This window comes from Semicossyphus pulcher, unplaced genomic scaffold (assembly GCF_022749685.1).
Source record: "Semicossyphus pulcher isolate SPU_LCO1_2020_fin unplaced genomic scaffold, fSemPul1.0.p SCAF_1, whole genome shotgun sequence".
Taxonomy (NCBI): domain Eukaryota; kingdom Metazoa; phylum Chordata; class Actinopteri; order Labriformes; family Labridae; genus Semicossyphus; species Semicossyphus pulcher.
In genome coordinates this window covers 27,893,096-28,029,301 of record NW_027211603.1, presented here as the reverse complement: position 1 = coordinate 28,029,301, position 136,206 = coordinate 27,893,096, and the positions used below count along the sequence as shown (strand labels likewise).

Here is a 136,206-nt window from a genome sequence, read left to right as displayed (position 1 = left end):
TTCATTTATTACAATCATAAAACCATGTAATTCCAATTTCCAGGTTCATCATGTGATGCACCCTGGCTGAAATAGACTTTCCCGCATACTTACATTGAAAAGGAGATGTAATTTATCTTAAGGTACATCGACTCCATGGGGCAAACACTTACTTGAGTCATTATATCCAAAAAGTTATAAAATGAACAAATTGCCTAAACCAGTTATTTTCCCAGGCATTATGCACTTTGGTGCACTCTGGTCCCGCCTAGACCAAGTGAGCTTGCTTTGTGGGCCCAAAGATGCATGTGGAAGGTCCAGGTAAAATGATCGACTCTTATAAAGACATAAGAGTGGTATCAATCTTCTGATCTAACTCTCTCTCACACACATAACACTGTACCTCTACCTGCCCACTGTGTTGGCTTTGCATTGTTTTTGGTAACAGTTTGTTGAAACTTATGATTCATGCAACTTTAGCTTGAGATATTATCCATTCCAAGTTGTTCTTCATGAAGATTGCTCTTTGTACCTATGTGAACGCTGCACTAGCACGAGCGTCTATAGCTCTATGATCCGTAGGACTCATAAAGTAAATACAATGTAGTTCACCACTTAATTGTAGGTGGCGTATTGCAGTTTGGAGACTGTATTTTATTGGTTTATCTATAGTATGTTCAAATGTCAATGACAGCACACTTGAGACCATGCTCACTGTACAACACAGCCTATTTACACAATGTGCACCTGTTGTAACAGTGGAAGTTCAATTAGATTAGTTGGGGCTCTTTTAATGAAACAGGTGAACTTAAACCATGAGCAGGTGGTGGATGCAAAGAGATGGAAGGTCATCAAGTAAAGACTTAGATAGGACAGCTGAAGAGGGACACTAAATATTGGGAGAAGAGAGTGGTGAATGACATGCGGCAAAGCGCAGAGGGCGGGAGATGAACCTGCAGCTGCTGCGTCAGTGACTGTGGCCTCTGTATATGGGGCGCCTGCTATGCCAACTGAGGTAAACCAGCGTCTCAGAAGGTCATCAAGTAAAATCAAAAAATGAGAAAGGAAGAGTTTTGTGTGCTCTCCTGCTGCCTGGAGTGAAGCCTCTCCAGCAGCAGAGGGTGCTAAATCACAGATAATCCCCTGAAAGTTTGGCCTCACAGCTGTATCGCTCTAAATACCAACCAGGTGAGAACACCAAAGTCACAGCGAGTTCTCACAGCACCTCATCCTCATATAATCACCCTCCATTAATATTCATGGTCTCCCAAACATGCAAGTTATGGAAAATAAGTAAATCATTGTCACGTTTATGTGGGAGTCACATGCCCCCTCTCATTATCCTCAGCACTGACTGTTGAACTCTAGCGTGAATGAGCGTCATTAAGAAAGGTATCAGAGGTCAGAGGTCAAATGCCTGGGTATAAACAGCTGGAGGGATAATTATAGGCCGTAGAGTGGGCCTGTCTGGGCTCGCACCACCACCGAGGAAGAGGTTGAAGAAAAACACGGTGTGTGTTTGATGTGCTGCGCTCGAGTTCACTCTGTCTGGCCTTTTGCTGTCGTTTGCTTTGATCCTTGTGAGTGTGTGTGCGTGTGTGTGAAAGAGTGTGAGCATGTGTCACAACTATGTGTGTGTCTGATTTTACCTATAAATGTCTAAAAAGAATGATACTTTATATAATTTTTAATGTAAGTTTCTGTTTATCTTTGCGTCTGATTGTCTCTTTTACTTGACAGGCTTCTCACCTAGTGGCCCCGCCCCCTGCCGTGCGGTCACCGCTCACAGTAAAGTCGTTGCGGGGGCAACCGGGATCAGGCAAAACAACATGAAACAATTTAAGAAGCATGTCAGTGAGAGAAAGGCAGGAGAGTGAAAGAGATTATCTCATTTCCTTCAGCACTTGTCATGCAATTGGAGGCTTTCCTCTCGGCCTGTAGGGGGCGGCAGAGAGGAGGTCAACAGAGTCCACATGGAAGGGAAAAGTTCACATACCACCCAGATAATACATCTGTCACTCCATCATAAGGACACAGGAGATAAAATGACATATTGTCAAAGAGGAAAAACATTTAATTAACTTAACAAATTACATCTTATAGCATAATTAGTCATTTTTAACTTATTTTAAATTGAGTAAAATATATTTAATATCAGTAACGCTGGTGAAAACTCTTTAAAATAACAGCATTTCTATACATTTATGCTGTATCTCTTTTCCAATCTTTATAAAATCATATCTTTAACTATCTATGACACATTAAATGACACCTATGTGTTGAATCCATGCTGTTGGGATGCAAGACCCAATCGGTGTTTTACTGTGAGCAGAGTTGTGTAACTATTTGTTGGCATCTTTAGATGAGAATAAAGATACATCAGATAAAATTTGGCCAGATGTTTCCTCGTATGAGAACAATTTCCGTGCTGGCACACTGTAACCATTCATAAATACACCTCATGCACGACAGGGCTGTCACTTCAAACAGTCTGGGCTCCTGTGTGTGTGTTTACGTGTGTGAGGGAGCTTAGGAGAGAGGCCCGTGTGCGTGTCTGTCACAGGGGGGCGTGTGTGAGGGGAGCATCATTATGATGTGTGTGTGTGTGTTTTTGTAAATGAGTGTATTCAGCTAAGTTAATTAATGGTGTTATTTTGTTTTCCTCTGTCAGTTTGGAAATATTTTCCGTTGGCTGCCTCCAGGGGAGGTCAGAGGTCACAGTCAAAAGTGGTTTATCTCCAGGATGAAGGTCAGAGAAGGTCACAGACAGTCAACAACTCATTGTGCTCCAATTGCTATTTAGGGACCATACGAGAGTTGCTACAAATTTAAACCATCTGGGCCTTAAATTTGGGAATTTATTTTACACATGCTCTGCAACCTTTGACTTCTCTCACTACAGCAAGGTACAAAAACAGCATTCAGACACCAGAAACACTCTTAAACGTGTTATTGACAATCTATTGTAGTTGATTTCATTCATAAAGTTTGTTTGTTATAGCAAGGTGCAATCCCATGATTCCCTATCTTGATCCTCCATCCGTTAATTAATCTACATTCCACTCTCAAGCCTAGGACATGGATAGAGTCGGAAATGTAGGAAGAGAGAGTGGGGATGAAATGCACGAGGCTGAGAGTCGAACCCAAGGCCGCTGCATCGATGGACTGAGCCTCTGTACATGGGGCGCACACCTTAATCGCTGAGCTAAATGATCATCCCAGTAGAAAGGATTTAAAAATGAGCCAAGATGCTGTCCATGAACATGTCCCTCCCCTTCTCTTATCTTTTCTTATGTTCATTATCTAATGAAGGCATCAAAATGCACCAAAAATAGTTATGCATGTCTCTTCTTCTTGCAGTGAGGGTGTTTCAGTTGCTATATTGCAAATACACTAATAATAAAACTCTGATTTGGTCGTGGCCTCACAGTGGTGCAGTGTTTGGCGCTGTCGCCTTACAGTGAGAAGGTTCCTGGTTCAATACCTCTTTCTGTGTGGAGTTTGTATGTTCTCCATGTGCACGCGTAGGTTCTCCAGCTTCCTCCCACAGTCCAAAGATATGCTCGTTAGGTTCATTGGTGACTCTTGCCTGTAGGTGAGAGCATGAAAGGTTGTCTGTCTACGTGTGTCGGCCCTGTGATTGACTGGCGATCAGTTCAGGGTGTTACCCCGCCGCTCGCGACCCTAAACAGGATAAGCGGTATAGATAATGGATGGATGGATTTGATTTTTTGGTCGTCAACCAGGCTACGATCAGCATCCCCTAACTGACCACATCTCTTCACTCCACACAGAAAGTGTCTGATCCTCATCTGCACACTGACATCAGAGACTTTTATGGTATTATTTATGCGTGGGCTTCCTGAAACCTCTCTGCACTTCTTGTTTCATTTTTGTACTGAAGTCATATAAAAACTAATCCCATGAGAAGAATTCCCCAAGCTGTGCTACCTTCTTAAGCCAGTTTCATGTTATAGAATTAACACAGAAATGACATAACTAAGCTTATGTCACCAAAGTTTAAAAATAGTTTTCAGAATATCTGCAGGCTTAAGGAGCAGGTCAGCATAGCTTCACGTTTATCATTCATCTGTTCTTTGTAAACCACAAAGAAAGCACCTTGTGTCCGAGAGAAGAGGCACATACGAATGTCTCTGATAATAATCCACATTCATGGTTATGGAAACTGGCACAGACTCTTATCGATGGGCAGCCACAGAAACCAGAGTGGATCGCAGCGAGTGGGTGGTTCACCCAGGGAAAGAAACACCTTTCACCTCTATCAGTCCTTCAGTCCTCTTGCATAACAAACATTAAATGCAATCTTTAAAGCTGCTCTAAAGGCAATAGAGCTTCTTTAATTCATTGTGGATCAAATGATGTGTGTAATGTGATGGAGTTCGATCGTAGTGGCAAACCCTCAGAGAATTGTCACCCAACTCTGCAGGTCCCCTGAACTCTACGGAGGTGCAAAGCGTCTTTAAGCTCTTTGTTTTTATTTGCTGTGCCCCCAAATACAGTCATTCTCAGCACTTGTTTTCAGCCATGGTAGCTGTTTTAAGTAAAAGAGCTTTGATAATATAGCTTTACTATTAGCAGCTTGCATATGATTAAATGGAAGGGAACATCTAGCAGCTAGCTGGGGAAAAGGGCTTTTCAGGTATACAAAACTCCACTGCAAATGAAGGCTAATGTATAAAAAGGAGCATGATTGCTAACATGTTAGCTAACAATTTTATAAGGTATTAATTATTTGTGTTTACAGTTTGTTCGGCCTACTTAAGTTGCAAAATATCTATTAATAGTGCTTTATTTTTGGACTTTTGATCATAAATTCAAAGGGGTACCTCTGTTTTCGTTTCGTGTTTTAGCTTGACATGAAGCTAATTTTCAGCAGGGGGAATTTAGAGGGTATTACCTACCTACACATGCAGTTCTGACGTGCAGTAACATGTCACCTACAGGATTGTTTTCATCTTTAAATATGGATTATGTAATGGGAAAAATTGTGGCCTACAAAAATGTAAAATTGCTGAATCACAACACAGGTTGGAACAGTCAGAGCCCATGAATCCGACCCACAGGCACGGGTAAGTGGAAATGTTTGAGGTGACACAGATATCTTACAGTTTATATAATCAGATTTCATGTGTCAGCAGAAGGGCGAGGAAGTTGCCCGGCCCAACAGGTACACCGCTGGAATTCCTGGTAAATATTTGGCTGTTTCCAGGGATCCGTAGCCATCGCAGGCTCTGCAGGTAAATCACAGGTGTCCATCATCAGAAGGGTATGCAGCTGCGTGCAAAAAGAACAGGGAGCACACAGACATGTCTTACTGCGCAACATACAGCCGTGCACGCACACACGATCTCCCGCACGAAACACAGGCATGCCACAGAATACCTGACAGGTGCAGGCGTGGTCTGCTGCGAGACACGCTATCTTGACACGCTAACTCATTCTTAAATCTGAGTTACGTGCCTGAGGCAGAGCGCTAAGCACCCTAGTTTACTCTCTGAAGCCTGTTCCTCTTCCAGTCCTTGTCTCTGGGGCACACCCTCTTCCGATTGTAGGCCGACTTCTGTCACTCTGCTCATAATGGAGCTGCTAAGAGGCCTGAGAATCGCTGTTTGTCTGATGAGTAATGGACTTATTAGCTGTGTCAAAAGCATGCCACCAATCCCATGATCAGTATGTATTATCTGTTGTCCTGCAGGTGTCTGTTTAAGCAGCCACTGCATGAAGCACTGATCCCTCAATCGGGACCTGACATTGCAAGAGAGGGTGATGTGACATTCATAAGAGGATGCCGTCTGCACACTGTAAGTGGTGTAAGTGTGTTTGAGGGTTTGTGTCGGTGCAGATCCCTCTGAGGCACACATGCAACCTCAGTAAAGCTTAGTGCAAACAACAGATGAATGGTTCAAGCACACAGAAGGATTTAATGTGAGAAACCGTACAGCCGTGACTGCAAAAGCACCAGTCGTCCAAATCTTCCACATTTACCCATCGTGTGAATGACACATGCATGATTTTATGCTGCACAGTAGTGCCTCTTGGCAGCCTTCACAAAGCTATAATATCACACCTATCAAGAATGCATATCAAAGAGTTGCCAAACACTTTTACTTAGCTTCACAGGAAAGCTTCACTTGCAGGGCATTGTTATGGTAGAATTGGATAGAAAAATCTGAGGGCGGATTAATGGCAACACTCTGTGTAAACTCCCCTGGCCTCAGGCACTTGGTCTTTATACACCTTGGCTTCCTCTGTCATTTACAAGCTGTTCGCATGCACACAGCAGAGCCAAGAGTGTGAAAAACCGGATGAGCGGGTCCACAGCTCTCTTGTCTTTTGAGGAAAAAAAAGAGAGCGTTGCCTCTGGTTGCAGAGTTGCCTTGCGTGAGGACAACTGCTTCATCTTTTTCGACCCTCGACCTCCTGACCCGGCCTTCAGCTGCAACACTTTTACAACCGGCTCTTTTTTCTTTTCACATGCTTAGAGGCATACAAATGCTCAATGACAGGTGTAAACATATGCCTCTAACTGCTTATTTGGAGCAGTTTACCAGCAGGGATGCATCTCTGCACAGTGATCGGCCATTAAGGAAACAAAACATCCAATCCTGACAGGGTTGTAAAAGGAGTCAGTGCCTGGAATTTGAAATCTGATAAAAGACTAAACACATACTTACTTATGTCGTCTCCTGGGATACAGGGTTTTTAATACATTAGGTTCTACAGGCGTCTTTATGTTTGTGAAGTCATGCAGGTTGGCAAAGATACCAATCACTTACCAGATCAATCAATAAATACATTTAAAAAAAAACACAATTAAAAAAACAATATTGCACATTTGCACCCTTCTTAATAATGCACACACACCATACTGTATATTGCACATATGCACAGTGTAATCTTCTGTAAAGAAGAGCTCTAAGCTGCTGCGTCTATGCACGCCGCCATCTTGAACTGCCAAAATACAGTACAAGGATATCTTGTGTCTTTCAGCTCATTGTTTTGTTCTTCTTAACTGTGTCACTGGTTTCTGCTGTCATCAGCATTTATTCCATAAACATACACCAATCAGCAAACAGACATAGTAGGTGACTAGCTGGTGAACATAACAAAATTATATATATTATTATTTATAATTCATTAATTTGTTGGCCAGAAATAAAAACTCTCTATCAGTGCTTATAGCTGTGTGTCTGCTTGATGTTTACTTAAGTAGCATTTTCTCTGTATCAGTTTTATAATGTGCTCATACAGAATATCAATGTGTTAACAGCTTATATTGCTGCCCTCAACTGGGCAAAAAAAATGGGAACATTTTCAGTCATAGCAAAAGCAAAGACCAGTTAGTATCTTGTATCATGCTCGCGAAGCTATATCATCTTAAGAATTAGCATATAAATAGTCCTGATATTTTATCGAAAAACATCACAAGCCCCTTTAACACTGCCAGTTATCATGCCTCTGTTACGTTCTGTCTTCTATGTAAAGCGCACGGAGGGGGAATGGTGAGGCGAAGTCATTCCACCTCTGAGACGGCATTGGAGGTAGTAACAGAGGCGTAACAGATGCAAAACCGCATCAGGGTAAACGGGGGAGCTGGCAAGGTGGCTTTGTTTACACCATGGGCACGTTTTGCTTCCGCAACGCCAGAGCGCGGTGCAAAAACACACACTGGGGCGGCTTTATGTGTTGCTTGGTCCAGCGTAAAATGACAAAGGCGGTGAAGCTTCGTTACGGCGCTGTGGGGGAACTGCAGTGTAAAAAGGGCTACAGACTAGAGACAGAAACATAATAAGCACCAAATGGAAACTCCAAGTCTCCTTAAAGTGGCAATAGACAAGTTTTTGGCTTTAATTTATATTGTAAAGTAAATGTTGACTGCACTTTCAAATGGCTATAGAATAATGACCCTATTCCTGTTTGATTGGTTTGATTAGATTGGTCCCTACTGTATAAGCCTTCCTTTTTACAGTGCAATTTTGCGTGCCAGTGGGTATGATGTCCCAAGAAAGTTAGCTTTTGAGTGAAGGTAGCGGATATGGCAGATGGTGGAATAACCAGGGTAACTGTGGAAACTTTACATGACCAAAGAAAAGGAGCCCAGTTGTTGGAGCAAGCACAGACACATAGAGGGAAAGTTTTAATAATAAAGGTAAAAAAAAGGCGACTCTTAAATGGGCATTAACTTGATAGAGAGACCTCGGGACTAGAGATGGTTTCATACAGTTATTCAGTCATTATTCTTCCAACTGAATCATTAGTTTTACAAAGCCTGCCTACAAGTATATACTACCAAATGTTTCATGTAGCCCTGAGAGCACGGCTCAAAATGGTAATCGTACAGTGCTCAAATCAAAAGCCATCCCATCATCTTTGTTACAGCAGTGCCAACAATTATACCACCTGGAAACAAATGGTTGTTTCTACTTTAAGCAAGTCATTTGCTTAATATACTGACCTTTGTTAACTTGCAGTGTTGGGCAGTAGTGTAGCTACAAGTAGCAACATTACTATTCTAACTATCTTCCTCTTGAGCGAGGTGGTAGCCTCCCTGTTTCCTGATAGCTTTTTAGTAGCTTAGCCTTTTAATTGATCAAGTAAGTAAGAAGTTGATTCAATGAACAAAAATTAGCTTCAATAAAGGTTACTTTTGCTGTGTTGCTCTAGCTAGCTTGCCACATTTCTCTGGGGAGATAGCTTCAGTGTAGTGAAATTCAATGTAACCGTTAGCCTAGCTCACTACACTTAGCTTGCCCAACACTGTTTACTTGTACTTAGCTGCAGAATAACACTAATCCATTTGCTCTGTGTAATAAACAAATATGATTGTTCGGTAATTTGGTCTTAACATAAAAACTTGGAGTGCTTCCACCTCCAGTCATCATAACATCCATTAGCCTATTTCACAATGTGAGCAGTGTTTGTGTGCACATGATGTACGCTAATTAATGTTTGGAAAATGCCTCTGTTCTCACAGCAGCCTCCCTTTGCTTCATGCCACCCTGCCAATCATTTCCCTCTCAGCAACTTAATAACAGCATCTTACACCGGCCTGTTTTATGATTCAAGAAAATAATTTAGCTTTGATGACGTGTGTTCCTACAGTCCTCACATTCTTCAAAACAAATGCAAGTTGTAACATCTCCTCTTAACAGTCTTTGGCTCTGGCAGTTAACCTCCTACATCTGCTTCCCACTTACCTGCTGTGTGAAACCGAGGATTCGTTATCTGTAATCTGACGTGTTACTTTGGGGCCAAACCACAACTGGGTAGCTGTAATGGCATGCAGACGAGGTCCTAAATCAACGCCTGGCACTTATATGGGCAAAGTGTCTGTTTAAGGCACCCGGAGCATTCAGGTGTAACCTGTGTGTTTGTTTAATACCAGAACAAATCACTTTGATTTGATTGTCAAGGCTGACACATGCACAGTCGCTCATCAAGCCGACACTGGTGGAGAGAAAAAGTACCCACACACACGTTCAGACACACACGCACAGCACAGCATCACAAACTGTTGTCTTTGGCCCAGGCAGACTGAGCGTTTGCTGGCAGGATTGTGGTTTCTATGATAGTGGAATTTCCAAGCGGCCTGCTTTGGAAAACAGGCCGATAATTCAATTAGAGCTTGGCAACCATTGTGCAGACACCAGTAGCATTACGAAATGACTCCCACCATAACAAAGGTCTTGCTTAGACAGCAGTGGAACTGGCTGGAGAGGGGCACGGAGACTGTCCCGTGACTGTTTTGGAGCTGTTATTACCCAGCAGCAGGCGTTCACAGATTCACACACCGGGGTCAGTCTCTCTGTCTCTGATGGTATTTCTCCTTCAATATGAACTGACTTCATGTTTTTTCTGTTAAAACCAACTTACACACACTTGGTCTTCGCAAAACTTTCATCAAAGCTGCCTCACTGATGAGAACTTGACAGCTCCTTGCAGTAAAAGTGTTCAGCAGTGCTGTCATGCTGCTTCCCTTCATTATTTTAACAGATAATCGTACAGCATTGTTGTACTTAAACAGCCGCTCCAGCGCATCATGGTGTTTTAATGATAGTTCAGATATTTGACTCATTTCCTGACAATGTAGTTTAACCACACTGTTTGGCATACAGTGTGGTTAAACTACATTGCCAACAATTCAGGCGGTCGCTACCACAGCATTTTGATCTGTGACTACAGTAGAAGCTTGAAGTCATCCTGACGTCTGATCTGGTTTAAAAGTTTGTGAACTTAAAGGGGGAGTTTCTGGGGTCCGGAGCCACAGTTTGAACACTGGCTGGAGTGGGACTTTAATGCCAGTACAACCCTAACACTGTGTCTTTGAACATCCCATTCTGAAAGGCAGCACCAACCTACCTACCTGTCCAGCACTGTTCTACTGTTACCAACACTGATACTTTCTCTTTGTATATGTAACCATTGGGAAGTTTTGTTGTTATAATTTATTATTTCACAATGTGCTAACTGGAAGAAAACCAAATATGTCAATGAGTCAGCTCAGCCTTCCTCCGTGAGCGGCTACTGAAAACACAAAGTGGATGTTTGGATTTGGTTCGGCAGCAGTAACATATTTAGCTTTGACAGGAATCTGCAGGTGCAGGAGGGGCAACTGCACCTGTTGATTTTTTTTGATTGACCTCTTTTTATTTATCTACTATAAACTGCAAAAAAAATCAACACATAGTGAAGACTTGCACTAGAGTTTAAAGGCCTAAGGAGGGGGCGCCGGTCTAGCTCAGCGGTGAAATTGTGCGTCCCACATACAGAGGCTCAGTCCTCGATGCAGCAGCCCCGGGCTCGACTCCCTCTGCCCTTTGCCGCCTCGTCCCCAATCTCTCCTCCCCTATTTCCGGCACTATCCACTGTCCTCTCTCTCAATAAAGGTATAACACTTTAAGCCAAGATCTCTGCTGAAACATGACAGCTGTGCAGCTTTTACTGTAAGAAATTCAAACTGTCGAGGGTGTTACAAAGTGAATAAACGTTTACCTAGGGTTTATGGGAAATGTTGTTTTTAAAGGGTGCTTTAAAACACAAATATTGAGTAATAACATTATTATATTGTTTTGTTTATTACAAAAAACTGTCTTTTCTGAATAAATTTAGCAAGATACATATCTGCATATAAACAAGATTCTTGTTTGTTCCAAGGCAGGATTTTTGTATTAATGTTACTTTGGTAATGTAACTCTCCTTCAGTCACTGAAGATATGTTATTCTTTCTTCTTCTAAAAAGAAAAAGATATACTTTATTAATCCGGAAGGGGACATTCAATGTTTTCACTCCGTTGCACACACAGAAATACACACATGCACAAACAGGACCCTGTGGAAATGCATTAATGGAGATTAATTGTCAGAGTGAGGGGGCTGCACATGGACATGTGCTCCGAGCAGTTGGGGCGTTCGATGCCCAAGGACACCTCGTCAGTGCCCAGGAAAGGAACTGGCACCTCTCCAGCTACCGGCCCCAATTCCACTTGGTCCGTACCAATGACTAAACACATAGATGGATGACATGTCTCCATCTGCTCCCATCGTACCAAAGTGATGCCAAAATAGCCCCTGTGATAGGCGCTGCCATCTTGTGATGATGTGACGTAATTTGGAGCCAGAGTCTGCGCAGTAGAGATCGGCGGGCGAAGCGGCTGTAGCCACTTCCGCTAACCAAAACACACACTTAACTTAACGAAAAAACAGCAAGGAGAGCGCGCAGGCGTGTTTAACAGCAGAATAGCTTCTTGTGTTGGTCTGAGGTTGACCTGAATGACTGTAGTGATTGTTTTAGTTACGTCTCTTCTCACCGTTCCTCCTCTACTCTGCTAATTCGGAACAGATCGGCTGCAGGAGCCAAATTTGTCAACAGAGCTGTCAATCATCATTTTGACAGCATCAAATAACTAATTAAAAAATAAACTTGTCAGAAAAATGAACACTTGGACGTAAATCAGCATGAAAAGAACTAACTATAATGACAGAAACCATGTTTGAGAAAAATGTATTTGGTGTGTATTTTGATTTTATAGTTTGACTCATGTCCCATCTGTTAACATGGAGGAGGCGGGCTTTATGACTTATACTGCAGCCAGTCAGCAGGGGGCGATAGAGAGGGTTTGGCTTCACATTGAGGGAGCTGTCATGTCGTCCATCTTTTTATACAGTCTATGGTCCGTACGGGGACTTGAACCAGCCACCCTCTGGTTCCCAAGCCAAGTCCCTACAGACTGAGCTTCATGTCTAAGTATACATCGCACCGTCAAAGAAACATGTCTCATTTTAGATTGCTTTAATGTGACCACAGACATACATATCAGGACATTTATGTACTATATCTATACACTCACAGACCACTTGTTGGTACAATGTAATGCAATCCACTACAGCAGCTCTGCCATGAATTCTTCTGTTACAAAGTGTTGGACTGGACTGCATTATACTACAAGCTGTTACTAATACTCTGCCTCTAAGTTTCTGACTAAAATGTCTTCATAAACAGACTTCACTTCACCTACTTACAGCTGGGCCAACTAAACTATCTCAGTCACGGAAGAGGAAAGCCTCTGTGTTTTGAAAATGAATGAAAATATCTTTGATCAGCTGTTGAAGGTTTGGGGATAAACATGATTTTCAATATACTGAATACATAATTTGTGCTGGTTTGTGTGCATTGGAGCTATTATGTGTGTGCCAGTCCCCAGGTGTGCAGTTTGGAGGAGGAAAACAGCTCGTCTGGGTGGAGAAAAATGTAGGAATCTTTCATCTTCTAAAAATGTTTGAGAGACAGTTAAAAGGAGTTTTGATTTACAGTCTGTGACAGAAATCAGACAGCACGGACAGGATGTGGTGGCGTTTCATCGTGTCACTTTGATGGATTCAGCCTGAGGGCACAGTTTCATCTCAACTATTAAATCCACAACTTAGGAAGAAAAATGTAAACTTTAAAGAAATCTATTAAAATGGTTTGGCTACGGCAGCACCAAAGAGATTGTTTCAGGCGTGATGTTTGAGTTTAGGATTTTCTATGATTTAGTCATTGTGTCAGTATGTACTCATGACTGGTTTCCACATACACAATACAAGTAAAGCACACACACACACAGCGAGAACGTGCCCATCCCGTTGATACTGAAGCTAACAGCAGAGCAGCGCCAGCCGAGTCATGAAAGGTTATGAATAAAGCCAGAGCATGTAATTAACCCTGGCACGGCTCTAAATGGTATTTATGTTTTGTGCTCAACCCTTGGTTACTGTAATGTAAGTTACATTCCTTATTGTGAGTGCATTCCTCTGTTGCATAACTGTGACTCAAACACACTGATACCTTCACCTCGCATAATCTATATAGCATATCTTTGTTTATTTGTTTATTTTTTGGGAAACTTCCTGATATCTTCATTTTAATTTAGATGGTGATAACGGAGATTTGCTTGTGTAACCTCGAAAATCTCCAAGATTATACAAATATTATAATGGAGGCCCTTGTGTTCCTCAGTTGTTCTGGAAGCAATGTATGTGGGACCTATGAATGTAAAGATGGACGACGCGTCTCCATCTGCTCCCATTGTACGAAATTGAAGCCAAAATAGTGCTGCCATCTTGCGATGGTGACATTTGGAGCCAGAGCTGCACAGTGGAGATCAGCGGGTGGAGCCGCTATAGCCACTTCTGCTAACCAAAACACACACTTAATGAAAAAAATGCAACCATCCCGCATGTCAGCGTGTTTAACAGCAGAACAGCTTCTTGTGTTGGTCTGAAGCAGATGTTCACAGATATGTAAACTTCAGTGACTGTAGTGATTGTTTTAGTTACATCTCCTCTCACCATCCCTCCTTTAGTCTGTTAATCCAGAACAGATCGGCTGCAGGAGCCGTATTGGTTAACAGAGCTCAGATAAAATAACCAATTAAATATAAACTTGTCAGAAAAATGAACATTTGGACATAAATCAGCATGATAAGAACTAAGTATAATGACAGAAACCATGTTTGAGAAACATTTATTTGTGTGTTTTGATTTTATAGTTTGACTCATGTCCCATCTGTTAACATGGAGGAGGCGGGCTTTATGACTGATACTGCAGCCAGTCAGCAGGGGGCGATAGAGAGGGTTTGGCTTCACTTTTAGGGAGCTCTCATGTCGTCCATCTTTTTATACAGTCTATGTTTGGGACCTATGTCTGCTGGTAGCAGTGTTACCAGAAAGGCCAAATGTACGATAATTTTGCCCATTCAAAGAAACCCACAATAACACTTCAGCGATGTATCTGTCACTCATTGCATCTCTGCGCGAGCGCGGCTTGCAAGCAGCTTCCCTGAATGTGCGAGGATTTATGCAGAGATGTGAATGGCCATTTCAAAAACAGCACCAAGCGTGTGGCACGGCTAAAAGAGTTTCAGGAGTTCTGTCATGTTGAGCCTCATAAACCTCTTAAGTCATCACAGACCCGCTGGCTCTCTCTGCACCAAGTTGTCAAGCGAATGTGCACACAGTGGGACGCTCTGAAGCTTTTCTTCACCAACCAGTGCAGATATGATGCTTTTATTTTGAAGATTAATAACTGAAGGAATTATTTTGTAATGGGCTGCAACTGACTGTGTTGTGTGAAGCATACAGTTGCCGTCTTGTAGAAAGGACAGGACCTCCGTGTTGTTGCTTTAATATAAAGGGCATAGTTTTGCAATTCAGTGTGGTATTTTGACCCTTTATCGTTTTTTTTCATATGTACGATATGTTCATATGTTTTTGGTAAAGGACGATCATTTTAAAGCTGCAGTATGATATTGCTGTATTTTCAGTCTGGCAACACTGCCTGGCAGGGTCAGCCAAGGCTAATTAGTCCCAGCTGAACAACCAGACATGTTTATACAGGAAGACCTATAATCCTTGATCATCCTGATACCAGACCTCAATGACTGTGATGCCCTCGAGGATTCCTGCTTTGCAATTTGTTGTTCAAATGTTGTGGCAAGTTAGCTTGATGATTGTGGCAGCGAAGTCAAGCTTAATAGAGTCTCGTTGGCATGGGCTGACTGATGTGAACAATGTTGAGCTTTGGAGATGACACATATTTGCAACGTCATATAGATATTGTGGAACAATGATCATGGATTGATAAAGAGAGTGGGGTCTCCATTGTAAAAAAAAAACATATTATAGACTGTTTTGTAATGGGGACACTCACCCTCTACGACCATGCTAGCTGCTCTGCAAGGCTGCACTTCTTCACAGTTCTGAACGGGAGCTATACCGAACTATTCTATTCCTGCAAAGTTTGGTGCACTTCTATTTCACTTGCAGAGATCTGCAGCATCAACTGTTATGTATCTGGACAGTTTTTGGCCTTCCATGCGCAATAGTTTGTTCACCTGCTCTGTGTATAACAAAGAGCTGTTGGGCACAAAAGCATTTAAAGGCACAACAGAACATTAAGCTAAATGCTAATGCCTATTTGTTAACAAGCTCTCAATGGCAATGCTAACATGCTGATACTTAGAAAGTATTTATACGATGTCAACCGTCTCAGCCGCGTATGTTAGCATGCTGACATTTGTTAATTACCACTTAACACAAAGTACAATTGAAGCTGAGGGGAATCGTTTTGCTGGTATTTGGTCATTAGCCAAGTATTGGACACATTCTTTTAACACAGTTTGAAAGGGAAGGGGATGGCCAAAGTTTTTACAGTTCATCCTGGGATGGGTCTGGATACATTTCTATTTGAACCGTGAACTTTTGGGAGCCACAAATTTCTGCCGACCATCCAAGTGAAAACTTGGACCTGCTGTTGGTGCTAAAGGAAATGTTAAGGATAATTTGGGTCATTATGATTCATCCTCTGGGTGCACTGTGGATATCTCTACGAAATCTTATGTAAATACATCCAGTAGGTTTTGAGATATTTCAGTCTAAACTCAAGCCCTGGACCAACAGACTGCCCATTGCATCCCACACCGTTACTGTGACTAAAAAGAGCACTACTTAAACAACCATGGAAATATACGTACGTCATATCGCTGAGAAAGATGCTCTACTGATTATTATTAGGAAGAACAATTATGCCTAAAACACAACAGTAGACCAGCTCTTTGCATGTCCCTCAGAAAACTATTGGTGAAATATGAAATCTTCGTGTAACTGCTGATCTTGCATGCATATGTTTTGTAAATCTGAAACACTTTTCTCGGCGTTTCACTGTGAGATGAACAAGATTATGCAGGGATCACTGCAGCAAACCAAATATTTCCTGTCAGCTGAAAGTTCAAACTATGTAAACATTCTTAGCAGGAAGTCCAGCATGTACACAACCGGCCCCGGGCTCTGATAGGGATGTCATCTTTTCCATCAGTGATATTCACTCATTCAGACATCGAGTAACTCAACAGTAATTCAATGGATCAAATGCTCAGACAGCATTTTAATAATACATCATTCTTATACAGCTGCCATTTTCTTCTCACATCGCGCTCAGGATGTAAAGCTGGATTAAACTTTGAATATACCTTACATTTTGAATGCTTCCCTGATGTTCAGCATGCTTTACAAAATACCTTTTTTCCACTCTTCTCTCTTTCCTTAGCCATCATGGGAGATAAGGTTATCTTTGAAATTGCGATTTGTTGTGCATGTAAAAAACAATTTGTATGCTCTAAATTTGTGAAAGAAAAAAAAGTTTTGCAGGTGTAGAAATTATTTGTGTATGTGGACTTAAAATGTGTGCCACAATATTTTAAACTATGAGATTTCACAAAGTCTGAGTTACAGACGCACAAATTTCCTATCTGCATGTGTGACCCTGAAGTTACAAGCTACAAGCTGTGAGTTACCAGCACGAATTTTCACCTTTTCTTTACGCCTCAGCTAACCAGCCAATCAGCTCGCCTCCACGTTGTCCACTGACCATCCAATCAGAGGACACTGAACTGTCCAATCAGGGCCCAACTGATTCTAGCTTTGACTCCATACCTAATAACTTATCAAATATGTTGTCTTTTAAGTCACTGTTCAATCAAGAAGTGGTAAAGTGATAATGATCTGTCAGATTTTCATACAACAGCAGAACAACAAAACAGTCACCCTGAGTGTGACGTCAGAGGAAAATGACCACGATATGGTGAATGAATAATGTGAAAAATAGGCCTTTTTCTCCTTCACACCACTCTTTCTGACGTCACAGGTATTTGTCTTGAATTTTCAAAAGTGACAAACAAAGCAGCTGTTTAGGATTTGACCTCATATTAATGGTTGTGTTTTAGAGGCACGTATCTGTCAGGCTCTGTCACCTGTCAGTCAGTGTTTGATTAAAAGATTTAAATCCGGTTGTGAAAGTTGATCTGCCAAGACTTAGCCCGGCTTTGCACGGTATGGTTTTGCCATTTAATAATCAAACAAAACAAACATAATTTGTTCAGTATGTTATTGTAACTTATTAAAAAAAAAACAGTGCAGGATCCTGTCAGCTGTGCCTCTGGCTGCACTGGTGCTGCTTGTGGTTTATCAAGGTTGTGTCTTCGGTGCCATGGTCACTCCCTGCTGAGTGACAAACCTGCAAACATTCAGTGTCTGCCAGCTGAGTTCGTGTAACCAAAACACTAGCAAACACTGCTTGAATTGTAAACACTGTTATGCAGTTGAATGAAAAAAAATGCTTTTAAATCAGGCAGAAGTTGTCACAGAAAGTCACAGTCTAAAGAGAAGGGAAGCAAATAGATCAATGCACAGCGAAACTTTGACAGTTCCCCTCTGTCTTACAGCTCGGAGGCTGCTGCTGCCAAAAAAAACAGCTTGTCTTAAGTAAGAAAAGGTTGTCAATGACAAACAGAGAGAAGTCTTTGTCAAGCAGCTGCTGTCATTCACAAAAAGGTTTTCATTCATGTGTTCCTGGGAGTGTCTCGAGATTGTTTATGTGCTTGGTGTGTAGGCGAGAGTTTAAAGAGCTACTGTACACTGTAATGACTTATTTGAGCTGTTAACTTTATGATATGACTGTACTGACAAAACACAACAATGCTGATGTTAATATTTACATTCAATACCAAATGTATTTAAAAAACAAAAAAATAACTGCATTTCATGGGTTAAAAATTACGCAACACACCTTCTACTGTTTAAGTAGTCCCGCACCTTGCATGGCCATGCTGACATAGAATAAACTGGTTGGGAATTATCTGTCATTAAATTTATTTCTAAGAAGACTGTTAACATGCTCTAATCATTGCCACTGAGCAACTCCTGCCTCACACATGTACATGTGATATTTTGTTAATTTACAGAGGGTTGGAACCACTCTCAGGAAGTATGCTACGTAAGGGATAACAAAGTGTGCAGGTCTTGTCAGCTTATTACACGGCTTATTTACGAAAATCAATAATTTGACACAATATATTGACTTGGAAATGATTTTATTTATTTAAAAATGATTATCTTTTGGTTTTCTGTTTAAAAATTGTCTGTTACACTCACAGTGAGAGCTGCGTCCACAGCAACAGTTAACTCTGTAGCCTTCTTAGATGAGCTAAGCTAGCTGTTTTTACTCACATTAAAATGAGCTAACTCGACTTTAAACACCGCCGTATCCCGTACTGTGTTCAGTTTAATGTTTACTTCATGTGCCGTCTTCAGTTTCGTAAATCTCCCTGTCATTACCTTCAGTTTTTGCATTGTTTAATCTTTATTGCTTGTCTACACCGTTTTCTTGTCTTTTCCCCTTTGTAAACAGACCAACGTCAAAGTTAGTCAATCTCAACCTCAGTCAAGCTTGACATTAGCAATAAAGACCAGAAACAACTCGTCTGGCTTTGTCCAATTGTAATTTAATCTTCCTACCAGCACCTCAGAATCAGAATCAAGTTTATTGCCAAGTAGGTTGACACATACTAGTAATAATTTGACTTGGTGTCTCAGTGCAAAAACAATGCACACTAATACACCGAGGCAGCCATCCGCTGTGCCATCTTGGATCGAAATCCTCCGAACTAACTAACGAACACTTAACATCTTTTATGCTGAGACAAAGTGTAGCTGTTTCCCTCTGTTTTCAGTCTTTGTGCTAAGCTAACTGAATGCTGCTGTTATCTTCTTTTTACTGTTTAGACATGAGAGAGGAATACATCTTCCTGACTCAGAGCTCTGTCCATTTAATGGCATAAAATCTGCCTGAAAAATAATCATTCCTTAAATAGTTGTTCCTTAATATGAATGGATGAGTTCAACAACCCTATGAATCTCATAACGTATGACTATGCAGTAGCTCACATGTGATGTGTCGTTGGTTGACCTCTTAGTTATTGGGTCAGCTTGTGTCATTGTGTGACAAAGGGAGTGACTAGAGACACATTTAGCAAGTGAATCATTAGTTAAATAGAGTGATTTTGATTTCCTGTTAGTAACTTCTCTGTTTGCATGCAATGACCATAATCAAAGGTCATCATCAAGGTTGTGTCCCAATTGTCTGCAGTCTAAAGAAACTCCTCCACACTTGGCAAGGAAAAAGGATGCAGTGTCATGGGTGCGTGAGAGGTGAGTAATAAATAAACAGTATGTAGCTGACTAATGTCCTATTGAGCAAAACTGGAGGATGACATTGCATTAAAATAGTGACGACTACATTTTCACACACAAGAACACAATGCCGCTTCTGTTGGTTGACTGTGCACATTTGCTGGTCATAGTTGAACACAGGTGACTTTTGACCTTTAAGCTTGCGCTGCCACAGGAAATGCAATCTTGACATGAACTGAAGTGAATGGGAAATTATGCTATTCTCTAGTATCCTCCTCTCCTCCTGACCTCAGTCCTGTGCAGATGCTTTACAACAAATAAGCCTTGTGTTATTTGACACATTGAATAATACACAACAGCTCTTTGCTAATGTAATGATTCATAACACTGGAAAGCATTTGCAAGCTGAACTGACAGCCTGCTTATAATATCTGAACAAATTAATTACTATATCTAGACGTTACCTGTCACATTTGGAGGCAGCGAGGAGCTTGTAACATACTAAAGAATCCAGAATGATCCTCAAGCATTACTCAGCAGAACAGATAAACATCAAAGAGAGTCAGTCCGACAATACAAAGTCACCTGAGGCCAGGCAGTTATGTATCAGGCTTGGTGTTTAGGGAACAGATACAATTAAATTGCTCATAAATTAGAGCTGGAAGCTGAGAACTGGCTGGTGACCAGATCAGAATCATATCTCACTTGACAGGTGTGGTGATGGGCTGTTAGCAGCTCTATTTGTTACCTCATTTGATGTGGCCCTGCAGGGCAGACAGTGTGAACACTGTGTCCTGTCACTGTGATATGATAACATCAGTGGCAAATCCTTGTGAACCTCATCTTTTCTTTCCAAATCCAAACTACTTTATCACATATGATTTCCACATCACTCGTCAGCTCTCGGGTTTTATTGAACATGCTTGTTTGAATGCCGAGCGGCCGCAGAATGTGGACGGACGAGAGGAGCGGATAGTGTTTAGTTTCTGTAAACATGCAAGGAGAAGGAGTGGAAAAGGAGACAAGGGCAACGAGCCAATTTTTTGTTGTGGTGTTTACGAGTGCTCACATCCCAGAGATGGGTGGATGACAAGCAGAGCTGCCCTGTAGGGATCAAAATTTATCTAAGCCAGGTTACACCCATTGGCAACAAACAACTCGACTCCTCTCTCTCTCTGTCATTCTCACACACACTCTCCAGCTTACACGCATCCGTGCTTCTACACATACCTACAGCAGCGAACATGCACACACACGGATTGCAACATATACAGTGCATTTGCCAGGTGTGGCAAGTCCCTCAGCGGTTTCTATCGTGTCTCTGTAATGTTTCCCTATCATGATCACCATCTTTAATCTCCTGCTTTGTGGGGGCCTGCGAGCTAGAAAGCTGTTGGATTACTGCCTTTACTTATCACACATGCCAGCACGGCACACAGCAGCCGTGCTGTTAACTCTCTTAACTTTTTATTACCTGTGCATGCCTTGCATAACATGTACGTGCACTGCTCACTTTTCCTCTATTGTGTATCACTGTGCCAAGGAGACACATCAGTTAGCGCTGCACATAACTTGAAAATAAGCCATGAAACTGCACAAATACATGCCTTGGCTCCGTCACACAATAACCCACATATTCACATGCATATGCATACAAGCAAACATAAACACATAAGCCTAGGAGCCAGATGTGTGAGCCCTCGTACGTTTCTTTTTATCTCCCTGCTTGTCACTCACTGAGTTGCATAAAAGAGCATGTTGAGACACAGAGATCAGACGTTAGAGTGCTTCACAATACACACGATTAAATCTATTCCCACTGGTACAAAAGCAGGGCCGGTGGCTGTGTAATTTACACCGCTGTCCAGCGGCTATGTCAGCACTATCAGGCTGGGTGTCGTCATCCTGCCTCCGTTCTCCCACTGCGTGTAATGAATCCAATGTGTCTGAGCCTTGGCATGCACAAATGATTAACTGGTGGCAAAGAGAACTGACTAAGGAGATAAAGCTTGGCACACAATAGCCTCAGTGCTACACGTGTACCTGCATAACCAGAGCTTCCTCACGCAAGGGAATTATTTATCTCTGCCGATCATTCTGTGTCAGATTGTAGTACTCGAAGAGGTGTGTAAGTCTGCAATAAATGTGTCATTTTGCAAGTTAAGTCCCTTTGTGTGATTGTGACCTGATTGAATGACTATCAAGGGTTGGACAATAATAAAGTTTATCCCATATTGATGGGGAATGAAACTATTGAAAGAGACTAAGGGGTGAAGAAAGTAACTTTAAAATCATCGCCCTCATTTCTCTGCTCTATAATACGCATTGAAACAAAATATTTTGTTGTAACAAGAGGCAGAGAAACTGTGTGTGCACAGAGCAGCTCTTTGGGTAGTTTTGTGGCTGGAGATGGATGGTTCACCCGTAGGCCACATGGAAGCTAGGTGGGCTAAGAAAGAATTCATTATCATACATTATCAGAGGGTCTGTTAGCGGCTGGTAATAATCAGCTACATTCACATGCTCTCCTCTCATCTGCTTAAAAACAAGCGCTCTCCACACATGGCATGGTAGAGGTTTGGTTACACAGAAGAAAGTCCTGGCTACTCCTTCATATAGGAACTACCAAACATAATGCATCCATCTCCCTCCTTCCTTCCTGGTATTATTGTCATAACGGTTCGGCACTATTAGTTCAGTGACGAAAAGCACAAGAGTTCCCTGAACTGTTGGAGTCAGAGGATGCAGCCAGAAAATGCTGCAAGCACTGGTGACTCTTCATACCAAAACAGTCCTGGAGCGTGCTGAAGGTCCACTCCGGCACATGGTGAGACACCTGAACACCGCACCCGGTGACAGTGACACATGAGCGGCACAAAGCTGCACGTTGTATGGACATGCTCACCAGGGTTGTTGCCACAGCGTCTGTTTGTGTTATGGCACGATGAGTGTCTGACTTGTTTGAGTTGGCACAACTTGTGTGGTGGGTTTCAGCAATCATTTAAATACTTCTCTACCTTCCAGGAAAAGGTGCCCTGCGGGCTCAAAGGTTAACAAATACTACTTAAGCATTCATTTTATTTAGTACCTTCATCTTCTTTTTATGTATTCTAATAAATATGTTATATGTTATAATGTTCTGGACATATGTGATGCTCTTCTTCAGTTTTTTTCTCATTCACCCGAGTGAGGGAGGAGGTTAGGATTTCTCCATCACTAGCTGATGATCTCTTCTGAGAGATTCAGGGGCCAGGAGGATCACTAAGATGTTTGTTACGATTCTGAAAAACATTTTCTTTCCAGTCACTGTTGTTTTTAGGATGGTTTTGTTTTTGCCTTTAATGATAGGACAGCTGAAGAGACAGGAAATATTGTGAGGAGAGAGTGGGGAATGACACGCAGCAAAGAGCTGAGGGCGGAACTCGAACCTGTGACCGCTGCGTCCAGGACTGTAGCCTCTTTATGTGTGACGCCTGCTCTACTATCTGAGCTAAACCAGCACCGTCACTGTTAATTTTGTTGCAACTTGAGTAAAGCAATATCAACATTTCGTCCCTTTGCTAAGGATCGGTATTGGTTCAAGACTCTGAATACAATCAGTTGCAGCGCCAGGGAATTGTGATTGAGGAAGCTATCTCTTTAAAACAATTAAAAGGTCTTAATGGTCACTACATGGTCATGTAGACCTTAAAACTCCTAAAGGTTTCGGTACCAAGCCTTCATCAGAGAGTCAAAGTATATGGCTATATAATTGATAGGCATGTCACTTTATGTATAACACTAGGTTAATTTATTCTATACATTAAGAATTAACAAATAAAATACAATTAAAACGATCCAAATTATAGTCACCACAAAAAGCATCTGTGGCTTTACAAAACACTCCTTTAGTTGGTTACTTTATGGTAGAGCACATTTAAATCAGGGCAGTAAAGCACAACTCCTGCTAGCTAGCAGCTTCCTGATAGCTGTAGCTAACATTAGCCTGAGGTACACAGCACATGACACAAGTAGCTTACTTTAAGCTCACAATACTAACTTACAGTATTATTGCAGTTGTCCAGGTCCAGATGCCTTTTGAATTAGACTTTGAATGACCATCACTTGGATGACTGAGAACCTTCACAGACGTTCATGCAGCTCGTTCAGACAGTCCACTCACCATGTCACCATTATCCTCCATGTTTGTAATAACAATGTCTCCACCACGTTAGCAATTAGCATCCTCATCACTGTGATTAGCCGCTGTAGCTCGCCTTTTAGGATACCTGTCATATTAACTAGCGTTCAAGAGCACTTACACTTCCTGAGTTCACACCAGAGACAATTAATTAACCTTTTTTGCCTGATAAAATTATATATTTATTTTGTATTGTGTATCCTCTCTGGTTATGGTTTTGGATAAATGTGAGCAGCCAGAATTCAGTCTCACTTGTTACGTGTAGGCTTTTGTAGCATGAACAACACAATCATTTGTCTGTCTGTGTCAGAACATTTCCTTTTTCTTGTTTTTTCAGTGTGTCATTCTTTCTTTTCACAACACAGTCATCTCATACTGATGTCTGCCGTGTCAGAGGGCAGACATTTGTCGCTTCCGTTCCTAACAACCTATGTTTGGTTCAGCAGGAAAAACAATGATGCTCTTATAGCAGAGACAGTTTGGCAGATTGATGCACAATGTGGTCAGAGTTTACTGGAGTGTTTGTGTCTCCTACCACCAGGAAGTTGTTCCTTAAATTTCAGTTTTAGTTTTATAACTAAACCAAGCCTTTAAAAAACAGGCAGTAGATGAGAAAAACTAAAGTAAATCATTTTGGATTCCCTGTGAGCAGTGTCTGCATGTAGCACACTTTGTTTCATAATTTCATGCATTATACAACCAAACCGACGAGGAAGAAGTGTTGGGACTCCTCTTTAGACACATCCAGCTGGAATGGTACAAATGCACCGTTGGCCTACAAATGCTTATCAGCAACCTTTTTTTTCTTCTCATTTGGCACAACTTAGCGTGCTGTCTAATAAAAACGGCCGATGACTGTTTTGATAGAGAAGGGTGACTGATAGCTCCCTCAGCTCTTTTCTGTACACAACCTCCCGACCCTTGGCTCTGTCCAAGCAAACACAGTCTGCACGCAATGCACAATGATTAACCCGTAGATCGTCTATTGGAGGGAGACTCACTCAGCAGGCAAAAAAAAAAAAAATAGTTGGCATAGTTTCCTGTCTACAACTTGGGTCCTGTATTTCTTTCCCTTTGCCCCCTTCTTTAGCCTACTCTGCTTGATATTTCTCTATTAAAGCAAGAACCAATTAATGGTTCTCTTAAAATTTGGACGTGGATTATAAGGTTTACATTGTACACAACAAAAGTATTAATCTAAGACAAAATAATTTTATGCATCAAAATTGTACTTATGCCTTTAGGCGTCATATATGCACAAAGATCTCCAATAGATATCAGAGAGCTGTGCAATGGCTGAAAGATTGCTTTATGCATTCATAGCAAAGTGAGCCAACACTTTTGATGTTTGATTTCTCTGTTAAACACATCCAGGATGCATTTTAATGTAACATTTTGCTTGTGTTTGATTAGCACTACTAAAACAGCACATTTTGGTACACAATATTTATGACTTTTTATTTGTAATAATTAGTAATACTTTTTTAGGATATTGCTTAATCTCCAACCTGAGGATTTAAAAAAAACATTTGCTCAGTGTATGTTTCACTTTAAGCCAGCTTTCAAACAGAACTACCTCATTTCTCGTTTTTGCCATCCACATGTTGTGCTTCATTTAACCACAGCTCACTGTTTACACACTGAGCCACAGCCGTGGTAGAGCCAAGAGCTGGTCGTCTCTCAACTGGAAAGTTGGCAGTTTATTCCCTGACTGCTACAGTCCACATGTCAAAGTGTCCTTGGGACACGGAACCCCAAATTGCTCCTGAAGTCTGTTTATGAATGTGCATCGCTCATGATTGGAGATTATGAGTGTGAAGGGTGAATGTGACATGTAGTGTAAAAGCACTTTGAGTGGTCAGAAGACGAGAAGTGTGTTATATAAGTACAGTCCATTTACCATTCACACATTCACAGACTTAAAGCTAAAGTGCAAAACCCGAGTACAGCTTGTTTTACCACAAAGTTCACTAAAGCAACTTGAAGGTAAAATCATAATAATCACAATAAAAGTTATCAAGTAAATTTTAAGTCTTTAACTTATGACAGTAATGTGCTTCTAATGCACACCATTACCATTACCATTCCCATGCAAGCAATTACACATTCCGATATAGTCCCCAGAAAATATCTCAGAGTGAGACCTCTCTGCTGAAATCCCTCTCTGTGGTTTAACCGATAGATGACGGCCCCGTCGGTTTGCACTGCACAGAATGAAGGTTGTGGTGGGAGCAACGTGTGTGTGTGTGTGTCGGGGGCAGAAAAGGTTAATATGCGCCATGCATGACTTGTTTTGCGTGCCAAGCTTATCCATATCTTATTTCCCCTATAGAGGAAGAGGATTGGCTGCCAGAACAAATGCCCATACGCTGCGTTTATCCTATAGAGAAGAAATGGGCTATTAATGAATGAGGCAATCACAGACTGATGAGAACGTCTGCTCACTGCACCAACACGTATCACGATACACTGATATATACATTATATATTGTGTATTGTCTAAATTGTCTAAACCTACATATTATACAAAATATGCATATGAAATAATTTCAAAGATTTTGCTCTGGTTGGTAAAAGTCATCACGGTCAGATTAGAGATAACACAATATTTATAAATTAAAGCAATCAATCATTGATTAAAAAAAGGCGTTAAACACAAAAATGATTGCCAATTTGTTGTTAGAACTACATTTTTGAGGTGTTTCTACACTTCAAAGCACAACATTAAGCCATAAGGCAACATTCATTGTGAGTCTGCAATGACAATTGCCATGTACGTGCCCAGTATTTATCCGCTTTTCAACTCTAATCCTGAGGAAATATTTGCATCTTTAGTTTGTGTTCTGTTTGACCTGCTTCACCAACTTTCTCCTGTTGTGAACTTTGTTTCCTGTGAGAGCTTCCTGTCTCATGCTTGGGTTAGAGTGAGCATCTATTTACAAATGTTTGGTAAAACTATATAAAATAAATTACCTAAAACAAAAGGTGTTTAACAGCTGCACTGAGAGCTGTTAATCCTTTGTGGGTTTGTCATTCTGAGCAGCTTTTCAATAATGTTGATAGATCTTTGAATATCTTCCTGAGAGATTGAAGAAAGCGTTGTTGTTTTTTTTGTTTGACCATGGCGCCAGAATGCGGCCTTGGCCAGACAGTTAATTAGGGTCATGACCTCAATTCAGTCAATTTACTCACTTTCAGTAGGTGGATGTTTGTTATGCTGCCTGCTGTCAGGATTCGTCCCACCAACACAAAACGTAATTTGCACACAAGCCAATGTTTTACAAAGGTCCTGATTTATAAAACTTTTGTTTTTTAAATAGGCCTAATGTCAATAGCTTCTTAGAATATTAAAAGATAAAGCTCAAACTCAAAGTATTCACAGAATAAAGTTTATTGAATAAATATCTGTGCCATACCAGCTAGTTCAGGTTCATAGTGATTATACTGTATGAAGTCGAATGCTGGAAAAGCCACAAGCATATTTCAGTTTAGGTAAAGGGACCTCAGGAAAACAAAAAAGGATCAAAGATCTGATAAACATAAAGCCATATAAGATCCCATATTAAGCACTGGACTATACGGATATATTTTCTGATTAATAGATATATTGATTATGGATTTGGATCAGCATTTTTGTACTATACATACATATTATTTTCTTTAACTCATGAGCTGACTTATGTTCACGTATGCTAGAGTTTACCTTTCTTAATTACTATAGTCATGAATAATGATGGGAATAAAAGTGTATTTTAATTCATTTTTAGGGTAATTTTGTTTTAATCATGTTACATGTGTTGGTTTCATAAAGCCTTACATTTCTGATTTATTATAGGAACATTTTGCATTTTAATTTCCATCATTGAAGGTGTTATTTTTCATCCACATTCATTCCTCTGCATGAAGATGAAACAAAGCCAACGTTCCCACACGCACAGCGTGTCTGGCGGCTGCTTTCGTGCTTCCTCCCACAGTGGGTCATGAGTTAAGGGGTTTGCTTTATGATCCAGCCTTCCTTGGTCTTGCCTATTTACGCTCAGTTATGACACCTTCGTGCTCCGCTAGAGAGGGAGAGGTGACAGAAAGATGGATGACCGAGATATTTCCGCACGCAACTATTGTTATTGCGGCGGAGCGCAAACACTGGCTTGCATAAGGTGGAGGGGGGAGAGAGAGGGAGAGAGAGAGAGAGGGGGACCATTAGCTCAGTTACTAATCTGGTATTCACGCCTGGTCAGGAAGGGAAGGTGATCCAGAAACCCCCACCCACGCACACGCAGGCACGCAGGCACGCACGCACACACACACACACACACACATACATACACACAGGGCATGTGAGTAGTAGGTTCCCGCTCAGGGCTGCACGGTCTGCTCATGGTTGCGTGTGGAAAACATACAAGCAGCGCAGTTCAGCACATTTTTTATGCTAACGTGGTGACCCTCACTGACACTGTTATCTATCGATTGTCTCTGATTCGACCTGAACTCATGCAAGGTCTATTTCTGTCCCATTACACTGCAGTCACCTGTTGCACAAATCATATGCCTTCTGATGTGCTGACATGCTAGTTTAACTCTTTTCTACTGAAAGGCTATAAAGAGGTTATACTGAGCTCTGTGTGGTGCTGTTCAACGTATTCTGCAGTGAAACAATTTGTTGTCATTTGGGTGGATTTCCTCATAATACTGTAAGACTTTCATCATCATTTATGAGAAATGAGTTGAAACAATGTTTGGAGACTGAATTTAACAGTCCAGTGGTGGAAAGTAAAGTGCTAGTGAACTTAAATACATTGAAGTACATTATTTATATACAGTTTGGAGTTAAAAATTGTACTTAAGTGCTTCAGTGTGATTCCTTTCCATTGTTTATACTTTGCCTTTGTAAAATGTCCTTCAATAAAAGCAAATATGAAGCATACAGAGCAATCTACGACTGTCTAACTACCAAGGGAAGCGGAAGTGCCGCCAGACAACTTTCGTAACCTAGCAACAGTAACCGCCGTAAGAAGCGCTCTTAATTTGAGGTTGTGGGTGCTGCCAGCGCAAAAACACTGTTAGTGGACACAGGCCCTGATTCTACCTCATTTGCATTCCTGGTTGGAGTCAGTTAACTCCAATTTGGATTCTGTTAGCATGTCAAAAAGTTAGCACGTTGAATTTAAACATATTAACCTAATCATAATCGTCTAACGTCTTAATCTTAATCTTAACCAGGGTTTGTTTTCATCATGCATTCCTTCACGTCACAACTTTCTGTCCACTGGTGCCCCATGGCATACAACTGGAAGCCTACCCTTTTATTTTGCCCCTGCCTGTGCCCTGAGAACACCACTGTCTCCCTTAAATACACCGGAGAATCACACTGGAGTCAAACTATACCAATACTCGTACTAACCTACAAGACAATACACAATCTAAATGATACTGTACATAAATCACTCCGTGGGCGTCCTGTAAGTTGCAACCACAACCCTATGATACAATAACTTTCACACACTGCCTTAATCAAAGCGTTGTGTATAGTTTTACTGTCAGATTGAGCATAAGGCATGCAGCAGATAAGATAATAACGTGGACTGGAAACATGGAAAGCAGTTGAGTGGAGCACGAGATGCCGTGACAAAACTTAACTGATCGACATCTTATCAGTGTCTGGCACAATCATACCCACATTATGGTCCGCCTTAATTCTTGCCCACAAACAGTAAATGGGATATGCTGTAAGTTTATATTGGGTCACAGGCAACGTTCATGTGTGGTGTCATGACCTGCAGTCCAAAATAATCCTATTAAGGTTTGCCCGATCGGGCACACGCAAGGCCAGGAGCCTGTTCACTGATGTCCAGCTGCTCAAAACCCTGTTGCCTTTGATAGTAGAGTGACTGTCTCTTTACATTTATGTTACGGTAAGATTTTCAATTTTACACTGAATGTGAGCGCTGTGTAAGCATTGAAGCGCACACCACCAGTTTTACACATGAAGATCAGCTTACTCTTCTTGAGGAGAAATGTGTGGCTTTAAAGGGAATGGTAAAAGTAGACAGAGCTTGACCAACTAAAAGACGAAAAGTCTGGATACGTCAGTTATTAACTTCCTCTAAAACTTAAAAAAAGTTTATACCTTTTACACTTGAGGGCGTTAATTAGTATTTTATCCAATTAAATGCTTTCTTAAGATTTTATGTCCCGCGACCATGACTATGAATTCTGCCAGGCTAACTAGACTAACGTGCTAGCTAGCAGGTTAGCTTCCCACCCCCATCTCTCTCTCTCTCTGTTGTTCTCCTGGAGTTTTAAATTCTCCCAGTTTTTCCTATCACATGATATGATGAAAGTTCATTCACTTTTCCAATGCACAGAGAACATTTGGCATTCCTCAAGGATCAATTCTTGGTCCCATTCCGTTCTCATATGCTACCATCAGGTCATATCATTCCTCACCTTAACATCTCATTTAACCATCGACGATAAGCTGATGTATTTCTCCATCAACAAGCTGGCCACAGCTGCATAGCTGATGTTGGAAACTGGATGTCACAAAACCTCTTCCTGCAGTTAAACTGAGCACCTCTGTAACAAGTCCAGCCATTGCTTGACCCCAACATTAGATAAATCTCTGGACTTTTGTGCCCCCTGTTTGCCTGCCTCTGTGCCAGAGATGTGGCTAAACTTCAGACTGTGCAAACGTCCTTCTCACATCACACAAGTTTTGGCCACTATGCTTTTGTTACCTGTTACTTTACAAAATCTTACTCATGTCTAACAAGGCTTAACATGCCTGACCCAGAGAACATCAGTGAACTTTTAACTTTTTAAAGTCCTTAAAAAAGCCTCTTAGATCCGTTGGGTTAGCCGTGATGGCTGTTCCAGAGTCCAGATTAAAGACAAAGGGGGATTGAGCATTTGCTGTGCTGGCACTTCAGCTTTGGAGCAGTTTTCCAGTTAGTATTTGTTCTGCTGACACTGTTTCTGCTTCTCAATCCAGTCTTAACATACATTTTACACACTTCCACCTGACAGCTATTCTCAATTGTTTCTATAATACAGCTACAGTTTGTGCAACCACTGCAAAATTGTGTCCTTGTACTTAGCTGTATTTGTGTTTTTAAATGTATGTATTTGTGTTTATCTGTATGCACCATTGGAAATCAATTTGTGCTCCTAGTGTGACAAGTGCTATACGAATACAAATATTATATTAATTGATCGTTCAGAACAGCGCTGACAGCGTGATAGAGAGAGAGCTGCAGGGGCCTTTAAAACCAGCCACCATCAACCCACTCTGGGTTGTTGTAGCACCAATGTTGAGACCAAACCTACGCATACGCTTTGTGTGGGGCACCTGTGTGCTCAAAATGTTGATGCTTTTATGGTAAAAAAAAGAACTTTCAAACTCTTTTCAAGGTATGTAGGATAGTCTGTGTTGGAGCCGTTTCAGTTGTAGCCAGGGTGGCGCTGTGGGTAGCCATGGGAATCTATTTAGGTGTCGGACTAATTGCTACAGGTGTGGCGCACAGTGAGTGTGATTTAGTTTGGAAGTTTTGTTTAATAGAAAGATACAAATATAGAGATATACTTTGTTAAAGTAAAATAAATTGATTGACATATACAAGTTTTTTTGGTGACACCAGAAGATCACCGAGACACACGCCATCTACACCGGAGCCAGGAGCACATGACTGAACAAAACCAAACAGTGTGTCAATAGTCTGAAAGACACTGCACTGTGTTTTGTCTACTGGGATGGCACCTTAGAGTTTACTTTATCATGTTTTGTCTACATTAGTTACAGTGGTGTAAAAGCCAAACAAAAGATATTTTGTATGTGTCACTCTGCAATAAAGGCCTGTTGCTGCCAGGAAGATGGAGGAGTGAGATGGAATTTATACTCGACTGGTCATTGAGGGGAAATTCCAATTTTTTCCTGCTTCCACTTCCGTGGTGTTCACAGCTCACAGCAGTGGTAGAGATTAGGTAAAGATTTTAGTGCAGCTGTCTCTGGGATTTATACAATTACCATATAACATTTGAGAGCCTCACCAACACATAGAAGTTAAACAATGTCTGTTGTGGAGATGGTAACAAAGTCAATGATTTCAATTGTGTAAACACTCCAAAAGCATCTCTGAAACATTGAGTTAAACTTTATCAAAACTTACGTTTGATTTTCTACTGTCATGGCCAAAATAAAAGATGTATGCAGACTTTATTAAAGGTGTTACATGTCGTCCTGTGAGGTGCATTCATTCATTCTTTCAGCCTGTTCTAAATCATGTAAAACTTCACAGTAAGAAGTCAAAACACGCTCCTGACAGCGGCAGTATTCAAAGACACTCACACAGTGAAACTGAGGTACACACCTGCTCTGAAGGTGTGTGCGTGACAGGCCTTGCGTGAGTAGAAACTAACAACCTTCACAGTCATTACACCTGCTTTTATGTCCAAGAATTCTGTCAGAGGTATATGGCTGAGGGCAAAACATTTTTCTCTCTTTTCCCTTCCTCCCCAGCACTATGAAACTAACACCAAAGTCCGGGCCTGTGTCCGGCTCTGTATCCTGACCGGACCTGCCTCTGCTTTCACTGTGGTCATCTCTGCACATACAGTAGCATTGCTCTTCACTTCCCGTAGTAGCCTGTAATCTCTTTCATCTTTTTAAGAAGTTAGGAGACTCTCCCAGCTGACTCACATCCACATCCTTCCTCTTGTGCTCCCCTACTTTCCTCCTGGGTGCTTTTTCTCCTGCAGGAGCAGCTGCTTGTCAGGTTTGATGTCTAGAAATCCAGCCTGCCTGTTGAGAGTTACAAAAAGCCCAAAATGTGACTTTAAATGGCGAGCAGTTTTCAGTCCAGCTGTGCGACGTTTAAAGTAGTTCTGTCTCCGGCTGTGAATTTCACACACACACACACACTCTCCTGCAGCCTGAGCGCTCTCTCCTCAGGCGGTCCACAGTCAGACTCTCACCTTTAATCAGGTTCAGTTTCATCCCGGAGGAACATGATCGCACTCACTTAAACGCACCGACCGAGGTGTGGATCACATTCACTTTGATCGCTGGGTAATTTACTGTAACAGGAGCTCATTTGGAGCTCTAGATTTCACATTTATTGAGGTTCAGTGACATAAAATAAGACGAGTGGCTCTTGCTTTGTGGGTTTATAACTGCTGAAAGTTGGGTTTTCTCCTCATCTGTGACCCACAAGAAGGCACCTTGAGTGTAAAGGAGCTTATAACAGCACCGTGTCCCTGAGAATCATGTTATATCTCAACAGGCAGTTTGGCATCTTGTTTTGACTCAGTTGTTTTTTCACTCTGAGCTTGGTATCTTATATGGTGTATAACTGTCTAACTTTTTGTTATAATTCTGGGTTTTCTCTCTCATAATGTGATGCTTAAAAGTTTTATATTAAACTCCCAAAGTATCTGTCAGCCTTGTATGATCTTATTACGGTAGAAATATGTAACTTTTCCTTGTGCAAATCATCTAATCTGCTCAAAATGACGTGTCCTTTTCGTGAAACCTGAATCATTCTCCCAGGCTCCAGTTCGGGATCGCTGCGTGACAGAAAGTGTGACTAGTTCACCTTGTGTTATAAGTTCCAGTATTCATAACTTGTTTTGTCCGTTCCGTGGGTTCTCGCCTGTGTGGCACGGCCCCACCATGTTGCATGACTGCGATGAATGAAGCCTGAGTGGCAGATTGCATGACTCCAAAGCCCCAAGATCCTCGCATTTACAGAAGCTATAGCGCGCAAATATGTGCACCTTCGTGCTCAGCAGGGGAAAAAAAGCCTCGCGTCCTGCGCTCTTTGTTCTGCGAGTTTAAGACCCTTGTGTCTTTTCCAGAGGCTGCTGCCTTCGCGTGACTTGACCAAGCAGATTTAGGATTGTCCAGAAGACCGAGACCCTCCCCTCTGGACGGCTGCTCCGCTTCTCACGCAACCTGCAGCACCAGAGGCGCAGCCCCGAGGCGCACGGCGAGAGTCCCCGGAGAGTCAACACACAGCCCTGGAGGATCAGGAGAGCGGCGAGCCGCGCGGATTACGCGGAAAGACGGAACAACCAAAACTACCGGCCAGACTTTTTTCCGTAACTCTAAGTTCCCATTACGACTTCTGGGTCGCAGCAAGATGGCTTTTCTGAACGTTCTGTGTTTATAAACACAGACAAGTAACTTAATGCAGGAGTTGAAGTCTATGCCTGAACACATTAATAGAAACCCAAACCATGATGTACCTTTTTTTTTTTTTAACCCTAACGGACCAAAACATCTTCAGTTTCATCTTGATATCAGCTCTTTCTTTACATAACTTTCTGTTTGATACTTAAGCTTAAAAAAATAATCATCGCTCAAAAGGCAAAAGACACACACAAGCAGCCTAACAGTTTATATGAAATTGTTATGATAAAGTCCATAATAAATCTCATTTTAATTATGGCTGTAAAGTCCGTTTTTCTTTTCTTTTGTGTGGTCAATTTATTTCTAATATGAGGAGAGAGCAGAATGACTGTCTCCTTCATGTCGTTTGAAATTGCATATTTAAAAAACAAGAGTGAGTGATTGAATCAAAATCATAACTGGTATTTACATTGTGTTACATAATATCACATTATGTAGTATTTCAAATTAAAAGAAAAGGGCTGACCCTCTCTCTACATCTCTACCTGGTTGTCATGGGGATATATAAATCAAAGTATGTTCTTTGGTTGGTACTCTGCTTACAGACGAGATTTCCTTTTTTAGGACGTGAAAGTTTGTTTTTTAAAAGACCTGTAGCCTGCCGTTTACGCTTTAGTCTTTCCTCCATCCATTCTATGATGAAGGCTTACCTGAATCTCACATACTGACTAAATACATCTCTCATTAAAATAAAAACGTAAAGCCACACTGAGACGTGATGTGACGTAACATGCTATCTCCCATGTAAAGCTCCGGATAACATTAAATAAACATACAGAATACAGAAAATGAGCCTCTTGGTGACACTAAAATCATCCTACACCACACACTGAGCCTAAAGAAGCGGAATAAAAAAAGAATTAGAATAAATAAGGAAACATTTCAGACATTGGAAAACAGATTAATCGATATAAAGTGGATGTTTGTTCTGGATCGAGCATGATTTACCATACAATGAGTCAAATTTGTTGAAAATCATAATAAATAAGTTCAGCTTCTGGCAAAAAAAAACTGAAATATGATCAAATTTAATATATAACCACTTATAAAATCCTACTTTGCATCACACTAGACAAAATGCAATCATGTAGACAGTCACAGTTATTGATAGTGGTGGCAGAAAGTGGAGGCTAGTTTAGAGTAAAAATCCACCGCAGACTTTAACAGGCGCAACACCTGCACAGAGTGGACCGAAGTTAGACCGTGCAAATCTTGCGTGTGACGGTGTAAAGTTCTGGAAAATGAATCATGTTATAACTCTCATTTGAAGTGATGCTTATAAACATCCAGTGGCACAGAGATTACTTTGCACGCGAAGCGCTGCCGTGTTGTTACCACAGTGTGTTACCACAGAAAAGTTCTGCGTGTGTAAAAGCCTGGAAAGGGGACAAAGTAGCATGATACTGAACTCATCTACCCTGGGTGGACTCCAGCAGTGCTGCACGATTGCCCCCCTCCCGCCCTCCCTCCCAGCATCCAAGGGGAGGTGAGGGTTTGATCACTGCGCTCTCACGCAACTGGTCAATCTTTAACTCCAGCGGAGAGCCAACAGGTACAAGCACGGCACGGCATCGCACTGTTTGATCAGGACTTAGACCTGCCCGCTGGTTACTGCGGCAGCACCCAGAAAACTGAGAGGGACATGAAGTCAACATTAAGAGGCGTCATGACACTGTTTGTAGAAGAGAAAACTGTTTGCATTCAATATGATGTTACAGTCACTTTTCCACTCGCGAGATACAAACCTGTCTTCTTTTTTTGACCAATAAAATCAATTACAAGCTTCCACAAATTATTGATTCAAGACACTGTGAGATCACAATATCAGCTCAGCAAAGGGTTAACTGAGCGATAACAGAGGTGCCCCCCCCCCCCCCAACAACGATATTATAACTACAATAAAAAACACAGTAACAATAAAGTTTTGATTCATAATGTTGCCGTAATCGGCGCTTGAGAGTGATTTCCAACACATGACATTTTGGTAGTCAAGTGGATTAGATGATAGGCTACTTATGAATAAAGTTACAGCGCCAGCAACATTGGCAAAGATGCGGTTAAATCAAATATTTTACATAGGGACTGGATACATTTAGTTTATTTTATTGTTTCTATGGTAACCTATATTTTGCACAAAAAAAAAAATCATATATCCCTTAAAAGCTACCTGCAGAACTAGGTGACATGCATTGAATCGAACACTGAACTGTTTTGTACTGGTGGAGACTATACTGAGCTCGCCTGTGACGGCTGTGTCTTATCTGTCCGCAAACTATAAAACATAAAACGCATGTAGGCAACACAAAGTTCTGCAGACCTAAAACTCTGTTTAAACTATTGTGAAATTTAAGATTTCTTCACTGACATTACGCTTTTAACAATGTCTAATCTCGCACGAACACAAACACCACACACACGCACACACACACACACCCACACACACCCCTTTTCCCCGTAGTTGACTTCATTCATGACAAACAGAGAGAGAGAGAGGGAGAGAGAGAGAGATTACGTCATGAACAGCAGCCAATGAAGCTGTGCAGCGCACTATAAAGCAAGAGCCCATTCTCTGTTTTGGGGACATCAAGAAAGTAAACTGGGACATAACTCAACTTAATGACACTTTTATTTCTCTGAAACGAACCTCTGAGACCAGAGCAGAGTTCTTCTTTTACCCTCCACTAAGGTAAGCTTAACATGAAGACGGATGATTTCTACCTGCAGGCAATGTCACAGTGATAAGAGCAAAGTGCTGTTGGAAGATTATGCAAGCAAAGCTGTTAAAAAGAATGAGCTTGTTGTTTAAGTTGCAACTTTTAATGTGCACATAATCATAAATCATTTTGTTTTATTAGTGACTTTCTATGCCATAGTATGTTGGCAAGAAACTTTACAAAACCAACTACTCTGCAAGCCTACCACTTGTACAAAGAGTTTCTGTGCAGCATGTGAACCTTTGGAGGCTAATTTATACCAAAAGCATGCCGTGGGACAGTTTTCAGTTCTTAAAACTTTATAGTGCATGTCGTCAACATGTTGCACAACACTTCTTTCTCCCTGCCCTCACTACTCTAATGCCCCTCCTATTTAATTTCCAGGTTGTGCAGAAGCCAGAGAAAGGAAGGAGTTGTCATAATGGCGCTAATGATACTACCACTCATTGGATCAGTGTCGGTTTCTGAGACTTTGGTGGCCTTGACAACAGTGTGTCTGGTCTACCTGATCCTCAAGTTTTTCCGCACTGAGATTCCTGAAGGGCTTCGTAAACTGCCTGGACCAAAGCCCTTTCCTATCATTGGGAATGTGCTGGAGATGGGCAGCAAACCTTACAAGAGTCTTGCTGCCATGAGCAAGCGCTACGGAGACGTCTTCCAGATCCAGATTGGCATGCGCCCCGTGGTCGTTCTAAGTGGCAGTGAAACCGTCCGACAGGCTCTGATCAAGCAAGGGGATGACTTTTCCGGCAGACCCGACTTGTACAGCTTCCGGTTCATCAACGAGGGCAAGAGTCTGGCCTTCAGCACAGACAAGGCTGGTGTCTGGCGTGCCCGCAGGAAGCTGGCCTACAGTGCCCTGCGCTCCTTTGGCACCCTGGAGGGCACCAACCCCGAGTACTCCTGCATGCTGGAGGAACACGTCTGCAAAGAGGGAGAGTATCTAATCAAGCGGCTCAACACGGTCATGAAGGCTGATGGCAGCTTCGACCCCTTCTGCCACATTGTGGTCTCTGTTGCTAATGTGATCTGTGGAATGTGCTTTGGCCGACGCTACGACCACGATGACCAGGAACTGCTCAGCTTGGTGAACCTGAGTGACGAGTTCGGCCAGGTGGTGGCCTCCGGTAACCCAGCAGACTTCATCCCTTTCCTTCGATTCCTGCCGAGTGCAGCAATGAAGAAGTTTGTGAGCATCAATGACCGTTTCCTCGAGTTTGTGCAAAAGATTGTGACAGAGCACTATTCTACCTTCAACAAGGTACACAACACACTGAATCATTCATAGAAATGTACCCTAAATGTTTCCACTTATAGTCACTGCGTCACATATTTATTCTGAGATTGTCCAATCATCTCTTTTCAGGACAACATTCGTGACATCACAGACTCCCTCATTGATCACTGCGAGGACAGGAAGCTGGATGAGAACTGCAACCTCCAGGTGTCAGATGAGAAGATTGTAGGAATCGTCAACGACCTGTTCGGTGCTGGTAGGTTGAACATCTCTAAAAGTGGATTGATCTGATCAGAAGTGACCTCCCCATAAATTCAAAACAAAGGCTTGTTCTAATACGCGGTATGTTTCTGTTCTAGGCTTTGACACCGTCTCCACTGCCCTGTCTTGGTCAGTGATGTACTTGGTGGCTAACCCAGAGATACAGGAGAGACTTCATCAAGAAATTAGTAAGTTCTGCTTTTCTATCTATCTCACAGGAGAGTTTAAGTCTGACAACTGAAGGCTTTGGATGATATCGAATATGTAATTATTGAATGATTAGCACACATATTGCTGCTCTCAAAGAGTTGATTCTCTAAATGAGTAGCCGTGTGAGACAGGACTTTATTGCAACTTCCATTCTTATCTAGATCTAACGGTCAATTATTTATTTTCATCTCCAGAGGACAATGTGGGTCTGGATCGCACTCCTCTCCTCTCTGACAAACCCAAATTACTCTTATTGGAGGCCTTCATGCTGGAGCTCTTTCGCCACTCTTCATTCCTTCCCTTCACTATCCCCCATTGGTGAGTTTTATCTCTGTTAGATGAACGAGAGAACAACACGTGCCCATTAAAAGAGATGGTAATATGGATGTAGATGTAAATATTGACATTAACACCTCATTCTCTTTTTTTTCAGCACGACAAAAGACACATCTCTGAATGGCTACTTCATTCCCAAAGACACCTGTGTCTTCATCAATCAGTGGCAGATAAACCATGATCCGTAAGTACTATTTGTTATATTTTTCTTTTCTCTATGCCTATGTACAGTTCATACATCAGGGCTGCCCAGTACAATTAGGAGATATGGCTTTGTTAAAGCAGAGGAAGGGTTCATGCCTTGTTCAAGGGCACCCCAAGGTAGTAGCGTAGGAAGATAATAGCAGTCCTTAACTACTATCAAACCCACTAAGCTGAATGATGAGATTAAACCTCTAACTGGTCACGGACCTTATTTTTATCAATGTGGATTTTTGCACAGCTTATCTTATTTCTTCATTCTCTGCACTTTTTAGTGAGCTGTGGAAAGATCCCTCTACCTTCAAACCAGAACGCTTCCTGAGCCCCGATGGCACAGAGGTCAACAGGCTGGAGGGGGAGAAGGTGACGGTATTCGGCATGGGAAAGCGTCGCTGCATTGGCGAGGTCATTGCAAGACAGGAAGTCTTCCTCTTCTTGGCGATCATTGTTCAGAAGCTGCAGTTCCTCTCAAAGCCCGGAGAGAAACTGGACCTGACCCCCGAATATGGTCTCACAATGAAGCACAAGCGCTGCCACCTAAGAGCCACAATGCGAGCAAGCAATGAGCCTTGAAGCTATTTTTAATATGCAATTTAGCATTCAATATGTGCTATAAGTTGACTCTAAAACTGTATGGCTCGCAGTCAGGTTAAAGCCAGTGAAAGAAGCATTTATCTCAGAATGTAAGGCACTGGATGCTGAATTTGAGCTACAGAGCTTATAGCATTGAAGCAAATAAGTGATTTAGCTTGCTGCAGATTGTCAGAGATGTCCTGGTTTGTATGAACATATCTCTGTTTTTGATTCTCTCAGAGATATTCCTGCACATGATTTGTGCTTCTAAATGAAGTTTAAGACAGAGTTGTAAAACACTCAGCGACTAAGTTAATTTAAATTAACTGTTCAACTTTGGGACAAACAGTGTGTTTTACTGGATGGGCATTACTATTTAGACCTCTGCGCCCTGCATTTTTCTTCTGTGACGCAGGGCTCTGGATAAAACAGATATCACTTTTTGATACCATTTACACGTATAAGCTAATTAATCCATTATTATGTGGATGTAATACACTGAAGCTATATTTGTATCCCAAAATGTGATTTTGTATGTATATCAAGTTATTTGTATTTTTTAAAATAATTTTTATGTGGCTAGCGTTTGTATATATTTGAGGAGAAATAGTTTTGCTGTGCATCTATATGAAATGTCAGGACACCAAAAGCGTTCAAATGAATTAAGAAATATATCAGAAGTCTACAAAATGTTGTATTTCTATCTCAAATGACATAAATGAAATGATGTCAATGATTGTATAAGATAACAGGGCATGTGATCTGAGTCTTTTTAAGCAGCCATACAAATAAAACAATAAATATGTTGCAATTTAAAAATCTTGTTCTGCTGTTTGTTTTATTTAAAAGAAAACTACTTCAAACACAGTAATATAGAGATGACCAACACTTAAAGATGAATAATGTGTCAAAAAAACTGAATTCATGTCACAATATATCCGAAACTCAAATCCGCTCTTACATGAGCGGATTTGAATTTGAGAGAGAAAGAAATCACAACAAACCCACGTGGGAGATAAAGGAAGTGACGTCACATTTCAACCCGGAAAACAGCACAAACAACAGCTGGAGCTTTGACTTTCCTTCACAACTCGCTACAGATTTGCTTTAACCAGGTAAATATTTCCATCATCGGAGGAATAAACTCAAGTCGACGTGTTAAAAAATAGTAAAAACTCTGCACACGTTTATAGCAGTCTGCTTTGATAAAAAGGTAAACAGGGCGGACAGAAGCGAAGCTAATGTTAGCTGTCCAGTAAGCCACCACAGCTAACCAGTTGTATAGCTAGTTAAATGTTGTTAACTTTCATATATTTCTCTTAAAACCACTTTCACGTGGATGTTACGTTTAAGGTTATTGTTCCCGAATATTTTATTACACAATTCTACCTTAGATGGGTTCTTGCAACACGTGAAAAACCTTTTAAATGAACGTTAGCTCGCTAATATTTCCTCAATGCTCGGTACATAGTAGAACATATAAAAATACCTTATAATTTAAAGCTCCAGTCTTTAAAAACAAGCTTCCCATAACACCAAGCTTAGTTATCCCAATTAAATTGTATGTATGATTTCATTGCCATCTTTGTCGTCTCTTCACCGGTGGAAGTAACTCACTAATTACGTTGAACCAATTAAGCGTGAACCAACTAATTAAAAGCACGTGCTGCATAACGTTAATTGCCAGTTAATACCAGAATACCATTTATTTGTGTAATGTATTTTTATTAAAGTGGATAATACATTCGCAAAAAAATTTAGTAACAAGTGAATTGCAGCTATTTTAGTGGAGTTTGGTTCAATGCTCATAGAAGGGGAGGCATATTATTAGGGGACCATAACCATTATTTATAGAATACAAAGGTTTAATTACCCATCCCTTCAAAGGAAATCTAGTTCCTCTGAAGGAAGGTGCCCACTTGATAACCCTGTTGATGTGCTGGCTCTTGCTGCCCATCTAACTACAAGTTTGAGTTGTGGGGGCCTTTAAAAGCCATGTGGTAGGGTAGGTACCCTAGCCTTAATCACCCATCTTCCTTGCTCTCTCTTCTCCCCTCTCCTCTCTCGTGAAAATGGGGGAGTAGTGGGGGGTAGAGTGTACAGCCCGATCTGGCGGGTGAGTGCTAGCCCCGAACAGGGCACCTCACCCTGGCTCTGCCTTCCCCGTCTTCTTTGTAACACACCTCTCTCTACAAACTCTTCTCTCTATCCTCCCATTTCTATTTTCCTGTCTCGTGTTTAACTCAAAAACATTACTGTAGTTTCAGCGTTGTCAATACCTGGAGCTCACATGGCGGAGCCTGGGTCTGTTGAAGTTGGCAATGCTGCTAGGGTTGCAGTGACCACTAAGGTTCATGTGCTAAGTTAAGTATAAGTATTGGGATGAGGGCACAAGGGAGGGGTTTCTTCACTGAGCACTTATCCTTATCATTAGGGCACAAGTATCTTGTGTTTAATTCAAATGTAGGTTTCAAAGCTATTGAGTGTATCTTCTTAGAGGTTGCTAAAACCCCTCATATCTTTCGTTCTAGATAAAGCAGCTATGACAGCTGCCATAAGTTTAATATAATTTCTCTGTTTTGTGCGTTTTAGGATCACAGCGGACAGAATGGCCACAGACTGGCTGGGTAGTGTTGTGTCTATAAACTGCGGGATGACATTGGGAGTCTATCAGGGGGAGGTGTCATCTGTTGATCACTCCAGCCAGACCATCTCACTGAGACAGCCCTATCACAATGGGGTCAGGTGTCCTGTCCCTGAGGTCACTTTCAGGTAAGAAAGGAGAAGGATGCGCACACATTTCTCATGCATAGATTAAATCAATTCTCCATAAGTAATGTTGAATGCTCTATTTGTATTTAAATATTTCTACTTCATTCTCCTACCACAGTTTATATATAATACTCTGATGTTTGCAGGCAGCCATGGATCAGATTAATTATTAACAACATCAAGAAGATAATATTTTGGTGTCAAAAATGCAGGTTATATCAATGAGTCTTAAGAACTTTATCTTATTAATAATTGATAAGTTGTCAACCTTACTTACTTAACTATTTTGATTACTAGTTGAAAATAAAAAAAATAAAATCTGCACCTGAATAGTTTCTGGTTTCTACACTCATCTGTGAGAGTGAACTGTTTATTTTGATTTGTTGATAAAACAAATAGAGATATTATTTTTACAATTTTCTGAAATTTTAAATTAAGATAAAGTCAGTCTTTCAAATCCATACCAGCGTGGTCTATTACCATGTGTAGGGCTGGGCGATATGGCCAAAATCCTATATCACTGGATGGGGATTTTTCATATCCCGATAACGATATATATCACGATATATCATGTTTTCTGGTAATTTAACAAATAATTTAGTCCATATGAAATATTCACACGGTGAAGCCTATTTTTTTCGACGATTCTGTGTGAATTAAACACTTACTTAAAAGTGATAAGTTTCTGTTTTCCTTTTCTGGACTGATTGCAAGGATTTGAATGTAAAGCATTATCAAAATGATGCAAAAATGATGCAAAAAAGTAGTTCAGCTGCTGGTTTTGTGACATCATGATAGAGACGATATAGAAAAACATATATGATAGACATTTTCATGTTGTTTTAACAATATATATTGTCACATTGCCCAGCCCTAACCGTGTGTATTTTAATTCAGAATCCAGCTCTAATGCACATAATAAAGAATTTTCTTTTAAATGTCTGAGACTTTTTTCATCCCATGAGATACAAAAAGACCTGTTGAATTTTAAAATCACTACATTTTCCAGTACATGAACAAAACATAGTCCAAGCTCAAAGTAAGATCAGTATTTTGTTTGTCTTCTAGTGCCATGGACATCAAGGAGTTAAAGTTCCTAGATATCCAGAATACAGCCAACAAGCCGAGCTCTGGCCAGGGAGCTACAACAGAGGCCAGCATCACAGCTTCAGGACGCCACGGTCAGAGTAACAGAGTCTCTCAGCCTCATGTCACAAGCAGCAGCTCTCACTCCAGCACTGCTCCCATCACCATCCTACGCAGAGGTAAGACGATGTGTGACCTGCAGTTAAATCACGCTAACAGTCGATTCTTCTTTGGTCCAGATCATGTGAAAAAGTTGCATTAATTTGAGTTCCACAGTTCCTTATAGTTCTTGAAAAAGTATCTCATTAATTGGATGACCTTTGCGAACGCTACAGAAGTCTGCTTTCCTCAATTTAATCTAGCTTTGTTCTGTTATATACTTAAATCTTTTACTGTTCATAGGAGTTAGAAATACATACAGAAGGAGCTCGGTGTGAGCATCAGTTCATGCAGGATCCTGACCTGCAAATTGTTGGTTAAGTTTAATACCATCAGCACCAGATAACAGAAGTGGATTATGTACTTTATGTGACCTTTATGCTCAACACAATCGGCCCTTAATAAGCTTTCACAACCCAACACTGTACAGCATGACTGCGCATGAAGGTGAATACGAGACAACTGACAGGTGTTCACAGAAATATTGAGTCATTTTGGCGCAGGTTTTCACAGGTTCAGAAAGTCCAGTTTATTTAAAGCTTTTGCTTATTCATTGTGGAGCTGTATTTCCTAATTCTTTAATCACATAACTATTGTTGCACAGTCTATATTAGGAGACATGTACTACATGACTGGAATTTACCACAGCAAGGCCACACAGTACTCCTCTGTTTAAGAACAGAACATAGATATTGTTCATAGCCTGAGGTAATGTGACGCACAACAAAACGGGTCACGTGTTGCCTAACTCTAACAAAAAATTCCCAGGAAGTTGTCACTCAAGATGCACTAAAAGTGCAAAGTCACATTTGTCATGTTTTTGATTGTACCACGGACATGTGCGATGTAGGAAGGAAATTAATTGTCTCTAAAGATCGAATGGTTTTTTTAGGTGTTGGATGATTATGCTGTTTCATGCTGCATGTTTAACAAATCCCAACACTCCAGTACCACTGACAGAGCGATGCTTCACGCACGAGGCTAATCTTTATTAATAAGACTGGCGCTAAAAACCACCACCTCTGAATATTTTCAGCCACAGATTTTGTGTGCTAGAATGAGGATTGTGAATGTTGTATCAGTTAATAAACAATAACGATATTTTTCCTTGTTCATAGTATTTAATGACCATGCTACTGAGTGCAAGGGTGTGGCTCATTGATGTGTATGTATTTATTTTTAGGGTTAACAATGGAGCTCTTAAGCACTGAGGAATTTGATATATCAGGCTTGAAAATATTCATTGGATTTGTTGACAATAGGAAATACATTTAATGTCAGCAGAAATACTATAAAGTGACAGAGCAAAAAATAAATATAACACCGACTAAAAGGCTTCTTATCTTTAGATTAATTATAAGTCTAACACACATGTCTGCATTCAGTCTGTACGGGTCAGTGTGTGTTACCAAAGGCGTCCTCATTCAAGGGTTCTGCGCCAGCTGCTGCTCGGCTTCGGTGAGAATAACATTTCCCAGGGATAAGAATGTAGTTGAATATAATTAATCACATGTAAGTTTTTGTTTACATTTATTGGCTTTAATGTTGCTACCTGGTAAACAAATGATAGACAAAGTAACAGGAAGACTTTACAATGTCCTGCAATCCAACACAGTGGCCTTAGACAAAACATTCTACCATTGTGACGCTTATATAATTGTTTATATAAGAGGTTAGACCGAGTAGAAGAAAGGTTGATTGACCCCAGCAGTAATTTGTGATCCCATGATAAGCAATGTCTTGTCTAGTATCCTATAGTCATTAGTGATGAAGGTCAACTTGTGACCACTGTTCCTCTTTGGCAGAGGTCAAGAGTCATTTGAGAGTGGATTATGTGTCATCTGACTTATTTAGCAAACTCATAGGTTAGCTTAACTTTGAAATAATCAGATGAAACATCTACACACAGAAGACCAAGACTCTATAGATCTAACCATAGTTTTAAGAACGTTCACTGAAACTAAAACCCCTTTCCCACCTTAATTTATCGTGTTGACGCAGGTTTTTCAGACCCAGGAAGACCGAGTATAGATGCAGATTGTCTCTTGTCCCATTGCCAGTGGAGTATACTGCTTTCGGTCTCTTTCAGCACTAACGTGCCGAAACAGGGTTAATTAACAGTGAAGATGTTTCGGTGGTTAGGTCTTTATTGTATCTATTAGTCATTCAGTCTGTGTATCAAACTCGGCGCCGACAAATTTGGAACGATGTTCGAGCGCTGCTCGGACGGAGACGGGTTGAATTTGTAGCTGAGATGACGAGGAGTCGCAGAAGTTACCGACGGAGCATAGCATCGCACTGGAAAGTGGGCGGAGACTAGCGTGTCGACACAGGTTTTGTGTTCCCATCAATGCCGATTGGAGGCAAGGCAATAATTACCCGGGTCTACTGCAGAGTCATTTGACCCGGGTCTGAATGCCGATTGTAACCTTTCCCACTCAGCAAAAAAGCTGGATGTTAGTGGGTGTTAGTGGGTTTTTAGTGGGAAAGTGGCGTCAGTTTTGTTCAGTCTATGATTGCTCCGTGCAGTTGGTGCAGAAAACTTCAACTCTTTCTCTCTTCTGATTCAGTTTGAACGTCTGAAACAACAAATTGCACAATGCCCACAGAATGAAAGATTAAGAAAGAGGATAAGTAGGCGGGAATTTCACTCGGCTTTGTAAATAAAAACAATGTCAGGAAACCACAGTTTTTAATGAATCTCAGTGCCCCATGATCCACGCTGTTAAGCACACAGACAGTGAGCAGAGACGTTCATGTACAACACTCCAACATAATCAATAATAATAATAGTTTCTATAGGAAAATACTGGTAATTACTGGGGTTTTTAGTTGCATACTAAAGATAATACATCTTATATGACGAATGGTTTAAGAACCCTAGTTCTCTTGAATTTCATATCAACTAAATTTCTTGACCATTTGCGGTAACAATTTTCTCAGAAAATGATCAACTTACAGATCTTGCAGTGCAAAAAATAAAGTGTTTTTTGTTTTATCTGCATTTATAAAAGTTGCAGTTGACAAAGCAGTTCTTGAAATGCCAAACTTGCTGTGTGTGCACACTTCAAGGTAGTTTTAAAAACCTCTAACATGTGGATGTTTTAACTTTTTTAAACAGGTTAACATCCCCAACCGTTAACCTAGAACCACAGATACAGGACAGATCATTAATTACATAACCAATGATTTTACATCAGCTTAACTTTAATGGCAGGAATCAACTGTAGTCGTTAGTTAATTGAAACAAATCTCTTTGTATCCTAAATTTGTTTTCCTAAAAAATGTAAATGACTAGATAATATGACAAATCTTTAGTTCTACAGTCACATGTCTCAGCTGTGCAGAGACGCGCTGATACAGTAAAGCACATTTGCATCCCAAGATCTGCCCGTGGTTGTAAAAATAAGAGCGTGTTACTCAACCTTCCTGATTAGATAAATGTTAAAAATGGCATTTCCTCTTGTCAACATCCACTCAGCAGGAAGTCTGCTTGGACAGCTCTGAGGCCTCTGCAGGAATCAGTTAAAGTCCGTTCACTTTCACACACAGGATCACCGAACAATGGAGGAGTCAGAGGTCAATAGAATTGGCTAATGGATGCTTTGTAATATTCTTCAGCGTGGTTGTAAAATTGACCTCTGCCCTGGTGCTTTTCCGGTGCATGGAAGAAGAAGCTTTTTTTTTCCGTCTGAGAAATAAGATCAGTTAAGAGGAGAAATGTTGTCATATTGCAGTCTGCATATTTTGTTTGTTACAGCAAGACATGCAGCTCGCTGACCTGGTCCTGCTCCCATGTGTCACTAGTTCCCATTCAGTAGCCTGAGCATGGGACCAAACGGCGTCTTGCTATGACTCCCCCCTGAGATTCCCATAGCGTGCTAAAGCCTTGTACCAAAGTTCCTCTTTACAATATGTGTGTGACTAAGATCAATAAACATTCCCCCTCCCTCTCCGTGTCTGCTCCTAAAGAGAAGCTTGGCGTTCGTGCCTCCGTGCCCTCCTGTCCCCTCTCTCTCCCCTTCTCCTCTCCCTCCCTCGCTCCTGCTCAGCACAGGAAACCCGCCCCCCCTCCCCGACAGGAAGCCATGTTGTCCCAGTGTGCTCGGAAGGCCAAAGCGATATCAATTGTGGAAGCAATGTTTACCTTCTGAGTTTATATTTTAATCTCCAGCTCTCAGGCTGGTGGCCAGGGAGCTAATGCCCAAATTGCACGGGGCCAACGTGCTGAGTGGCCTGGGCAGGGCTGCTGCTTTCACACGCAATGCCATGCTCCCAAGAAGCCCCCAGGCCACAAAGAGGGGAAGGCAGGGTGGGCCCGTGCTTATACAAGATCACGGATTCCAGAAATGGTTTCTGAATATCTGCCATTGATCTTTCTGGGAGAGTAGGATGGGAATTTAGGAGCTGCTTTCTTGAGCGATGCCTCTGAAAGTCGAATGCCATTAGACCCAAACACATCTCATTAAAAGGGCATTTCTGAGGAGCAGCTCCAGACTCTGCCCTTATGAAACTCTTCCCATAACCAGCATGCTTCCTCTGTGTATGGAGAGACACTTTATGTTTTTCCTGTAAACTCTGCTTTAGATTTATTTTAAAGCTCTTTAGGTCTTGTAAAGGTTTGGCTGTGCGTCCATGTTTTGTTTAGCTTTTGTAGAGCTTCCCTTTGGCATTACAGTTTTTTACCATAAACCACACTAGTCGTAGATTCGTGTCCCCTCATTTCCACCCTGGTTCAGTCAAAACCTGCAACAAATACGATTTTTTTTTGTGGTTTTTGCAGCTCAGGGTTGTCAGCACTGATCCTGTAGCTTAGTGTTTTTGCTGTTCCAACTTCCTTCTTGAGTTTCTCTTTCTTTTCCTCACTTACTAACAAAGCTGTTATGACTGGATGTTTCTTCTGCTTACTTATTAGAACCATGTGCAAAAGTACTTTAACATTTAGTATCAGGAGCAATACAACCGTATTCTTAACTATTATCATGTACAATTACATTTTATATCATGCAATATTTTTGAATCTTGTGCAATACACGTTTTGATCCTCAATAATGCTGTCAATTTAATTGCCACCATTACTTACTGTAATGTTTTTCTCTTAGGCACTGTCTCTTTTGCATTAACCCACACACTTAATATTTTCACTTATATTAGTGTAGTTGTTTGTATTTCTTTGTTTTAGTAGTGTATTTTTGGAGCTATCTGGCAACTAGAGTTTCCTTTTGGAGTACTAAACTTCTATCTTATGTTCTCTCTCTTATCTTAGGTCCATTAAGTCTTTTGCATGTGAACACATCTAGCCTCCTTTAGCCTGTCAGTCCCCTGTTAATTTGTATATCTATCCCTGTAAAAGCGGATTCATCCGTCTTTGATAACATTGTCAGACATTTACGTTTGCAGGACTGTGTAGACAAACATCCTAAACGTAATGATTATCCCTTTTATTTACACTTTTTAACAATGTATGTAGGTGAAATGATGCCATAAACCATGTTTTAATGCTATAATATTCCAGAGTTGTGTAGTCACACGAGTTTGTGTTGGTAAGTTTGTCTAAACTGAAATCAGTGCAGTTCAGTCTGTCTCGCTACTTGTTATTCATTAACCTGTTTGACTTGGAGCTCAGCCCAGTTTATTCAGTTTTCAATCATAGCATGACAAAACACTTCCTTGTAAATAAAGACGGTGATGAGTTGTTGTAATTAGCTCCTACGCCTATAAGGCGAACACACAAACCATCCACCAGCAGTCTCAATGATGTTTTTACACCAGCTTATAATTGATAAATCGGTTACATGTAGCAGTGCTCTCGTCTGTGTTCAGGGGCAAGATAGGAACATAAATGTGAGTGGTTATATAAAGTCAGAGGAGTGGTGGAAACACTCACTGAAAGTCAACACACCACCTCTCCGCTGATGGTGTCGCGGCGGTTGTAAGGCCGTATTGTGATATAGAGGCAGGTCTCAAATTAGCTCCTAGTTAGTTAGTGTCTTTGTATCAGTGCCAGTGTACTATGACTGAGCCTCCCAGTGTCTTGCGTGAGAGAGTCCAAAGTACCTTAGCTGTCACAGTGACAGTAGCGTGCGACTGTGCCTCTCTGTCTCCTGGTTAGCGTGAGAGCTCAGCATGGTTGGGGTTGAAGGCCAGGTTTTTCCAGTTTTTCTTTTTTTTGTTCTCTGTTCATTTAGTTTTTTTTTGTTTGTGCTAACATGTATGTAAACTTTATTGAGCACCGCTCAGTCGGCCATTGTATGTCTAGTGTGTCAGCGGTGTTTTGTTCGCAGCGAGTTATAGTAACTAACCGTGAGAGGATAAGAAGAGTCGCCAGTCAGAGTTACACAGGATAAAGGGAGTTTCGAGCATGCAGTCTGAGTACAGGAACTTATTGTGTGTGGATTACAGCATTTACACAACACCGTGATGTATAGTATCATGGCTCATAGCTCATTCAGAGGTGATTAGGATGTGAGCAGAGTTGAGAGAGGAGGAGGGTTTCTGGGTAATTTATGCAGTTTGGGCTTCAGATGAAAGCCAAGATAGGCGTCCCACTCTCTGTCTTCAACCCAAACTTTATACACTTTATTCCAAGGAACCCAAACAAAAGCCAAATCTTAGTATACTTCATAATGCATTACAAAAAGAAAAAAACAAATGTTTCTTTGCTCTTAAACATCCCATGATCTGTAATTACCTTTCTGTGTCCTTTGTTTCCTTGAATGTATTATTTTCCTGTATATTCTTACAGCATATGTCAAATATGTATGATTGAATATATTATAAGTACCACTTCTGTAAAGTGACACTGTTTTCTCAAACACTTCCTCGGGTATAGTATTTCTAAGCTCACATTTAAAAAAGGGTTTAACATACTATTATTTAATTGTTGCTATAATTATTTTTTTTCAGTGAATATTATTGAAAAGTGAATTAACACCAGGACTTAAAGCATTATGACACTTATTAATGGTTAGGAATCTTTATGCACATTTGCACCGTACTGCTTTTGCACTAACTCTGCTATATTTTAAATTTTAATAGTTTTATTTTAATTTTATTTTGTCTCTAATTTTATCTTTTCTTACAGGCTTAAAGGGAGGTGGGTAGTGGGTTGACAGATTTGTGATGTCATAAGCTATTTGATGCCTAAATATCCCTCTGGATCAATAAAGTACCTACCTACCTACCTAACCGCACACCCACCCTCCTATCGTTCGTAAAACATCATCATATAATAGAACTTTTCTACTGTATTCACTATCTGTTTACACAGCAGCCTCCGCTCATGGTAGAAGATATATTTGTAGACAGCTACATTAATGAGCAAAGTTAGATAATATAAACACTTACATCTGATTACAACTAGATCACAACAATTTCACATGTTTATAATATATATTTAATAATATAATATTATTTTTTATTATAAACTAGGGCTGAACGATTTTGAAAAAACATCTAATTGTGATTATTTTGACTTAACTTGCAATTTCCATATGATTTGGGATATTATAGGGAATGAACATCTTAACATCAGTATTCACATTTTCATTCAAAAACATATTAAAATGATTATGGTGTGATTTTTGCGGGGATCTGTATAAAACAAAGATCATGGATGCTCATGTATGTGTATGATGTGCAGGTCAGAACAACAATTAAAGTGGTGTTTTGACACATATTTCACCTTTAACAGACATTGTAATGGTAAATGGACTGTACTTATGTAGCTCTTTTCTAGTCTAGTCTGACCACTCAAAGCACTTTTACACTACGTGTCACATTCACCCATTCACACACTCATTCACTGATGGCAAAGGCCTAAGTGCCACTCTCCAATCAGGTCTACGCCCATTCATACTCGATGGCTATGCCGCTGGGAGCAATTTGGGGTTCAGTGTCTTGCCCAAGGACACTTCGTCATGTGACTGTAGCAGTCAGAGGTCGAACCTCCAACCTTCTAATTGAGAGACGACCGACTCTACCCCTGAGCCACAGCCTCAATTTGAAAACTGCCTTATATCAACCTAAGTATTCTGTAACATTGGCTAAACGAGGGCTAAATTACTGGTTAACACAGACACAGCTAAAATGTATATTCAACAGCAATGATTGTTACCCTTTTTTCCAGCAACTGTTAGTTAAGAATCATATTTATTTAAAACATTAATATGGATTATTGCTGATGCAAATTCCTGTCAGAAGGTTCAGTGTCAGCCTCCCTGGTCTTTTTGCTTCCATCTAAATGATATCTATTTGCTCTCCAGCCCCTACAGGCTCTTCTAACAGCAGAGGGGGGACACAGGCCACCCAAAAGAAAAACGGTGTGAGGAACGGAGGTGCTGGAGGGCCGATGAGACCAAAGGATGACGAGTGCTTCAGAGACGGGGCTGAAGAGGACCTGGACACAGACTTTGACTTTGAGGGGAACCTGGCTCTGTTCGACAAAGCTGCCGTCTTCTCCCAGATCGACGGGACCAACGGTAACAGATCACAGCATCTCAGCGCGCAGGGCGAACACAAGCACCAGAACTATCGGCATGATGAGAATATTCTGGAGGTGAAGCCCGTCGCATACCGACAGATTACGGTGCCCCAGCACGGGGGCAAAGAGTACTGCACCGGTAAGAACAGAGCTGTTTGCTTTCACACACATTCACACGTTTAGGAACTTCTGGCCTGTTATGCAACACTAGATTCCCTTTGTATTCAATGTTCAGTCAATATTGAGGCTGTTCATTTGCCAAGCCAGTTGTTAAATCACATGTTGTCTCATGGGCACTTGAGCTCTCAGATTAGTTATGCATTAAATTTGAATGTTTCTATTTGTCCACAAATGTCATGAAGAGGCCAAACCAACTATTAAATGTTCTCATTGTGTTTTTAAGTGTGATACATCTTTTCCTTTGTGCTTAGACTTCCTGTGTGATCCAGAGACTGTTAAACACATCATGAAAAACACAAAGACACTGGGTGGCTAGGTCTAACATTACCGTGAACAAAAATACTGTAGTTAATGAGTCAATTCCAAACCTCCAACAAATATGATTTATTCCCATTTTAGTACCATTTGCTAAAAATCAGTGGCCAGCTCCTTTTGAAAACCAGTTAATATTTTAAAATTCAAAGTATATATTTTTTAACCTTTGTTTTAGATTCCCTGGCCAGGGTCTGAGTGCTAGAGAGAGGGGAGGAGAAGTCAGAAGGTTTGGCTGACGTACTGTTAGTTTTGGTCATGGGATTTGTTGTTGTTGACAGTGTTGACACACGCAGCCTCATCCCATTAATTGTGAGTGTTTCTAACATTTAAAAGTCCCAAGCCCCAGGTTAATTTACAGATAAATAAAACACAGGATAAGTAGGTAAGCAAGTAAGTAAAGTTTATTTGTTATAGCACCTTTCACAGAGCGAGGTCACACAGTGCTTCACAAAAAATCAGAGTACAACAACGATCAAAAAATGAACAAAATATAACATGATCAAAGTCAAATTGAAGAAAATGTGTCTTTAGCTGCTTTATGAGTTGGAAGAGTGTTCCAACGTGTCGGAGTGAGAGATTCAAAGGCGCGGTCACCTTTTGTCCTCAGTCGTACACGAGGAACAACAAGTAGACCCTGGTCAGAGGACCTGAGGGATCTATTGGGGATGTACGGAAGGAGCAGGTCGGAAATGTATTTGGTTGCTTGGTTGTGCAGGGCTTTGTAGACAAAAACAAGGATTTATAAATGAATTCTGAATTTCATTGGGAGCCAGTGTAGAGAGAATAGGGTGGGTGTGATGGTGGCGGCGGTTGTAGACAGGCAAGGGGGGACTTATTGAGGCAGGTGAAAAGGGAATCGCAGTAGTGAAGCTGGGAAGAAATCAAAGCATGAATGAGCATCTCAGGCTCAGCACGTGAGACAGCAGATTCCAGTTTAGAAAAAGCCCCAATTTGTGACATTAAGGAAGCTGGAAACAGTTTATATAAAAGAAACCACCTGTTATTTTTGGCTTGAGGGCAGATCAGCCAGCAAGACAGAATAAGGTCTTCAATACTTTGTCATGTGAGGTTTATGATATGAGGAAAGAAAAACAGTCATTCGGTAAACAGCAGGCCTCAGGTATGTTTTAAGGTCAACCTCACTCACACAGCTGCTCCTTCTGCCCTCTGCTTGTTCCTGTGCTTTCCAAGATCATTAGTCACACTCAGTATAATCTCATTTCACATGAGATGTTTACATTGCACCTTTAGATAAAATGACGTCCCTGTTTGGGACATGTTATCAGTGAGCGTGTCAGCGTTGTGAACACAGTGTGTTTGTTTTGGACGGAGCGATTTATTCCACTGTTTTATCTCTGACCAGGAGTACCCTCTGTTTATCTAAGGACAGTGTTTTGAAGCTATAACTCTGAATATTTAAAACTTGAATATTGAGGTTCTCTCACAGAGGACTGCGCTGCTGTGTCTCTCTCTATCGACCCCACCGAGAAGAACAACACACGCTCCAACAGGTCACAGTGGACCTGACGCCTGCCCGTCCAATGGTCAGAGAGAAGTTACCCCAGGCCGGGCTGACTGGAATCGTCTCCTCCTGGTTACTGTTTATCATGGACGGGACTTTTGACCCCCTCCCTCTGCAACATGCCCACAGAGATGATGATGACCTCGTCCTTTCTCACAGTTCAGTTCCCTCCAGTGTTGCATAACTGGTTAATACAGACACAAGATAAGTAAGCGGCACGCTAACATGTGCACTGGAGTCCAAGGTGTGAGTGGGTGCAGTGAGAAGGTGGAGGGTGGGTGGTGTTTCATACGAGGATCTCTCTTGCAAGAACTAGAGGGGTCCAACTCCAGCTTTGTCTGGTCTTTTCAAGGCTGACGTGATAGAATTATAATAACATATAATGGACAAATTGTTTCCACTTCTGACAGCAGTATCTCCAATGTCCTAAAGAATAATGGTACTAAAATGACTTTAAATAGGATTACGGTTGATCCTGGAAATTTGTCTTTTGCTGTGCAGGTGAAAGACCAGTTGTAGTTGTCAACATGGTCTTTCTAGGACTTTTATCCCAGACTGTGTCTGATTGCGATGACACAGCACCGCTCAGCAGGAGGAGCTGCCTACCATCCAGCAGGCCGCTGCCAAACAGAGCCTCTTTTTCTAACCGTGCAGGCAGATCTGCTTCCCAGGGCTGTCATCATAATCCCCATCCTCTGCACTCTGTAATTAGCATGCCGCCGCACAGCCTTACATAAACAGCACCTCTGAAGAAGGAACAAACCGCAGTGCTTTTGACCTGGAAACTCTGCCAGTAAACAGATAAATCAACAATACAAGAACGGAGAAAGAAAAACAAAGTGCCGAGCTGTATGCTCAGGTTGCCATAACGCACTGGCAAGGCAGTTTGACAGGCCCGTTTCTATAGACTATTGTTTATTGTAAAGCTTGCAATCTGTGTAAGTTTAGTTCTGCTATTGTCTTGCTTTCCTGTGCGGTGATTGACTCCAGCTGTGCAGTGAAACCTCAGTGCAAACAAGACAAACTAAGCCGACTGGTTCTCTTCTTTGTTTGTTTGTTTATTTATTTAGCGTCACTTTGGAGAAAGCAGGATGCAAACTTTAGACATTTTTGTCATCACAAAATATTTTCACTTATCCGACCAGGCGCGGATTCAGAGGGGTGGCCTGGGCCCCCTGTGAAATCTGATTGGCCACCCCAAAAATCTAAACTATGATTGTCCTACTGCCTTGTCAGAGGCGGGACTTATGTTAAAATCAACTAAAATCAACTGTTTATTTATTTATTTAATTTATTTATTTAACCAGAAAAAGCCTCATTGAGGTTAAAAATCTCTTTTACAAGAGTGTGAGCAAAATTAAGCCACTAAGCTATTAAGTGTGGGCTGTGTTGCAACAGGCTGCTAGTATCTTTCTTTGCATTTCAATGTGGCGCATTTCCCTTTGTTAGTACTTTAAATTGTTGCTCTGGACAAACATCTTCTTTTTTGAGTCCTTAAAGAATTAAGCTCAGAAGATGTAAATGTTGCCGCTCTGTTACTGATTAAAGTAAAACAAATACACACAGGAATAAAACATCTTTCAGATATTTTTAATGTTAGTAGTCAAAGTAGATGTGATTAGTGGAGATAGAATAAATAAATGCGATTTATGTGTGTACGTGTGTGGACACCGCGGTTGGGCCACCCTGCTCAAACAAGTCTGGATCCGCCCCTGCATGTGACCCATTTGACATCATAGGTGTGAACCATGCGTGTTCTGATCTTAAAACTGCATGCTGTCAGGGGCAGCAGGCAGACACTGGGAGTTTGTAGACTCATGGTTAACACAGGGAAGCGATGCATTTTAAGCTTCAAGCTGCTGCTCTGACATTTTGATCCATAGTGATTAATGTATCTTTTTTATGTGTACAGGTTTGTGGGATTATAAATCCTAATATAAATCCTGCACACTATTGATCAAATGAAAGTCATTTTTGACAGTGATTGATTGTGTGCAAGTTTCAAATTTTTTGTAGTCCAGACTTTTTGATGCTACACATTTGTCAAATGTTTATTGTTTGCAGCTTTGTAGGAATGTGTCAGACAACAGCAATCCTAGCTTATGTGGATTATTCAAAATGTTACTGAGCGCAAAAGTGGCTGCACAGACAAATCGCCCTTCAGAAGTGAACTATACAAACAGAAAAGCCATGAAGTTCATTATGTTACATGTTGCAGAACATTTGCAGAAAGCCACTACAAAGGCATCTAACAGCTTTCTGCATTTATTTATCATATTTCCTGAGCCCCTATGCACCAGTACCCCATCCTGCTGCCTCCTGAGACTGCAGGTCAACATAGTTCATCTGTTGCAGCGCTGCAGAGAAGAACGGAGCAGCAGCCTCGTCTAACCCTCCCTATCCCAGCTCAAGTCTTAGTCACACATGGCCCGCATCCAGCCAGCGTGTATTGCTTTCAGTCCCGTCAGTTCCCTTGTCATGCTTGAAGGATTGCTTCCAGCTCAGTTTATTTTAGCGCTGCTGCATACTCATAGCTACCCGGTTTTGCTAGTTGACTGCTGACTTTGTTTTTCGCACCACATCGAAATTGGGTGTGTGTCACATGCGTCTGTGTGTGTGCATGAATCAATGCATGTGTGTGAGAGTGTATGGAGGAGGAGATGGCGTGTGCGTGTGAGGAGGGGAGGGGTTGTTTTGGTACCGGCAACTTCAGCAAGCGAGTTATTAAGAAGTGCACCTGGTGGGGTGGTTGAAAAGCAATTAGTGCATACTAGTGCTACTCCCACTTCCCCTGAGCTTGGCACTTGAGGCAGCAGTTTGCATGACAAGAGGCAGTTGACTTTACAGTGCTTATCGCTCACGTGAGGACTGGTATGTTTCAGCTTTCTGTTGCCCACTTTGAGCAGTCTTTGTCAGTATCAATAAAAGAGCAGTGGAAGGGGAGCCGGACGAACCTGAAGATAACAGATTTTCAGTCAGGCACGCTATGAATGTCTGTGTTTGTGTGTAATTATCTTGTACATGAGGGTGTGTGAGTGTCACTGTCCTTGTTGCATGCGAGGGTGAAAAGTTGTGGGTGTACCTTAGCCCGTTGAGAATTCACTGAAGGATGTGGTGTGTGTCAGCGAGCGCGAGTGTGTCAGTGTGAATTTGCGCTTGCCAATGAGGCCACCAAGTTCTCAGCTACCAGGCCAGAGATCTGTTGGAGGCCATTAAGGACTTAACTGCCTCCCAGCGGCTTTATTTATCAAAGGGATCCTGAGCCGTGCAGTTCCCCCAGCTTGACTTTCATTACCCTCCTAATGTGCCACAGGCAATAGACAGCCAGGGATTAGCACGGCTCTTTAAAGGTTTCCACACACTCCAGTTTTTACAGTGATAAAAGGTTGAATTGTAGTTCTGTAATACAGTAATTCAATAAATACACACAAGGGAACAATCCTGACAAGGTTAGGGGGCGTGACGGGACAAGTCACATAAAAGAAACAGGATTTAAGCATTTCTCCTCTGAAGAATAGTCTTTCAAAACAAGTTTGATGTTATAGTGGCGCTGAGTGGGACTATAAAAGTTACTAAAGACATTAAGTCAACATGAAGTCACCAGGTATCAGACCTGGTGAGAACATTTTCCATACAAAAGGAAAACATAACTCAGCATAATTCTAGTCTGCTGCTTGTGAGGCCTCCTGGAAAAGGTCTGATACATTCTCCAGGAAGATATCAATCAATATTAGAGAAATATGCAAATACCAATATAGCTGCAAAGTAGCATGAAAGGTCATTTTCACATTAACACACATACATTAGAACACTGACAAATGATCATATATATATATATATATATATATATATATATATATATATAGGAAAAAGAGGGGTACTGGGTGCTCACGGAAGTAAGGTGTTAAACTGCCAGGTGCTCTTGAAGGCTAGAAAGTGAACTGTCGAGGGAGGGCAGCCACTGGGCTTTCTTCAGGCACAATCACACCGAGCCAAGGATGTAGTTTAAAATGCCTTTCATTAATCAGGGCATCTTTCCTAAAAAAAAAAACGATATCAAAGAAATAAACGCAGACCTGTTTCGATCTTCATCGGGTCTTCCTCAGGGCGTGGCTAGGTATGTAAGAAACAATAGTTTACACAGTGTAAAGCTCTTTTCCCACTGGTCAAAAAACCCACTAACACCCGGCTTTTTTGCCTAATGGGAAAGGCTACAATCTGCATTCAGACCCGGGTCAAATGACTCTGCAGTAGACCCGGCTAATTAGCACCTCGGCTCCGATCGGCATTGATGGGAAAACAAAACCCGTGTCGACACGCTAATCTCCACCTCCTTTCCGGCGTGATGCTATGCTCCATCTGTAACTTCTGCGAGTCCTCGTCATCTCAGCTACAAATCAATTCAACCAGTCTCCGTCCGAGCAGCGCTCGAACATCGTTCCAAATTTGTCTGTGCTGAGTTTGATAAACAGACTGAATGAGTAATAGACACAATAAAGACCTAACCACTGTAACATCTTCACGGTTTACTAACCCTGTCTCCGGCGTGTTTGTGACATCAGACGGTGACGCAGTAGAAAAGAGACCGACAGGAGTATACTTCACTGGCAATGGGAAAAGAGACAATCGGCATCTATAAGTGGGTCTTTCCGGGTCTGAAAAACCTGCGTCAACAAACTAAATTTAGGTGGGAAAGGGTTTGTGAATTGTATCTTTGTCCTACAAACAAACATGATAGTGACAGCATTGCTTCAGTATTGCTAAATTAACTATATGAATGCCCACAACTTTAAGGGGGAATTTCAGATTTTTCTTTCTTTTTTCTGAAAAATCAAGACAATTCAGAGTTTTCATTAACAGTTACCTTTTCCTTAAAAGGTTTTACACAATTCTACATTAAATGAAACTAGAAATATAAAAGTAGGGTAACATATTCTAACTTACAATGATACTATACATAACAAAAAGTTTTCTTTGTTCAAAGCCATTGTTGGATGAGTAAATGATTTCTTTTAAGGAACTGAAATGAATTCAGTGTTCATCCCACCACAATGCCCCCCCATGTTTAACCCTCCCCAATCTGTCAACACGAGCCGTTGCTCTACAGGTTGCAGGTGTTCATATGTATATGATGTTTGTCCCCTTTTTTGTCACGCCAACCTGCTGTATGTTTTGACTGAGACGGCAGCCGATGTGGGGGGTCCGGCTCGGTGCAGCCCCGTCCCAGAGCTGCGGGGTTGTGGGTTGGTCAGAAAGCATGTGATGGTGCGTGTGAACTCCGGGCCCGCAGGGAATAGGCGTCTCACTCCGGCTGCCTCCCGTTTGTCATGTTTTGTAAAGGCTGCCAATCTTCCCTTTGTTGCCGCAGACAGCAGTGACAAACAGGAGAGGAAATGGAGAATCTTCCGTGATGGGAACAAGATCGGGTCATGAGGAGGAGGAAGGGCTTTTCCCTGGGGAGTGGGCTCCTCGCATGAGGATCTGTCTTGCTTACATGTACCCACCGCCCCCTGAGAACCTGGAGGCGAATGTTTGTCGTTATCTTAGAGGTCAGGTTTCTAGGTTTTACTCCTGCTCCAGGTGTTGCTTTTCAAGGTGCACTGATAAAGATATGAAAATATGAAGTGTGATACTTCAGGAGATGATTTATAGTTCAGGTCAAATCTAGAAATATGATACAGGAATACACGAGTGCAAGAGAGCATGTGAATATTCCTCAGTTTTTGTTTTTTCAGGAGAAAAAGTGGGGCAAAAATATCCTTTAATGACATTTCCTAAGTTTGTTGTATGTTTTCTGCCTTTTTCTGTGTTAAAGATCGAGTGAGGGAGTTTTAAAGGTAAGTTTGGATGGAGGAATACTCATGAGTTTGTGCTTGGGAAGACATCCCGAGACATTTTTGTGCATTGTACGTTGCCTAAGGTCACTTCATCTGGCTTGAAGAGGATGATGTTTTTATTTTCCATTAAACCCCTCTGTCATGCTCCATGTGCTGTTTCATCAGAAATAACTACAATAGCATTACCTGCTATCTATCTGACATCATGGTTTCTCTCTGCAGACTCGGGCTTGGTGGTTCCCAGCGTTCCCTATGAGCTTCATAAGCGCCTTCTAGCAGCTGCAGAGCGCCGGGGCCTGACTCTGGAGCGCAGGCTGGAGACCATAGGTGTTTGTTCCTGTCAGATGGCTCTCACTCTGCTGGGCGGACCAAACAGGTAAACAATACTCTGGGATTCTGTGTTATTAATGGGCAGCAGTTCATGTCTGGAAGGTTTAGAGCTGTACCCGACTAGGAATTTAATCTTCTAAAATCAGAGAGCAGGAGATCTCTGCAGATTTGGCTCCAGATAAAGTTGCATGTTTGCAGCCTGCCATGCTGTTGCTCCTGAAGTGCTCTGTGTACGGTGTTGCAGGGATTCAACTGACAAATTGCGATCTAGTCAGGGTCTTCACTACTGATGATTCAAATCGACGACTTTTAGGCAGCAGCCCTTGGAAAGTGTGTAAGAGAATGAAAGTAAATGTGTTCCTGGCATACATGTCATTTTATCTGATTTACAGTACCGTGCAGACAGAGCCACTGCCATCTGTTTAATTACAAGAAGAATGTGCAACAAGGTGCCAAACATCCCAGCCTGAGTGGTTATACAATCATTAGAGCTGGTCGGTGCAGCTTCTTGTTTTCATGTCATGTTTTCTGGTGTCCATGGCAATCATCTTTACTACCATGTTTCTACACGAGTGAGCTGGAGTTAACCTTGACCCCCCTTCAAGAGGAAAATGAGAGGTCACAGCGCAGGTTAAGAACCTCCTGATAGACTGAAGACTGCAGCTCTGTTTGGTTTTGTTTACCTGCACCTTTATGAGCGCTGTGGGCTTATTTAAGATCAAAGAACATGAGCGCACAGGCTCGTATAACAAACACATGTATTGTCTCAGATCCTTTTATCGGTTTAGCGCTGTAATACTTGCATGTCTCAAGTTAACACTGGAGCTGCTGTGTGCTCAGATCAAGTTTAATGTTGTATTCTAATACCAGGATCAAAGACACGACAAAGGTGCTTATGTGTGCAGTAATTAATAAGTAATGGGGCATTTTTAAACTGTGCTTATGATTGAGATCTTGAACGGAGTTTAGAAGGCAAGTGCCGACTTTATTACCAGTATGTCCACTGTCTGTTATCACAACGAAATCACTACTGCAGCTTTTATACCTGATATAAAAGGTATTGCTGCATGTTATGAAGCAGATAATCAACCGACTCACTAGTTTGAACTAGGGTTGCCTTAACACACTGGAGGTTCTTTAAAAATGCAGTATGTTTGGACCATTACTGTCTGTTTGAGACTTTCTGACTGCAGAGCTCAGATGAATCTTCATTGTATGGAAACCTATTTATGTGCCACTTTCTTACCTGTGGCCATCAGACTGTTTAACTCGTCCCCGATCAGCAGGAGGAAAAATGGTGCATGCAGGGACTTTTTATCACCTTGTGGAACTTAACAGCTATAATACAACTTCTGATATCATGTGCAATAACACTTTCAATATCAGGTTATATCATTAGGTTGTATTACTACTTTATATAATTATTTTATATTGTTTTTCTACTAGGGACTGTCTCTTCTGCATTAACCCGTACCTTTATATTTTCACTTGTATTTGAGTTGTTTTTTGTATTGCTCTAATTTTGTACAGTTTTTTTGGAGCTATCTGGCACCATAATTTCCTTTGGGATTAATACAGTTTTACTGTATCTTATCTTATTACAATGAATGTCCTTCCCCACCTGTTAGTGGATAAACAGACCTGTTTTTTTAACCTCTTTTTCTGTAATAAACCTAAACCACGTTTTTGATAATAGAGAAAAATAACGTTACTATGTAAAAATAAGTGATGATGTCATAGGCTGTGGAGGGAAACATACATCACAACAAAAGTGAAACAAGTCCTCGGTATCACACTCCCAAGGAAGGACTTTTTTTTACTATACTTACGCTGTTCTTTAGTTCAACGTGGGGTCGATTTCTTGCAGCAGCGCCAAAGGAGATTATAATGGTACAACTGTTTTCACAGAAACATCACGGTGCTGCTTGGTGCATTTGCCTTTACCATGCTTCTCTCTCTTTTCCTTTCTTGATATCCTCAGACAGCTCTCTCCAAAACTCCCCTTGTTTGATTTAAACAGGCTGGTTGCCAGATGACAAGACTGCAGAAAGACGTTATACTAATGAAAGAATTTAATCAGTTTGAATTGTCACGATAATCCACTTTTTTATTAGCTTTTCTAAGGTGTTTTTTTTTAAGAATGTTGTTGTTGAATAAACAGTTAATCATTATTTTTAAGGCTCATACCTAAAGCATGCAAGTATACATGCCAAAAGTACATTTAATTTCATCACTCTTCAGGAGGACTGAAGCATTATTTCAATAAGGGTACCAACAAGTTCGGGCACATCTGTATGCATTTAGTGTTCTTATCCAACCTGTAAGAAGGGGGACTTATTATTGTGTAATGCATGTTGCAAATGAATTAAATTACATTATGAGTCGACATTAAACTGGCAGAATAGAGTGTTGTCTTTGATTAATCATGTCTTATTTACTGCTGGGTTATGGTGAGATCTCATCATTGCCATCCTATGACACGTGTGGATATGATGCAGTTTGATTAGTTACATATGGTTGTCTCTGTTTATTCAGTGAATAAGTCATCCCTTGTATGTCCCCAGACTCACCCCAAAAAATGTGCACCAGAAGCCCACTGTGGTCCTGCTGTGTGGGCCGCACATCCAGGGCGCACAGGGCATCAGCTGTGGTCGACACCTGGCCAACCACGAGGTGGAGGTCATCCTGTTCCTGCCCAACTTTCTCAAGATGCAGGAGTCTGTCACCAGCGAGGTCACCCTGTACAGCCGGACCAGCGGCAAGCAGGTGGCCAGCCTTAAAGGTAGAACACACCAACAGGGAGTGCATGTTTACATCACTGTCTCAGGCTTCACTTTTGCTAATGGAAAGGACCATGCCATCAGTGTGGACTGAAGTGTCTAGTAGTGTGTGTGTTGTGATGTCATGTTGTCATGTTAGAGCAGCCCAGCTCAGGTAAATGTCGCCCTCTAGTGGAGCAGCAGGATTTAAGGAATGACTTGTGTACTATTGTTTGATTCTTGTGACATTTTACAATTCCCATACATTTTTTAGGGTCTCCTGGTTTTACCTTTTACAAAATCATGTTCACCAAAAAATGTTCGGCAACTTTGAAACTGATGCTATATTTTTGTGTCCCTTTTCACTGTCCCAGACTTGCCCACAAGCCCCGTTGATCTGGTCATCAACTGCTTGGACTGCCACGAGAACCGGCTTCTGAGGGAGCAGTCCTGGTACCAGTCAGCCGCTGACTGGGCTAACAGCAATCGGGCTCCGGTCCTAAGTATTGATCCTGCGGTCAACGAGCAGCGTCAGGACATCGAGGCGAAGTGGACCCTCTCTTTGGGCCTTCCTCTTCCTTTAACCGAGACGGAGAGCAGGGTGTACCTCTGTGACATCGGCATCCCGAAACTGGTTTTCCAGGAAGTTGGAATCAGCTACCACTCACCCTTTGGATGTAAATTTGTCATTCCCCTGCACTCACCGTAACCCACTACCCAATAATACTGGTGCTATCTGTCACAAATGGACAAAAGGAGGGAAAGGTCTGCTTTTGGCTAAAAGCACTGTGTATGTGGCAATAGCTGAAAAGCTAACACATGACCAAATCATTGTTTGTTACAAAGTGTAAGCTGCGCAATTTAGCGACACGTCAGCACATGGTGAGGGCTTTTCTTTGTGTCCGCTGGAAACTCCCAGGGGCTGCTGTGCGTTGCGTGCGACACCTCTTGTTTTTGAGAGGGAAAGGTTTCCTGTTCTTTGGTGTGTTTTGATAAGGGCTCTGTGTTACGAGGTGAATATGTTTACAAAATGCTGACCACTGTGAGTCTATCTGTACCCTCTGACCCCGTGACCAGTCAGAGCAGCAGAGACACACTTCCTGTTTCCTCCTTCAGATTGCATGCAGGGTCTGCTTCTGACTCTGTGACCCAGAGCAGAGCTCGGCCCAGAGCTGTCTGCTAGCCCTAATCTAACCCTTATTAAGGGCCACAGTTGATCCAGGTCTATTGTCTTTCAATGTAAAAGACTTTTTTTTTTTTTTTTACTTATTTAACGGTTTGTTTTGTCTAGCATTGGTTGTAGCATGTTTCACTGTGGGGGTGATATGACACAAAGTCTATATTTGTATTTATTTTTGGATACATCTCAGGAATAATGAATGAAAAAAGAAAAGAATCGTACTCTTCTGCACTGCTGGGTGTGTTGACTTTATAACCACTGACACTGAAAATTAAAAGTGGTAGCAGACTCCCTGGAGGATTAATTTTCTGTATTTCTGAAGCCTTGCACATTTGACAGGCATTTCAAGCACACATTCCAGGGACCAAGAACATCTTGGACCAGGTTAATCTCTGGAGATTACAGCTCCTTCGCTGTTGTGAAACCTGATAATTAAACCTTTTCCATTTTGACACATCAGACTCTGCCACCTCCTGTGAAACGACCACTCCAGCCAACTTCCTCACTTTTGGTCAGCATATAATCTTCTGTTAAAAACTATCATCAGCAAACTTTAGAAGAACAAGGAAAACAGTGTTTATTTTTCAACTGGTAGCTTTGCACTTTTGCAGTCCTGGAACTTTCAATGAACTCTTTTTCAACTAGAAAAAATTGCAGTTCTTAAGTAAAAACCTGAGAATCAAAAGAGCTGAATTCATAACTTATGAATGACGGATTGAAGGTTTTTGAGCGTTCTCACTCAAACATTTTCTACACTTTGCAGTAAATGAATCCTTTAATGTTCCTTACCGAGAGAATCCTCTGAACACGTCTGTTTACAGTCATTTCATTTTTTGCTAATGTGTGATGGAGCGGTGATCAACTTTGTTTCAAGTAATGGTTGAAGCTGTAGTAAAGGAATTTGTGGGCAACCAAAAAATCTAAGAGTTGTGCTTCTTTATCTCTTGACAGCTTGCACAAATGAGAAACAGCCCAGATCCAGGTGTGCAAAGCTGGAGGCAAAATAGATGAAGACTCAGCTGTCTGTGCTTTAAAGTTCTCTAAATAAGAGATCTGAATATTAATGGAAATGAAAAATTTAACAATCATCCGAGAGCCTCCGCTAAGAGATACTTGGCAGTTTAAGACACAGCAGCCTCTTTTTCTCCTCCAATGCAGCAAAGACTAAATGACGAAGGGTAGACAATCCTTGCCAGTTTGAGTCGAGTGGGGAAAAAAGGGAAAACACTGCAATAAAAAAAATGTATTTGGGGTTTGTATTAGTTTTCAGGAGTGTGATTAAGTAGAAAATATATTTTACATGAGGTTTTTGATACATTTATTGCCAACCTGCCTGACCTTTGCATACAAAGCTTCTGATGTGAGCAGTACCTTTTGTAAGCCTGTTAAAGATGAGTACATGGTCTAAAATGTTTTTAAATGTATCTTTAAGTATACATGTGAAACACGAGGTAAAGCTGCAAACATACACTCACCGGCCACTTCATTAGGTACACCTGTACAATCAACACACCACAACAGACTGCCATGGATTCTGCTTTTATGCAGTTTAGTTTGTTGACTTTTGTTTTGTTGAGAGGCAGAAGTGTGTATATACAGTGATGTTTATTACCGAGGCCACAGTCAAAGGTGGTGTTGTGGTGTCTCTAATGTTTCGTCCTCCCTATTTACATACATGAGCGGGCCGGAGTATTAGAAAACCTCTGAGTATAATGCAGCTCAGCACAGCCCCACCACCAAATATGACCTTGACGCTGAAGTATCATTGAATTAACAGATTTTTCAGGTGTACCTAATGAAGTGGCCTGTGCGTGTATATCTTCAGCTATCTATCAGCCTGGATCTTCAAACAAAACGTGGATGTCAGCAGTTGGGTGATCTTTTATATGCAAAGGAAATAAACGCAAATTGGGACAAAGTGTGTGTGAACTTCAGATCTTTGCATGGTCAGTGAGAAAACTGTACTAATGTAAGTGCAGGTTGGAGACACTCACTATACTTATGTCTTTCCATTATTAGCTGCATATTTTACTCCTCTGTATATAAGTTATAGTTACTACTCTGGATATGAAGATTTAAAATAGAAAATGTATGTTCTGATTAAAAAAAAACGTAATTGTTATTGGAAAACAAGTGGATTTGGCTCCACCTCCATGAGCTGCAACCTTAAAATTCTATCTACAAAATAATGTATTAGAAATAGATATACAGCAGACTGATCTAACACTCTGAGGCTGTTTACACTTTGTGTTTTCATCTGTCCTGGGTGATCCAATTCCAAGTTGACAGCTCTAAGCACAGCTGTTCACACCTGCCATTAACGTGCATCTCCAAATGTGTCTCCAGTGACCACTTGAGATCGGATCGCACTTCCCCGCTCTCTATGCAAATGAGCAAAGAGCCTTATTCAGCATCATTAGCCTTTAAAAAACATCAAATTATAAATAAAAGACTGTGATGCAGACTCGTAGCAGAGAGGGAAAGCTGCATGTGGACGAGCGAGAGAGAAGGAGCTGAAAGATTGTCGTCATTAACACACAGATCCACGTTATGCAACATCTGTCCTCCCCGCGCTGTATTACTATAAACTATGATGAACTATTCGCGGGTCACATCTCCTGCCCATCTCATTCACACAGCATATGTAGATCATAGCTAATGCATTATAGTGGCTGTGCACGGAAATACGGGACAGATTGTGCCCCTTATTGAGTCAGGGACAGAGCAAGACAGACAGACAGATATGTTTAAGCTGATTATCTCCACAATAAAACATCTTTCTACTCACTGTGCTGTATTATAATAAACTCTAATAAACTGCTCTTGGATCACAACTCTCACCCGCGCCGTCTCTCCCTCCTCCCTAGTCAGTTCGGGATCATCCCGTAATGAAGAATTAAAATGCTGACACGATCTGTCTGATATGCTCCACTGCATAAACTACATTTACACATACTTGGAGTGACATGAAAAATAAATAAGATTTTTAAGAGACAGCAGAGAAATATTAAATCAGTTAGGAACAGGGCAGGCGAGTGGTCTCCCCATATTCACATGATTGTTGCCTTGGATACTTGGAGAGTGGGCGGTCCTTAATGTGGCCCAGGACACTTGTATACACATTACAAGATCAATGTTGACAAATGCGTCCCAGACCACCTCCGATTATTACCTGAGTGATTGGATCTCAATGCGTCCTCCATCTGTCCTGGGTGTGTTTACACCTGTACTTAAGGCTGTTGACTTGTGATCCAATCACTGAGGACACTTGTTGATACCAGGTGTAAACGGGGCCTTTAAATGGGGTATCCTGCAATACTGTGTTACTAAACTTGTGATATGTATCTATACATTAGTAATACTGTTATTAGACTACTTGAAGCAGATGATTTCTTGTGGTGACACTTTTTTAAATCAAAGTTAATATGAATACTTATATTTCTGAGATTAAGTCATTCTACACATTCTCGTGCAGAGGTGTTGCCAACAACATCAACACTGGCTCTGTGCTATTATCCTTTAATGGTGAGCCCGCAAACTTGATAGCAGCACCTGAAACTGAAACAGCTAAATAGAATTCAGCCATCATTTATCTGACAAATTACAGTTGTGCTTTTTCCTTATGTTATATGACAATGGTGCAAAATATTAATTCATTAATTTATTATAGTTATTATTTATCATAATTAATTATAGGTGTTTACTTCCAGGTTCATGGTTTTGTGCATATTTGCTTACTGAACTTACTATAAATATTTTGAGATTTTGATACACAGGTCAGTTTACAGTTTAGATTAACTCAAAAAGGGTCCACTATTATATATAAGATATTGTGGTATACAGTAATTGGTTTAGGTTATGATATAGTGTATATTTTTAATGCATTTCAAGTTAATCAAATTACAGCCGTGGGACTGATTTCAAAATTATATTCATTATATTTTACATCTGTTTTATATTTATAACTGGAAAGTAAGGGTTTGTTTTGTAACATTAGATTAGCATACTGCTACTACACAGCTGTTTTCAATAACTGCATGGAAATCTTGTACAAAACTCACATGAATTATTCTCAGGGAGATGTCAATCAAAACCACCTGTGTGGAAGTCCAGTTTGAACATCTTTACTGAATTACATCTTGACCTGAGTACAACAAGCACATTGCGAAATATAACTGTCATACTACTACATGTCATGGTTTTACCCGATTTTAAACGTAGCAGGCAGGCAGCTCAGGGGAAATCTGCCACAGTAACAAGTCAGCCATCAGTTGACAGTCTCACCTGTTGGCCACATGGTTGTGCTCACAGACCGCTCGCCCCGTGGCTCTGCTTCTCCTCTGCGCATGCGCGTTGTGTTAACGGAGCGGAGACCATTTGCCCCAGCAGCAGCAGCAGCAGGCCTCATACACGCAAACATTACACACATATGCAGACCGAGCGCGGACAACCGTCAAAGCAAAGCCACGTTTTGGGATTGTCTAATCTAAAACCTGGATGCCCCCCGACCGCAGGAGTCCTCCTAATGGGCCTTCATCGCTAATTTGCAGCAGCATCTGGTCGACAGTACAGAAAGATCTTGTGGGTGAGTTGCCCACAGCGCAGTCTCTGTGTTGTCTCGTTGTGTTGCTGGAAGCTTCAGGATAGCGCACAGGGGGATGGTATTGTTGGGCTGTTTGTTCTGTATTTGTGCTGGGGTTACCTTAAAGTCACTACCGGTTTTAAACTGTTGTATTATAACGGACAGATTTCCCTGCATAGAGCTTATTTTAAACCTTTTTGAGAGCCTTAGCGTGGAGCTAGCTGCTAGTTAACATGCAATGTCGCTAGATCCATTATCGGACTAATTTATTCTAGGTCTCTACAGATTGTATCCATCCAATCTATTTCCCGTGTATATTCATTACACTTGCATCAACACAACTCAGCTAACTGCTGAACGATGTTTTTGTTGTTTGTTTATTTTATCTACAATTATGTTGTTGTTGAGAGCAATTTTCCCGAGTCACCCACCTTCTTCTCCCCTTTTTCCATGGTAGGGTGCCTTGGTCGCTTATTTGTGGTATTGACCTCTACTTTTGACTCTATTCTCTGTTTTCCGTCAGTATTTGTGGGCACTGTTTAGTACAGTACTGCAGATAAAAGCTCAGTGTCAATAAACCAGAAAAAACATGCAGCGCTGTGATACAAGCGGATGCGCAGTTTAGGATGTAAATTATCTTGGACCTGAGTGTAGAGGGACAGTAAGTGTATCGTTGAAATTATAATCGTGTGCATATTCAGCTTGTGCTAGTATTATGGTCTGGCCTTTTAAGTATTTGTTTTGTATTGAGGTTGAGAAACGATGAAGGAAAGCGTGAAAGGATGGTCCTGTCCGACAATGGAGCCAGTAATTTTAGCCACCTCCGCTCTGCACTACAGCACAGGGCTGGAGCTGAGGTCCAGCCCCTTACACTGAGGAAACACTGATCCGTATCTCTCCCCTCATATTGTTGGAATATAATGCGCCTCCCAGATCTACATTATCTAGCATTTTCCTTGATTTAAGCTAACACATATCACTTTGTATATTTGTCCTAACGGATCAGTGTTACAGGAGAGTTGTCCTGTTGATAATTAAAGCATTGATTTGAGGGGGAAAACAACAATAACAATGTTGTGATGATACTGTTTAAACCAAAGGGGAATTGTTTTTCTCTTGCACCCATCCTCAGGGAGGTCAAAGGTCACTTTAAGTTGCAGAACACCAGTGTCTTGCTCAAGGACACACGAGCATGGATGCTGGTTAAAGGACAGGAAATGCATTAAAATAATTGTTATTGTTCTCATTTCATGAATCAGTGCAGCGTGATGCTTTTCATCCCTGCAGCTAAGGTCTTGATTGTTAGTTCCTCACCCTGTGATTCAAGGTGTCTGTCTGACTGAAATGTACATACCTCTGCAAGCTGTGGCATGACTGACAAAAGCAATGTAGTGTCTGTATAGTGTTCCAGTGTTATTTAAGATGAAAACCGCTGTGCTTTTGTAACCATCTTTATCGCGTACGATCTTACTCCTGGGTTGTTCTCATGGAACAAATCTTATGATTAACATATTATCTCGCTTGTTATCTGACATGCTCGTGCTCAAGATCTAGATAGAGATCTTGTTGCCTAATTAATAACTGATTGCTACAGTCAGTTAGAGGCTGACCAGCTATTTGATTTTGCATTATTATCTGGATGGAGACATTGGAAATCTGATTTGAGATAATTACATTAAATGACTCATCTTGATGCCCACCTGTCTAAACTGTTGTGCTGAGTACAGTGAGTGCAAAGTGCTGATGAAGCAGCGTGGTAGCTTTGGGTTTTTAGATGAATCTGTTACTAGTATTGGCCGCAGCATGTGGGGGTGTGGGGGCTTGGCATTCATTATCCCCAGAGGAATCTGCTGAACCAGACTGCAACATGTAAGAATCCATATGCTGCGTCTGTCAGGGCTAACCTGCTGCTGCTATGTTAGGATGTCCAGCATAATACCTGGAGGGTCTGTGCTGTAGTAGTTGCAGTTTAGGCCCTTTTCTAATGCAACATTTCAAGTCATTTCTATGTGAGAACATTTTAATGTATAAGTCACAGCATGACTCAACCCTGGTATCACTAGTAGTGAGGCTGTAAAGCTCTCCATCTAAGATGACAGAAGACTTATAGATTAAATCATGAAGTTCTTCTGTTTCCTACCGTCTCCTTGTCAATACATCCCTCCCTACTTCACCGCCTGACTGATGGCCAGATGAGAGTAGGCTAATGGAGGTGCAGCTTGACAAGGACTAGAGGTGACAGGACATGTCTGTTAGCCCAGCTACATGTCAGCTCTCCTCTTTTCAGCAATGACTTATGAGGAGGGGGGAAAATCACAGTCTGGTCGATCCTTAAAGCTGTGAGGAGCTGAGCTGTGTTACTGTCTCACGTTAAGCCCTGAGCCGGGCTTATGTGCTCAGCAGGGAAGTAATGGCTCCTCTGTCTGTACACTGACCATCTCATTGCACATTTGAAGCCCGTCCAAGGCCCTGCTGACCTCAACACAATGACCGCGTTTAGTTCGTTTTTTCCCCTCCAGCCTCTGCTCTTCCATGTCCACTGTCTCTTTAATCAGCAAGTGCAATGACAGAGGAGGGATTTATTGTGGTGACTTTGGTGCAGAGCTTAGCAGTATACTGGCACTCATGAGCAACAGGACATCACAGATGGTGCAAGACATGCTCTGCACAGCAGGCTGTATTGCTCTGCATTTAATGCATTCAACAGCATTTGCTTAGTGGCTCGCTGCATTTCTTTAGCATCTTTCAGAAGCTTCAAAATAAAAGCTGCTGAGTCGTTCGAGACATGAGCCTGTATACTCATCACACAGTGGACATCATGATGTGAATTACTATACCTGATAAGATATGTGCAACATTGTTGTGCAGGTATTTTGTAGATATTGCAAGATGCAAAGTTGCATGCAGCGTCACTGTTGCATTTATGTAGGTAAAGTAAGTGAAACTGGCAGGACATCTGCACTGCACCTGCAGTACTTCCTCTTTTTAAACTTGTACACAGTAGGTGTATTATATAACAGTACTGTGTACAATTGTGAGGTACTACAGGTTTACTGGCTCTCAGCTAATGGTGCATCAAGGCATCCTCTGTTTGTGGTTACCAGACAACTGCCTGTCGGGCCAATTTCCTCCCAACATGCTGCCTGCTCATCATATTACTAATCAGGTTATTTCTAGCTGTGTGAAGCCAATATACAAACACATAATGCTCATAGGCATATGGGTGTACATTGGGACTGCAACCAAAGATGATTTGAATTAGCCTATAGAGTAATCCGCTGATAATTATCTCAATTCATCTATTAGTTTAGTTTATGAAATGTCAGAAAATGGTGAACAGTCTCCCAAAGCCCAAATTGAAGTCTATAAAAATCTTCAAATATTCTGACATCATATAACCAAACGTTGATGGGGAGCCCTACTAATCACTTAGTTTAAGTGTCTCAGCCACAGACATTGCCTTTGGGAAATTCAGCATATGTAATCTCCATAGAGATGCATTTAGAAGGATTCATAAAGAGCTCAGTGACTTTAAACCCGACTCTGTCACAGGATGCCACCAAAAGCCACTTTGTAGATCTATTAGATCTGCCCTGGCCAACTGTGAATGCTATTACAGTGAAGGGGAAGCATCTAGGATCAACAGCAGCTCCGTCAAATAGTGGTAGTCCCTGCAAACTCACCGAGTAGGGCCAGCAAGTGCTAAAGTGCGTTTAAATTCTCTATAATCTGTTGCATCACTCACTAATGAGATCCTCTAAAAGCATGGTCAGCACCTCGCAACTGGACTCTGGAGCTGTGGTAATGTGTTCTTTTTAAGGGATGAATCACGCTCCACTATCTGGTCGTCTGATAGAGGAATACTGGGTTTGCTAGATTGTGCAGAGTGCTTCCCACTTGAATGTATAGTGCTTTGGTGGACGAGGGATGATGGTCGGGGCTGATTTTGGGGAATTTTGGCAAGGCCCGAACGCTTTAGTGAGGGGTTTTCTTAATCCAAGAAACTTGACCCAGTTGGACACTTCCAACTTTTTTGGAGAAGGCCGTTCCAGCATGACTTTGCTCCTGTGCAAAAACAAGGTCTATAAGAACAGGCCACGCATGCTTTGGTGTGGAGAAACTCAATTGGCCCGCACAAAGCCCTGACCTCAACCGGACAGAACACTTTGCTGGGATTAGAACGCTGATTTGGAGCCAGGCCTTCTCGTCCAACATCAATGCCTGACCACTCTAATAGTCTTGTTGCACAAATCCTCAAAGACACCCTCCAAAATCTTGAGGGAAGGCTTCCTAAAAGAGTTTCTGACCTCAGCTTCAAAGGAAGAAACCAGCCAGTCAAGCTCATACAGGTCTGATAGTCAGATGTCCATTGTGTTTTACCAATACCAGTGTTGTTATCTGCCTCCAATATGGCCTTAAATGCATTATTGGCACGTACGCCAGTCAATGCACCAATCCAATACTATAACCAATTAACCCCTAAAAATTCAACTGGTTTCTGTTACATTTTTATTTGACAATAACAACAACAGTGTGTTGGTAGCAGAGAGTGTAAGTCAAAGCGAGCAAATTGTCAGCATCGGTGTTTTTCCACCAATATAAATTGCCCTTGTATCGGAGGGCTACTCGGTTTTGACCAATATTTTAGTCTAGGTATCTTTAGGAAAAAATGGTATTGAAACATCTCTACCTTCTTCTTGTTTTGTTCCCTTAAATTGACTCAAAACAGCATTTAGCACCACAGCAGTGCTTTCAAATTAAAGCAAGGTCAGGCTTCCACCCCCACCACCCACCCCACCTCAAAAAAATCAGTTCTTGATCAACATTGGTCTTTAATATCTTTCACACTGCTGCCCCCTGTTAAGCACCTCCAGATCTGTGATAAAGAAACCCCCCTCATACCCACCCCACCCCCAGTGATCACGCTGCCCTGTAGAATAGTGGCATTGTGGCTGCCATCTTGCGTGCAATCTCAGCGAGGCCTCTCCATCTGGGCAGCGGCTGGTCAGTCAGGCAGCTCCTTGAAGGCCGGAGGCTTCTACCACCACGCCTGCTGGCTAACTGCACAATGTAGGCAATGAGCAGAGCCGCAGGCAAGACACATGCCTCGTCTTTCACTACGCCCACGGCTTCCAGAGATTTCCCACCGGGAACTGTTCCACACAAGGATGAAGATGATCCAACATTTTAACATTTCTTCAACATGCCTTTTCAGAAAGTCATATCTATCATATCTAATTCAGTATTTTTTTAAGTCTTTGGATTGTTTATTTGTTGCTGTTGTTTATTGCTATCCATCTGTGCATCAAAGAATGATTTTTGACCCCAGATAAGTCCTTAAAAATCCTCTCCATTTCCTGTGGCCTGCAGCTTAAATGTTTTATCATCCCTGCAATGATTTTCTACCTGAGGTGATCATTAAGAAACAGCAGCTTGAAAAATTCCTCAGTGCCAATACATGAATCAACTACATCCACCAGGCCACCACCTTTGATACGGCCTCTGGGTCTCTCTCAGCCCCTCAATGGCCATACACATACCCGGAGCTAGCCCATAGTGCAACAAAAACAACACAGAAGTTTGTCATTTAAATGACATGGGTCTGTGTTTTGGGGTTTTGTGAGAGCTGATTTGAAGTAATGAGCTCAGGGAAAGATCTGAGCTGAGGGGAACAGTCGGACACTTCCTCCTCTGAGTGGATCCATGCAGACAGCCGGACACTTCTCGTTTAAAAGATGCACAGGATGTGGGTCTACTTAACTCATATTCAGCCTTTTGTTTACAGAGTCAAATGACAGCGATGCACAGGTCTTGGCCTTCATAAATAGCTGAGACATCAGCTTTAGATTCCAGTTTTTCCTTTTGTGCTCTTTTAGACGTATCTGTTGTCAGTAAGACACTGTGTTTTAACACCAGTTACATTGTCAATGTCTGTGTCTTGCTGTGTTGAGGTTGAGATGGTGTTCACCAAGCAAGGTATCAGTACAGAATCATCATGGCACACCACAGATGCTGGATTATCCTGTGTATCTGTGTTGGTCGGGGGAGGGGTCTCATGGTATATAATTGGAAAACCAACAAACAATGTAACTGAAGGATGTTGATTTTAAGGTTGTTTATTGGTTTAGCTTTGAAACCACAAGCCACCTCCTGTATAAATGTACACAAAGTAGAAAAATACAAATGCATCAACAGCAGGACACTTTTCCTGTCTGAGCTGCAGAGTCAGAATTTACCACGATGTAATATCTTCTAAGTTATAGTGATATTATTGGGCTTAATCAGGGAGGGGAAATAGTCTGGCTCAATGTTTAAAGTACCACGAGCATCTAACAGTGAGTCCTGCACAGTTTACAGAACTATAGTACGATTATAGCTTATAAGAAAAGTTGAAAATAATAAGTAACTGGGCTGATAGATATGGAATATGTAATGTTATACAGCTGCCATCATTTTCTCTTGTTAGCGATGGAGAATGATTTTAAGTTGGGTGTCTGACTTCTGCTAATGTAACCGACTGCAGGTGAAGCTGGGGCTGCTGCTTGACTGATGCTGTCAATGGATTAAAGAAAAAAGGAAAAAAAAGAGAATGTTCAACTGAATGTCGAATCGTCAGGTTTGAAATGTAGACTGCAGACCCAGATTTTTCAGACGATCCGGCGGTATATTCTCGTCGTATTTCGGATCCTGTACCGCTCTGAGCGGTTGCCTGCAGCGGTAGTATTTCACTCCAGCGTCTCTCGCTGGGCCGTTCCTTTCAGAGGGAAGGGCGCAATGCATGCTGGGTGCTTTAGGAATGTAGAATGGGCGAAACCACGAGCTGTTTGTACAACTTTCTCCACAGCTGTGGCACGAATTTCAAATATTATTGCTTCTATCGATTACAGAGAACACCAGCTTTGACTGACACTGGCTTTTTCCAGGGTCGAATTGCTCCTTTTAAGGTACTGACCAATCACGTACCAGTACCAAAATATACTGGCTCTTGATACCCATCCCTTTTGTGAAGCAAACCAATGAGTTATTTTGCTGAGTGAAATAACGCTGATAAGCAAGACTGGGCTTTCCTCAAGTCTCACATCCAACCTCACCCTGGTTTTGGGCTGACTTCCTTATCGTTTCATGCCATCTGGCTGAAGAAAGCTTGTTATTGTCTTGTGATATTTCAGCTTTAAATGGCCTTCATCTTGCCAGTGTGCACAATAGAAACCCAAAGCAGCAATTGCACTTCAGAATGTGCGTTTGAGTCAGCAGAAGACCTAAATAGAAACACTATATTATTAATCATTTGAGTGGTAAGGTGATATTTGCTGTACCTCGATGTGATTGAATTGGTTGAGTGGATTTTACACTGACCTGTACCCACATGTCACTTATATCTTGAGGTTACCTCTACTATCTGATCGCTCTGTTTCCCTGCCCGCAGTAACACCAGTGTCTTTCATATTTAGGCCAATAGAAGCAGATAAAGAGGAAGTAGTGCAGTCAGTACGGTTCTTTTATCCATTTATAGAGATATTAACTTCTGCTGCTACTATTGTGAATGTCCTAAAAAGAAACCGGATGAATCACTGATGATGATGATGACGATAATGACAATGAATCCTGTCTCAGCAGGGAGGCTCCAGTACTTCCTCTTTTATCTGCCGGTCCACGCACTCCAGAGTAGTTTGTGAAATTGAGTCATCAGATGCTCTTCAAAGATACAGCAAAGCCGTCTGCTTTAATGATGTCACAGAGAGTTCTGAATAGTAAAGTGACCTGAATTAGGTCTTCTCTAATACAGAGCTTTCTATTGAAGGAATACTTCACTTGATCTTTCCTGTGTGAAGAATTCCCCTCAGGCTATCTTTTTCGTAAAAACACATTTTTCCAGATGATTTCATCTGAGAGATTAAAACAGAAGATGTGTGTGGTGTGGGGATGTTTTTTGTTGACCATGGCCCACATCTGAGCGTGCTTCTGATGCATCAGCTGATTAGCCCTGCGGCTTACTGCGAGGTAGGTGGAGGATTGATGGATGCATATATGCTCACAGGATAATGGATTTAGAGACAGGCAGATGGATTACTCTTATCTTCTTCATACACTGAAATCATTTGAGCACAAGGACGTTGTCATGGTGGGGATGTGGCTCAAACCCTGTAATCATCGCTTGATATGTTGACAATAACGGGAAATGGGGCTGTTTCTTCTGGTTGCCATTAACACTGTGAACAAGGGTTACGGGTAAAAATTAAGATGTCTCGCTGTCCCTGGAGAAGCTGCTTCCACATTCTTACTCTTTGATTATATATTTGAATCCCTGAATGTAATCGCATGTGCTCAATCGTGGGAAGCCAGTGAGGGATCTTGTCCTTGTTTGCTGATAGTGTCTCAAGCTGGTTGGTCAGAGTCCCTGGATGGATTCGTAGCTAAAGCTCTGGTGATTATTTTTTACCTTGTTTTCAAAATGTCAGGAGAGAAGGCAGGAACTTCCTGCAGTTTGACAAACATTGGTCATAATGAAGCACATTGGTAACACAGGAACAAGAAGACAACATCGAGTTCAATTGTGAGTTCTCCAGAAATATTGTCACTGTCAACATAATATTTAGGATATATTTCATTGTGTATGAGAGCTGTGCATGCACTCATTAACTGGAATTAACCAGAAATATTAGGCTATATAGTTTAATGCCAGTGAAGATTTAATAAACAGTATGTTACAGCTTTAATCAGAAAAGGGAGTAGTGCTGTCAGAATCGGCCAAAAAAATTTGATTATTCCTAAATATTCAAACTATTAGAATATCTATTTGTCGACAAGAGGGCATTCCAATGCAACAAGCGACAAACTGACTTGCACAGATATATTTATTTAAACATAGTTTAAATATGCGATGAGATAAAATAATTTGGTTACGGTAAAACAGACGTTCACCACGCCGAGCGACCTGTGCTGTGACAGGTAGATTTATTTAAACATAAGCATGCCTTTTAAAAAAAAAATCAACATAACCTGTCTGTCATGCTGCGGGTGAGAATCTCTCTCTCCGTCCAGGGTGGGATTTAAATTCTCTGCCATCATTACCACTCACCATACAGTTGTTGTTTTAGCTCGTTTCAGCGAGACTAAAGTGAATTATTATCGCATCAGTTTAAAGTGTGATGCATCCAAAGATGCTCCGTCACCAAGAGAGAACACGTGGGACAGCTGCGAATACATGCTAGAACACGCGAGAGCTCACGAGACAGCCGCCGGAGTGCAGATTTTTTTCATGTCATCGAATATTAATTTCAATATCCAAATATCTGTTTTTTTATAACAATTTGGTTATTTATTCAAATTCTGTCAGGAGTTGTGAGAATAAAAGTAAGATGCAACTGATGATCACAACTGGAATCAGCTACTCAAAGACGACCTCTTTACCAACAGGAACCTGGAATTGATCCCTTAAATATGATCATTGTCTACGTCGATGCTGCTAAAACGTTCCTGAAACCCATAAAGCAATTCAATTCAATTGAATTTCAATAAATTGTTTTGTTTTATGCAAATGCTGCAGCTCAGTAAAGTCCCTATTTTCAGGACATTAGTGCACATTCCCTGCTTAGTGCAGGTTGAGTCTGTGTGATACAGGGTTTTACCTGGGAAATTAAGCCCATTCATTATTCTATATATCTTATCTTGTGATCACTTTAGTAACAATTGGTTATAATGTATCCTTTCTACATCTCTGCATGTGTCAGTCTCTCTGTGCTGTGCTGCGTCTTCTTTTCAAAGCACTGGAAATGGATGATTAATTTGCAGTTAGAAAATGTTATATAACAGAAAACAAAGGCAGGCAGCTGGGCTCCAAATGAGCCTCCAACATTTGATTAAAATAATGACTTTTTAGGCACCAAGCTTACCTTAATGTTATATTATTGTACTCTTTCAAAACAGACTTTTTCCAGTTAATTCATGCCTTATGTTTAATTAATTATGTGAAGAAGTATTTTCACGGGAGGTTGCTTTGCTGAAACGGTTGCACCACTTGGACAGCTGTGTTCACTGGTTGACTTCGACCATCATTTTTCAGCAAAGTTTCTTACTCTGTCATTGTTTTCTCACTCTGACAACCAGCTTTGTCTTTGTTTGCCTATTTTTAAGAGCCTGTACTCACTGAAGTCAACTTCCCTCTCATTTAGGATTACTCACTGCTCAGGTAATCTGTATAATCTCTATATTGAGCCAAATACTATTCCAGCATCCTTTGCCTTTTATGTTTCCTTTAGCCCCTCCCTCCCAGTCTCCCTTTCCTCCCTCTCGGCCTCTCTGCCTCCTTTTCAGTCAGATTTGTCCCCATGGTGTCACTGCTGCTGTCTCTGAATGCTTCTTTTATTAAAGAGAGTGGGAGCTCCAGTCACCACTAATGCCGCTGCCATATTGTATGACCTAAGCAATAGCCACAGTGTTTTGTAAATACTAGATAGACAACCGGCTAATATCCACAGGTGATCAGTAATGGCTGATACGGTCATATGAATTAGATATTGGCTACAGCCCCAAACTAACCTTTATGACAGGTAGGTAAAATGACCCTTAAAGCTGTTGAGTTAAGATGATCAAATATCTGCACACTCTGGTATAGTAGCTGGTGGTGTGCACCTTTCAATAAAAAGCTTTGTGAGCAATCACATCACAGTAGGCATCATAATAAGTTAATTTCATGGTAAACATAGTTGATGGTTCTCATATAAAAAGGAACTACACGCATATATTCGTCAGTCTGCCAAAATGGCTTTATAAACGTCGGCACATCACATATTGGCGGCATATTGTGTATCCCTGTAAATACAGGTTGTGCTCTGTGTGTAGTCATCACATCTATTTCTGCCTGTCAACATGTAGCGGGCCGGTTCCCTTCAGTTCTTCGTTCAGTCCATTGAGGAAATGGGATTACTGCAGTTGAGTGTTCATACTGTTTGTATTTATAGCACAATGCGTACATTGCTCACCAGTTGACTGTTGTTTAATCTCCTTCAGTCACTCATTCAAAATTACATTCACATTCCACATCCACACTTGGGTCTCTCACCCACTCAGGCTCCAATGTTCACTTAGCACCCATTTAGCCCCACGTTATAGCTTTGTCACCCTCTCTGTCTCACACACATACATGTCTGCTGTCCCTGCCCGTGTCCGGTCCTCTGAGCAGACCATGGTGGGGTCAGCATCACAGGGAAATAAAGCCACCCGTCTCGAGTTTCTGCAAAGCTCCATCTTGAGTCTCAAGGGAACTTAAGAATGTACCGACCATTTAGGATACGCCGACCCCTCCCTGCACGTTCTTCTTCTAGCCTCAGTGTTAACCTCATTGTGTCAAGTGAGGGGCAGAGTTTGGATAAATGTTTGGTTGCAGATTATTTTCATGGTTGTTGCCAATTATGCTTCCTGTATTTAGCCCAGTCAGGCGACCAGAAGATTGTCTATTGTTGTTGGCATAGGAAGCGCTTCATGTTGTTCCTGTGATAATGTTGCAGACAGTGATTACATATCACAATGTTTGTCTCCTGTAAAGCGATGTTCATGCACCAGTCCTGAAAACAGAAGTATATTACCATATACAGTAGCCTATATACATTGATTGGTGTGTTGTTGGTGAATCCAGCACATGGCTCAAGTCTTTTTCCTTTATTATATATTGTTATATATATTATTATATTAGGGATCCACCGATACCATTATTGGGTATCGGGTTGTATCGGAGCTTAAGTACTCATACACGTACTGGTTTAACTAACCGCAGCCGCATACCACTTTACGGCTTGACATTAGCCTCCCGTTAGTTAAGCAGGTGCACTTTTCAGAAAAAGGTTTAGTCCTCACAGACAGCACTAACATATACACTCACGGCCAAACTGAAGCTAACAGAGAGTAACATAAACATTAAAGGCAAACTAACTTACATATTCATGGACGCACGCGATAAAAAGAGTCCATCTGGGATCACTGATGTCTCCGTAGTAGGTGCAGTAAACAAGTCCGGGCATGTCTCCCTCACTGCCATGTTTCGGGTCGTGATGCGTTCAGGACCGTTCAGAAACGGGAGTGATCAGACAGTTTTCTACACATATTTTTAAAGATCGATCTCGGGATTTATTAATTGATATTGGATCGTTCAAATGAGAATTGATCTGAATCAGAAAAATCAATTGTTTAAACCCAGCCCAAAAGATTATGGTGTGATTTCTGCAGGGATCTTTACCAAACGAAGATATTTGATACTTACGTCTGTGTATGATGTGCAGGCCGGAATATCTCTGCAGCACAATATTTACATAAAAACGGTGTTTTGACACACATTTCACCTTTAACAAATATTGTGCCTCCTACAATTTGAAAACTGCCGTAGGACATATTATCATTTTGGTAAAGTTTAGATTTATTGTTCAGCTCTAGTTTCAACCATGTTTAACTCTTACCAAAATAACAGTCACAGCCTATCACAAGTTTTTCTGTTTGCATAACTGTGTGTGAATAAATACATTGTACACGTTATTGTAATTATACCTACTATATATAATATTATATAACAAGCCATCGGAAACATCACCATGTGCTCACTATGGGATTTTGCAACAGGTAAAATTTGCTATTATTAGACATTTCATGGGCTAAATAGTTGAGCAATAATGAAAAAACAGTGGCTGCGAATGTAGTAAATTAATACAGTCAATTTATTTTGGTTTGGTCACCAAATTTAAGTTATGAAAAATGCTCTTTACAATTCCTCAAAGTGCAAAAGTGTTCAGTTTCAAAGCTTAACAAACAATGTTTGCATTTGAGAAGCTTTTTTTTAAAGAAAATCTCTCAAAAATAATTTGGTTATTAAAATAGTTTGTTATACAGTTCATTTTAATTGATAAATTGACTGTTCGTTGTAGCTCTTAAATGTATCGTGATACGTATCAGTAGCATTTCAGAGGACCTGACAGGATTCCAGACAAACAGGAAAGCTGAGCTCACACCTGTGGTTCTATTGGTCGAGCATTTTAATCTGTTTGGACCAGACCAACAGAACCACACTGCAGGTGTGAGGACAGACTTATTGGACCGTTGTAGAGTCTTTGATGTTGTTTACCTTCAAGGTGAGCATACAGGGAGAGTGAATTGGAAGAAGGAACATTTAGTTTAGAATTTACAAAAAGTCACAGTGAAGAAAAGTAACAGGGCACAAAGTTATCCTGATATAAAATGCTCCTGAGGAATATTGAATATATACTGTGATATGGATTTAAGGTCATACGGCTGTATTTACACAGTCCTCTCTTAAAGGCTGAGCGTATGTCCCTGGGCTGTGAGAGTGAACAGGGTTATCGCTGCGCGCAGTGTGTATGAGGCTTTTGTGAATTTACCCAAGAAATCCCCGAGCCCTGCTCTCTGCAGGCCAGATTTGCAGTTGCTGCCTCTGCAAACATCGTCTCTGCTGCAGGAGAAATAGTGCTCAGTGATGCCTCCTGTGTGTTTCACTGTCTGCCTGGGATTTCTCACCCACACCATTACCATCACCCTGTAACCCAATGTGCTGTTCTGCAGGTGAAAACAGACTCCGAATGTGGCGCCCAAATGCAAATCGTCAGCCTACACAACACACTCTCTGTGCAACACACACACATTCAAATACTGTAACACAGCTGTGTTTTCTTCAACTCTACATCGGTTTGTTCACTGTGGACTTTTTCTTACTTTTTCTCTGTTGTTCTTTTTCCTGCTCACACTGGAGGCTGGTTGGCAGGCTGTGCTGGCAGGCTGTGTGTGTGGGGAAGCAGAACTGTTGATAAAGAGAGGTGTGGAGTGTAGGACAATATGTCCTCTAGGTGAGGGACTTCTTGCATCATATTCAACGCTCATAATCAGGGTAAGAATTGTCTGCATGCACATGATTGTGCTTGCACGTGAATCATTGTTGTATGTGTGATATGATTTAAGAGGCTGAAAATAGGGCGTACTGTAAATGCGGAGAAGTGACTGTACATGCCTCAGTGTTTCATGTGTGACTCACACACTCAGACGGAAACGGACCCAGCCCTCGGACCTTCACTTACATCCTGTATGTAGACAAAGCATCATGTACTATCACAGCAGCGTGTACTGATTTACATGTGTCAGGCAGTTCTCCTTCAGATAATTAGGCTACGTTTCTTAACCTAGACTATGAAAAGAAACTAATGACCTAGTTAGCATCGTCTCTGGGGCTGTACTATTGTAGCGGATTATTAACTGGTTAATTTGCTACATATTTTGAGTGCAGCTGTTTATTTCTTTTCATCCCTGAAAAAACTTTGTGAACCAAATACTTGCTATGACTCTGTTGGCATGTTGGACAACTGGCGTTCCAGATAGAAGGACTTTAAGTGTGCATTAAATGTCCACTTTTTTTAATCATTAAATCTCAAGTAGTGATAAAACATGACCGTATAATTAAGTGTAAATGTAAATAAACAGTATTTAATGTCCAGATTGTATCAGCAGCTCTGTACCACAGAAGGAAAAACCTGCGAGACGCATACTAATCATCATAATTTCACTTCCTTCCAGTGTGTGAATATGCAATGATGTGCGCGTGTAACATGTCTGCGCACACACACATTTTCACTTCCTGTGTGTGAGCACACGCGTGCAGCTCAGTCTAAGCAGGCTAATGTGCGTGCACCCCACAGTGGAGAGTTGCCGCATACTGAGCGCTAATGCAAGTCTGTGGTTGTGAATTAATAATTCAGAGCGCTGGCATCGCTGGGTGGAGCCTTTATTATTCATGGTTGGCATTGGAACCGACAGATGACTGCTGTTAATATTAAGGACCTGCAGACTCCGTCCTCCGCCAAGAAAGCGGGCACTACCATGCCCGTCTGTATCCCCCATCCTCTGTCATCTACACCTCTCCACTTCACTCATCTAGCTTCCTCTAACTACTCTTCTTTTTATGCTCTTGTTCTCCTGATCTCTGTCCGCTCCATCTGTGAGCATCTCTTTCTCTCTCTGAATCATCTGTATCCTTTCTACCTCTCTGCATGTCTCAGTCTCTCTGTGCTGTGCTGCCTCTTTGTCTTCTTTTCAAAGCACTGCAAATGGATGATTAATTTGCAGTTAGAAAATGTTATATAACAGAAAACAAAGGCAGGCAGCTGGGCTCCAAATGAGCCTCCAACATTTGATTAAAGTAATGACTTTTTAGGCACTAAGCTTACCTTAATGTTATATTATTGTACTCTTTCAAAACAGACTTTTTCCAGTTAATTCATGCCTTATGTTTAATTAATTATGTGAAGAAGTATTTTCACGGGAGGTTGCTTAGCTGAAACGGTTGCACCACTTGGACAGAAGTCGCTCGTTGACTTCGACCATCATTTTTCAGCAAAGTTTCTTACTCTGTCCTTGTTTTCTCACTCTGACAGCCAGCTTTGTCTTTGTTTACCTGTTTTTAAGAGCTTCCCTCTCATTTAGGATTACTCACTGCTCAGGTAATCTGTATAATCTCTATTTTGAGCCAAATACTATTCCAGCATCCTTTGCCTCTTATGTTTCCTTTAGCCCCTCCCTCCCAGTCTCCCTCTCCTCCCTCTCGGCCTCTCTGCCTCCTTTTCAGTCAGATTTTTCCCCATGGTGTCACTGCTGCTGTCTCTGAATGCTTCTTTTATTAAAGAGATTGGGAGCTCCAGTCACCACTAATGCCGCTGCCATATTGTACCAGCACCCCACTGCGGCGGCTGCTAATGACATTCTTTGTGTCTCCGTCCCCGTGCTTTGCCTCCTCGTCTCCTCCTCCTCCGCGGGTCTGAATGGAGGACTTGTCATGTGTTGCCATCAAAGGAGGAGGAGAGGCAGTGAACGCAGCGGCAAGCAGCTTCCTCCCCTTCCTCCTCACTCATTCTCCCTCACCCCCCGGGATGTTTGAAGCCCATTCTGCGTGTGTGTGTGCATGTGTGAGAGACAGCATACATTATTAGGCCATGGTTGAAGAATGTTTATGCATATGTATGGAAGAGGCAGCATATATTAGGCCAGAGGAAGAGGGCATTTTGTGTGTGCTTTTGCGGTTGTCTGCATGCCGTCAGGGAGAGAGCAGCAACATTGACAGCATAAGCACAGGCTGAGGAGTGTGTGTGCTTGTGTACTTGTGTGCTTGTGTGCACGTGCACCTGCCAGGCAGATGTCTTGTCAGAGGAGCACAGAGCCTCCCAGAATCCCACTGCCCTCTGGCTCTCTGCCAGCATCCCCTTCACCTCCCAACTCCCCCATCACCACTTCAGGAGCTTCCTACTCTTACCTGCCTTCACATATACTTTTGCACTCAGCCGGAGTATTTAACCTTCTGTTTTACTTTGTGTTTAAACACTGACACATTCATACCTCCACCTGCAGGATCGTGTCTTCATCTCACATGCAACAGTTGATGGAAAGATGCTGCTCCTAAACGTTTCAGCATGTTCCACATTAATTACTCAACTCCTTTCACTTCATGCTGAACATGAGCTGTGGTGAGTTAGTATGTTTTCTGAAACCAGGCACATAGGTCGTGCTGTGAATCCCATTACAAAAGCCTAAGGTGACATCGTCATCTGAATTTTTGAACTGAAATATCAGTATTTTGGTTTATAATTAATAATCTAAATAATTACTAAATCATTTTCTGTTGCTCTACTAATAACGTAATTGTGTTAACTGTGTTACCAATAAGCTAATAAAGCTAGTATAGACTGCTACTGTAAAACTTACACAAAGGATAAAGACTTTAAAGGATAAGACACCACATCACTGTATTTTTGGCCGCTGGAGTCAGGCCTACACATTTTTTATTTATTTCTTACTAACATATGCTACACATATTTTTAAAGATCGATCTCAGGATGAATCGATATTGGGTTATTCAAATGAGAATCGACTTGAGCCCAAATACCATATGAATAACACAACTGTAGCCCGCAAGTGTATTTATTTTATAAAGAAACTTGTCTCCACCGGAACCCTCTCTTCTTTTTCATGCGGGTGTCAGTGTCGCTGAGTGGTAAAAGTAGGAGCAGTTTTGTTAAATAGACTTATTAAAAGTTCCAAATAATAACATGTATGATTAATTGTTCATAAGTATATGAAAACACACTCTCTAGTACTCTGGTATAATTTCCAGTATTTTAAAATAGTAATAAATATCGCAGAACAAAACAATATCGCAATGTTAGACTTTTCCAATATTGTGCCGCCCTAGTTTAATCTGTCTCTCACAAGAACCCTTTTTTAGCAGATTGAATTTGAATTTAATGGTTTTTTTTACTTACTTGTGAAAACAATAAAATGGCATCCTGGATACAGGACCAAACACAGTGAAAGTAAACAGGAAAACCCTACATAGAAGTAGCACAGGCAGCCCCCCTCACAGCAGGCAGGCTCTTTAATGCAGCGCCTCCATAATGTATGCAATGGTGAAAACGGCTGCAGCCTTCCTCCGCCTGCTTGGATATGGAGAAGATATAAATAGCCGGGCCTGGATGAGTGTGTGCTGAGACTGGAACCACAGCACACAGAGCTCAAACAATAAGCTGTCACCACTACCCTTCCTCCCCTCTGCTTTCTCCAGTCCAGCAGCCTCCCCGAGCTCCAGAGGGGAGGAGGGGGGAGTTCTCTCTCCCTCTTCCTTTCTTTCTTCCACTTCCTGCCTCCCTGCTTTTGTTATCTGTCATCAGTGGTGAGCCCGAGCCCGTCACTTGTTACGTCAGAGAGGCAGGCAGGCAGGAGGGCCGCCTGTCTGCCCACCTGTCTGTCTTTCTGTGGGGGGAGACGTTTCTCTGTCACGCTGCTCTATTTTTCATTCGGTTAGATAAAAATAGGGGATGACGGCTGTGGATTAGACACGCACATGACTCCTTTGCTCTGCTGCAAAGAAAAGATGTGATTTATTTTTTCTTCCTTACTTATTTGTCTTTCCTCTTGCTCAGTTCAGCTTCCAGCGGGCCACCCGGCTGTTCTCGGTGTTCCTGGTCAAGTTTGGGAGTCTGTGGCAGTCATGTTGTAATGCTGTGTGTTAAAAAAAGCACGACAAATGTTTGCTTATTCAGTAAAGTATAGTTACAGAAATGTGCACTGAATGTTGTGTTCAAATGTCCAACCATCTGCTGAATCTTTGCAGGGGAAGTGTGGGTAATCCTGCGTTCCTACCCTCCATAAGGATTTACTGATAGATACCACTGAGCAAGGCACTTCTGTCTAATCCCTCTAGTGCAGCTGCTGGTTGATGCAAGAGCTCTGTGGCTGCGTTGGGCAGTATTTAAAAGTTAAGTTTATGTTTAAAAGGCCGCAAAACAACCTCAACCCATAAGGCCACATCAGTCTTTCTTTCTGGTGCTGCCGAGCTGAAGAGAAGAGTTTCTGTGGCACAGTGAAAGCAGCGCCGCAGCTAAAATAAGGTGAAGATGGCTGAAAATGTTTCATGTGGCAGATGGCAGAGGCAGGCACACAGTTGTAATGATTGAGTAAGCCACAGTCTCTCTTAACTTCCTTTTGCTCCCCGATCTTCTCCTTTATTATTTACCAGCCCTCCAGCTCTCTCCACTCTCTGCTCTACTTGAGATTTGAGTGTCCCCTCCATGCACCTGTGTGTACCAGAAAACTCTTAACTTTAGATTCCTCCCTGCTGTAATCTCAGCCATCTCTGTTAGGAAGTAAATCAATCTATCTGAGCTTTCCTTTTTAAAGTATGTAGTAAGACATTTCTAATCTCTGTGGTTTGACAGCTTTGATACTAGGTGTGATTTGTGGTAACTTGTTTCTGCTTTCTTAATCACTGTCTCACTTTGATTTGGATTACTGCTGCAACACATCACTGTCAGATTTGTCAGAATAAGTCTCTTTTACAGCATATTGGATGCTTGACAAATCAAGGCACTTCATTGCAAAGACCATATAAAAACACTGGTTTTCAGTATAGCCTTCGATTGTCTCATGTACGCAGAGATAAGGGAAAAGCACACCTATTGCAGCTCATCACTCAACCCAATGTTTGAATATAGAAGTAAGTGCCTGGTTGAATTGAGTTCAACCTGCTGAAAATGTTGTTGGACACAACAAAACAGTATTAAGTAAGGTATTTTGAGAGTTAATAAACAATGTACAAGGCGGAGAACAAGCTTTCTAAGGTAAAACCAGGTCTGAAAAACAAGTGAACAAAGCATGTGGGAAAGAGGACGCCACTGTTACTAATTATCCCTTAACAGTAGTGAAGAGGGTATGAAACGGGCTGAAAACGTGACGGTACTAATTTTTCTACAGTACCACAGGTACTGTATATACCTAGGAAGAGCTCGAGACTAACGCCGTCCAGCCTTCCGGTCCCCATTTTTCCCTGATAATGTTACACTGGGAGCAACGAGTCCGTGTTGAAATCGGCAGGAGGAGAGCTAGTAACGTTAGCTGTTAGCAGCTGGCAGACAGCACAGTCCTCCTTGACTAAATAACGGAGCTAACAGCTAGACAGCGGAGGTTGCTATGAGTTGCATTATGATGCGTTCAAGCTCTATTCAGTAAAAATGAGTATTAGGCGAAGGTAACTTACAATTTTATCACGATGTGTTCAAATACAATCTTGTAAAATGTAGTTTTTGGCGACAAACTTGAATAACATCCAGTTGTTTGGAGGAGATTATTTTCACAGCAACATAAAATGGATATTAGAGAGAACACTAGCTCGGAGCAGATTTTAGTACAGAATCAAAACTACTAATGCCAAGATTTTTTTTTGGTCAAAGCAATACTACTAATAAAAATACAATCAATAATAAATAAATCTGTGTTCTTTTTTTTGTTTGTTTACTATGGTATCGAATTAGGTATCAAGACTCGTGGAATTTCACTGGTATTGGTATCGATTACTAAATGTCTGGTATCGTGATATCAATAGAAGAGGGTATCTTATCGTTCATCTTATGGGCATCTGCTAAAACTGCACTTTATTCCTTACTTGTATTTAGTGAAACCATTAAATATGTATCTGACATATTGAAGCAGCAGAAGACTCCTAAACCTGAGGCAGCTAATTTTTTATCACTAGGTACTTAAACCAAATACTGAAGGTCCGCGTTCATAATTAAGTATTTAAGCTTAGATTATTAATATGAATTTGATGTGATTCGACCTGCTCCACTTTTTGACTTCAACTCCACTTTTTTTGGGTCATTGAAACTCCTGCACACTGAAATTTCAGTTGTGTTACAGATTGGAGTTTTTTCCACACCAATGATCTTTAGCCGACACTAACACGGCCTGCAGAGTTCAACAAACTGGACAACATACAAGTTACATTTTATTCGGTCATCAAGTTACTTAGGCTTCATGGTGGTGCAGTGGTCAGTGCTGTCGCCTCACAGCTAGAAGGTTCCTAGTTCAAACCCTGGTTCAGACATAGGGGGCCTTTCTGTGTGGAGTTTGCATGTTCTCCCCTGTGCATGTGTGGCTTCTCTCCATGTGCTCCGGCGTCCTCCCAAAAGTTACTTTTGGAATAAGTCTAACATTAATTAGCAACAGCTGGTATGATCTGCTACTGGCAAAGGTTTGTCATTTTTACCTGTGAAAGTGGTGTTCAGATAAAGGAGAAGCTAACATAAGATAACATACTTGTTAAAGTCAGATTTTAGTGGCTCAAATATAATTTTTTCCCCCAACTTTCATCTGAAATCGGTCACTTGTTGGTGAATCATTTTTACATCTTCACACTCTTTCTCTTGCAGCGTAATGTGCACACTGTAGAGCCCAGCTGGTGTAAAGAGAGCAGTGATGCCTCGCATTGTTGGCTGAGGGGGAGAAAACACAGCAGAGTTCATAAAGGCAGGAGCGCGATATTAAAAGCTTTTTTTGGAGCCCAGGGTATCAGGGCATCAGAATGAAAATTTCTTTTCAGCACCCCCTGTTTTTATGTTGTTTTGGAAGAACAGTGTTTGGTTGTGTTCTGGCATTGTGCAGAGACAGTGTTGTACATTGGTTTTTGCCTCCTCCCTGCACTGAACAGTGTCTGTTAGAGTCCTGTGATCACTGAAGCATGTGGAGGCCCAGTAGCGACTGCCTGCTGTGGTGGGAGACTACTCATCCAGATGAAAAGGACATGAGGACACTGAGGCTTATTAAGTGTCTGGTGGTATGACTTCCATCTCGGGGCGCATTATCTCTATGCCTTTGCACTAATTGAAGCTCACTTCCTGGTTCCCCACACACACACACACACACACACACATAGTTGCAGAGAGAGAGGTCAACACAAAGGGTGGCCTCCATGTCTGCGTGTGGCCACTTTGATGTTCTCCCCCACTTTTCTTACAGCTACAGCCCGGCTTCATTATATAGCATGTGCACTGTTGCTTTATTGTGCTGCACACAGTCCCTAAGGTTGACAAGAGTCTGTCTCAGTGTGTTGCTCTGTTACCAAATCAAGAGGTTGTTGTGTTTATTAAAAATTCCCTCAGTCGCATATGGGACGACGGGTCAGATCTGCTTCTTCTGTTCATCTGTCAGCGTGTTTGTCTCGCAGTGTGCTGTGATTTAATGAACACAGAGGCCTCACAGTGCTGTAACGAAGCTGGGCTGTCACTCTGCCTTTATGCTGTTTCACTGAACCAGGCTTACTAGTTGCAAATGTCTTCTCAGCAATGTAAATGAGAAACAGATACAGGGGTAAAATGCAAATAGTGTCCGTATCAAACATCGTGACAGACACTCACAACAAGTATTACCTCACTTTTTAGCACGTTCTCTGTATTTGCATATTTCTCAGACAGGTGTAGCGTATTTATTTACTGTCTGCCATTAACACCACCTGATTCGCCTCATGTGCTCATCATTTGCTCTTGCAGACAGGCCTGCTGTCAAGTACTTTACATATGAGGAAATGTGATGCAGCCACGAGTCATTTGTTGTTGACAGTTTCATGCTGTCCACTCTGCAGAGCCTGCAGCACTGTGAGTGTTTTTGTGAGCACTCTGTATTTGCATACCCAGTAGGTCACATTTCCATATGACAGGGAGCTCGACCATTAAACGGACTTTATAGTGAGCCATAGTAAAGGTTCGATAGCCATAGCTGCAGTATACTTATGATGCTGCCTTTTAAAATCTTTAAATCGGGGGTATTATGCTGTTTTACATTTTAAGACATATCTATATAATGTTACACTGTTGGATGTCCAGACTAAACGTGGGTGAAGTTTAAAATCTGTAGGTAAAAGTATGTTGGAGTAATCCCCAGGCTTCTCAGCTCAGTCTGCTGTGAACGCCAGGTTTCACACAGTTTTTTCTCCATGCTGCACTTTGTGATGTCACAAAGTGCTGCCTCAGCAGCTTTGGAGAGCTGGCCAATCAGAAGAACGTGGGCTTCTTAAAGGGACGTGGGCTTCGTTTCAGGCAGAGGCTGTATGAGGGCCTGCACAGAGCACCAGTGTGAGAAAACTGATTTAACTGTAAATGATGCTAAGCTACTCCACAGGTATCACGGAGTGAAATATGAAGCTTGAAATGAGCATAATACCCCCCCATTAAAATGTTTTTTATGAACAATGTTGTGGTAAAAAAATAAACCATCTGTCTGTAAATACCAGGCTGTAAATATAGTCACAGATAAATTGTTTGTAGAGGGAAGTGTAACAGGTGCTCAGGCCTGTTTGCATCCGCCCAGCTTTAGCAAAGCAGTCAGATCAAACAGGAAGTCAGTCTGTCACAGACAGATGTTTATCTGTGAGTCTGCCACTGAAGTCAGATAGTTCTCATTTTCCAATCAGCCACAAAATGAAACCACAATATGTAGGTCAGGACCTCTCTGCCTGTGGTTAGGGTGAATGCTGCCTTCATCCACGTTCACACGAGCTGAAATATCACTTACTCTCAGTGCCACTAACATCTGCAAAAACAAGATAAAAAATAGTTATTAAAGGGAGGCCTACATGTTCCAGTAATATCTACTTCAGCTTGTACACACAGTTGACAGTTGTAGCCTGAAATATATGCAACTTTGCCTTCCAGTACTTCATGCCCATCCTCTGTGGTCTCCTCTGAGTGCATGTGAGTAGGAGCAGGCTAAAGAAAACCTTTGGCAGAAACAAGTATTGATTTTATTCCTGAGGGTTGTGTTGTTCCAATGTAGAAAAACTAATGATTTTGAGTATAAAAGTTAAGAGCTGAGTTCTTGAAGAGCAACACACAGCTGCGTTATATCAGCTATAAAAGTTAAGTGTTATGTGGAGCGTTCTTGTGTGGCATCACTTGACTCGCCACTCTTGTAATTTGCTGGGAATGTTGTTTACTGGTTAATGTATATAAAGCTGTCCTTTGTTGAGTGTGATGGGAGCCATTGTTTAACGCTGGCTCAGTAAATTGAATTTCCCTCAGGACAGTTAAAAACATCCTGATTTAAACAGACGTGTGTCCGGGCCAGGCTTAAATACCCCAAGTAAATGTAGATTTTTATGACCTCTGGTTGGTGCTGCGTGAGGTGGGCTGTAATCTGTGGAAGGCTTCGGGCCTGCTTAGACCTGTCGTCTGTTTACTTAACCCGCAGTAGTTCAGAATCTGGCAGCAGCAGTCCTAGTTGAACACCGGCCCTCTCTGGTGACTTCTTTTATTTGTCCTGGGACAGCTGACAGAGCAACAATCAGCTAAACATGGTCAGCGTCCAGCACAAACAGCACTGGGAATCTTTGGTTGGACGTCAGCTGATATGAGCTGGATTAGAGTGAAAGATAAATGTCCAAAAATTTCAACTTGCTACTGAAGCACAGGCTTTTAATTTCAAAGAGACAAATCTGCTCATTTAAAAAGGAGCCGGATGACAGATTTGTGTAATTGTAAGACGGTGGTTTAAGCTTTCACGTCAAGATGAGCTCAGTTTCATGGCAGCGTGATTGTGAATGAGGGAGTCTGCTGTTAATCTATCATCATTTTCTGTACTTTCAATGGATCAAGTCTGTCTTTCATTTGTCAGTTTGAATATCTGTCATGTATTTTCTTCTTTTTTTTAACCAGAAAGTGAAATGATGTCTAAATTGTTACAATTACTTCAAGCGAGAGAAACTAATAGCTTTAGGAGGTGTTATCAAAGTCTTTTGTCAAAGAAATCTGACAGGCAGTAGGGGTGCTGAAAAAAACAGATTCATGTCAGGATTCGTCCCAAGTAAATGTTCAACACGCACGGCAAACCTGCTGCATGCATAATTTGCCGTGCACCCTTACAGGCTTCCGTAGCCCACATTTCCAGCAAAGAGTGTGTCGGTCCTGTCTGGTCAGTAGCGCTGCTAACGTTAGCTAGGTTTCAGCATCTGTAATTTACGGGGAAAGCTTTGACCAAAGCCCACAGAACAGCTCTCACCTGCGATGCGTGGACCTCTCGAGCCACCCAGTCATTCGTGACATTCACCACTCACTACATCACGGACGCCTGGCATCTCGAGTCTCGTATAGGCTACAAACGCGAGTGATGCATGAAAGCCACACAGCTGTGAACGTCAATGTGCAGTTGCCCACACACAAGCTGAAAACGATGTGTCAAAGGGCTGTCGAGCATTAATGTGTGATGTGCAAGTTTCTGATAAATACAGAGGTAGCTGGCCTTATTTAAGTTAAGTATTTCTCATTTTGTATAACTGTATAACTTGAACTTGTTTTAAAATGTCACAGTTGAAGTCAAGTACTAAACAATGTTTTATTTTTGCAAAAATAATGTCTTGTGTCTTAGGTTTTCCTCTGTGTATTTACATTATTGTATCAAATATAAAAGTTGCTTAATCTTGAACACATTTTACTGAGCTTTAATGTCATATAATAATCTGCCACTGTGGTTTTCTTAGCACACAGCAGACTTCGATTTTGGATCGAATCTTGACCTAAACAATCGAAATCGAATTGAATTGTGAGATATAAAGATTCACACCCCTAACATGCAGAGTCCCAAATGAATATGACAAACTAAATGCCTTTGAAAGAAAAGATATTTCTCAGTTCACTGTTACTGTTTGATCACCTATAATCTAAACTTAACTTTCTAACAAAGTGAAGCAGCAGCATCCTGCATCTCTGCCCCTCTCCACTGAAGGTCCCCCCTGTGTATGTGAGTGTAGGAGTGAGGCTGTTTCAGTGGAGGTGGAAGAGACACTTTAGTTTGTCTTGACAGAGATGATTATTTTTACACCTTTGAGAAGCCTTGGCTTTAATAAGGCCTGCATGGCTCAGAGCAAAGACAGACTTGCCATAGGATGTTTTCCACTGTCATGTTTTGTGTTGAACAGAGCAGAATGGCTTCAGGACCCTGAGAATAAATCACTTTCTGTGCTGCATCCAAAGTATAATGAACAAGCAGGAATTTGTCTTGGAGGCACAGTGCGATGAAATATTAATGCTCTGAATCAGTCATACTGATATAAAGTAGATGGTAGACGAGCAACAGGACCCCACATTCACTTCACCTCTTTCTTTATTAAAGTGGTGCCTTTGCAGAAAGCTGCACCAGTAGATATGAAGCACAGAGTGAGCTAAACACAACACTAGTTATTATTAAAATTTCACTTGAGACACAAACAGTAATATTACTGTCACCTGGCTGAGCGGCGGGAAAGGCAGTGATGTAACAGCAGCCTTTGATGAAGCACTTCCTGGTGTGTTGCCATGACAGTGTCACCAGCAGATCCTGTTGCACACGAGGAGAAAATTAGGATCAAGGGAGAGGGGAAGCGCTTCCACTTGTGTTGGCACATCTGTTCGCTGCAGTGAACTCCTGTGCTAAATGTATACTGTGATATGTGACCTTTACACATGAAGACCCATATATTTAGACTGTGAATTATTCAGTGGTTGCTCAGCTATTGATCATGGTTAGAATACAAATTATTGGGCCGCATTTCAACCAATAACAACAGTGTATGAAAATATACAACCCAGTCAGCGGGAAGCACTCGGTATTCAGTCCAGGCCAATCCAATTGATGCTAGCACGCACGTCAGGTACAATACATTGCATCATACAGCATCACTAATCTACTGCTTATATGACAGAGAGCATATCATCTCTGCTGTATTAACTTTACAAAGTAGTAAAATCCTCTTTAAAGTGATACAGGCTAGCTGTGTATATGAGTTGTTTTATCACGATATGATCATATATAAATCTTTGGATAACAATGCCATATTTGCCACATTATGATTTATGATTATATAAACTCACAAAAAACAAATTGAGTAGTAAAACACAATCGCATTAGTAAACTCTAAAAGACCATTTAATTAAAGACAACCTTTTTCTGTTACAGCTCACATTTTTAAGTGTTGTAGTCTGTTGTGTTCCTGAGTGTTTGTTTTATAACAGAATTGTTTGCTTGAGGCCTTTGTTTGTCTGTTGACCCATCTTTTCTCCGAAATCCAAAATGCTTCCAAACTGCTAATTTATTCACAAGAGGGAAGTTGATTATCAGCCTTTCTCTTAGCTGCTTGCCATTATCTGCCTAGCGCTTGGAGATACGCCGAGGATTAAAACACAGATGTGCTGTGGGAATTTCAAACAAAGGCATATCTATAAAAATGACTTTAAAGTTATGATCTTGAAGATCTCAGTTTCGTTCTCTTTGGCGGCACCTATAGCGATAAATGGCGATTGCAGGAGCACACTTCCCAGATATCCAAACAGTGCTGCATGTGTGACGTCCACGGTTGGCTCCGGTTGTAACTCTTGATTTTCCTCACTGACGGTCACTTTCCTTTTTAGACAGTTTGCTTCATCTGAGCGTCGAATTTGTTTCTTTTTCTTTGGATTTTCACTTATTGTTGAAGTTGTATCTGTAGTCATCGATCTTTTCTTTGTTTGTTCAGCCATAGTAGATCACTGTTTACTCGCAACACTTGCAGAGACCGGAAAAGCAGCCGCTTAGCTCCGCCTACCCTCTCTGGCAGACCAACCACTGCTGGCTGATGGAAACGCGTCACTAACTGGGCGCCGCTTGTGATTTGTTCCGTGAAAGTCGCCACAGACACCCAGTCTGTAATACTGCAAGTGCAAAGGCTTTCATCAGTGGGCCGTAGGCTCAATCACCATTGTGTTACCTCATTCGGCGATAGATAGTGACTTAACAGACATTTATTTAAATGAAAATCTTCAAGATTATTACTTTAAAGATTGATGTTCACACTTTGTATCAATGATACACATATAAACGATTCATATTGATGGATCTATACAACCCGCTCTTATTTTGTCTTCTTCCTGGTAGAAACGTACCCAAACGTACACAGCCCCTTACTTTTCCTTTTTGTGACGCAGTGCAATTGTGTGTCTGAACACAGCCCTTGTTATTATATAGATTTGCAGCAGGGGAAATAAAACAGTGTAACTCCTGGTGGAGTTTTTTTTATCTACACCTCATTTCTCCGCATCAAATATGTGTGGTATCACAATGCATCGATTTTTGTTATGGGTGTTGGTTCCCTATTTTCTCTCCCTCTGAGAAACAAAGTGCACACAGTCTCCCTGCTCTACAGTCTGCAAAGGTACACTAAACGTAAGAACTCAAAGTCTTTACTGAGAAACACTTGAGTGACTTAAGGAGAGCGATGTGAGGAGTGTGATGCTGAAGCTCTTGAATAGCTCGGAGGCATTCCTCAGCACTGGAGAGAGATAAGAATAGCCCTCACTTGTCTCTCCTCTATTGGTTAGCTAGCGCGGCTGTGGGTTGGTGAGCTGGCTGCTCTCTTCCAGCAGCACCGCTCCAGACGTACAGAATGGCAAAGGGAGAGAAGCCGGTGCCCTCTGGGTGCAGCTGAGCAGCCTGGCCTTGAATATATTTGGCTCTGTCAGTTTGCATACAGATCTGCAATGGTCTGCAATTAGGCTGCTTCCTGTTTGAACACAGGATATGGCTGTGCTGTGAAGCTGGGCCATGGATGCTCTCTGGGAGCAGGCTAGCCAGTAGGCAGGCCCTCTGAAGGAGATGCATCATTTTTATAGCTCTAAAATTACACAGATAAATAAGTTAAAGTGTAAAATTACTGGAAGATGCTCAGTGGGAAAATTTACTTTCCATGGGTTTTTATTAATTCCATCTACCTCCGACAAGCAGGATAAATCGAAGGGAAAGAACATTTTTATCTGGGGATACCGAAGCTAGAGTTATAGTCTAGCTGTCAGTGTGTCGTTCACTGTGTTTGCTGATCTTACCATCGTGACTGGCTTGAGATTGGCTTGAGTGTGTGGAGTGACCAGGGTGCCCACACTCACACTGGACAACTACAGCCCCTCCCTATCTTGTACAAAGCTCTGGAAAAATATGCGTCAGCTACTTCCTCCTTCTCCCTCCTCGTTTCAACTTCCTGTTCTCTGGGCTGGTCGGAAGTGAGATGCTTTGTATGGAGGCTACTGTGGGAAGCATTCATTTACAGCTTCACTTCAAGCTGTTGTAGTATTCAGTATGGTGCAGCTGATTGACCAATGACGGCTCACGGTAGAAACAACTTTAAAGGGCTGCGTGGCAAGAATTATGTAACAATAAAACACAATTTAACTCTGTTTAGGCTGACAGAAAGAGAGCACACACACACATATATATGTTTTATTCTGTACAGGCAGACTTAAATAGACACACCCTCTCAGCCACATGCCAACACCCAACACAAAGTCTTACCCACTTTCAGCCACACAGTTTGACATACACGGTCCTCTAGGCACTCATACCAAACCACACTTTTTTTTGCAGCAAACTGAGACACAGTTTTTTTTTCTCCTTCTCTCTCTCTGTCCCTCTTCAGCTCACTCTCTCTCTCCCTAGCTCTCCCCTCCTCCCTGTCACTGTGTCAAGGTCACCTTTAAAGGACTTAGTAGTTGGCTGCAAAATCAAGATGCTGGGAGGATGTGGCTAAAATGAAACAGCTGCCTTCTACTAGGTCACAGTTCCAGTCTTTCAGATTTTCCATCCAACCTACACGAATAACTACAAAATAAATAATTGTAATTAGAGTCAGGAAGCAGCCGTTCAGATAGCGCTGTATCTGCTAGCTCTCTTTTATCAGCAGCGAACATAATTTGTCAAAGGACTTAAAATGAGGAATGAGGCGGATGAATCAGTGAGATAAGATTCGTACCTTGGGAATAACCAACATTGCATATTTATTTATGGAAATCTTAGTTTCTCTATGCAACACTTTTATGGAAATCATCAGCAACAAAACCATTTTGGTCTTGAAAGATGCACACTAACAACGTAGAACCCCTTTGGATTGTTTGCACAATTTATTGTGTCAAAAAACTCTGATGGTTCTCAAACAATGGCTGCTCTCGTATGCCTATTATGCATAAAACCTTATCCATACAGTTCTTGTATTTAACTGCTAAAATCAGCAGATTGTTGGTTGTAATTTTAATGCCCTGCTTTTTCTGTTGCAGCTCTGATGGTACTAGCTGAACAGTGACCGCTTCCTGCCTGAGGAAACCTGCTGCCCAACTTCCCTCACCATGTCTGGGATGCACGTAAGTCACGTACATATTCCTTTTATATGTTTTTTATTTTCACATCTACCAGCCTAGTGTGCAGGTAACAGGTGCACTTTGTGAACGCTGCCCCTCCACATTATGTAGGCATGCTCACATCTAAACAAGGAGTTGCTTGTATAGCAGCCACACCAGCACAAGTAGAGTTCATTCTTACAGGATGGTCGTCTTGGTGACCATTGAAGTTCTAAGTTTTCTTAAATGTACACAGTCTAACTATTACTTTCTTTTTTTAATTATTAGTTGTGGTGTTAATGTATAAACATGTCATTCTAACCACCTTATCAGAGAGTAAATGTTTAAGCAATATCACATGAGAGGGAGTGATGTTGTACTGAATATAATCCCAGCTGTGATTCGGTCGTAGGCACAAGGCCGCAGTTTTAATTCATCATCAACCAGTGAAACAAGAGTCTGCTGTGTGATTCAGAGGTACCAGCTCGATCAATGTAGACATACACGCTCTGTGGTGATGTTATTTAACAGTATTCAGAACACCTGGCTGAGGCGGAGTGATACACTGAGTGACAAGTCTCATTGATGTTGTTCTCTATATCACCACTCATGGAATGCCTCTTATCCAATCAGGTTACTTGGTCTGATCTAACTGTTGTATAATACATTACATTAGCTGTCATAACTATCAGTTGCCTGTAGTGCTGGTTGTGAAGCATAAACACATACTCTGCTGTTTCTCATGTCTCAAGGTTCGGATAATAGTGCTGACTTTCTAAAGCTTCACCTGTGTATCTTAAGGTTACCTGTTACCTAAGCAAGTCTGCTGGTCCCGTCTGCTCATGGTGGGACGGCAGATATCCTAATAATTTCCCAACTGTCCTCACTTGTAACATTACATGTGGAGTTCCTTTTCTCCAGCGCCAGCTGTCAGACTCTATTACTGGTGTTTGATGTGAATGACACAGTTCCCCCTTTAGTCAGATAAAAACAACGCTGTGCCAAATTCCTTCTTGATCTGTGGAAGGTTTTGATTCTATTGATCATAGTTTCTTGTTTTATTTGATCAGACTACTTTTTCCAGTGTCGAGAATGAACTTAAGCACTCGAAATTCCTTCCTTATTTGGTCCTGCCTTTGTTGTGTCATCTGTAACCCTCTTCAAAAGGGGAATTTCCCAAATGACTGCAAAGCTGCTCTCAGCGCCCAACTTTAAATGGTAAATGGACTGCACTTACACGGCACTTTTCTAATCTTTAGGCCACTCAAAGCACTTGTACATGTCACACTCACCCTTTCACTCAATCATTCCCACACTGATGGCAATGGCAGCAATGCCAACCTCCAACCAGGATGTATGCACATTCATCCACTGCTAGCTATGTCTTCAGGAGCAATGTGGGGCTCAGTGTCTTGTCAAAGGACTCTTCGACATGTTGACTGTAGCAGCCAGGGTTCGAACCACCAACTCTACCACTGAGCCACAGCCGCCCAACTTTACTTACCTGAAGTCACATGCTCAGCTTCTTCAGGTTTCAGCCCATTTTATAAAGAAAGGGGGAAATTAAAGGGAAACTGTGGAAGTAGCACTTATTTATTTTATTTCCAATTCCAATTTCCAACTATATATTTATTGATTTAATTAATCACTGTTTATAAAATAATATAAGATATTGAAACATTTCCATCACACTTTCAGTGCCAGGATAACACATTCAGGCTCATACTGCCTGCATTAATACTTGCTTGTTCTATGTGTCAATTTCCCTGAGACTACTTGACTGAATGGAGGTTAAGTAACATGCACACACACGCACACACACGCACACAGATGGGAATGCATGCGTGGCACCAGGGTGCTGAAATACGCCCATATCTGATGATGATGTATTGATGCACATAGCTGGCGTGCGCACATCCATCAAAGTATCCGGTGGTTTCATGTTGCCCGGCTGTCTCGGTGGTTTAACTAATGCTTCTTAAGTGCTCGCTGCAGAGTCGGATTACTTTCTCTTCTGCATTATAATCTGCCTCCACATGTCCTTATTGATCCAGGTACTTTCTATCCCTCTCACCACAGAGCTTTAATGTAGTCAGATGGTTTCTTTTAGAATTTTAAAACGACCAAAACCTCGGGTTGAATAAACGCTTTGAATCTGTTACAGTTTAATGTTAGTGTTACTACACAAAATGAGATAATTGTTCCCGCATGAGTCAGGTTGACATAAATGCATTGTATCTGAGTTTCTTACTAGATTTGTGAGCTTTTCGTTATGTCTTATTAACAGTGTATAACGCATCAATTCCTGTTGTAATGCCACAATCAATAACCACGTCAGATTAGTCTGTATATCTGAGACCCTCTGACAGAACTCTCTGTGGTTTATAGCAACATAAATGCTTTATTGATTCAGTGGGCTCCTGCCCTCCGATTGATTGTGTTTCTGCCCTGATACAGTGGGTTTCTGTAGGTCAAGAGATCACAAAATGTACTACATGCAGAATATTTTGAAGGGCAGCAGGGTGACATGAATTGATAATCGTACAAACCAAAGGGACAAAGCTTCTGTAAGTGCATCTGTCAGCATCCAGGCCTTCGGTGAATACAGTCAACTAGGGCTGCACGATGTTCACGTTTAAATAAACAGAGCAACACTTCAGTTCCACTCTGTGCTGCAATCAGGCTCAGGTAAAAATTAGCATCAAACTAAGACTTCAACTGTAGTTCTTTACCTGAGCTTTGTGCTTCTTTGCAGTGGTGCATCATGGGTGATTTCAGTCCGTCTTTGAGAATTGGTTGGATAGGGTGTCGCACTGTTCATCGTCACTGTTATGGATGTCTGACTAAATACTGGACAAGAACAGGGAGTAGTGACGTTTTTCCTCTTGGCCTTCATACACTCTATAATGCTGCACTTTGTGGTGTTTTTTCAGGCAGTTGAACAAGTTAGTTGTGTTGCTGTGCGGTGCAGACACAGGTCTCAGGTTTCATGCATATGATTTTTTCTTGCTTAACATCAATTACCCTAAACACGAAATACCACCAAACATCCAATGACGCACAGTCTTCGTCTTCTGTTCCAGATATTTTACTTTTGTTTCTCCCAACCATCGGTTGTTTACTCTTGCACTCTAAACTGACGCTGCAAGGTAGGCACTCATGACATCGACATGCCAGCTCCCCCAAAAGTGAAGCCAAAACCTCTCTATCGCCCCCTGGGGGAGTGGCTGTTAGTTTAGGGAGTGCTTGGTTTGATATAAAGCCGAGCTATCTGCGGGCAGTGCACACATTTTAAACGTCAAACTCACTATCAATCATGTTTATTTAATCGTGGGAAACCTAAATAAGTGATCAGGATTAATATTCGATTGATTGTGCGGCCCTACAGTAAACTGTGTAACTGTCTTGTAGGTCACTCAGGACTCAGGACAACTAGATTTGAAAAATCAAGCAATAATGTCATTTTGTATAGGTGGTATTAGTGTTGGGTGTATACCGTATATGCTGGACTTTCTATATTGATCATTATCACAATACATAATCAGATAATGCTGGTAGTTTGAGGAGTATCCTGATAATAATGGAGACCTAAAGAAACCAGACTGCATTATATTTTTTAAAGTTAAAAACTATAATAAATTCTCATTTACAGATAAAATCCACTGTTTTTAATGGCAGTTAAACAATGTTTCTCACCAGGAAGTGGGCGGGTACTCCGGCGTGTACGCCACGTGCAAGCATAAGCCTCAGGCTAACTGGCTGACCCTTTTCGGTTGTATGATAATCTTTTACATCTGTCTATCTGTATCAACTAAAAACATCCAAAGTGCATTATTGTTATCGACATAATTCTTTTCATCTTAATCTTATTTTTCCAATTTCCCCTCGAGGATTAATGAAATACTCGATCAATCATAAGCCTCCATCAAGATTGTTTTTTCACCCGGTCCTGATTTTGTACGCCGTATAGTGGAGACTATTTTTCAGGGAGCACAAACAGGTAAAACAAAACGATGCAGCTTGATGTTAAATGTAGTCCGTGGTTTTCTGCCCTAGTTTGCATTTTGCATTACACCAGGCTGTATTTAAAATTACTAAAGATCCTCAAGGAAATCTCTTCAGCAACAAAAAACAACAACTTTCAGTGCTTTGGTTCAAGTGACCACATGGAAATGAATAATGGAGAAGCAAGGTTTTCTATGTCTACATTTCTTACAGTCAACACCATCGGTCCAAACTGAGGCTGCTGCAGACACATTCAGCTGTACTGTGTGATGAGAGGAATAAAACAGCTTGTACAAGGACCTCCGCGCTCGCTCACACCTGCTGCTTTGTTCTCCGGCTTTCTCATTTCATCTCATTCACTCTGTTGTATTGTCTGCTTTTGATCACAGCATTGTACAGATCTAACAGTGAATACACTAAGCGTCCTTATCCTTGCTGCAATTTACATCTGTATTAAATGCGTGTAGCTGCCAATTTCACAGTATTCAGAGTGACTGAGGAAGAGTGCAACTGGCCTTTCACAAAATATAAAAGGAAGTCATTATGCCACAGCAACCTTAGAATTTACTTTACTTTAATATTGGCCTGAAAAGTTTCTCACAGAAGCAGAAATACTTTTCCCACACGTGTTTTGATTTTGTTTATTTTTTCTGGTTGATTAGCTGCCTGCTCAGGTGTGAGTTGGGGGGAGTTAACGCTGGGAATTACCCCAGGTCACAAACCATACAACATAGATTGATGCAGGTGCAAGTTGTTCTGTGTGCTTGCTGTTGTGTTGTGTTTTAAATTTAGCCTAATGATTTTAGAAGTGGGTCAGAGGGCAGTCTGTTACCTTGTTCTGTATAGTAATGAGGATGAAAAATCACAGAACAAAACTTCTTTTGTCGGTTGTTTATTCAGTTTTCAACACTTAGCAATGTCATTAAATAAAACAACACCCAGGTGTGTTGTGAAGGCTGAAAGAACGGCTCAACTCCTGCTGAAGATATCTGGCGTTATAGATCTCAGTATCTTTCGTTTCAACTCAAGACTCTAACGAATGAATCTTGTGCAGTTATTAACTTTTAAATTACGTATTGAAATGTATTTAATTATGTTTCTGTTTATTAGATTAACTTCACTTTGATTATTATTAGTAAAATGACAAAAAACATGTAGAAAAATAAAGATATTCTTTATTCCTGTAAGCATGAAAATATTCAAAACAAAGTTTATTTTTTTAAACAAATTGGTAAAAATTAACAAGAAGTGGAACCACGTTTTGTTTGTGTATTCTACAGTTTGCCCTCACACATCCAGAGGATGATGTGAAGTCGGAGTGCAAATTGCCCCTCAGGGATGCTAAAGTCTTAATCTACTCTATCTGCAGTTTGTTTTTAAGGGAAGAATTACAAACTGTTCTATTGGTTTCCCAGTTTGATGTCCAGCCTGAAAAACTGCTTCTGTAGTTAGTAAATTTGTCACAACCACTTTTAGGTCCGTTCATGTCTGAAGGGTGGTGTTAACATGCACAAAGTCAGAGATGGGTTATTCTTTTAAATATTTTTTTAATGTTCATTTATATCTTTACTTGTTGTTGACTTATTCAGCTTTTTGTTGCTAAGTTTACATAAAACACATAAAAACACATTCATAACTAATTATAATAATCACATGGGAGAACATACTAACTCCACACAGAAAGATTCAGAACCAGGATCATTTGGCTGTGAGGCTGTGGTGTGCAAGCCACAAAGAATTTAGAAATGAACTTACTGTCCATTTTATTCATATCATAGCCTCCCATCAGTGCCTTGTTACCTGTATATTTGATGCTGTATCCTGTGTGTCTCAAAAGATGTCTCAGGTTCATCACTGTGATTAATGCTGTCTCCTCTCTCTCCTGTGTGATGTAGGCACCATGGTCGACTGGCACAGAGTGTGTAGCCAAGTACAACTTCCAGACTGCCAACGAACAGGACCTGCCTTTCTGTAAAGGAGATGTGCTCACCATCATCGGAGTCACCAGGGTGAGTAAGCAGGTGGTGGCGAAGAAATGTTGCACTGTGTACTGATTACAGTAATGGAGGATTATGTTAAGGGGTAATTATTGATAAGCTTTAATTGACTTCCTAATGAGGTTGTGTAGTTTTAACAATATTTTACACTTTAGTTGCTCCAGTTACAGACTGTGGACGGAAAACTGGAGTTCTACAAGTGCAATATTTAAATATGTAAACAGATTAAAATGAAATACCGTGCAGGATATGACAATGTCGGGATCTGGATGAATTTCAACCACGACACATCCAGAATAAACAACACCAGCACAGCTAACATCTCTACTGTTCATGTTCCACGCTTATGTTTGTGTCACAGAAACCAGCTCAAGGTCAGGGTTAGCGGGGCAGCTTCTACTTCGAGCATAAAATCAAGTAGCATGTAACTCAACTGTTCATATATTACACCTGTAACTGAAAGCAGTGTGTAATGAATTATTTGGCCAACTTTAACCTTTTAGGAATAATCTCATTGAGATACAGGATCTCTTTTACAAGGGAGTCCTGGCCGAGACAGCAGCATAACAAGTTTCACATACAGACCAGACCACAGATGAAAAACAGCAGCATGCAAAGTTTCACATACAGAACAAACAACAGACTAAAACAAGCAGGAAATTCATCTAACAATAACTTAACAGCTTTCAGCAGTAAGACAGGTGCATTCACTAATCAAATGATCCGTAGTTCTGCTTTTATAGTCTTCCAAGCTAATAAATCGCTCCAGTTTAAGGTGACCCTGCAGCTCAGAGCAAATCAATCAAATCAGATCAAGTTTGAGGAATGACATGATATGTCCATGTGACTGCAGCCACTGAAAGTTTTAGGAGTTGATAGACAACATAAATAAGAAGGCAGTTAATGTTGTATCGCCTTGTAATGTTCCATCCTACAGTGAGGTAAAGAAGACAAACCAACTTTCTCATACGAGATGCAGTGATGGGTGCAGAAACCCAAACCAGACCAGCTCAGTCTGTAGGGACTTGGTTTGGGATCCGGAGGGTGGCCGGTTCAAGTCCCAGTACAGACCAAGCGTGGAATTGGGGCTGGTAGCTGGAGAGGTGCCAGTCCCTTTCCTGGGCTCCGTCCAGGTGTCCTTGAGCAAGGCACCGAATCCCCCACTGTTCGTGGCGCATGTCTATGTGCAGCCCCTCACTCTGACATCCATTAATGCATGTCCATGAGATCCTGTTGGTGCATGTGTGTATTTCCTTTTGTGTGTGTAACATGTAAAAACAGAGTGAAAAGATTAAATTTCCCCTCGGGGATGAATAAAGTAAACCACCTTCTTCTTCTACTAAAAGTCAATTTAAAGCGCCCCTTATGCTAATATCCTAATGCATCAATAAATCAACAAGGCATGCCGCTAACAATCAGAGAAACCATGTGGTTATAATGCAGAATATACTGTATTTTGGCAAGGCACAAAACAAAGAAAGAGCTGCACGATAAAGTAAATCAGCTTTGGATGCCTGTGAAAATAATTTGATTGTTCCTTTTAGCCTGAGGCGCTCTCTAGCTTGTGTTGGTGGAGAATATATGCATGCAATGTGGGCTGCTGTACATCTTTAATATGTAGATTAGTGTAGGTTTCTAATCCCACCGCTACACTTCTGCTACCACCTCAGCGTGTTCGGAGAGGGACGGGAAAGCTCCTCACATACTGAACGACTTGTTAGCATCGGTATTAAGGTTGTGTTGTCGTGTGTTTGTCTGTTTCAGGATCCCAACTGGTACAGAGCGAGGAACACAGTGGGCAGAGAGGGGACCATCCCGGCTAACTATGTCCAGAAAAGGGAAGGAGTCAAGTCAGGAGGGAAACTCAGTCTTATGCCGTAAGTACCACAGAAGTAATAGAGGAGAGACGCAACAAAGCTGTGTGTGTCTGCAAGTGTATGGGCTTTCTTCAATGTCTCCAACACATACAAGGACATATAATAAAATGTATTATAAGAGCAGCGCTAGATTAAAGGTCACTTTTGTAATAGTTCACTGTAGAATATGAAGGATGCTAAATTACAAAGACGCTTGTAGAAAAATGATGATGCATAATGCAGCAGAGATCAAAGCATCAATTGATCACTGCTTTTGTGTCCTCTACATCGTTGCCACACATGCTCTCCTTCCTTCTTTAATTCTGCGAACAAGTTGTTGAACCCCCTCGTTCACTTCTGTTCCCCGCAGTGAAGGAAATGTAGTGTTGATTTCAAAAGTCAGGCAAAGCATCAAAAGATGGAAATTCCTTTTGGTTGTGTTTTCTCTTGTCTGTGTCAAGCTGTCACGGAGGCCAGGACAGCTGTGCGCTACATTTGAATCAGGCTCTTTGAAAACAGCAGCAGCTCTCTGAAAAAGAGGAAAACATAACGAGAGGCGTATGCAAATGAAACGAGACAGGAAAGCCGAGAGCATGCAGGCTGCTGCAGTATCATTGCTCAGTTATGAGATGTTGTCATCTGACAGCCGCCAAACTTTTTGTGTGTATGCCTCAAGTTATGAGAAGTGTGCTGTTACAAAAAGTGTGTTTGAAGCGTTTCCGTTGGCTCCCTTGTTTTCTTGAGAATATGGAGGGCTTTCCAAACTGACCCATCTTACATAATAATCCCAGGAAAAAGTTGTTACACCCAAAAGTGAGTGAGCGAGAGATCGCTCCAAGGATCACACTTTGAGGCTGTCATTAGCTGCAGCTCAGCAGTGCTCTCAGAGACAGCGGTATGCTAAGTGTAACTTCTTGTTGGCAGGAAACATTTAAACAGACTTTTGACCCTCTTTGTCTCCCTTCATCGACCGCTGCTGAAAGCTTTGACCTCTCCTATTGCCACCAATCATACCGCCTGTCCTCACCATTTTGAACACGGTCACAGGGCCGTCCAGCTCTGGCATGTTGTGCTGTGTGTGTATGCGTGTGTGTTTTAAGGAGTCCCAGTGGTCACTTTAAAATTAGACTGGTGAGATTATTGTTTAACTGTGAGGCCTTTGTAAACACACAATAACAACATGAATGACTATACTTCAGTGGTAGCTCTGGTTAGATTCAACTTAAGAAAGAGATGATCACATTTAGCATTTAACTGTTCCTGTAGTCTGACGAGACTTCACCCAATTCTCTCACAAAATATATTAAAGAGCAGCTCCAGTCATGTCAAGACATAAAAAATGCTCTGCTTGAAATAATAAATTGTGTCTGATGTGTTTTTTTCTGCAAAATATGTTTAATCACCTTGTAAAAATCCTCCCAAGGCGTCTCCTCCTTCTCCCTCATTAAAAATTCCTGAATCTGCATAGGCCCCGCCCACTATGCACATGTACAACCGCCCCCTCTGTCGCGTGTCGAATATAGTTATTAGTAGTAAAGTTAACGTTAGTAGTCAGTAGTGAGTTTGCGATGACAGTAACAGTTGGCTCGCACATCGCCCAAGTGGTTGCCATAGGTTACACATAATGATATGCATAGCGTCACCCCGTCCATTAACGGGATTGGCTCCTTAGGTTTGTGACATCTCAAACCTGCCAATCTGAAAACGTGTTGTTCAGCCTGTCCTTGGTACACTGCAGTTTAAGAGCAGACAGGCCCAGCCATGGAGATGTTTACAAGGTTAAACTCCATTCAAAATTCCCCTGAAGCATATTGCAGAGTGCTACTTCACTACCATTTTTACTCAGCTCCTATTAAAGCAGGAAGCTAGACGGGGCTTGTTTGGATATTGACTGAAAGTGAGAACATTCAAACAAAATCCACATCGACGTCCGTAACTGGAGCTAGCTTATAGATCCTGTTCGTCATGGGGAAGGGACATTGACATTCGAGAGAGCTTAGCAATGGAGTATTGTATACTTTAAAGTATATTAGTGCAGGATTAGTCAACAAAATGTTGTTTGTTGACGGACATGACAATTTTTGAAATATATCAAGAATACCTACAAAACGATTTTTTGTCATTGTTGGGCCAGATGCTGAGGGGACATCAGGCCAAGACATATTTGATACAATAAAACATAAATGGCTGCCAGTTTAGCGCCGCGGTTAAATCATGCGTCCCATATGCAGAGGCTATAGTCCTCGATGCGGCCATGAAATCGACTCCCACCCTCTGCCCTTTGTCGCGTGTAGTCCCCACTCTCCCTTCCCCTGTTTCCAACACTATATACTGTCCTCTCTCTCTCTATCTCAATAACGGCATAAAAGGCCCAAAAAAGAAATGACATGACCCTCTATTTTGATTTCATGTGACTTTGAAAGGAATGTCAGACTCCCTAATAATTTGCATGCTTACACTTGCTGACCTCATGTCCTTACTGCTTCCTTTGAGATCACTGCATAGTTAAGTTGCTTTTTTAAACACTCTTGTCATCAGAAGTCGTTCCTCTGGAGCCCTTCGCCGGAGCCCTCAGGGACGTGTTCATTCTGTTGTGAATCACTAACAGATGTCTCCGAGAAGACCTCTCCCGCTCTTCTGAGTTACATAAAGGTTCAGCTGTGGTCTTCTGTCTCCACGCTCACCCTGAATGTTAGATACTGAGCAACATGCAGCCCCTGCCTCGCTCCCTGACATCCTGCTTGCCCTCTCTGCTTCCCCCATGTGGCAGATATCTGCAGCACATAACAGCACCACCTCCGAAGAAAGCCGGGGCATTCAACCCTGGAGCCCTACTTCCTCCTTTCCTGTTGTCCCCACCAAGTTGTTTACAGCATTTTTGTGCCTTTTTTACATCACTATGATGTAATGCTTGAAAACTGCAGTTATTTACCATGAACAGAACATCTAGTGTGCGTCCCCTGAAGGCCTATGTGTGTCTCTGGGTCGTCCACGCTTGGCGCCCGCTCTTGGATTAGTGGGAGTTAAGAGCTGCTGTCCATCGGAGAAGCTGCCTGCACTGATCTAATCAACTCGACCCGTATTAAGCTGCCTGCTACAAGGACCTCGGCTGTCTCAGGAGGCTGAGTAAGAGGAGGTGAAGGAGGAGGCGGAGGTGGGAGTGACGGAGGCAGCCCAAGAAAACGAACTAAATCAATTATAGCTGTTGATTACCGCCCATTAACCAGCCAAGACGGATAAAGACCCTGTGGGCTGCGACTGTTTACAGCTAATACGACTTTTTACATGAGGAGTGACGGAAATCAATGGGACACAGTGTTGGGATGGTGCTGTGTTTGAGCTCAGGACTACAGGGTCTACATGCAGGAGGAGATGATGTCGATGGATTATTGTATCTGTATTTTATTGGGAAATCTAGGAAACTAGATTAACTAGCCAAACACATCGAACTTCTAGTACACACCTTAATCTTTTCTGTTTAGACTACCGTAACTCCATCCTCACAGGCCTAACTCAGTCCTCAATAGCACGCCTCCAAATGGTGGTCGACAGTCTTTAATCACTCCAATTCTTGCCTCCCTCCATTCGCTTCCAGTAAAGAGCACAATCAGTTTTATTAATTACATGCAAGGCCCTTCACGGCCTGGCTCCTGCGAGCAGAACTATTGAGCCCTTATTCTAGCAGCCGGCCCCTTCGTTCTTCTGAACAGTTCCTCGATCACACTTCCAAACAGGAGGTGATCGTGCATTCAAGTTGCAGCTCCTAAACTCTGGAACAGTCTACCTCAGAACATTAGGTCTGTCGAGTCTGTGTTCAGTTTTAGACGGCTGCTAAAAATGCATATCTTGAGGTTAGCTCTTTCATAAATTCTGTCCGTGCATCATGCTTCTATTTGTGCATGAATGTATGCTAGTATGCTTGTTTCTTGTATGTATATGTTGTATTTCTGCCTGTGCAGGATTTAACTTGTGCACTCTCTCTTGTATGTAAAGCACTTTGCACCTGTGTGTTTTAAAAGGTGCTATACAAATAGAGTTTATAACTATATTATTATTTCAGAATATAGGTAAGTTGGTGTTTATTATAGAAACACAACAGTGAGAGTAAATAAACCATTGTCCTTGTTATGATCAGGTTTTCGAAGACGAGAGCGACGACGCATTTCATGATCTGAATTTGCCATATCGGATGTTCCCTTTCAGTCCGCTGGTTGTTGCATCATTAACCATCAGATGTTGTCTCAGATCAGTCTCCTCTTTTGACCAAGTATTGCCACAAGCTTATCCGGGTCTACTCAGGAGGAACACACCTATCACTGGCTGGGTCAGTGCTGCTGCATTCATTCTACAGAACCACGGTCCAAACTGTGCTCCGTCTGTTGTTGATGTAACTCAGTCAGTACAGAGATGAGAGTCGGCACCTCCAAGTCTGAGGCCGTGCTTCTCTGCTGGAAAACTGATGGGAGTACTGGATGGATTGCTCCCTCTGGGTTGGGACTGAGTCACTGCCTCACACCAAGGAGTGGATGGATGTCAAAGAAAGCTGCGCTGAGTAGATCAGAAACCTGGATAGTGTTATGATGTAAGATCCACACAAACCAGGATTAGACTGAAAGCCAGCTCACTAAAGTGCATGCAAACGCACTCACTTTAATGCAGCTGTCTAATCCATCCATTAGTAGCCTATAGATGTATCCAGCAGGCCATATGGTGAGGGTCAAGCAGGGTCATACGCCCGGCTTTCAAATGTAGAAGCAAGGGCTTTTTTTTCTTAGAGCATGGACAGCATTTTAGATTAGTAGAAAGAGTCAGATAATTTTCTTTCATGTCACTGTGTGATGAATAGTCATCCATGTTGGTCTCCCTGACCTCAGTCAGGAGTGGGCGAAGTCCTGAGTTTCGTCCTGCTCACCACCTCGTCTGAGCAGTGTGTGGACCTTCCTGTTATTGCAGTGCCTGCGTTCAGTTTCCCTCTCTGCCTCAGACTTCTTTTCTTTTGTGTGTGTGTGTGTGTGTGTGTGTGAGCTCCATGTTTCCTGTTGTTTGGGTTCAGGTACTTTCTCAGCGGCCCCGCCCCTGCACCGCTCCAGTCGAGCAGACTGGAAGCGCTGCTGCCGGCCTCTCATTACCGCCTCACTCTTGTTTTTCCACTTCTTCTTTCGGAGGAGAGCTGTGGGCTGTGATACGTGGAAGTAGATCCTTCTGTCTGGTTGAAGTTGCAAATGAGCTGCAAAATGAGTGTCGGGAAGATGAGAACCTGTGTGATGAGCTGTTGAAGGAGATCTTATCTGATGCGGGTAGCACTGACGCAGAGCAGATGACAGTTTTCCAAAAGAACCGGCACATTTCTGCACTTGGATCAGATTGTCTCCATGATTGTTACATGAAGTTGTGCCCAGTTCCCCCTCTTTCCTTTCCCTCACTTTCTTTGTCCCCATTTGCCCCTCTCAATGTCTGACTTCCTGTCTCCCCTCTCATAACGCTCTCTCCTTCTCCTTCTTTAGATGGTTTCATGGGAAGATAACCCGGGAGCAGGCCGAGCGGCTCCTCTACCCTCCTGAGACGGGCTTGTTCCTGGTGAGGGAGAGCACCAACTACCCCGGCGACTACACCCTGTGTGTCAGCTGCGATGGCAAGGTGGAGCACTACCGCATCATCTACCACAACGGCAAGCTCACCATCGACGAGGAGGAGTACTTCGAGAATCTCATGCAGCTGGTTGAGGTGAGGGACAGCGGCTTCCTTTATTCTTTATGTAATACTCTTGAATACCCGTCATGCTCTTGGCTTTCACTCTGACAGATGAAAAGGATAATTAGCCCCTAATCTGTGCCAATTGGTTGGCCTGTCTTAACTTAATAATAGTGGGAACTGGAAGTGTTGAGCTTAACAGACGGAGTTCTGAAGTCTTTTGCCTGCTGACATTCAGTCCATGTTCTTGTCTCATGTAGTTCTAGGAGATACTTCCTCTCTCCTCAGAGTCAGGGTCAGGGAGATGCAGGGCAACAGTTCAGGCTGCAGGGGAACCTCTCTGCCCTAAAACAGCTGTGTGGTTCAGAATATCAACTCCACCAACGTTATGCCAATATTAAAAAACATCTTTTCAAGCTTTATATATCGTTAAATTCATTTGTCAAGCAAGCGTCTAAATTCTGTGGATTTGTTGTTATTTGTCTCGCTTGATTAATAATAATATAATGACCTTTATTTATATTTCTTTTCTTTTCTTAACAAAGTTACAAAGTGCAGTTTAAAATACATTACCATTTAAAATGACAAAATTTTGAATTACAACACATTTAAAGAAAAACATACACAGAAATAAAAGCCTTTTACAATACAAATGTTTTAAGAAGAGATGTAAAAGCAGAGACAGATTTGGCAAACCGGATTTCAGCAGGTACGTCGTTCCAGAGTTTGGGATCGCCCTAAGTTTTCAGCCTGGCTCTGGGTACAACCAGCAAACCAGCTGATCTGAGAGGGTGCCCATGCTCATAGGGGTTAGTAAGTCAATGATAGACCTCGGGGCCTGGTCATGTAGAGCTTTTAAAGTTAGTAGTACAATTTTTAAATCAATACTGAAGTGGACAGATTATGAATGCAATGTTTTAGACCAATTTAGTCCAACAACCTGGACTGTTGATTGGACAACATTTGAAGAAATTATGTTGGGAAAAAATCATTTTTTTACATAATTCTAAAATATTGTGCATCATTTCTCACTTAGTTCAGGTTACGGTTGTCAAAAGTCACTACTCACTACTCAAGCAATAAGTCTCGGCAGCTAATGGGACATTTCTGATTACCGTATTGGTCCAAATATAAGGCAGGGTTTTTCCCGTTGACATACATCAAAAAAAGTGGGGTCGTCTTATACTCGGGGTCCAGACTTGTAAATGCCATCAGGACAATAGACTGCGCAATTTATCTGTAAGGCGAGTGTACCCCTCATGACTGAGGCCAGCCGTCACTCACAGCTACAGTGCCAGGGGGATGAAAGATGGAGAGACACGGTGATCATGCGGAACAAAGGGGCTCAAAAGAAGGCGAAGTTAACCAACAACTGAGGCGGAGTTATAAAGCCAATTTTAAGGTAACTGTTATTAATGCAGCAGAGTCAATAAACAACTGTCAAGCAGCCAAGAAATACAGCGTCACAGAGGGTAAGAGCCCAAAAAGACTGCTCTACAGATAGACCTCACTTTGATGGTTCATGAATTATTGGAATTTTGAAAGGCTTTTTTTTCTTATTTAAAATGTGACAATTTATTCTAAAATATATTGAAATTTTGATTTTATTTAAAATGTAAAATAAAATAGTTTTCTCTATAAAAACAAATTTGGTCTTCAAAACGTCTTTCAAAAATATAGTCTTAAAAAAAGGGGGGGGGGGGGGGGGGGTCGTCTTAATATCAGGGTCTGGATGTATGTTGTAAGCTAGGGCTGAGTGATATGGCCAAAATCCCATATCATGATATAACGATATATATCACGATATAGTATGTTTTTTGGTTATTTGATAAATAATTCATCTATATGAAATATTCAAATGGTAAAGCCTATTTTGGGTTAATACTCTGTGAATTAAATACTTGACAAATAAAAAGTACTGAGTTTGTGTTTTCACTTGGGCTGAGCCTGAGAGCTGTTCTGCATGTTAATCTCCATGTTAATAAACAGCGCCTCCCTCTTTAGTTCGCTCCAGGTTCACTCCCACGTGCAAGGGTTAGAACGTGAAGCGTTGTCAAACTATTGTTAAAATGGCTGTGAAGCAGTTCAGCCGCTGGTTTTGTGACATCACGATAGAGACGATATAGAGAAACACATACGACAGACATTTTCTTATCCTTTTAACGTTATATATTGTCATATTATTGCCCAGCCATATTGTAAGCAATTGGAGATCATTGCAGTTGATTAAAACATTTGATCTATAAGTCTTTGGGAATCTTTAATTAAAAGAACGAAGCAACATTTCTATATTTTTTATGATGTTATGATTAAGATTTGGAATCATTGTTAAATATTTATGCCCGTATTCACAATTTATGAAATGAAGTCTAGTTACTCTGAGCTCAGTCACGCAGCAGTTTGATTACATAACTCTGTAAACACAAGGCCCACACGCACATTCAGCGTCCCCACAGAGTTTCCCTCAAAATCAGACTCGAGTACATGTTCTCATTCTTCAAAAAGCCGTCTGATCCTCTCGCTCGCTGCCTGATATCTGAAAGCCGGTTCAGAGGGAGGACAGAGTGAGGAGAGGGGAAGACAGGAGACATGATGGCAGAGAGAGAGAGAGAGACAGAGGCCTTTCATCCTCTCGGATAAAGAGACGAGCTGGATTGGCGGCTATCACACTTCTAATTGGACCTCATCTCTTCGCCTCGCGGGGCGCTGGAAGTGGACGACCGGAATGTGCCAGCTGGCATCGAAACCATCTACATCCCCGGTGCATTCCTGTTATCAGCCACCCACAATCTCTATCTCTCGCCCCTTCTCCCTCTCTCTCTCTTGTTCACACCCTCCAGGCTTGGTTCTGCCTCCATTTCCTCTCTCCTCCCCCTCCTCTCTTTCTGCTCCCTCATGTATACCTGGCATATTGCTGTTTTTCCCCTCCTCTCTTTGTTATCCGTCTCTTACTGTCCCTCCATTTTCATTTTACATGTCTCTACATCTTGATCCTCTCCCCTCCCTGAATCCCCCTGTGTCTTCCCTTTCTGTCTGTAATAGCCTTTGACAAGATTCCTCACATTCTTCAGTGTTTTTCCGGCCTGCTCACGGTCCCCCTGCTCTTACTGGCCTGTCACAGCAGGCTCCACATAAACCTACACACACACTGTATGCAGAAGTATATAGGGACAGACGCAGACCTCCTGTCTGTCAATCACTACATCCTCGGCGATCAGTCGAGATCAGTGAAGGGGAAACAAAGATGGCTCCATGGGTGTAGCAGCTCAGTAGTAGTATTAGTATTTTAGTGTTAGTTACACCCTTCTGTGTTAATTATATATATAGACCTCTATTTACCCTGTTCCATTGTTTACTAAATATACATTTTCACTCATTAAAAGACCAGATTAAAGAACTAATTATGCAACACACATAAATGACTGTACAATTGTCCTGATATAATAAACACTACACATAAAAGCAACAACATTTATAAATGCAGAAGAACATCTTTATATTTGTGTATACATGCATGCATAAAGGGTGGTGCAGTTGTTGTTTGGCCAGTGCTGAATTATGTATAAGAGCTGACCCCTCCTTCACCATGCTGCCCCCTGGTGGTCGACACACTAACTTACACTCGCTGGTCAATTCGCCATGCTGCAGTTGTATAACATAACACAGGCTTTGTTCTTCATGGGGTAGCTTCTCCTTCTGCTGTTATTAATTTCACACATAGCACTGATGACCCATGTGACCTCAGACACTGATTCAGTGTTCTCTTACACTTCTGCTGCTTTATAGGTCAAATTTTCTTCATGAAATGTAATTAAAATTGGACTTCCTCATTCGTACTTCTCGTTGTCTAACCCGATTTCATGAGGATGAGCAGATACTGACAGGCTCAGGGTTTGTGTGGTTAGCTGTGTTTCAGGGGGTGACCTCTCTCACACCCACGCGCTGCTCCTCTGCTGCTGGTTCCCACAGTTAATGCTACAAACCATCACACCTCCATGCACAGGAGCTACTACAGAGCTCTTTATGTATACTGTCAATCTCCTGCAGAGCAGCAGTCACTTCAAAACACCGATCACTGTCACTCCAGTAGTAGTTTATTTTCCTCATGGTTGTGTACAGTAAAATTAGTTTCGGCTGAATGGAAATGAGGCGGAGATTCTGTTTTCCCTGAAGGCATGCTTTCTCTCTCTGGTGGAGGCAGATCCCACTGATATGCTGTACATATTAAACAGATGGAGCCCCCTCACTACCTTCATGTTCCTTCTGTAAAGTGTTGCTGGGAACGTCAGCCTGCTCTTTTATTTTGCATATCAAAAGCGCGCATACAGACTCAGCCTTCAGATTTAATACATGAACATCACATACGATCATTCATCAAGGCCAAAAGCTGCGTTCACACCAGAAGTCCCAGGAGCTACTGTTCAAGGAACTAAAAGGTTCCTCAGGCTGATTGTCTGCGTGTTAACGCAGGTCTAAACTGAACATTAGGCAAGTTAATCTGCTGAGGTGTGAAAATGTGACACCTGTTTTACACAGGTTAACATGGATAACAGGCATGCCATTTATTTTCAACAATACAAAATGTCACAGCTGCATTACTCTGTTGTTTAAAGCTCCTGTGAGGAGTATTTCGCTGGTTATGAAACAGACTGGGGGGGGTAGGTGTCAGAGGAAGCGATTAACTGCACGCTGTCTTTGTTTACAGTTTCCAGGCTAGACATTTAAAGTGAGTGATACATATGACTGTTAAAGAAAGCAGAGTAAGATTTTGTTGTAAAAACCACCTCTTAAGCATGTGCAGGACAAAATCAGCAAAGAGATAAGAGCTACAGCTTTGTCCACAGGGGGCGCCAAAATCAACACAAACCAAAAGTTCCTCACAGGAGCTTTAAGCTTATTTACTAGTTCCTCCAGGTAGTTGCGATGTATCAGTCCTACGAATTCATGCAAACTCCACTATTTGCCACAACATTTTCTCGACCTTGCAATTTTGGCCAATTGCTGCAACATTCCAGCAACAATTACCAATGTTGAACACCAAACATACTTCTTTGATGTTCTTAATATCGATCCCTTGAGGTCAGCATTGTTGTATAAATATCAGAGGGCATCTTTTACTGTTTCTTTAATACGTTAAAAAAATCTTGCATGCTGGAGACATACTTCTTTGCTGTGTAGACAGTAGACAGCTGTGCAGTTCTAATGAGGCTCCAGTGTGATCATCTCACTTTCATGAGCAACCAAATCAGCCTCAAAACAACACTGTCTTTAAGGAGAGTAAGAACTTCCACTTACCCACTTCCTAATGCCTTGAGTTGAGCGTAATCAGGCCGTGTTCCTAAATTTCTGCCCACCAAAGTCTCTGTTTCTGAGTTTGTGTCATCGCTGATCTCACATAGTTATTGGACAGTGAAATTGTAATCCCCTGCTCTCTTATTAAAATGTTTACACTGCCGAAGCCTAAAGAACGGCGTAAATGTAATGGCATTGTAATGTGCACGTGCAGTTTGAAATGAGCATTTCATGGCAGTGAATGTCATTCAGTTTTTACACATTTTATTTGGGATCTTGACACATAAATCAACTGGAAGTGATGTTAGAAGACAACATCTCGCTCACCCTACATTAGGCTTTATTCCCTGTTGTCCCACTTGCTCATCGCAACTTGCATTGCAACTTTTTTTTTAAAAGCTGCTGCGTCATTTTTGGCCGCAACAATCACAGAACCAGAGGATGGATCTTTACTTATTTGAATCTATGCTCTCTACTCCGTCTTAGAAACTGAGCTTACTGCTGTATAATGGTTAAATTGACAGCCAGTTCTTCAGAGTGTTGTTAATACTGTATAAGATAGCACAAGCATAAGCATTACCTGCTTTATTACATTGTAGTTTGTTGTATAGTTATAGTTTAAGTGTTTAATGTTTCATGACATCCCAAAGGAACCTGGATTCTTGTCTAATTCCCAAAACTTAAACGACTTGACTTTTAATCTTCATGTATTGAACACACATTTAACTCTCTCTCTTTCTGTGTCCCCAGCATTACACCAAAGACGCCGATGGCCTTTGCACCAGGCTGATTAAACCCAAGTTGATGGAGGGAACAGTGGCAGCGCAGGACGAGTTCTCCAGGAGTAAGGACACACTGAGCTCATTACTCTGCTCTACAGGGACACAGGAACCAATACACACAGGGACGCACTGTGCTTAGGTTTATACACTGTCACGTTAACCTCACAGCTAGACGAGGCCTGTGTCTACTACAGGAATCCACTGTCATCCCAGTCCTAGTGGCATTAATCAACAGAGGGTAATTAATCTTTGAGTGTTTGGGGACGGGTGCTAGGCTTCAACCGGACTCAAGGTCAGTTAGAGTCTCCTGCTCCTCATGAACCCATCTGACCGGCTAATTCTTACAGACAGCTGGGAAAGCTACATGTTTGAATAAATCAACACATCATTCAGAATGTGAAGCTCTCTCTCTGACCAGAAGAAATATGTGACAGTCATTAATGAATACTTAAACACATTTCCTGAATGGTTACAGTAAGTACTTCTGGCTGCTGCCTTTCCCTGGGCGATTTGTGGCAGTGTTATTAGATTTATAGCATTTTTGCTGATGATTGTGAAGTATGCTAACTGGTCTTTGTCCTCTTTCAGGCGGCTGGGCCTTGAACAGAAAGGAGCTGAAGCTCCTGCAGACCATCGGCAAAGGGGAGTTTGGAGGTGAGGAATTGATTTCTGCATCATTTACTTTCATACATCAGAGCCATAATCACAGACCAAAGACGTCCTGGACATTGTGCTAAAACTTCCTCCTGTATGTGTCCTTGTCAGACGTGATGGTGGGAGACTACAGAGGAACCAAGGTGGCGGTGAAGTGTATCAAAAATGACGCTACAGCGCAGGCTTTCATCGCCGAGGCCTCCGTCATGACGTAAGAACATAAAACTACCGCTCTGTCCTTAACTGAAGCCGTATTTGCAGTAATCAGTGATGCTTTTGACCACTTGCAAGACATGATAAGGACTGATCCTAACATAAGGATTCCAGAAAGGAATGTTGCAAACCCACAGGGAGAAGAAGGTACTGGAAGGTGCATAAGAGGGTTAATATTAGCACGACAGGCTTCAAACACACTGCACCTTTAAAACATGTTTGTACGTGGCTGCACCTTTACCTTGTAAAATAGTCATTCTATATCACAGGTTTTTTTCAGGAAAATGTTTCCGTTTCTGCAAAACTCAGACTCCTGTAATGTTTTCAAATATACTAACACTTGATTTTTCTGTTTCTGTTGTGGTTTTTTTTACAGGCAACTGAGGCACAACAACCTGGTGCAGTTGTTAGGGGTAATTGTGGAAGAGCGAGGCAGTCTCTACATCGTCACAGAGTACATGGCTAAGGTCTGTCCCCCATGTTTATTATGTTTCTACTAAAAACTCTAATGGCAACTTTTCAAAGCCTTAATATGATATGAAACTTGTAGAAAAAGGTTTGGAAATCAGATCAAATTTTTAAAAGGTTTTTTTTATAGTTTAATCTTTAAAAAAACGAAGCAGTTTTATATGTTGGACTATTTCTTGGCCAGGAGAAACGACTGTATATAAAGATGGATGATGCCTCTCCATCTGCTCTCATTATACGAAATTGATGCCAAATTAGCCCCTGTGACGAGCGCTCCCTTTTGTGATCGGCGGTCGGAGCCGCCACTTCAGCTAACCATAACACACACTTAACTTACCGACAAAACAGCAAAGATCCCGCACGTTGGCGTGTTCAACAGCAGAACAGCTTCTTGTGTTGGTCTGAGGTTAACGTTCACAGATATGTAAACTTCAATGACTGTAGTGATTGTTTTAGTTACATCTCCTCTCGCCGTTCCTCCTCTATTCTGCTAATCCGGAGCAGAAGCTGCAGGAGGCGGATTTGTCAACAGAGCTGTCAATCATCATTTTTACAGCATCAAATAACTAATTAAAAATAAACTTTTTGATTAATAAAGAACTAACTATAATGACAGAAACCATGTTTGAAAAAAAATTATTTGATGTTTATTTTAATTTCATAGTTTGACTCATGTCCCGTCTGTTAACATGGAGGAGGCGGGCCTTATTAACCTATACTGCAGCCAGTCAGCAGGGGGCGATAGAGAGGGTTTGGCTTCGCTTTTAGGGAGCTGTCATGTCGTCTATTTTTTTATACAGTCTATGGCGAGGAGCAGAACATTTTTGGAGCCTCTGTCGTTCAAAAAAATGTCCAGCACATGACAGTACACAACGTAGCTTAAGGATTTATAATTTTCCTACATCTTGTTTAGTGGTGAGCACTAAAGACAGCTGAAGGTACATATTGTGACAGAACAACACCAGCTGTTCCCCTGATTCGTCTTTATGCTAACCTAAGCTAACAGAACACTAATGACAGCTTAGTGTTTACTGTGCATTCATCCTCTGATCTGACTCTTCCTGAGAAAACATTCCTAAAACTGTTTACAGAACATGTGGAACATTTCATATAAATGTCAGTGATTTGTTCCCCATGCTGTAGTGCTCCACGTCCTCTACATGTTGTGTTAACACTCTGATCTGTGTCACAGGGCAGCTTAGTGGACTACCTGCGCTCTCGAGGCCGGACCGTGCTCGGAGGAGACTGCTTACTCAAGTTCTCGCTGTGAGTCCTCTTCAGCTGTGTTCGAGCGCTCATCACATTTGTGGGGAAGATAAATGTTTCATCAGCACAGCTCAGGGTCCCGAGCTAAACTGCTGCTCTTCAGCTGTCAGGATTTGAAAAAGACTTTCCAAAGAGCCGAGTCACGCACTCGACTGTGAACATAAAAGAGCCCTTTGTTTGCACAAACAAGCCTGCAGGTTGTTTGTCTCGATAAATAGCTGCTTTATCTGAAAGTCAAGTGCTTGAAAGTCTTCATATATTTTTAATTCAACACTTTTTTATCTGATGCCGTAACCCAGAACGATCCAAACGAGAGCAAACATTAAGTGTCAACACTCAGATCAATAGGCATAAATCATCACATTCACTGGGAGGTTTTCAGGATTGATGTGACTCTTAAAAGACCTTTAGAGACGTGCAGCGGGCTGGGTTTTAACTACATGAACATAAAACAGGTAGAAAAGAACTGTGTAATATTTCTTTGACCGTCCCTTCTTATTAGGTTTATTTGCACTGTAGTTGTCATTTGATGCATCATGGCAAGAGCAAATGATAAAAGTCATAACAGCCACAAAAATGTCCACACAGATTAGGAAGCAGATGCACACCTGTGTGTTTGTCTTAGTCATGCAGCCTTCCTCACTAATCATCTCTCCTGTCTCCCTGTGTGTCAGTGACGTGTGTGAAGCCATGGAGTACCTGGAGGCCAACAACTTTGTCCACAGAGACCTGGCAGCTCGTAACGTGCTCGTGTCTGACGACAACATCGCCAAGGTCAGCGACTTCGGCCTCACCAAGGAGGCCTCCTCCATACAGGACACTGCCAAGCTGCCCGTCAAATGGACCTCGCCTGAAGCACTAAGAGAGAAGGTGAGAGGGGACGAGGGCTGGACTGGGGGTAGGAGACCTCGACCAGTGTGTTCTTGTGCTTTCTTTGCATTTCTCTTTGCTGTTTCACACACCTAAACTTTCATGAAAAGAGCACTTGGAAAAGCTTAAGTAGGGATGATAGCTATATGAGTAATTGCAGGCATATAGCAATTATTAAAAGATTGCTCTGATGTCACAGTTTCCAATACATAGGGCCTTATATAATTTACAAGTTTTCATTTTGAAGTGAGGTGAACTCAGAGTCACTTAATTAAAGTGGCAGTGAGCAACATGAACCTTCCAATGTAAAAAACCTTCCACCTCTCTGTATCACTCCGCTACACCAAACATGCACGCGCATTTTGCAACTGGTGTGTGCTACGCAGCCGTTGTGCGGTGCGTCTCTCTGCAGCACCAAAGCAAGGAGAGAGAGAGACGAGAGATGCTGTTTATTCCAAAAAGTTCACTTTATTGCAGGCAAAATGTTCAAGTACAGCTTAAGTTATCATTATAGTTATGATTCTTGGTGTGGATTTTTTTTTTACCCCTTAGTTCTACCGTTACTGTAAGAGCTACTGTTACCTGTCAAGAAGGACCAGGGCAACCTCTGCATCTCTTCAGCCCCTTACACTCCCACTCGTCTGATCCCTCTTTTTTATTACGCCTCTCTTTGTAGCTTTTTTCTCCTCCATGGTCTTCCTTCTTTTTGCTTCTTTAACAGTATATGCCGTTTTCGGCAAAGGAGGTACAGGAAATTTACCTTTAGTTGCCAAAGCTCCCGACTGACACGACCTCTGCGTGCGCTGCTGACACAAGTCACGTAGAAGCCAGATGCCGCTAGTTTGTACAGAGTCGCTGTGATTGGCTAGTTACATGGAAAGCTAACCCTGATTGGTTGTTGGATTCAGACCGGACACATTTTCTAACAAACTAAATACAAAGGGGCGAGCGCTCACAGTCACACATTAGCAATCAGCATCATTTCAATGTATTATTGTTAGTGAAATGCAATGATCAAAATGTGTTATTGTAACCAAATTCTTATGAAATAATGCTGCCTATTGTAGCTTTAAGTTGCATATACTTACGTAACATGCATAAGTAGGTTCACAGAGTGAAGGAAACAAGGCACAGTGGAAAAAAAGCCAAAAGCCTTTATAAGGTTGGCTATTTAAAGGTGAAACGATGAAGCATTGAGAATTATGACCACAAAAAACAAGCAGAGCAACAATTCACATGCGGTGGCAAACATGACCTTCTTCTGGATGTAAGCAGGTTCTCACTCATAGAATATAATCATTAGCTACTCGACCTGTCAGTAAATTGGAAACCTATCATGGTGATGTCATGTTTAATTGCATTACCTTTATTTTTAATTTATTTTTAATCTAGTTGAGTTTCATTATCACATTTAAACTTCATACAGATCAGGACACAATAATTACTCAGTGAATCATTTGTGTATGAAGTTTAACTATGTCTTCATGGCGCCTGTGTAAGGTATCACTGTAGTATGAGTAGCCCAGGCCGGGGGCGCCAGTTTAGCTCAGTGGTAAAGGCGAGCGCCCCGTGTACAGAAGCTCAGTTCTCGACGCGGTGGACCTGGGCTGTACTCCGACCCTCGGCCCTCTGCTGCACGTCATCGCCACACTCTTCCCCTGTTTCCGACGCTATCCACTCTCTTAACAAATAAAGGCAAAAGGCCAAAAAATAATCTTAAAATGAAGAAGAAGAAGAGTCGTTGCACAAAATAATGTTTTTATTACTCATACAAGCAAGTTTTTAAAATATCTGCTAATAGAAGCCATTCTTGCATGAAGGCCTGTTAATAGAAAAACTTTAGTTATTTGTTGTAAACCCATTTGTTGTTATTTTTGAAAAGAAAGGAATAGACCTGAGCAGGAGTCTTTAAGCTCTTACATAAATGTGCTTCTGTAAAAGCACCAAAACAAACGTAGACCCTCTCATGCTGGGTACAGTAAACCACACACCTGAGCTGCTCTCTAATTACCTCATGTTTGATCTCCCCTCTCTTTGCTCCAACAGAGGTTCTCCACCAAGTCAGACGTCTGGAGTTATGGGATCCTACTTTGGGAGATCTACTCCTTTGGGCGTGTGCCTTACCCTAGAATTGTGAGTACCTGAACACACCATGTATGTGTGGCTCACACAGGTCTGAGCTGCACCAGCAGAGGGCAGGCTTCATTGCTGGGATCACTTTTTCCTTATCTATTTATTATTGCACAGGATTAGTAAAATGTCTTGACCTCAGAATAATTAGATTCGTGCGATGTGACTGCTGGAGCAGGTGATGAAGGTTTGACACAATACGTGCTGTAAATTATGACTTTAATTATTTAGCATGCATCACCGCTCGTTACATCTGCATATTTAGTTATTTGTTGTTATGACAGGTGACCTTTGCGTGGCATGTTTTGGAGCAGATGAATCAGTTGCATCATTTCAATGTGGAGCAATGTATGCGTGTAGAGAACTGACTTTAACATTTCTGTCTCCGTCTCTCAGCCGTTGAAGGAGGTGGTGCCCCGGGTGGAGAAGGGATACAAGATGGACGCCCCCGACGGCTGCCCGCCCGTGGTGTACGACCTGATGAAGCAGTGCTGGACCCTGGACTCCGTGGTGCGGCCCTCCTTCCGTATGCTGAGGGAGAAGCTGCAGCATATCAGAGCCAAGGAGCTCTACCTGTGAAGAGGAGGCCCGTAGGGGGGGGTGAAGGGGGGAGAGGAAGGGGGCGAGACACAGCCCAGCACAGCTGAAAAATGGAGGAGGAGAAGAAGAGGGACCACAGCAGCTTCCTCCTGCCTGGGACTGCCAAACTGTGCCCCCTCCCCCGACCTCGGACGTCCCCCAGCCGCCCTCTGCTTCCATATAAGGACTGTTTCCTGTTTGTGTTGTAAAGCTTTTGCCAGACAGTTTCCTCTTCTCTCGGTGGGCCACTGCTCCTTCCTCCTCCTAAACCTGCCGCCTCTCTCTCTCTCTCTCTCTCTCTCTCTCTCTCTCTCTCTCTCTCTCTCTCTCTCTCTCTCTCTCTCTCTCTCTTCTCTTGGTCCAACTTTCTCCTCTTCCTCTACCTGGAAGACCCCATCTCTTCTTATTTTTTCCTCCCCTCCTCCTCTCCTGAACACGGCATTAACTGGAGGGGAGGCTGGCCTTTTCCTCCACGTTTGTCAGGTGCTCTTTCTTCCTCATCCGTGCCCCTCCATCATTCCTGGATCTTTGTATCACCATGTGGCTCTGCATGATTTCAGCACTCTGTCATTCCATCCCTCCCTCCCTCCCTCCCTCCTTCCCTCGGCGTGGTGTCAGGTGTGGGGCCTTCGCTCTGTGCCAAAGTGCCTCCAGTCTACAGAGCTCCAGACTTCCCTCCAGCACTTCTTTCAACTGGACTGTTGTTTAATTTTTTTAATCACCTTTTTTTAAGAGATCTTTTTTTATTGCTTTCTTTATTTTCAGGGAGGTTTTCAAACTGTTTTTTTAGTGCCATCTCCCCGACCTCCACCATCACCCCATCAGACTGTTCTTTTGTTTCAAGTGTCCATAAAGAGAGAGGATTTGGGGGCCAGTATCATGATCGTTCTCCAGCCAACACAACCCAGAGGAGGAGTGGTGTTACGGGGGTGCAGGACGATAAACAGGAGGAGAAGGGGGAGAAGCAGTTCACAAACATGGTCATCATACGTGGGCTTGTTTTTATATCAAAATATATTTAAAGGATTAAAAAAAAAAAAAAGAACAAGGAAAAAACTGACCGGTGCGGAGGAGAAGAACAGGAGGACTTTCAGGAGCCAGGATGTCTTGGCGTTAGGAATGTTCAGTGTCTCTGTGAACGCTGGGGTCGGGTGGTGCATGCTGTGTGTGAGAGGCCTTGGGTTCAACTGTCAGTGCTTTCAATGTTCATTGTTTTATTATGCTATCATGATTATGAATAAATCATTCCATCTGAACAGCGTGGAGACAAGAGCATCATTCTGCCAGCGTGTGACAGCGTGCGAGTGTGAGATCCAAACGCACATTTTATTGCGGTTTAACACACAGAATTCCCAAATGGAGTGATTATTGGAAATATTCAGTAGAGTCAGTAGGATGTTATATACTTGGCAACAATTAAATTATGTTTCATTTTACTCGGGTATTTTGATGTAGCTCTTCCAATTAATCACACCTGGGAGCAGCCTGTCACAGCGCCATGTATCCAAAAACATCACCAAAGCAGATCAGGGTTGAGTGCTTTGCTCAAGGGAACCTGATAAAGAGGAGCGTCCCCTCACTCACTATGTCCACTTATATTTTTCTGCCCAATCCACGTTCAAATTGAAGACCATAACAATCTCCTCTGCTAACGGATAGGTGTGCATTATATTATTATATTCCCATATACACATTTAAACCAAACTTCTGGTTGCTGTAATAGTTTCTCCTGGTCAGTGTGCGTAAAGTAGACCCATGGGCTAACCTGTCCTTACACTTAATCCTTTTTACTTTAAAGCTCCTGTGAGAAGTTTTCTGCTGGTTATGAAACAGACTGAATTTAATACTGATGCCTTTATGTGACCTACAAAAGCAAACCAGACCATCAGCAACAAGACTGATTATTTCTATATAGTTATTTTTAATGCCTGTAACCACTGCCGGGGGGGTAGGTTTCAGATGAGGTGGTTAACCTCGCGCTGCCAAATCAGCTTTTCTCTATCTTGTACACCGCAAAGATTCACAGTGAGTGATACGTGTGAATGTGAAAAAAAAACAGGATGAGATTGTTTGTTAAAAAACACTTCGTCTACATGTACAAGACAAGATCAGCAAGAGGTACAACTTTGTCCACAGGGGGCGCCAAAATCAACACAAACCAAAAGTTCTTCATAGGCGCTTTAAGAGCACCATGCATTCATCTCAAGTAACTACCTATTTACTGTGAGCACCCAGTATTTTTTCTGTTTCCCCTTGTCATATTGACCTTGAAGCATTTCCTTATTGACACGGGTCAGAGGGCAGCAACAACCCTTGTTCTGTCTGAAAATTCACTCAATTAGACTTCAGGAGTTAGATGATTGGCTATTTCCATAAGTTACTTTTTTTTCTTTAAATTGGGATCATTTTGTTTCCATTGACGGTGTTTCCTTGCTGAGTTTGGGCAATGGTATAATAATAACACAATATTTTCTATCAAAGAATTTCCTTTGGAAGGTACTGAATTGATTAAATGTTGAACGCAGTTGTAGATTTTGTTTCCTATCTCTTACAGTGACTCTAAGAAGATTTCATTTTGGCCAATATGAAGAGGAGTGACCAAAAGCTCAATTCACACATGGGCATTCATGGTGGTCGCCACAGACAGAAGGTTTCTGGTTTGAATCCCGGTTGGACATAGGTGGCCTTTCTGTGTGTGGTTGTGCATGTTCTCCCTGTTCATGCATAGGTTCTCTCCGGGTACTCCGGCTTCCTCCCACAGTCCAAACACATGCTGGTTAGGTTCATTGGTGACTCTAAAATTGCCCGTAGGTGTTAATATGAGCGTAAAAGGTTGTCTGTCTCTGTGTCAGCCCTGTGATTTACTAGCGATCGGTCCAGGGTGTACCCCCGCCTCTCACCCAATGACAGCTGGGATAGGCTCCAGCACAGAACTTGAATAGTTATGGGTTTAAAAGGAAGGAGAGGCCTTTCACTATCAATCTGAGAGGTTTGAGATGGAAAAACACTTTTTCCTAATTGATAATTTCCTCAACAGGTTTTTCTGTCATATTTCTTTTAGCCTCCCTGTCTCCTTTAACCACATCTAACATCCTATAAAGAGAAAATAGTTCTTTGATTTAACTAGTCAGCGCCGCGTGGGAACCTGTGACGAGACAAAATGACTGTAAAGTGATGAAAGAAGAGTCTCAGAGCCCGATTTCTTCACAGATGTACGGCTATAAATAATCCTCCTGTGATAATCTTTTGATCGCAGAAGTGCTGTGAACAGGTGGTGAAGTGTCAGCAGAGCCTTTTAGGTGTGAAGTAGTGTTAATGTTATGTCAGCTGACAAGTTCCTGGCTGTTAACACGACACTGAGATCACTGCGCCGCCTCTTGTCTTCTGTGCCCCCAGTGCAGTGACTTACAGGCTGACGAGACAGGCAATATATGACCTTGTGCTTCCTCTGTATCTCTTTCAAATCTCTTCTTTCATGACTTTGACCAAGCTGAAGCATCTTCTGCTGCTGTAGAAACAAAAAGAAAACAGTTGTTTGGGGGCGTATTTTCATGTGATCTCTATGAATTTTAATGACAGTGACGGGGCGGTAACAAAGGGACGGTTACGTAAGAACACAGTTTGTGCTCATGGCCATGACTGTGCTGCTGTCAGGACCTATCACGCCAGCCCCAATATACCGTCCTGCTACAGCTGCACGAGACCGGCCTTCTGCAGAGACCCCCTCCCCTCCTTCACAATTCAGTGTGTCTCATTGGATCGTTGGCAAACGCACAGCTCATTAGCGGATCGAGGCAACATTTTTGGATGTCGTCTGACTGTTAGAAGTCACCGCCGGGAGGCATCATACAGTCTGTGTTCCCAGGGGAGCTGGAAAAGAGCAACACAAAGATGTAATCTCACATTGCATTTGGGAAGAGTTACTCAAGACATCCGGGTTTGGATTTTGAGTCGTACATATTCATAAGGAGGTCAAAGGTCAGAGGCAGCTGCTTCCTTTTATCACACTTAAAGCCTTTTTCAAGGAAACAGTCTTGTGATTCTCTCTCTGCCTCCTCACCATCTGCCTCCATATCAGCATATATATTTATCTTTACAGTCATAGTACAGTAAACATTAAAAATGTATGTAACATGATGACTAATAATGATATATTTTAAAATGTAAAGCCCAACTGGAGGTATCACTGTGACGAGAGCTCGTGGTGACAGGAGTGCGAGTTAATACGAGGCTCTCACGTCTGCATGCCGTGGTCTTCGTTCACACTTAAGTAATCCTGACAACCACACAGCTCTGCGTTCTTAGCAGGCACAAGCAGGAGGATTGATGTGTTAATCAGCTTTTGATAAGTTATGAATCTGAGCTACTGACGACAGCCAGGCACACTCGACGGCAACAAATTAGCTCCTGAATTAATCTGATTACGCCAACACTAGTTTTTTGGGCGAGCCCGAGTAAAGCGCTGAAGGCTGCACATGTTTCTGTGGTGTTGGCATGTGCGCCGTTCTCCAGCGTGTCAGGCTGGACCTGACACATTTACATGTGTGACAGAATGAGGGTGAGGTGGTGAGGAGGGTCATGTGTTTGTTTGTTTTTTTTACTTCCCCTCAGCCTCGGCTTTGTGTGCTGTTGCTGGGTTACATGACGGCAGATTTCTTGAAGGCACATGACTCACCAAGAACACACATGAATCTGTGTGCTGACTCTCGCTCCCATCACTCAGCATTAACAGTTCAGTGTTTTCAGGGAGACATTATATTTTCTTGCATCACAGTTTTTGCACCACAGCTCTGCTTTCTATGGACACTTCCTTTGGGAATCTAACCCGTAAGATACACTTAATGATGTTCTGATACCATTTTTTCCTTCCCAATACTGATTCTGATCCATAAACATGGCTGACATATAAGTATAAGCCAATACCAGGTACACCTCCATCATTGTGATAAAAAAATATATACATATTATTCTTGCAACAGCTGTACACTACTTAGCCTGTGTGGATGTGGTGTGCTTGCTATTAATGTTGTATGGCCTGGCTCAGTACACTATAGGGACTCTAACAGAGAAACATGCTAAGCTAACGTTAGCTGCAGCTCAGCTTGCAGCCCCTCCTGAAGCCCTGTGTCAGACAACGTGTGTTGGAGAAATACTGATTAATGTGAAAATGCTTGACTTTGTGTTTTAACTATTTTTTTATAATCTTAACTTTAAATAATAAAAAAAGAACACCTTTGTGTGATATAAAAACACTGACAAAAACCCAGTAGAAACACTTGTCATGATAGCACGGACATGAAGTTGTTTTATAATTAATGTCCGCGGGGCCCTTCATCCTCTCCTAATGAGAAAATGAGACATGACAAAGGATGAAAACTTGTGTCAGCTGGAGTGCTCACAGTTCATCTTTGTAAAAACATCAACAGTATAGCTGTGTCTCAATTCAGGGACTTCGAAGGACATGGTCTACGGAGGATGACTCATGCGTAGCCTGTGTAGACCGTTAAAGCCAAACTGAAATGAGACGGTCTGGTCTACAGAGGATTTCCTGTTTGCTTCACCAGCTGTTCCCTCCCTTAACCTTGGGCCACCAGACGCCGCTCCTGTCACCTAGCAAAATGTAGCTAGCATAACTAACCTCACGTAACTTAACCTATTATTTTAAATATAATTTGTTTTAAAGCCCCTTTCGTTTTTTAACATTTGTACCTGAGTTATTTGATTGATTTAAAACCAAAAACTCCGCCATCTCGCTTGAATTGGCGCGCAATGAATCTCGGGATACGTTGGGCCACGAAGGGTGAATGCTATGGTCGTATCTGGGCTTTGAATATGTCCTTTAAAGGATGCAGCCCCTGAATTAGGACACAGCTATTCTCTGCTGTGGCTAATCTCTGAATTGCTAGCTCGCTTGAAAAACACTTAAAGGCTTAAAGCCAACTGCTATTAATTAGCCTCTTCTCATTAGCTGGTAAGTAAATTAAATATTTTCTGTGTTTGTTAGCAGCCTGTTGTTATGCTCATTAGTTACTCGCTAATACCTGATACTGTACGTAAGGTTGTATCAGAGGCATTTTCATTGGTTTCGCTATCTCAACTCTAACGTCACTGAATAGGAAGATTTTAAAGTTTTTCTATACCAAGTTTTTAGTTGACAGGTGAGTGATTTTTTTGCTGTCCCCTGTCAAGTCTAGCAGTAGTGTCATTTTTACCCTACAGATGTGAGAGTGGTATCGATCATCTTGTCCAACTCATAGCACCAAAGTTTCATAAGTGTTCTTCCCAAAATGTTTCCTGTAAAGACAGGGCGGTGATTTGGGAGATTGCAGGGCAGAAATTCTGGATTGTACTGAATTACTTACACTGACTGGTTTGTTTATACAGCTCCAACACTGTTATTGAGTGAGTGTGGGAGTTCTCCATTTCCAGCCTGTTTCAGTGACAGGCAGCGGGCGTCGAGCTGACAGGAGATGAAGGAAAAGATATTGACGTTATCAGGCCAACATAACGGACGGCTGAGTCAAATGTGTGTGAGATCTTTTCACATGAACACATCACTCGGTCACTGACTGGGCTCGTCCCGCGCCTCTTTGCTACACAGGCCAAAAATATTCTGTTTCCAGCTGCAATTAGCATCTATTAGCACAGACAGTGATGTTAGCCTGTCACACATGGGCGCCACTTCTTTGTCCTTGTGTGTGTGATGGGGGGATTGCATTCAGTCCTGTGTGCTGTGTCACAGCAGTGTCGTCCCTGCTGGCTGAATGCAACATATGGAGTTATTCTACATGCTCTATTTACTCTGATATAGCGTCACTTCTGTCTGCAACGTAACTGCTGACCTCTTGACGTCACAGTAGGATGTAATTGATTATGAATCTCTGCTGCACAGACAGCTCAGGGTATTTTTCATGTGGGACTGCAGGAGGCATGACCTCGTAAAACAGAGCAACTCAGCAGCAACCATCCATGACCTCAGACGTCACAGAGTCACAGAGCGTCATCAGGACATCCAGCACTGAAGGAGCAGACCTTCAGGAATCAATTTCATGGAGTCATATTTCACATTTGGTACATATTGCACAGTAAAGGCTTTAGGCATGACTGTAAACCCCTTTTCAGGATTGGTTCACTGCTTTTTCCAGTCAAAAGGTTATTGACATGCCTATGTGAGCAGTGAAACAGTTGTCAGTAAACAGACGTCATATCTCCTCATCATATAAGTATTTCAAATAATTCCCCTTCACAAGTTTTGAAAGAGATAGGGGAATGATCTACAGTTTCCAATCCTTGTTGCTGCCGTCTGTTTCTTTCCTGCAGTGGAGTCATAGTAACAAAACTACATATAATTTGTGGTTGATTCCCACTGACCAACCAGTGAAGTGAACATCGACCCCTGTGTTTCCCACAGAATGACAGCTGTGTAGCTGTGGCCAAGAGGTTTTTTTTCTGTATAATGGAAATATTTAGAAGAATATAAGTAGGCCAACAATAGCAGGAGAGGACCACAGTCATTTAACAAGGGCATAACACCAGAGGAAGACTCTGTGATTCCCTGCAGAGCTTGTGAATGTCAGTAGACCTTTGTGTCGAGGTAATTGAGGAGTAGAGTGGGGATTTATTGTCCACTTATCGATCACGGACAGTGTCGTTCCCTCGGACAGATTCTATGTTACAAAGAAATATAATGTGAGTAAACTTATGCATACTGTCCAACCGTGAAAAAAACATTTGTTAGCTTGCAAAGTTTCGGTGCTTCAGTTTGTGAAAAGGAACTGGACAAGAAGTGATCCATGATAAATAGTCAATTCATAAGTTCAAGTTAAGGGAACAATTACTTTAAATTTAATTTATTGGCCTATTTTAACAAAATATTTGCCTGATGAAGGTCGAGCATTGAAATGTTGCAAGCTAACAAATGTATTTTTTGCAAGTTAGACAGGCCGCTTTCTCAGGTAACCCAACTCATTCGCAGGATCATTGATGTAAACATGTCAAACTGTGAAAGTGATGAGGAAGATTTACCTTTCACAACGGATCCCACGGGATATCTGTATGAACCTGAATATACTGATGAAACACAAACAGAAATAGCTGATGGATCATGTCACATGAGAAACCAGCCTGCCGCAGGCGTAGAGATGCTAGATTTGTCAAGAGAGAAAATAGTGCCAAAAGACCGGGGCAGTGTATGAAATCCTAGGACGATAATTTTGTGTCGCAAATGTATCACCATTGCAGGAGTGTTGTTTTTGGGTAAACCTTTTTGGTTTCATGACCCTGGCATCTCACAGGAACTACTTATTCAACGTTCAGGAGTTAGCTAAAAGCTTTGCATCCACTAGCAATGTTTCATACAACTTGATGTCCAAATCCCTGTACATTTTTGGATGGTTTATTTCCTCTCCATCACACCTGCCCCTCTGAAATACATGTATGAAGTGTCTCTACTATAAATAAATGTTATAACATCCCTCCAGGTCTTGCTGACATGCCGGTCACAAGAATGGAATGGCCACATGGTCACAGTGAACTTGACCTTTGACCCTCAAAATCAGGACATTATGCCCCCAGCTGTTGCCTCAGACAATCTGTGTTAGACAACAGCTGGGGGCGTCTTGTTAGCTTTGGACTAACTGCTAGAAAGTCGTTCTCACAAGGAACGGATGGAAGGTAGGTACAATTACAACAACAGGTAACACTTTCAGAGTGATTAATGGAAGTGTGAATTTAGTTGTACGACACATGTTAAAGAATGTGAAACTGTTGTACATTTCTTGTCAAGAAACACACGGCCCTTTACCCATGATTCCTTTCACCTACATTTTAATGAGACTAATCCTCTACAGCCAGGCCTGCCTTCAGCATAGCAGTGCTTGAAGACAAATGCTATCATCTGAATTTGATCATGCTTAAGATGCTAAGCAGGCAATGTTTACTATGTTCATCATAGTCTGTTAGCAACACAAGCTGAGGGATTCGTTTTGCAGGTACTTGGTTTTATTGTTGTATTGTATCATCGTCATCCGCATTGTGGTTAATCAGGCCCCACTGGTGTTGCCAAATCCACCCAAACACACTATTCACCGCTAGACATGATGTGCAGCTGACTGACATTAAAGGGTGGTAAGACATTAATAATGTGCTAAACGGTCATTAGTGCAAAAAAGTTTGCTAATAGTCATGGCTAATGTTAATAGCCACCAGCAATGACCATCCTCACACCATGATCTCTATTTTAAAAGCGTTTTAAGCAACAGCCGCCTGAATTAAAAATGTCTGGGACTGAATCTGCTGCTCAAGTCGTGATGGTGTCCTGCTGCTAATCAGAGCTCCTGCTGTGAGCATCATAGTGTTTTTGGGAGCTCAGCGCTGGAGAGAGACAACACACAGGGACAGTGGATCAGGTGGACGTGAGCGCAGCAGTGATGAAATGAGGGACTAATGTGAACCAGTGTGTGTCTCCTCTATCGGCCCTCCCTCATTGTGTCTCACTGTGAGAGCGGCTGATGGCTCACAGACAGAGGGAAACTGGAGAAGGAGGATAACAACCACAACAAAGACAAGCCTTGTCTGCTGAGCTGCACGTAAACAGTCCTGCTGCAGTGATGTAACAGCGGCCTGCTTTCTGAACCTCCTCTTTAAATAACCCGATAGTTGCCCTGCAGTGCTGGCTGACATGTTCATTTGACTTTGTGAAATATCAAGGGTTCCCGAGTCGCAGAGAACATGTTTTCTGCACCGCTTGTCAGCATGAATTTGCATTTTGCTTTGACATTTCACCTCCCCCAGCCCCGGGCCCCTGGCCTGCTGGTTGCCAGCAGGGGGGAACCATGCCAGCACACATCCCAATAAGGAGAGGATGAAGGGCCCCGCGGCCCCCGGAAGCCACCATCATGATACCACCCAATTCCACATAGTAACTTTCCTTCTGACATTATCCTCCTGACCGTCTTGAATAATGCAGAAGAAAAGGCAACACAAGAGAAGAATTACAAATCAGGCCGCTGCAGAGACAGATCTTGAATCAGCCTGAAATCATTGAAGAGAGCGTCTCAACAATGAGTAACAATGCGTGGAATTATTATGTGTAATGGAGACAGGTTGATGTTGGTGACAAATCCACTGAGAATTATCCCTCAGGTCTGCAGCTTATTATTTTAGAGGAAGCAGAAGCCCTGACATCTGAAGATTAATTAATTGATTGGTCACTAAATGGTGAGTTACAATATAATTTGCAGTTAGCATACACATGCAAGGTTAGCTGAGATGCCCCTATTTGTTCTCAAAGCATGCAGCATGCAGTGCTAAATGCTCCTGCAATGACACTCATCACATCGCCGCCTGAAATGATCACAAACAGCCTACAATAAAATCCTGCAGCCGAAATAAAACACCAGGGGTCAAGACTCCATAACTACAGCTATGGCGTCAAATCACTGCCAAAATCCACAAGCATGAATATATAAAGGAGTCGTGCACGCAAATCAAACACATAATCACGCACACATTATTAAATGGTTGACTGAAATGTGTTGTGTTTTTAAAGGCAGAAAAACTCATCTCGGCATATTGTAAATAGGAGCAGCTTGGACCCGGATGATTTGTTTAATTTGGAGGTGCTACGTCACCACTTAACTCCCGCCCACTCACTGCCAAAAAGAAAAACTACTTGCATGCGACCAGGTGAAAGTTTTTGCTAGCAGGAGAGCGCTGAGCTTGGGGAAAACAATCACGCACTCAGTCCGATTTAGCGTGCGCTCAAACATAGTTCTCTCCTCACAGGCTGCAGTATTGCACTCCTGACAGAGAAATGTTGCTCACTACATTAAAAAATACTAAGTGTGCTTGACTGTTTGATGTGTGTGCGTGGCTCTTCTTCATCCGCGCGAGAGTATGTCATTTGCTTTTTGTGACTTTTGCTGAACTGGTTAACAAAATGAATTGTGTAATTCTTGTAATGAATATTCAAGTATACAAAAATGAGGAGAGTTTAGAGAAACTTCTGACAATAACATTTGGATTGAACTTTGTAAGACTCTTCAGATGCTCACTCTTATGTAAAAAAAATCCCTAAATGACATATTGTCAAGGGGCCTTGACAAAGCGTTGTTATAACAATTTGGGAGTGTGAGAGTCTGCATCATAAATTCTAATTTATTCATACAACTGATATATTACTCAGCTCTGAAACCCACTCACCATTTTATAGTTTGGAACTCTATATTGTGCACTGGATGAAACAAGCGAGCCCTTGTGCTGAAATAATTTAATAATGTTCTCAATGTAAACTGACCTTGATGATTAAGTAGCATCACAGACAAAGATGCAGGCTTTCAATCCATTATTTTTAGGGGTAAAAATACAGTAAATGAAAGACCCCCCTCCAGTGAAAATCAAGTGTTTAACATGAAACATCAGGGACAACATCAGCAGTCATCTCCATGGCTGGGCCTGTCTGCTTTTAAACTGCAGTGTACCAAGGACAGGCTGAGCTACACGCTTTCAGATTGGCAGGTTTGTGACGTCACAAACCTAAGGAGCCAATCCTGTTAATGGACGGGGTGACGATATGAATATCATTATGTGTAACCTATGGCAACCACTTGGGCGATGTGCGAGCCAGCTGTAACGGTCATCGTAATGTTTGCAAACTCACTACTGACTACTAACATTGAAGTTACTACTGCTAATTATTACTACATTTCAAGCTAGCTTGTTTTGTTTTCAGGAGGAGGGGCCGGTTGGAGATGTGCATAGTGGGCGGGGACTATGCTGATTCATCTAACGAGGGAGAAGCAGGAGATGCCTTAGGAGGATTTTTACAAGGTAATTAAACATATTTTGCAGAAAAAAAACATATCAGACACAATTTATTATTTCAAGCAGAGCATTTTATATGTCTAAGAACATGACTGGAGCTGGTCTTTAAAATACACTCAACACACAGGATGTGATGAAAAGACAGTCAACAATTAAACAAAAGCTATCTCCCCGAGCCCGTCCAATGACTTACTAACTTTATTCAGCCTGTGGTGTTAAGAAAGACACACTGGTCAAATTGTTGAGCATGAAAACACTGACTCAACTTTATTGACGTCACTGTACAAGATTTCTATGTTTGGAAGTTGAAATAGTTTTCAGGGCCGTCTCGCTGCCATTTGGAGACGCTGGTGTGCAAAGTTTGTTGCTTCAGCTTGAAAGAGTCTTCTCTCCTGACAGGGCTGGCAGATGATGTGAGGTCTGATGAATCCTCCCCGCATGAGTCAGAGCAACAGTCTGACACCGAACACTCGTCATGCTCGCTGTCATTCAGAAGTGGGAGTT

The 136,206-nt window shown here is 41.8% G+C and overlaps 3 protein-coding genes across 3 annotated transcripts; all 3 read left to right on the top strand.

The window, feature by feature from the left end:
* The first annotated feature begins 36,461 nt into the window (after window positions 1–36,461).
* cyp1a (cytochrome P450, family 1, subfamily A) lies at window positions 36,462–40,214 on the top strand. Its single transcript, XM_069658046.1, has 7 exons — window positions 36,462–36,555; window positions 36,968–37,844; window positions 37,950–38,076; window positions 38,180–38,269; window positions 38,486–38,609; window positions 38,725–38,811; window positions 39,104–40,214. The coding sequence occupies exons 2-7, from the start codon at window positions 37,005–37,007 to the stop codon at window positions 39,399–39,401; spliced, it is 1,566 nt and encodes a 521-aa protein (XP_069514147.1). The 5' UTR covers window positions 36,462–36,555; window positions 36,968–37,004; the 3' UTR covers window positions 39,402–40,214.
* A 230-nt stretch (window positions 40,215–40,444) lies between these two features.
* Window positions 40,445–65,932, top strand: LOC138587768 (enhancer of mRNA-decapping protein 3-like). Its single transcript, XM_069657995.1, has 7 exons — window positions 40,445–40,516; window positions 41,994–42,173; window positions 43,242–43,438; window positions 51,683–52,039; window positions 59,977–60,130; window positions 62,649–62,866; window positions 63,218–65,932. The coding sequence occupies exons 2-7, from the start codon at window positions 42,010–42,012 to the stop codon at window positions 63,550–63,552; spliced, it is 1,425 nt and encodes a 474-aa protein (XP_069514096.1). The 5' UTR covers window positions 40,445–40,516; window positions 41,994–42,009; the 3' UTR covers window positions 63,553–65,932.
* A 2,511-nt stretch (window positions 65,933–68,443) lies between these two features.
* Window positions 68,444–125,135, top strand: LOC138590196 (tyrosine-protein kinase CSK). Its single transcript, XM_069660784.1, has 13 exons — window positions 68,444–68,608; window positions 98,017–98,100; window positions 103,977–104,090; window positions 105,843–105,955; window positions 111,439–111,658; window positions 117,668–117,761; window positions 118,288–118,353; window positions 118,465–118,564; window positions 118,943–119,033; window positions 120,227–120,300; window positions 120,975–121,170; window positions 123,217–123,303; window positions 123,697–125,135. Exons 2-13 carry the CDS (start codon window positions 98,086–98,088, stop codon window positions 123,877–123,879), a joined length of 1,353 nt encoding a protein of 450 aa, XP_069516885.1. The 5' UTR covers window positions 68,444–68,608; window positions 98,017–98,085; the 3' UTR covers window positions 123,880–125,135.
* The last annotated feature ends 11,071 nt before the right edge of the window (window positions 125,136–136,206 follow it).

What these genes read in the sequence shown, in the direction of transcription:
- cyp1a (XM_069658046.1), top strand. Translation starts at nt 37,005, where the DNA reads ATGGCGCTAATGATACTACCACTCATTGGATCAGTGTCGGTTTCTGAG. An exon ending in CAACGACCTGTTCGGTGCTG is followed by an intron (nt 38,077 to 38,179) that starts GTAGGTTGAACA and finishes TTTCTGTTCTAG; the next exon opens with GCTTTGACACCGTCTCCACT. An exon ending in TGGCAGATAAACCATGATCC is followed by an intron (nt 38,812 to 39,103) that starts GTAAGTACTATT and finishes TGCACTTTTTAG; the next exon opens with TGAGCTGTGGAAAGATCCCT.
- LOC138587768 (XM_069657995.1), top strand. Translation starts at nt 42,010, where the DNA reads ATGGCCACAGACTGGCTGGGTAGTGTTGTGTCTATAAACTGCGGGATG. An exon ending in GGGCAAAGAGTACTGCACCG is followed by an intron (nt 52,040 to 59,976) that starts GTAAGAACAGAG and finishes TTCTCTCTGCAG; the next exon opens with ACTCGGGCTTGGTGGTTCCC. An exon ending in CTGCTGGGCGGACCAAACAG is followed by an intron (nt 60,131 to 62,648) that starts GTAAACAATACT and finishes GTATGTCCCCAG; the next exon opens with ACTCACCCCAAAAAATGTGC.
- LOC138590196 (XM_069660784.1), top strand. An exon ending in GCAGGACGAGTTCTCCAGGA is followed by an intron (nt 117,762 to 118,287) that starts GTAAGGACACAC and finishes GTCCTCTTTCAG; the next exon opens with GCGGCTGGGCCTTGAACAGA. An exon ending in CGGCAAAGGGGAGTTTGGAG is followed by an intron (nt 118,354 to 118,464) that starts GTGAGGAATTGA and finishes TGTCCTTGTCAG; the next exon opens with ACGTGATGGTGGGAGACTAC.